This window comes from Phyllostomus discolor, chromosome 5 (assembly GCF_004126475.2).
Source record: "Phyllostomus discolor isolate MPI-MPIP mPhyDis1 chromosome 5, mPhyDis1.pri.v3, whole genome shotgun sequence".
Taxonomy (NCBI): domain Eukaryota; kingdom Metazoa; phylum Chordata; class Mammalia; order Chiroptera; family Phyllostomidae; genus Phyllostomus; species Phyllostomus discolor.
This window is the reverse complement of record NC_040907.2, coordinates 153,253,733-153,392,825: the sequence shown is the minus strand read 5'-3', so window position 1 is coordinate 153,392,825 and position 139,093 is coordinate 153,253,733. Positions and strand designations below refer to the sequence as shown.

At 47.9% G+C, this 139,093-nt stretch overlaps 7 protein-coding genes across 28 annotated transcripts; 2 read left to right on the top strand and 5 right to left on the bottom strand.

Annotated features, from left to right (window-relative positions):
* Positions 1-12,984: 12,984 nt before the first annotated feature.
* Positions 12,985-21,136, bottom strand: SFXN3 (sideroflexin 3). Of its 6 annotated transcripts, XR_004903472.1 has the most exons (13): positions 20,816-21,077; positions 20,568-20,688; positions 18,495-18,658; positions 17,705-17,875; positions 17,251-17,349; positions 16,867-16,942; positions 16,621-16,706; positions 16,292-16,419; positions 16,081-16,130; positions 15,162-15,211; positions 14,642-14,689; positions 14,014-14,371; positions 12,985-13,980 (listed from the first exon to the last, which is right to left on the bottom strand). XR_004903472.1 is itself a non-coding variant. In XM_036027175.1 (12 exons), the coding sequence occupies exons 3-12, from the start codon at positions 18,653-18,655 to the stop codon at positions 14,275-14,277; spliced, it is 966 nt and encodes a 321-aa protein (XP_035883068.1). In that variant the 5' UTR covers positions 18,656-18,658; positions 20,568-20,688; positions 20,816-21,077; the 3' UTR covers positions 12,985-14,274. The 6 variants fall into 6 exon arrangements, 5 of the variants coding, with proteins under 5 accessions (XP_035883068.1, XP_028369290.1, XP_035883070.1 ...); XM_036027175.1 differs by having other exon boundaries at positions 12,985-14,371; XM_028513489.2 differs by lacking the exon at positions 20,568-20,688 and having other exon boundaries at positions 12,985-14,371; positions 20,816-21,136.
* Positions 21,137-21,217: 81 nt separating this feature from the next.
* On the top strand, positions 21,218-39,466 carry PDZD7 (PDZ domain containing 7). 2 transcript variants are annotated; one of them, XM_036027166.1, is made up of 17 exons: positions 21,218-21,307; positions 21,988-22,364; positions 26,262-26,402; positions 26,731-26,905; positions 27,432-27,608; positions 27,877-28,024; positions 29,214-29,274; positions 29,616-30,023; positions 30,522-30,719; positions 32,255-32,305; positions 32,892-33,067; positions 36,091-36,182; positions 36,316-36,407; positions 36,561-36,632; positions 37,125-37,742; positions 38,061-38,161; positions 38,557-39,466. In XM_036027166.1, exons 2-17 carry the CDS (start codon positions 22,142-22,144, stop codon positions 38,770-38,772), a joined length of 2,949 nt encoding a protein of 982 aa, XP_035883059.1. In that variant the 5' UTR covers positions 21,218-21,307; positions 21,988-22,141; the 3' UTR covers positions 38,773-39,466. The 2 variants fall into 2 exon arrangements, with proteins under 2 accessions (XP_035883059.1, XP_035883060.1); XM_036027167.1 differs by lacking the exons at positions 38,061-38,161; positions 38,557-39,466 and having other exon boundaries at positions 21,221-21,307; positions 37,129-37,311.
* A 76-nt stretch (positions 39,467-39,542) lies between these two features.
* LZTS2 (leucine zipper tumor suppressor 2) lies at positions 39,543-49,654 on the bottom strand. 8 transcript variants are annotated; one of them, XM_036027170.1, is made up of 6 exons: positions 49,511-49,653; positions 47,692-47,786; positions 43,724-44,173; positions 42,444-43,091; positions 41,661-41,918; positions 39,543-40,858 (listed from the first exon to the last, which is right to left on the bottom strand). In XM_036027170.1, the coding sequence occupies exons 2-6, from the start codon at positions 47,740-47,742 to the stop codon at positions 40,175-40,177; spliced, it is 2,091 nt and encodes a 696-aa protein (XP_035883063.1). In that variant the 5' UTR covers positions 47,743-47,786; positions 49,511-49,653; the 3' UTR covers positions 39,543-40,174. The 8 variants fall into 8 exon arrangements, with proteins under 8 accessions (XP_035883063.1, XP_035883062.1, XP_035883064.1 ...); XM_036027169.1 differs by having other exon boundaries at positions 42,429-43,091; positions 49,511-49,652; XM_036027171.1 differs by having other exon boundaries at positions 42,429-43,091; positions 47,706-47,786; positions 49,511-49,652.
* A 2,285-nt stretch (positions 49,655-51,939) lies between these two features.
* Positions 51,940-57,036, bottom strand: TWNK (twinkle mtDNA helicase). The gene is made up of 5 exons (XM_028512977.2): positions 55,117-57,036; positions 54,688-54,928; positions 54,429-54,536; positions 53,973-54,114; positions 51,940-53,105 (listed from the first exon to the last, which is right to left on the bottom strand). Exons 1-5 carry the CDS (start codon positions 56,357-56,359, stop codon positions 52,782-52,784), a joined length of 2,058 nt encoding a protein of 685 aa, XP_028368778.1. The 5' UTR covers positions 56,360-57,036; the 3' UTR covers positions 51,940-52,781.
* MRPL43 (mitochondrial ribosomal protein L43) lies at positions 57,035-58,237 on the top strand. Its single transcript, XM_028511605.2, has 3 exons — positions 57,035-57,216; positions 57,306-57,412; positions 57,522-58,237. The coding sequence occupies exons 1-3, from the start codon at positions 57,086-57,088 to the stop codon at positions 57,761-57,763; spliced, it is 480 nt and encodes a 159-aa protein (XP_028367406.1). The 5' UTR covers positions 57,035-57,085; the 3' UTR covers positions 57,764-58,237.
* Positions 58,238-58,739: 502 nt separating this feature from the next.
* Positions 58,740-72,398, bottom strand: SEMA4G (semaphorin 4G). 3 transcript variants are annotated; one of them, XM_028511603.2, is made up of 16 exons: positions 72,188-72,398; positions 68,850-69,320; positions 68,597-68,745; positions 68,251-68,313; positions 65,309-65,407; positions 65,105-65,198; positions 64,854-64,967; positions 64,485-64,654; positions 64,233-64,402; positions 63,794-63,938; positions 63,412-63,634; positions 62,883-62,998; positions 62,580-62,755; positions 62,337-62,398; positions 59,950-61,003; positions 58,740-59,829 (listed from the first exon to the last, which is right to left on the bottom strand). In XM_028511603.2, exons 2-15 carry the CDS (start codon positions 68,971-68,973, stop codon positions 60,174-60,176), a joined length of 2,535 nt encoding a protein of 844 aa, XP_028367404.1. In that variant the 5' UTR covers positions 68,974-69,320; positions 72,188-72,398; the 3' UTR covers positions 58,740-59,829; positions 59,950-60,173. The 3 variants fall into 3 exon arrangements, with proteins under 3 accessions (XP_028367404.1, XP_028367405.1, XP_035883061.1); XM_028511604.2 differs by having other exon boundaries at positions 62,595-62,755; positions 72,188-72,396; XM_036027168.1 differs by lacking the exon at positions 72,188-72,398 and adding an exon at positions 71,850-72,126.
* A 4,258-nt stretch (positions 72,399-76,656) lies between these two features.
* On the bottom strand, positions 76,657-120,821 carry SLF2 (SMC5-SMC6 complex localization factor 2). Of its 7 annotated transcripts, none has more exons than XM_036027162.1 (20): positions 120,421-120,820; positions 117,783-117,826; positions 116,538-117,277; positions 114,960-115,017; positions 109,860-110,845; positions 108,816-108,886; positions 105,399-105,521; positions 104,847-105,014; positions 103,576-103,678; positions 98,884-98,959; positions 97,853-97,994; positions 95,786-95,888; positions 92,929-93,105; positions 91,599-91,696; positions 90,795-90,882; positions 89,165-89,296; positions 88,661-88,738; positions 86,730-86,816; positions 84,235-84,303; positions 76,657-80,109 (listed from the first exon to the last, which is right to left on the bottom strand). In XM_036027162.1, the coding sequence occupies exons 1-20, from the start codon at positions 120,558-120,560 to the stop codon at positions 80,074-80,076; spliced, it is 3,519 nt and encodes a 1,172-aa protein (XP_035883055.1). In that variant the 5' UTR covers positions 120,561-120,820; the 3' UTR covers positions 76,657-80,073. The 7 variants fall into 7 exon arrangements, with proteins under 7 accessions (XP_035883055.1, XP_028369517.1, XP_035883056.1 ...); XM_028513716.2 differs by having other exon boundaries at positions 109,860-110,848; positions 120,421-120,560; XM_036027163.1 differs by lacking the exon at positions 84,235-84,303 and having other exon boundaries at positions 109,860-110,848; positions 120,421-120,821.
* Between the last annotated feature and the right edge of the window lie 18,272 nt (positions 120,822-139,093).

Below are 139,093 nucleotides of genomic sequence, written 5' to 3'. Positions count from 1 at the left end.
TGAGCGCCGGCCTTTGGCCTGAGAATCAAAAGGTCACTGGTTTGATTCCTGATCAGGGCACCTGCCTGGGTTGCAGGCCAGGTTTCTGGTTGGGGGCAAGTGAGAGACAACCAGTCGATGTATCTCTCACACATTGATTGATATTTCTATCCTTCTCTTTCTCCCTTCCTTCCCTTCTCTCTAAAAATAAAATAAATAAAATAATCTTTAAAAAATTTTTAAAGATTTTATTTATTTTTAGAGAGAGATGAAGGGAATTAGAGAGGGACAGGAACGTCAACGTGTGGTTGCCTCTCATGTGCCCCCTACTGGAGACCTGGCCCACAACCCAGGCATGTGCCCTGGCTGGGAATGGAACCTGAGACCCTTTCAGTCTGGCACTCAATCCACTTAGCCACACCAGCCAGGACAAATAAATAAAATCTTTAAAAAAAAACATAAAAAGGAAAGGAGGGAGAATTATAAACTATGTAGAAATTAACAAAGAGGAAAAAGAAAAAGAAAGAAGCCCTGGCTGGCGTAGCTCAGTGGATTGAGCACGGGCTGGGAACCAAAGTGTCCCAGGTTTGATTCCCAGCCAGGGTACATGCCTTGGTTGCAGGCCATAAACCCCAGCAACCGCACATTGATGTTTCTCTCTCTCTCTCTCTCCCCCTCCCTTCCCTCTCTAAAAATAAATAAATAAAATCTTTAAAAAAAAAAAAAAGAAAAAGAAAGAAAGGAAAGGGAAGGAAGGGAGGGAGGGAGGGAGGGAGGGAGGGAGGAAGGAAGGAAGGAAGGAAGGAAGGAAGGAAGGAAGGAAGGAAGGAAGGAAGGAAGGAAGGAAGAAAAAGAAATAGAGCTTTAAATTAGGAGTTGAGATCTCCAGCGTCCTGGGACTTGACTGGCTGTCACAGTGCCCTCTCCAACATTTAAAGATTTCATTTATTTATTTATTTACTTACTTACTTATAGAGAAAGGGGAAGGGAGGGAGAAAGAGAGGGAGAGAAACATTGATGAGAGAGGGAAACAATTGGTTGTCTCACCCATGTGCCCTGTCCAGGGACCGAACCCGCAAGCGAAGCAGCTGCACTGTCAGGGAATTGAACTGGCAACCTTATGCTTTGCGGGACGATGCCCAACCATCTGAACCACACTGGCCAGGGCAATAACATTTTATGAGAATTTGGATTTATCAGAAGAGAGAAGGCTGCCCTGAAAGGCCTTGTGCTTCAGTAGCTGCCAAGTGCGGCCACTGTGTCAGAGTGGGCAGCATCTGTGGGGGGAGGCAGCTGAAAGGCCCATCTGTGGCCTAGGAAGGGCCTCCTAGGAGAAGTTCTTACTTGAACTCAGAATCCAGGCTTTCAGTCAGCTTTGCCAGCAGCCATGACACATCTGCACCTCAGTTCTCTGAGAAACGAGCGTGAATTCTGCCTTCAGACATGTTGTATTTGGCAGTGTTTTAAAATTGTAACTTAATTGACATTATTTAAATTGTGTGAAATTTTATAGAAAAAATCCAGATTTAGGGGGCCAGAGTTACCAAGCCAGGATGTTCAGAGAGGCCTTGGGAACCACTCCCATCCCCCCTCCAGCTGCTGCTAGTGCTGAGATAGGGAGGTGGGAAGTAAGAAAAGTTAGAGCTAATATCTAAGCTGCAGGTGCTGCGAAATTTTCTTAACAAAAGAAAAGAAAAACCAGAAATGTGGTCTGCCTAGCAACAATTGAAGGTGTACTTGAAGCTGTGGTAGGTGGGGCTGGCCCTGTCCAGCTTACCACAGCCCCGACCTGGCCTGCTTCCCTCATTCAGGGTTCCTGCCTGCTTCTGGAGCCTTTGAGCTTATGACCCTTGACCTAGATGATTCCTTCAGCTCTAAGCAGCAGTAATAACGGTAACAGTTACTGCTTACCAACTGGTTTGGTGTGCCACGCACTGCGGCAAGCAATTTATGTACATTATCTTATTTTAGATTTACACAGTGAAGATTATGAGCCTTATTTTTTAAATGAGAAACTGAGGTTTGCCCCCCTGTCATACTGACCATTAAGCAACAGAGTCAAGATTTGAACCTGGGGTTGCCTAGGTCCAAGGCCTGATTCTAATCAGCACACTGTTCTAACACTACCACTGTACCTTTGACGCCCTAACTTCAGTGCAACTGGAGCCTGAACTTCAGCTCATGCTTTATAAATGTGAATACCCAAGATTCAGGAGCCAAGCTCTAGAAATGCAGGTGTGTGTGTGCCCAGATAGGGCAGATCATGAGGTTGGGGAGGTGATGGGAACATCGTTGGTCACATCATCTGGGCACCTGAGGCCAAAGGGCTTCAGGGTTGACATCAAGAGGAGAGACGTGTGTTGTGGGGACTGGCAGGGATTTAATCCCTGTGAAGCGGGACCTTTAGAGGCCCTGGGGAGAACCTCCAGCGGCTCCTAGTGCTGAGACAGGCAGGTGGGCAGTGAGAGAAGTTAGGGCTGATATCAGCAGCTGGAGTTGACAGGAGCTCTCCCGGCTGTGGTTGGTTAGGCTAGGCCGAGTGGTGAGTGGAAATCTGGAGGGTCTCTGAGCTGGAGTGGGGGTGGGGGGGTGCAGTGTGATATCAGGTGGCTCTCTGAGACATGGGGCCTAGGTGTCCCACTTCAGCCTTCCTCATTCTTTACCCTCTCCCCTCCTTGCCTGAGGGTCTGAGGTGGCCAAACAGGTTCTTTTGCAGGAGGCAGCTCAGCTTCCTACTGGGGACAATATGATCAGAGCCTTTCTTAGGTTCAGAAACACAGCAATTTAGCTAATGCCTCACTCAGGGCCACCGCCCTGTGCGGTGCAGGGAGGTGAGAAGGGAAAGGAGGAAAGGGCTTGTTCAGAGGCCCTTCACGTTGGCTAGGGGACTCAGACAGAACTTGCCTGACCCGGTGGATGGCAGGGAGGATGAGACGCCATCCGGGGCGAGGGCGCCACGCAGTTCCGAGGTCCGTCAGGTGGATGATCCAGAGCCCGGAACCCGGAGCTTTGGCTGGAATCGGCGTCCAAGGCCTGGAGCGCCCCCAGCGGGAGCGGAGAACGCCTCGTGTAGGTGGCGGCTCCGGACGAGGAGACGCGCGGAGGGAGCTCCAGCCTCGCCCGAGAGCGTGGTGCGCCCCCATTCCACCTGCGCGAGGGCACCCCGCCCGGGAAAGAGGGGCGGGAGTCCGAGGCGGGTCGGATTCCCAGCCAGCTCTCTCCTCACAGGAGGCGGCCCATTATCCGGCGTCGTTAAAGAGCAATTAGATGGAAATTAAGCCGAGAACAAGTATTGATTATCTCATTAAGGCCGGGGGAGCCCACTCTGTCGGTGAGAGTTTACCGCCGCTCACCCCATTATCTGCAAGGTGAAAGCCTGCGGTCATCAAAACCCAGTGAAGTATCGATCTTAACCCCATCCCCAAACCCAGTCCCCCCCTCCCCCCTGGAGTAAGTGGGTTCTAGAGAGGTGACGCCAGGGGTGTGATGAGGTGGAGGAAGAGTTCATGCCCCCACTGTCTCTGTCTTAGCACTTGCTCTGTAGTTCCCCACATTTTCTGCTCCCTAATCATTATTTTTTTCCTGATGCTACTTGGGGCGGGGGGTAATGGAGAGAGATCAGAGACAGTTCACATCCCCTCGGGACTGAAGAGCCGGGGTTTTACATCGCAGGAAGAGAAACTAGAGTTGAGACTTAATGAAAAGAATTTATCCCTATTGATATAGAGTATAGGGCATCCCTGGGCCCCAAACTCCTGCAGAGGGGGAAAGGTTTAGTTCTGGGGGACCACCACCACCAAAGGAAGAGATACCTGGGACTATCCCACACATTCCCCAAGATTCAGAAACCTCAGAATTCATGAGTCTTCTTCAGCGTCCCAGATGATGTGAACTTTGGGGGAAAATCACACGGTGTTGGAGAGAAAAGTTATTTTCATCTTGGCTTTGCTTCTAGCTGTCTGTGTGACCTCAAGCAAGCCACTTTGCTTCTCCAGACCTCAGAAGAATGGGGGTGGAAGAGCTACAAGGCCCCTGAGCCCTCACACGCCGTAATCTGCTGGACTGAGTGCTGAGTTCCCTGAGGGCAGGCTGAATGCCGCTGTGTGCCCAGCCCTTGCCTGCCCTCCTGGAGCTTCTCTCTTGAAGGGGAGAAGACGGGGAACGGATCATCAGAGAAATAATAAGTTACAATTGCAATATGAGTGCAGGTGCTAGGAGGGTGTTTAAGAAGGGGTTGGGGGAATCTAGCACTGGAAGCAGATGTTTCAATAAAACAAAACAGCCCTGGCTGGCGTGGCTGCTTGAGCACCAGCCTGCAAACCAAAGGGTCGCCAGTTCCATTCCCAGTCGTGGCACATGCCTGTGTTGTGGGCCAAGTCCCTAGTAGGGGCATGCGAGAGGGAACCACACACTGATGTCTGTCTCCCTCTCTCTCTCTCTCCCTTCTCCTCTGTCTAAAATAAATAAACAAATAAGCTTTCAAAACAAACCAGAACAGGGAACAAGCCTGTTGCCCACTCATTCATGCAACTCACAATTATTGAAGGCGCTGCAGAGCCATGATGAGCAAAACAACTGTCCCTGCCGCCTGGAGCCCACTGCCCAGTGGGGGAGACAGACATCAGTGACACAACCACACAAATAAAGGTAAAAGCACGCATATGGTGCAAGCACTAAAACATGACAGGGAGCAATGAGTGAGAATAAGAGGAGAACTGACTTGGGAGAGGGAGGTTAAGGGCGCTTCTCTGAGAAAGCCACCATCATTCCCGCATTTGAGATGAGAAGTTCTTCCATCGAGCCTGTGGTGGGAAAGCTAGGAGAGTACCCTGGAGAGGGCACACCTTCCCTCGGAGTGTGCCCGGGTCGGAGACTCAGCAGGGAGCGTCCGGGCTCTGACGCTCCAGACCCCTTTCTAGGGTTCACCTGAGAGCCTCAGGGGCGCCGGGAGGCGTGAAAAGGTGGCGGAGGGAGGCGTGGTGGCCGCAAGTGGTGCGCCCGGCCCGCACCAGGTTGGCCGGGGCAGAGCGAGCTGCGCCGCAGCGATATCTGGGCTCCTCTCCCTGCCCCGGAGCCAGGCAACTATTAATCTTGGTTGACGGTTTCTAATGTCCTAATTGGGAGGTGGGGAGAGAGGCCCAGTCCGCCCTAAAGGTAGGAGCGGCTAATGGGCCTCTTCATCACCGCCAGGAGTCGGCCCCTGGCGGGGCGCGAGGGGCGCTGCAGCAGGTGAGACGCGGAGCAGGCGGCGGCGCTTAATGAAGCTGCGGGGCTGGGGCGGACCGAGGGGCGAGCTCCGGGGAGGGAGGCGGTTCCTGGGGCGAGAGGAGGATTCGCCCATCCCCGCGCCCACAGCCCAGTTCAGGGCTTACCTGGGCACCCTTTACCTGAGGAGGCCTCCTGGGGGCGCAGTACTGGGGGAGGGGCGGAGAGGGGGTGGGTACTGGGTTAGACCTGCTTCAGTACGGATCTTTTCGGAGGTAACAAGAGTTAGGCGAAAAACGGGGAGAGAGGGGGTGTCTGAGAGCCCGAGTCGCCCTGCAGTAAGCGAGGGCACGAAGCGGGCGCTCCGATGTGTGCTGACTGGCCACGTCTGTGCCCGCGCACAGGGGGAAGACATTGCCAGGGGGAAGATGTGGGGAGCGAATGTGAGTTCGTGGGCCTCCGGGGCTCCAGTGACTCCAAAGCGCCTTGTCTTTTCATGGCTGCGCCCCTTACCCCTCCGTGACTCATTTTTCCTCCTGGGGTGGGCTTGTGAGCCCCCAGCCCTCCAGCTCTTCAGCCCATCCTCTTCCCCAGCAAATGCTAGCAGGACCAGTCGCCAACCCAGTTCCCTCTCGCCCTCCATCCTGGCCCAAATTGCCGGGCCGTGGGAGGAGGGGCGCTGAGCTCACCCGGGAGGGTCGGCGCGCTCCTCAGCCCTCCCCTGGGATCCACACTGAGTCTTGGAGCCCCCGCTTCTCCGCGGGCTGCGCCGTCCTCCGCTCGCTGTCAGCCTCTCTCCCACCCCCTCCCCCTTCCAGCCGCATCAGAAATATATTGTATTCTCACCTAATCCTGTTCAATTACAGCATAATAAAACACATAATAAAAACCTAATTCATTTTTCTCCCGCGCCCCCCATCTCCCAGCATCTTCTTGCTCGGGATTAAAAATTTGTCTTCATGTTTGTGGCACAGTAGTCCCGACGCCTCCGCATCTTTAATGTATGAGCCGGGGAGCTAGGGACTCGCCTGTTCTGCCGTCTGAGCGTTGCGAAGGCGCCCGCCAGTCACCTGAGGATGCGGGTGGGGAAGGAGGGAGAAGCGCAGGCCTGCCTGGGTCTCCAGCGGCGACCACCCGCTCCCTTCCACCGGACGGGATCTCAAATGCCCCCAGATTTCCAGTGGCGGAGAGAAAGCCCTTCGGTCCATTCCAAAAGACCCAGTGTGGCCTCCAGGGGGAGCAGTGCCGGGCAGTTTTTAGGGGAAGGAGTTTCCTAAAGAGACTGGACTACCTAGTGCAGTCTAGCCCGAGATGCAGAACAGAGACAGCCAGGGAGGGTCCCCTCAACCTCCATTCTCTCCCTCGCTTCTGATCTTGTGAGCTGGACCAGCCAACGCAGCTCCAGCTTCCAACTTACCACCACCATCCCCAGTACCTAGGGACTCTACCGCCCTCTGATCACATTGTGAACACCGGAATCGCTGAAGCAAGATTAGAACTTGCCAGAAGGAATTATTAAGAATTTAATAAGAGAAAATTTGCTACAAAGGAATAATACCTGGTGAGTTTACAGAGGGCAGGTCTCAGACCCAAAGACAACCTGGTGCTATTTCCTCATTCCTTCATTTCTTTCTTCATTCACTTAGGACAGGAGATCCCAAAATTTCTACATTCATAGGCCCCTTAGATTTCCAGTAATTTTGTCCACAGTACCCTAGGACAAAAGAAATATCTATCTAACTGTCCCCTTTAGGTACTTAGGTCCAAAGATCTTAACAAGTATTAACTCCACTGTAGCTGTTTAAAAAACTAATACATATAAACTGGAAGAAAAAAGAGTATTTTTATGTCCTTCTTAACCTCACTTACTTACCAATGACATATGTGCACCTGTTGGGCTCTGCATAACTCCTCAAAACTTGGAATCAGCCTGGATATTGCCACCCCGATTTCCTGTCTCATAATGACTTCTGTGTAGTTCTTTCTTTTTTGTCACCATCAAAAAACCCAGTTTTACAAAGACATTGAAAGTAATGCATCACAATCTAACTTTGATACTGAGAGTTCAAGTTAGTAGTGTATATGCAGTGTTCAGCAGATATCAAGTATTTCTGGGTTGGTTTTCCTTCAGAAATTTAAAATGTCCTCAGAGTTCATTGTGATGCTCTGGGGTACCTTAATACATAGTCTGGAAATCACAGATTTTGGGGGTCTGACTTTTCCTTTAATAACAATTCACCTTAGTGGTCTGGGAAAGTTTGAGACAACTGAATAAGGGTCATCTGATCGCCAAGGAAAAGAACTTGGCCCTGGCTGGTGTGGCTCAGTGGACTGAGCACTGGCCTGGAAACCAAAGTGTCACTGGTTCGCTTCCCAGTCAGGGCACATGCCTGGATTGTGGGCCAGGTCCCAGTAGGGGGCACAAGAGAGGCAACCACACACTGATGTTTCTCTCCCTCTCTTTCTCCCTCCCTTCCACTCTAAAAACAAGTAAATAAAAATATTTTTTAAAGAAAAGAACTTGAATCTTATCCACAACTTGGGGTTCAGATATAAACAAGGGAGTCTGAGAGCTGGAGGGTCAGGTGTTGGAAGCCAACTAGCAGAAATGGAGTCCTGAAAGAAAATCAACAGCAGTGACAAGCCAGTCCAGCAGGATGGACCAGACTCAGCAGAAGGCATGAGTATCATTAGAAGCAAAAGACTTCCAGATATATGGTAGGGGGATGCTTAATCTTACATCACTACTACCCAGCACCACCCCCCACCTCACTGTGCATTGGTACTCTGGAAAGGAGGTCATGACAATGAACTATCTCACCAGAGGCCGAAACAACTCTGCTGAGGGACCACTTGATAGGAACTGGACTAGAACAAGGTGAAGGTGTCTCCTTTCCGGTATGCCTTAAATGATCGAAGCTTGGTGTCAGCCCCAAGAAGCTGCAGAGGCGGAGGGTGGGTCAGCCCCACAGGGAACAAACCACCAGAGGGAAAAGGCATAAACTTGTGCAGGGAAGCAGACGGACAGCAGAGGTGGAGACAGTAGCTGTGATTACACGTGAGACGCTCTCCCTCTGCCCCCTGCCTTTGGGACTCTTAGAGAGGCACAGAAGAGGAGGGACTGGGCTTCTTCTCTCGCTGGCCATTCTACGTGGGGGTATATCCAGGGCCAAGCTTCCCTTTGCCTGGAACTTTTCAAGCCACATTACCCCCAAGATCCCGATATGCCTCCCTGGGAGGACATGCTCCCCATCCTCCAGGCTGAAAATCACTAATGGGCTCAGCCACGGTCTCTGTTGTCACTAGGTCACATTTTTTTATGTTTGTTGAGGAGTAAAACAGATTGAGAACCACTGAGTTAGTGATCTTACCTAAGACCAACATATGAGTGGCATTCAGGGCACTTTTGGATTCCACACCCATTTATTCAGCAAATATGGATTGAGCACCTACTGTGGATCAGGCACTATTATAGGTGCTATGGGCACACAAAATTGATATAAGTTGTCTAACGCGTGTAAAGTTTCAGATGCGCAAGATGAAAAAGTTACAGAGATCTGTTTCACAGCAATGTGGATACACTCAATACCACTGAACACTACACTTAAACATGGTTGAGGTGGTAAATTTTATGTTACGTGGTTTTTTTTTATCACAATTTTAAAAAGTGCCTGCCCTCAGGAGGGTTTTCATTTAAACTGGAGAGAATCATCTGTATAGAACCAATAACAGCACATGTACTAACAAATACCAATTGGGATGATTCCCACCGCACAACAGTGGCCCTACTTTGGGAACAGCCCCAACCACAAACGTAGACCTGAAGTAATGATGTTCAATGTCCTTGCAACTTGACTCTGACCTCTGGACACCTCAGAGGGAGAGACAATTGATCTAAGTTGTGCCAGTTTTTGAATGGAGACATCAGCGCCTGGAGCTACTTGAAGCAGTACCTTAGTGGCAGTGTCCATTGTCTCCAGTTACTGAGGCCCCCAGAGCTGCCCAGCTTCCTGCCCCTTCCAAGGTCACACTGGTTAACTTCATCCCCGTTCTTAGAGCTACTGACAATCTTCCCAATACCTTCCCCTGTTTACTGAAGTTAGCCACAATCATTGTCTGCTGTTTTCCACAAAATAACTTCAGTTAAAACCAAACCAGAAATGCTCCTTCTGGAAAATAAAAGTTGTCATTTTCTCTTTTTAATCATTTTTTATTGTCACTGTATTACAGTTATCCCAGTATTTCCCTCTTTGCCCTTCTCTGCCCACCCCACCCCCAAAGTTGTCAATTTCCACAAAGCAAGATTAACTGTGATAAGAATAAAATTGTTTTCATCATGATGCTCCCCCCAATAAATAATTAATTAACATAGTCAATTGAGGTCTTCAGTGGGAAAATAACATAGGTGGTTCATTGGTTAACGTATAGATTAACATGGCAAACTCTTGGTCCACAGCAAACACTTCTCCCTGAAGGAGCTGCTTGTTGCTTGTTACAGGCACGGGCTATTTTCCTCCTGGGTGGATGAAGTGGGTGGGGGGAGGGGTTGTGGGCATAAGCCAAGCTATGCAGGATTCCTCCCACATTCCCTTGGTCGTTATTCCGTTTCAAAACCTCCCTTGTCTAAAAAGAGTGAAAAAAGAAGATGGAGGAGGCTGTGGGTGGAAGCGGAGGTTGCCATGGTCCCTCTGGCAGCCTGTGCTGGGGCTGACTGTGAGGACAAAAGACGTTGTGCATATTGGATGAGAGAAGGAAGCAGCCCAGGAAGCTCCCTCTCGGGAAATGATGCAACTAGGTCAAGACTCCACCACAATTTGTAGCAAATGGTGGCCCCAGCGTGAGGACCAGGGATCACTGTATCCTGAGGGGAGGTTGACCCAGAGGGGACAGGGAGAGGCGCCTTAATGACTACGAGGTATAGGCTGTGTCCCTGCAGATGGGAAGGGAATCTGTTCACCCAACAGGCCATTTCTACCCGGCGCCGAGCACGGAACCACTCCTAACCGAACTCGGTAAGCGTTTCCGGAACATAGGATACAAGGTCGGAGAGAAGGAGGTGGTCAGACGGCGCAAACGGCAGGGCCAATGGCCCCAGAGGCCGCTGAAAAAATCCGGGCTTGGGACCCGGGAGAGGCGTCGAAAAGCTCGCGGACTTCCAGGCAGGAAGTCAAAGGGCGGGTGCTGAGTAGCTCGTGGGCTTCGAAACTGGAAAGGACGAAGTGACCCTGACAGATTCTGCAGTCCAGGACCGAAGTTACCTGGGGAGCTGATCTGATATGTAGGCTCCAGGCTCAGGTAGGGAGGACGAATTGTGTTTCAGGCTTCCGGCTCTAAAGCCGTTGCCCGGGAGACGGGAAGAAGGTGGAGCCAAGCCTGACTGACTGACACTGGCCACAGCATGGGCAGGATTCTGCTCCTGATTGGCTACGCCCTAGAGGAGGGGCTTACCTTTGACGGACAGAGTCCGAGGGCCGGGCTGGCTTAAGACTGACAAGCTTGACTGGGAGGAAAGAGGGGCTTGGCTCTGACCTTAGGGCTCTAGACCCCGGGGGCGGTGGGGGGGTGGGGGGCTAGGGAGGAATCCACAAGGCCCGAATGCAGCTATCCCTAACAGTAGGGACTAACCTTAGAGACTAACCTGACCCTTAAATGCTGGCCTCATTAGTCCCAATAATCCTGGAAAAGAGCAGAATACATGGCCTCCTTCCTATGGCCACGCTAAGCCAGGGCTCCAGAACCAAGCCATTTTCTCCTTAGAACTTGCATGGGGAGATAAGGAGGTTTCTGGACTTCCTTAAAAATGGGCAGGGTGGGAGCTCTGAAGCATGAGAGGCCAGGAGAGGGAGAGAAGGCAGGGGAGGGAGGCCAAGGACACAGATGCAGGCTCCCAGGGAAGGTTCCTGAGCATTAGGAGGATGAGGAGAGGCCCAGGAATAGGGCAGATTACTTTACATTGCGAACAGTGCTACCTCTGCTCAAATGCTCACTTCCAAGAAAAAGTCTAAGCACTTGAAGGCAGTTTGGAGATTGTACTTGGCTAGGATTTAGCCCTGGAGAGCCTGTGAAGTTAGCCTCAAGCTGATTTTTTGCTTTGAGAGGCTGGTGTGGAATTAGAAAAGATGGCAGGAAAGCATTCCTTCCTAACGGGTCCACTGGTGCCCGGCCAGTCTCCGCTCTGGCATGGTTTAGTGTTATCTGCAGAAAATGGACAATTCTGTTATAAAATGTTCTTAACAATTTTGCTTTACAGAGATTCCTGCCGTCACTCCCCAAGTGGGTTTCTCTTGCATAGATTTGCCAGTAAAAGTGCAAGGCCTCTTTTCAAGAGGACTACCAACGGCCAAAATTGTAACAGCACGAAGAGGCTTCAAGAATTGACCCCGGGCTCCAGAGGGCCTGGTGGGAGGCTCTGGTCCAGATGGGCAGAACAGGATGGAATTGAAATTGGTTCTCTAATCAAGAGTGGGAACCTTTGTGTATACTCCTTCATCTCTAAAACCCTCAACCTTGGTAACTCTTCACTGACTTTAGTAAAAAGATCCGTGTGCACTTGTGGGCCTGTCAGTTTTGCTGTCTTGGAATGTCCAAGGGACTAGGAGAATGACTTCAGGGTTGGCTAGTGGCTGGCAGGTGAAGAAGAAGCACACCACAGCGGCTTCAGGCACACGGCTTGGCTTTAAGTCTGCCTCCGCCACCTCCTAGCTGTGCAGCTGTGGGCAACTTTCTTAATGTCTTTAAGCCTGTGCCTTTTTTTTTTTTAAGAATGGACACATGTCTGGCCTCACAGGAGTGCTTGTGAAAATCAAAAGGAATAATGGACTTAAAGCACTTTGCCTCATTAAGCCTGGCACCACACAGGAGAACTCAGTGACCAGTAGCTGGTGTCACTCCCACTGCCCACACAATAAGCTTCCATGTCCCAGGAGGACCGAGGGAGTCCAGGCCAAGGCAACAGGTTCACTTCAGGCTGCTGTGGGACCATTCAGCCCTAAAGGTTTCTCCCCATCACCTAGTTTGAGAGCTTTGGGGTAAGAAGAGGAAAATGGGAGGTATTTCCTGCAGGGAGTAGGAAATGGGTTTTAACATAGATTCATTCATGTTTATTCTTTTGAATTTTCCAAAGCCAAGACTTAGGGTAAGACAAGTAACTACAAACTGTTTAGTAGTATCTCTCACCAGCTGTACATTGGCATGAACTTTTGGTCTCATATCTCCCAGAAAAAGGGGAGTGTTACCTAAGCAGGGCGGGAGTAGAGAGCCCTGGGATAGAGGGAGGGGCTGTGAGGTGGCAAATGGTCCCTGCCAGACTTGTCCCCTGTTGTATCGCTGGGGGCGTGGAGGGGTGTGCAGGGTGTGTTCATGCACTAACAACTTTTCTCTGATGATAATGGGCAGTCCTTAGCTCTCTAACCTTCCCCTACGCAGGGTCCTCCCTGGGGACCCGGTGCTACCATCCCATGCCAAAGTCTTGAAGGGAACCAAGAAGCCCAGAGCCTGGGTAGGTGTGTAAGTGTGTGAATCAGCACCCCTAGTGAAGAAGAAAATGAAGCCAGGACTCCATCTGCTGAGACCATACAAGGTGGAGGCATTTACCTACCTGTATTCCCTGTCCTCTTAGTACTCATGCAGCTGATGGACTGGTTTTCTAATCTCAGAGCGCCCTCTGCTGGGGGCTGAGGCTCCCTACAGGAGGGGAAGGAAGAGACTAACACCTGGACTCGATAGAGAAAGAAGGAAAGGCCCCAGGCAGGAGGCTCTTCCTGGGCACTCAAGACCTGGAATCAAGTGAAGATCAAGAAGTAGACAGGTTTTCAGTTTATTAACAATGGCATCATAGCTTTAATTACTGGTGGCAGTTGGTTGGGGGAGCAGGAAAGTGCTCGTGGGGGATCCTGCTGGGACCTGCTCCCCAGTGCTTCAGCCCGAGGTCGTGGGAGTTGGAGTCAGGGTCCGACTGTGTACTCTTAGTTTACCAGCACACACTCCATCCCAAAGCCCGCCTCCCGTCTGGACCAGCCATTGACGCCTAGCCTCGCCTCCTCTTGGGGGTGCGGGTGGGGGCGGGAGCAGGGCCAAGCCTCAAGAAAGCAGGGGAGCTAAAGTAGGGGTCCTGCTGAATGTCTAAGAAGGGTCAAAGGGACACAAAATTCCCTGTCTTAAGACTGTACACTCAGGGCCGCAGTTGCCCTCGAGAGTGTACTAGTCCCACCCTTTCAGACACCTGTGGAGTGGAAGCTCTGCTCCCACAGCGGTGCCCCTCCCTAAGAAGGGGAGCTCTGAAAGAGGATGGAATGCTTCTCTGCCTTTGCGGCTTTTGGGTTGAGAGAGAGGGTTGGGGTTGTAGGTTTAGATTTGAGGTTATCATGTCAGAGTGGACCAAGACTCCCAGCATTGTGCCTGAAGACACCCACACTACCGTGGAGGGCTGGATGGGAAGACTGCAAGAGCCGTACAGAATACTGACATTCCTTTGTTCTAGTAGAGAAGCAGAGACAAAGTAACCTATTCCAGGATGTGGGGGATGCCTCCTTTAGCCTGGCGTGTCTTTCTCTGCCAGCCCAGCTCCTGTATCAGTTTTGGGAGCCAGGAAGCAGAAATATGACGGATTCAGCCCAGTTTGGTTTGCGAGTGTCCTTCGGTCTGTCCTGAGATCCCAGGCTTCTACATCCAGAAGGGGTGAGGTGCCGTCAGAAACGACTTGGCCAGTGGAACTAAGTCCCACAGCCTGGGCTGGCTGGCAGGTGGCAGGAAGCCAAGAGGAGAAGCCAGATATCAGGACATTCCAGGACAGCATATCTGCTCCTAGCTTCCAGGATGGCATGTACACACACACATACACATATCACATATGCATATATGAAAACAATAGCACAGGAGAGAGGGATTATGTGACCCTTCTCTTTGGAATCAAAGGGGAGAGGAAAAGGCTTATGGGGGTATCTCCCCCTGCCTAGTGGATTGCTGGTCTCAATGGCTGCTCCCCACCAAGCCCGCTGCCCAACACCAGGCAGAAAGAAAGTGGCAGGACGGCAGGGCTCCACTAACTTGGCAGCCCAAGGGGGTGAGGGAGGGGCCGGGGCTGACTCCCCCTCAGAGCCCCTTGTTGTAGTAAACCACTTCAGTGCTGGGGTTCTGCTGATGGATCTGAGCTCGCAGCTCTGGCTCCAGCCTGCTCACGTGTATGGAGCTGCAACAAAACACAGGCAGGCTGAGTGGCCCCTGAAGCCAACCTCCCTCGGGCTAAGGGGTCACCATCCTCCTCTTCCCAAGCTGAAGACTCTCCATCTAAGAGCAAAGGCCCAGATCACTGTCCCCCCCCCCCCCCCCACCCCCAGAATAAGGTGAATGCCTGCCAGGCCGCTTCCTGGAACACACTGGAGGACGCTAAGGTCGGCTGGTTCCAGAGATATGGAAACCTGTCCAGAGCCCGCAGTCGGGCCCAAGGGGCCACACTTACCTTCTCTGTGGGAACAGGGCACAGCACAGGGGGGTGGCGAATACCAGGCTGGGGAGAAGAGTGTTGGAGAGGTTTGTGAAGCTGTGGCCTCAGGGTGTTCCCTCCCTGCACCCCACCCCATTTCTGGACACTGCCCCTAGGGGTGGAGACTGATTAAAGCCAACACTGACATTAGGTTTGGGCTGAGGAAAGAACCTCCAGAGCCGTGACCCAGAGTTCCACAGCCAGCGAGAGAGAATCGGGAATTCAGTGTGCATGAAATTCTGGACGGTACCCAAAGGTACACTGCCGTAGTTTCCCCTCACAGGTGAAGACCGGAACGCCTTCAACTAGACCCTTGACCTTCAAGGACAAGAGGGGTCAACCCCTCAAACACACAGTAAGATCTATGGGTGTCCAAGACCACTACCTTCTCAATGTATGAATAAATTATATATATATAATCTTAAAAGCAATAAGTGCCCACCATGTCCACCACGGAAAGGGCACTCCCACACACCCTAGCTCCCCGCACACTTACCAGAAGCCCACCAGTCCCACTTGCAGGGGTGCCCCCAGCCAGGGGCGGCGCTGTAGGGAGACAGAGACAAGGGCATGGTGTGCATCCCCTGCCCACCCACCCCCAGCCCCTGTCACCCACCATGGCTTTATCCCATCAGGCCTACCTTCCAGCCCCTGGTACATGGCCCTTTTCTTTCTCCCCAACCCATAACGGGTCCATACCTTTAAATCACCACCTTCTGCGCCAGCCAGGCCTGTTTGCCGACACCCTCCCCAGTGTCCTCTTACCCATTCTGGCCTCTCAGAACGGGATCCCTGGCACCCCCTGCCCCTCTTTCTCTTCTAGTACTTCTTCCTGGAGCCGCTTTCTTCAGGAAGCCTCCACTGACCGTCCACTTCCTCCCACCTCAATGACATGAATGTGTCCCTTTCCAGCCCATCTCCCACTCTGCACACCCTTCTCGGGTTGCTCCAGCCACAGGGACCCTGTTCTGTCACTCAGATGTGCACAGTCGGTGTTCAATAAACATTTGTGAATAAATGGCCCAGGGAATGCACCACAGCATACACTCCTGGGCCTTGCTCCCTGTCCTGTCCGTGTGTGCACGCGTATGTGTGTCTCACTGCTGTTAACAGGTGACGGCATGAGTGTGACAGCAAGCATGACTGCGACAGTCCATCCCTGGTGTGTGTCAGAGGCTCTGAGTGACACCAGTTCCCTCCCTTCCCTTGTCATCTCCTCCTGTTCCCTCAGTGTCCCTTCACTGCAGCCCAATTCATTCTTCCTGATTGAATGAAGGCGGAGGTGGCAGCACAGGGGTGGGGCAAACAGGTGGCAAGTCTTGGACTCAGGTCAGGCCAGAGAGGCGGTCAGGGGCTGGTCACCTCTGTTCCCAGTCCCTGCTACTTCCAGGACAGGAGAGGTGAGAGTAACCTACCTTCAGGAAGTCTTTCTTCTCCAAAGTGTCCATGATCACGGGGGGAATGGCTGTGGGGAGAGCAGGGCAGGCAGGGAGAGAGTAAATAGAGTGACAGTTGGGACGCTAAGGAAGGAGGATCCCCCTGCAGAGTTCGTTCCACCACCTCCAGAGTCCCCAAACCCCCTTTGCCTCAGAGCCTCCCGTGCCCTGCCCAGCCACCCTGCCTCACCCATGGCAGGGATCGCCATGCAGATTCTTGATATCACCACCTGGAAGATTCCCTGCTTGGCAGCGGTCACCGAGTGGCCAAGCCTCTGACCTGCCTCGTCAGTCACAGGGATGCCCACCTGCAGCTCCCTGAGAAGGAAGGGGATCGGGGTCAGATCACAGGCCCTAAATCCCGCCCTCATGGGCAGCTGCTCCCTGGGGTCTCAGACATCCTAGGTTGAAAGGCCAGTTCTCTCACCCAGATCCCAGCATCAGACTGGGACTGGGCCCAGCAGCTCACACTCCGAGTGTACGCCGGGCACATGCAAGCCAGGAGTCGGGGCCACTCACCTCTGCCTCATCAGAGGGATGTTGATGCAGTTTGCGGCTGCCACAGCTGCAAAGGGCACAAATCTGCCGACCAGAGGGGGCAGGTGCTGGGGGAGGAAAGATGTCATTTAGTGGCCCTGAGGGCCATGGGGTGGTGAGGAACTCTGGGAAGAGATATATAAAGGCTGTAGGTTGGTGCAGAGGGGTGATGGGGAAGGAGGCAGATAAAGGATGACTGGCCATCCGTGGAATGGGGGCGGCATTTACCTTGGTGAGGGATTTGAGTCCCAGGGCCGTGGCCACAGCCCCGGTGGTGGCACTCACGTAAGCTGTTCCCAGCTGCCTGTGGTGGGAAAGCCAGCACACAAGGGGGGAGGTGAACAGTCCAGCACGTGAGGCACGGGAGGGTGGCCTCACTGCAGAGAAACACCTCCCGTGCTCCAGTGCAGATTTGTCTGGAAGCCCCAGCCCCTCCCCTTGAAACAGTAGCACCCCCCCAAAGCATGCACAAGAGGACCCCACGCCCTTAGGCCAGGAAAGTGGGGAGGGAGGCAGGCTGAGAGGAGGGCCCGGAGCCACTGGCTACACGGCCCTTGGTGAACAGCGTCAGACAGGAGAGCAATGTGGGGCAGAGAGAAGACGCGTCCTCACCCCACGGTAATGGGAGCATCGCCGCTGCGGTTGGAGTAGTTAACAACGGCGTTGAAGGACTGATTCACCCACTGCCAGAACACCACGGTCGGGGTCTTCCTGAGGGTACAAAGACATTTACTTTTGTCCCCTCCACAGTGTCCCTTGTCCTTGGACCCCAATAATGAAACCCTAAAGGTTATTCCCAAACCTTCAGAGGGAGCCAGCTGATGACTCTAAATCCTGCTCTGGTGACCCCTGAGTAACCCTCCCCCTTACACAAGCACAGCTACTGTCTCTGGGGTTGGAGGACCCCCAGGGCTGAGTTCTCAGGAATGGAAGGGATTCGAACACAAGCTCTCACCCACCCACCCATTTCTGCCCACGTCGGCCCAGAGAGGAAGCACCTAGTCACCAAGGTGCACTCTAGCTTGGACAGAGCAGTCAGGGAGGGAACACACAGAACAGGACCTGCCTGTAGAAGGTGAGCATGCAGCCGGTGATGGTCATGTTCATGGGCACCTGGGCTGACATGCGGCCGATCAGGACCACCTTCTCCCCCGTGTCCGGATGGAAGGCGGAGTCGTACACATACTTGGCCCTCCACAGCTGGTCTTCAGTGAGCCCTGGAGTCACCACCCCCGCCCTGCAGAGGTTGGCAGGAAATAGGCAGGCATGCTAGGGGGCAGGTACGCCCTCCCAACCTGCCCATCTGGCTCAGGAAAAGTCTGGGCAGAGGACCAGGCATCATGGTCCCCAATCTCGGAATAAAGGAGCTCCTAGTCTCTGAGACAATCAAATCTTCTGGGGGGGGGGGGAGTTCCTATTTCTGTTTCCCTTCTAGCCACACAAAGAAGGGCACGCTTGTGTTTATGTCCCAATGCTGGTGGTTTCCAATGGGTCAAAAATGGCTAGGGGTACTGCAAAGGTTTCCCTTCCTGGAGACAAAGCAGATGGCCTCCTACCTCCACTGTACTCAAGTTTGGGCCCCTCTGTCCTTGCAGAGGGTGGCCCCCAGGGGGACAGGTCCCTGTAGGTAGTTTGTGAGGCATAAATATCAAGGCCATGTCTCCAATCCAAACCCCCTATAACCTTTTAGGTTGAAGCTCTGTGCCATAGCTTCTGTGATTCTAACACACAGGACCAGGGAGTGAGGGGTGGGACGGGGCCACTCTCATGCTTGCAGAGACAGGCACGAAAGATACTGCATTACCGGCAGGGAATGAGATCCTGGGGTACAGGGGGAGGTGGGGAGGCAGGATCACCTGTAGTTCTGCACGATGTTCCGGGAAGCTTCCAGCTGTGCCCCAGAGAGCAGCAGATTTCGGGGGTCAGTAACAGTGAAGAAGTGCCGGGCTCTGCCAAGAAACGTGCTTTGATCCCAGCGAGGTTCCTGGATGTTGATGTCTAAGGGCAACTCCCCCATTTTCTGCGGGGTGGGGACCAGGGTCAGAGGACTTCAAGGAAGGGGTCCAAAGGCTCCACTTGGTAGCCCTCCCTGCTCTGGTCCCTGGGCCTGTCACCAATCCCTTCTAGCTCAAGGTGACTCCAGGTAGGTAAGCAGCAGTGGGGGGAGGAGCTGTTTTCTAGGCAACGTCCTGGCCCAGGGACCTGCCACCACTGGAGGAGGCTGGGGGTGGAGGTGGGCGGGGACAGACCCAGGAAAACAGATCTTGTGCTTGGGCCCGGTGCACATTTTCATGGGTGAGAATTTACATGTGAGTGATTGATGTGTGAGCAGCAACCAATCCCATGCAGCTACTCTTGCGCTCTGTGTGCACAAAAATGCATGTTATATGCACTCCACATTTGTGTTCATGTCGCGTCAGGCCCCAGCTGCCCTGAGACCTGGATACAAGTTCCCAAGGCTGTTTTGGAGGTGACACAAGCCATCCCACACCACCACACCTGAGCTGAGCAGAGCAGGAGCTCATTGGCCATCCCCGGGCATGTCTATCCTCAGATCTCAGCCGGGGACTCTGATGCCAGCTGTGTGCCGCAAGTGTTTCCAACCCACACTAAATGGCCCAAGGCTCTCCTCGTTCCTCAGCTGGGCAGGGCCGGTACAGACAGCCATCCGCCTCTCCCCAGAGCAGCCTGTCTCCAGAAAGGGGTGGGATTGTGTAAGTGCCCCTCCACCCAGCACAGAGAAGAAAGCCTGAAACAGCCATCTGGCTGCATTGGGCAAAATCCTACAGAATGACTAATCCTCTTCCACCACACTTCCTCCCTCACGGACACACCCTCCCCTCTCTCTCACACACTCACATACCCACACACAAAACACCAGCATACTCGCCATACAAAGAGGGTGGACACACCCTGCATGCACGGTCCCACAAAGCCCATTACTTGCATGCACACACACACACACACACACACACACACCTGCAGGCTGCATCCATCAGTTGCAGACAGCTGAATGTGTGACCACACAGAGCCCCACCCTGAGATTTCTCCCCAAAAACCTCTCTTCCTGTCCCAGGTAAAGACGAATATACTGAATCCGGACAGGACGGAGACAGCAGCTGGTCTTCCTCTTCTATTCCCAGTCTTCAACCCCCTACTCGTCTGACCCCAGGACCCGTGCCCGAGCACTCACACTTTCCTGCGCGCCTGGCCTCTGCAGCTCTCAGACCCGCCTCACTCTCCGCCGACGCCCCCTCCTCCCCACCCATCACGTGTAACGTCAGGCGTGACGCTAACCATCAGGAGGGGGGACTTCCCCGGCGCGTCCGCTCGGCGTGCCCAGGGATTGGCAGAACCCGAGGGCGGTGGGTGTCATTTGAGGCGACGCCCCCAGCCCGGGCCTGGGATTCCGCCCAACGAGACCTTCCTGAGCCAATCCGGGCTCGGGGATCGGTTCTGGCCCTGTCCTCCCTCAGAGAGAGTTGGGGAGGAGCCATGGGTGCTTGTAATACCCTGGCTGGCCTCCGGAGGCTCCTCCGGCCGAGGCAGCAAGAGCTCTAAGTGTCCAGGGCGAAGACTTGGAAGGGAGCAGGCGGGCGACGTGGAGAGGCCATCCTCTGATGGTGCGCCTGGAGGGACTCGGGTTACCTCCCGACCTGTTTACTTGTCGGTTGCCTTGGCAGTGACTTCAGCCTACGTGGCACCCGTGGGCTCCTACCCCACTTCCCACAAGCTCCTTCCAGCTCCTTCCTCGAAGCACCTTGGCTTTCACACCCCTTTACAGTCCCGTTCCGCTCGCGCCTGTGCCCCATCTATGTCCCCCGTCCTTTCCTTCTCCCCAGCCCCGTCCTTATTCCCCTCTGTAAACGCTAGCTTCACTGAGTCCCCAGTTTCCTTATGTGCCCAACCCCTACGCCTGCACCACAGACCTTAGCTCTGGAACGTGAAGCGGCAGAAGTCACAAGGTTCTGTCTGCATCAAGCAAGTGGGTCAGAAAGATGCTTCCTCCCCCTAGTGTCCTGGAACAAGCTGCCGGTCTCTGTGGCCTTTCTATAAATGGGTGGCCAGAGAGACACTTGCTGACATAAACGGAGGATGCATGTGAAGAAGGCAGAGCTCAAACACACACATTCACGCACATGCACCTCCCCCCCGCCCACCCACCCAGCCACAGTACCGAGCAGGTCTGCTGCACGCCCAGGCTCCAGTCCACTCCTGCCCAATGCAGGCTCACGCCCCGCTCTGCCCAGGTGACATTCCCTCACTAAGGCTTCGGGGGTGACCGCGAAGGGGTGGCAATTCCACGAGCCTTAGTAGCTGGCTTGACCTGGAGAAGACAAAGTTCTGGGCTCCCCGGTGCTGAACCCGTAGTGGGAGGAGGGCGAGCCAAAGCCCACGCCCCAAATTCGCCCTCGGGAAAGGCATTAGAACTCGGACTGGAGAGGTTAGAACCCACAGGCCCCAGCCCAGGTGACAAACGGCTATCCCGGGTGTCTGAGAAAGGTGGCAGAAGGGAGTGATTGGCGGCTCCCTCAGCCAATAGGAGTGCGGGGCCGCTTAGGCCAGCCCTGCTCCTGGAGCCTCTGCGAGGCGTGGGCGGGGTCCCCTGGTGCTGCATTCGCTCGCGCCTGCGGGCGGGCGAGCCCGCGGCCGCCGCACTCACGAGCAGGTGAGGGGAGCTGGGGGCCGAGACCTAGAGGTGGGGGTGCCGGGAGGACCGAGCCGGGGGTGGGGTGCTGAGATCTGTTCTGGGGGACTTGACCCCGGGTTTGCGCGGGATGTTGTGGGGTTCTCGCCAGCAGGTCCTGCTGCAAGCCTGGGAAAGGTTCAGGCAACCCCCCTAGACGGGAGAAGAGAGGGGACGGAGGAGGGATCTGGGGTGGGGAGGCATCTGGGGTCCAGGGAATCTGCAGTCCTCGGCTGCAGCTGTCCCAGGTCCTGAAGCCCTATCCCTGAGGCCTGAGCATCAACCACTGGTCCCCTGTCCCCATGCGCTGGAGGGGTGTGCAGTGAACTGTCCTGGCCCCAGTTTCTCTCACACAGCCTGAAGCCCAGGGTCTGCATTAATCCTACCTCCTCCACTCGCTCAGCCTCTACTGAGGGCTGGGGACCGAGTCGATGACTCAGCTGAGAGCAAGAATGAGGGGTGAAGGAGAGCTTCCCACCCGCCTTGTATGAATGGCTCCAAAAGTCCCTGATGGTGCCTGGACTGGACGGTTCTCTTGCCAGGGGTGGGAGAGAGAGGGGTCCAAGACATGAGAGAGCAGGATGCTCAAACCAGGGGAAGGAGTGGAAATTCTGGGAGGCAGCATTCACACCCCCCTCATGCACCCCCCTCTTCTTGCACAGGCCTCGAGTGCACACTCCAGAGAGGCAGCGGAGGTGGGGGCTCCCGTCCACTGGGACCCCCCAGTTGTGCCCAGAAGTCTCATGGTGCCCATAGCACGCAGGGCCCTCCTCTCAAGGGCTAGCAGGTTCCTTCTGGCCCTCTAGTCTGGCCGCAATGGCGCGAGGTTTTTCAGTGGGTTTCGACCCACTGGGCTTTGGAGACCTAAGCTCCGGCTCTCTGAGCTCCCTCTCCTCCCGAGGCCACCTGGGCAGCGACTCAGGCTCCGCAACGCGATACCTGCTGAGGAAGCAACAGCGGCTGCTGAATGGGCCCCCCCGCGGAATCCGAGCCTCGTCGCCCATGGGCCGTGTCATCCTCATCAACTCCCCCATCGAAGGTGGGGGCGGGGCCCAGCCGCCGCCACCGTAACAGAGGGTGGGGGGAGAGGACAACCTCGCTGAGTAGAAAGAGGAAGAGCCCCCTATGGGTGGGGAGACTCCAGAGATGCGGGTCTTAAAGATGAGGGGCTTCTGGCAACCCACGCTCTTCCTCATCTACTTTTGTTCTCCTTCAGGCCAGTCCTTCAGGGCTCCAAGATTGTAGCGAGGTCAGAGGTGGGCATTAGGGCCTGGCGACAGGGAACAGCAGTGTGTGTGTGTGTGTGTGTGTGTGTGTGTGTGGTATGCGGACCCCCCAGTGAGGCAGGGTACTGGCCCCTCCATTTCATGGGCTCCACCTTTGTCCGAACCCCTTTGTGTGTGCCCTGGGGCATGTGCAGGACAGCGGGCATCCTCCATCAACCAGCCCACTGCGTGGCCAGCTCTGTGTTGAGCTGTGTGGAGCCAGTGCCCACACGGGCAGGCAGAATGAAAGGCTTCACATGCGAAAGGAAGGAAATGGAGATAAGGTAGCAGATGTTTAGAAGAGTGGGGAGGGTCAGGGAGGGCGCCCCAGGCCGGGGCCTGGAAGGATGGGAGAGTGAAACTTGTGTAGATGCTTAACGCCATTTCATTGCACACGGACTCTGTACCAGCCCCAGTTAGATCCTGCAGGGAATCTAGAGGGAAATAGGGCTCAATCTTCACTTTCAGAAATGTACAGGGCAGCAGGGCTTGGAGACACCAGTGAGAGCAGCTGCTGATGGAGCGGAGGTATCACAGACAAAGGATGGAAGTGGAAAGCGTGGAGCACAATGGGCAGGCACTTAAGAGACGGCCTGGCTGCAGTGACAGGTGTGAGGCAGCGGAGAGCAGATGAGCAAAGCAGGACCTTGAATGGCAGCAGGGGAGTGTGGAGCCCCAGCGCCTGCGCTTTCTGTGGACAGGACCAGATAAACATCTCCAGCTCCCCTCCTGTCTCTCGGCCTGCAGAGTGCCTTGGCTGAGCCCCAGACGGGACTCTGCAGACCCTGCTCCTCCCTCTGACCCAGCTGGGCATCCCTGGGGCGGGGGTGGAGCACGTTGCTCAGAGATCAGGCTTGAACTAGTGGTCCAGCAACTCGCCCCCATCATCCACACAGGGTGAGCAGCAGGGCACTGTTGAGGGTCACCACTGTCATTCTGGTCATGGAGCAGGAGTCCCCAGAGGAGCTGCAGGCATGGAGGGGGGAGGGGAGCACTGCAGCCCTGCCCTTGTAAGTCCTATTATATTAAAGAGGTACTGCCAGTTGTGCTGTACCTCTCGCACACACCACATACACACCGGACACGCCATGTCCACGGGCTTTGCTCTGACCTGCTGGCCCTAAGTCTCTCTGAGCTGGGAGCCTCTGAACTCAGAATCTTCCCCTCTGCCTGAGCACACATACCTCCTGACTCACCGCAGCCTAGAACCCCTCCCCCATGGTATTCACTGGGCCACTCAGGGGCCTAGAGTAACTGATAAGGGAGACACAGAGGGAAGGGGAACACTGCCAGTCACATCACCCCCATGAAGTGCCACCAGCTGCTCAGACACAGCAGATCCCAGAGAAATTGCATTATCTTCAATCCAGGCCAGCCCTTTCACCTCACTCTGCTAGCTCACTCATTTATCCATTCATCCATCCATTTATTCTTTCATTTATTCAAAAACTGCTTAGCGAGTACCAGGTGCTGAGCAGCACACCGGGGGCATGTTGGTGGAGAAGGACTATGAAGTCCCTACCGGGGCTGAGCTAACAGTTAGTGAAAGGAGACAGAAGATGAATAATAGTCTACAAATGATGAGAAAGGAGGTAAGAATCTTGAAGGCACTAATCCAGATGGTATGATAGCATTTCTCAACCTTTGGAATTGCTGGGGCTGAGGGGCTTGTTAAAAGACAATTGTTGGGTCCTACACCCAGAGCTTCCAATCCTGTGAGTGTGAGGTGAAGGCTGAGAATTTGCATCTTTCACAAGTTCCCAGGCGCTGCTGCTGGTGCTGCTGGTGCTGCTGGGCGGGGGGGGGGGGGGGGGGGGGGGGGGGGGGGGGGGGGGGGGGGGAGCGTGTCTTGAGAATCACTGGAACAGACTTTCCCAGAGGAGGGAGGGACTTCCTTAGGTAGGGGACTCCAGTTTCTGGAGAAGGTGGCGGTGGTGTCTGAGTCAGCAGGGCCTGAGGCACGGGAGCTGGCTTCAAAGGTCTGGGCAGGAATATCTCAGAGGGGACACCTAAAGGTTTGGCCCGGAGAGAAACAGGAAGGAAGGAGGTCGGTGTGGCCAAAGCCGGGGAGGCCAGGGAAGGAGGCCAGAGGCGAGGGGAGAGCGCTAAGCAAGGGAGGGGTGTGGGATTCCTTCTAGAAGCAGGGGCAGGCATTGAAAATTTTAACCAAGGGAAAGACGCAATCTATTAGAAAAGTTGACCTTGGCCACCATGCAGAGAACGGATTAGAGGGGGCAAGAGCAGAAGTAGGGGGAAAGGGAGGAGGCTGCAGCGGGCCTGGAAGGAGAGCTTGGTGACTGGGGCTAGGACAGTGGAGGGAGAGAAGGTTCCCACCTCAGATGCCCTAAGCTCTTAGGCTCAAATCCCCAAATCTGGCGTCCCCCTGGCCGACACCCCAGGGATGGACTGAGGAGTAAGGGGGTTGATGAATGGCAGAGCAAAAGGCTCCTTGGCCAGATGTAAAGGTCCCAAAACCTGTGCGGAGAGTCAGCAAGGAAGCCCCAGGATCCCCACATCTCTGCTGTGCGCCACCCCTGCCGCGGCTGCCCGCCCGTGGGGATTTCTTCCTGAGCTTTCCCGGGCATGCACTGTAACCTGGTTTCCCACTCAGATCAAACAGAGGGGTGTGTGTGTGTGCATGTATGTGTGTAGACAGAGAGACAGAGAGACAGAGAGAGAAGGAAGTCTTACCACTTTTCTCCAACCAAAAGGTCTCCCCAAGGACCCACCTGAGTCTTGCCTCGCTCCATCCCTTCATCAGTGCCTTCCCTCCCCCATCCAAATTCTACCCACCTTCGTCCTCCGAGCCTTCCCAACAACTCCAGCACCCAGGGACCCTCCTCCTCAGGCTCTCTCCAGCATGGATGGGGAGCACCATTCTGGGCTCCGGGCACCCGCTGCGACAGCGTGTGGTTTGAGCTTTCCTTCTTCACACAGTCAGGCAGCTCTCAGAGCCCTTACCTCCGTGATCGATCACCGAGTTTAAGAGACAGAAAGGCCTCAGAGGTCCTTCCACAACCTCCCAGACGGGGATTTACCGAGGGTCAGCTTGCATGCCTCCAAAAGCGAGGAACTCACTCTCCCTCCTGGGAAACTCATCCCATTGTCTGAGATGGAAGTTTTCGCAAGTTTTCCCTTGCTCAGTGGGTCCCCATCTAACTCCACTGCATGGGCTTCGTTCCGCCCTCTGGGTTGCATAGTCAAACGCATCTGATAGCTTCCACAGGCCAGCTCTTCGGCTGTGTGAAGATAGAGCTAACGCACTCATTTCCGCTGAGGAGCGCAGACTCCCTCAACTGTGCCCCATGGAATAGGTTCCTGGACCTCTTTTCTATCCATCTTGTCCTCAGAGCACCAGCATTTTCAGGTATTCGGCTTATCCCAGGCCAATGGGCATGGGAAGCTTATGAAGCACCACACACACACACACACATTATGAAGGAAAGAGAACAGCGTCTTCCCACACGGAGCCCGGTCCTGTCTGCTTTGAGGCTAGCCTGTAGTCTCAGAATCACCCACGGGAAACTCAGAAATTGGCTGCCCTCCCCCATGTAGGTCCCTGGGTGCCTGTGCTCAGCTACCCCACTCTTTCGGGCCCAAGCTGGGGAACATAGGGATCCCCTGTGCCCAGAATAGGCATGAGGGTCATGCCTGTGTCCCCACCCCCACAGCCAACAGTGACGAGAGCGACATCATCCACGCAGTCCGGGTGGAGAAGAGCCCAGCGGGGAGGCTGGGCTTCAGTGTGCGGGGCGGCTCTGAGCACGGCCTGGGCATCTTCGTCAGCAAGGTGGAAGCGGGCAGCAGTGCAGGTGAGCGGGGCCCCAACAGGTGAGGTCCTGGGGGGCGTATGTGGCCTCACCTCGGTGGGGTGCGGAGGCACTGTTCTCTCAGGGACGGGAGGAAGAGCCCTTAGCTTTGGACGGCCTGATCTGATGGGGAGACGGGCCCTCTCCCAGGGCAGGGCAGGCTCCTGGACAGGTCCCTAGTCTAGCATGGGGCACTCAGACCCTACCTGGGGATCCCCAATCTCGGGGAAGAAGTTTTACCCCAGGGAGCCTGGTCTGATGGGGGCTCGGCCTCACAGTGGAGGACTTCTCCCGAGTGGCCCATGCCAGCCACCCCTGTCCCCTGGTGCAGAGCGCGCTGGCCTGTGTGTGGGGGACAAGATCACAGAGGTGAACGGGCTGAGCCTGGAGAGCACCACCATGGGCAGCGCCGTGAAGGTCCTGACCGGCAGCAGCCGCCTGCACATGATGGTGAGGCGCATGGGCCGCGTGCCGGGCATCAAGTTCTCCAAGGAGAAGACCACGTGGTGAGAAGGCCTGCCCCACCCACCCCACCTGCCCCGGCGCCCCCACCCACAGCCACAGCAGGAGAGGTTGAGGGCGCAGGGCTCTGCGTGGGCCTGGCTAGCGCGGCTTCTGCTGCTCCCGACTCCTAGGGCTGGGAACACAGGGATCCTAAGGGCCAACCTTGAGAGGAGAAACGGCCATGCCTCTCCCCCAGCCCTGCTCCCCACAGCTCTGCTCTCCCAGCCCCCGGAGGCCCTGCCCCTGTGCTGCGGCTGCTGCAGCTGAGAGTTTAACACAGTAACAGCACCTCTTCCTCGTGGACCTGTGAGGGTTTGACATGGGTCTGGCCTGTGGTAGCTGCTCAATAAAACGAGGAGAGTAGGTGATTTCCCAGATTTGATTAATCTGTGTCCCACTGAAGATCTTAGGCCTGGGAAGTCCCCCAAAGGCAGCCCCCCTTTCCCATGCAGTCTCGGGGCTGCGGGGAGGAGGGAGGCGGGTGGTGGCAGATGGGGCCCAGGCTGAGGGCCCCCTGCTGCTGCCCAGGGTGGATGTGGTGAATCGGCGGCTGGTGGTGGAGAAGTGCAGTTCCACGCCGTCCGAGAGCAGCTCAGAGGATGGCGTGCGGCGCATCGTTCACCTCTACACGACCTCTGACGACTTCTGCCTGGGCTTCAACATCCGCGGGGGCAAGGAGTTTGGCCTGGGCATCTACGTGTCCAAGTGAGGCCTGGGCAGGGAGAGAAGTGGGTAGGGTAGGGAATGGGGCTTCGATGGGGCCTGGGCTGGGGCCTGGGCTGGGACCTGGGGGCAGGTGAGCAAGTGAGGCCCGGCCAACTACACGTTCAAATGAGGGCCTGAGTCAAGGGTGGGATCTGCCGAGGGGGGCAGGGGTCACCAAGAGGACGGCCAAGGAGTTTGACTGGGGTATCCACGGTGTGAGGGAGGGTAGGCCAGGGCCCCCACCAGACTGCGGTCCGTCTGACCGCAGAGTGGACCACGGTGGGCTGGCCGAGGAGAACGGCATCAAGGTGGGAGACCAGGTCCTGGCGGCCAACGGTGTCCGGTTCGACGACATCAGCCACAGCCAGGCTGTGGAGGTGCTGAAGGGCCAGACGCACATCATGCTGACCATCAAGGTGGGCAGGACCGTGGGAGGCAGGGGGAGGCCAGACCGTAAGAAGGGCTTCCTAGAGCATTCCAGTACTTACATACGCCCCATGTTCCGCAGTTTGACTTTGTCACAGACACGTGAGAGGTAGGGCAGGCATCGTTCTCATTTTGCAGAAGAAACTGAGGCTCAGAGAGGAAGAGTGACCGGGGACCCAGCCAGTAGCAGGGCCTGGTTCCAGGCCTGCCCTCAGGTGTCTGGGGCAGTGCCCCCTCACGTGAGTGGTGAGGCCTAGGAGTAAAAGGAACACGTGTCCCTGTCAGAAGGGCAGGTGGAGGCTGTGGCCTTGGGCGGGACCCAGTGGTGGGCATCCTCAGGGTACAGGGCAAGAGGAGCTGGGCTGGGGCCAGAGATCAGGTTGCAGGGGAGGCGGCTGGATCCATTATTGATGGGGGCCTCACACTTGCCGGGGATCAGGTCCTTCTCACTCCAGCTGCCGAGGGGTGTGCTGCCCGCTCTCCCCAGTGCCTCATCCTAACCAACCCTCCTCCCTCCTCCCAGCCTCTCACCCGCTTCCCCAGTCGGTGCCCCCTCCCCCGCTGCCCCCCACCGCCTCTGTTTCCCACCTCTCCCACGTTCCGTTTCTGCCTGTCCTTCTCAAATGATCCCAAAGCCTCCTCCTTACTCCCACTCTGCCCTTCATTCATTCATTCATTCATCCATTCATTCAACATTTTTAAGTACCTCCTATATGGTGGCCAGCCACTATGCCAGGGACTGAGGTTACAACAGTGAACAAGACAAGGTCTCTGCTACTGGGGGCAGACAGACCAATAAACTAGACACCTGCAGATTGTGACAAATGCTATCAGGAAATTAACAATGAGATGGGATGGGGTCATTTAGGTAGACCCTTGTAGCCGGGGTGGGGGTGTCAGAGCAGGCCTGTCTAAGGAGGTGACACACCTGAGGAGGGAGAAGGAGTTAGCCACAGAGGAGCTGAAGGAAGAGAACCCGATCAGAGGGAACAGCAAGTGCAAAGGCCCTGAGGCACAGAGGAACTTCACACATTCGGAAATAAAGTGGCCAGGGTGGCTAGAGCGTGATGAAGGAGAGTGGGAGGGCTGAGAATGCACTCTCGTGACATCACTCCCCATTCTCACTCTCCCTCCCGACCCACTTTCATGCCCTCCTCTGCTCACCATGCCCACCCCCAGGAGACCGGCCGGTACCCTGCCTACAAGGAGATGGTTTCTGAGTACTGTTGGCTGGATCGACGTAAGTGGCTCAGGCCCCCCAAGGTTGAAGAATAAATGGGCAGGGGCACCAAGGCCTTACTGAGATTGCACACTGCCCGGACCGGGCCTGGGCTCTCCTCTGAGGAGTGCTTGCCTGGGGTCTGGAGTCCCAAGGGGGTAGGTAGAGAAGTGACTTCTCCAAGGTCTCATCCTGCTGGCAGGATGCTAGGCAGCTGGGTCCCCAGATCCCATGCTTCCAACCTTGGCTGCTGCTGGATGCTCCCCAAACCCCCAAGCCCAGGGATGGTCTGCAAGCCTGGCAGGGCCCTGAAGCAACCCGGCCAGACCCCCGAGGCATCCCTGCCTTCTCCCTGCCCACAGTGAGTAACGGGGTGCTGCAGCAGCTGTCCCAGGCCTCTGAGAGCAGCTCCAGCGTCTCCTCATACGCCTCCAGCGCCCCCTACAGCTCCGCGGAGGGCTCCGGCTCCCTGCCCTCTGACCGCATGGACGTCTGCCTGGGGCCAGAGGAGCCCGGCAGCCGTGGGCCTGGCTGGGGGCGGGCAGACACAGCCATGCAGACAGACCCCGACGTGGGGGGCCGCGTGGAGACCTGGTGCAGCGTGCGGCCCACGGTCATCCTCAGGGACACGGCCATCCGCTCCGATGGACCCTCAACCGCCCGCCGCCTTGACTCTGCTCTCTCGGAATCCCCCAAGACTGCCCTGCTGTTGGCCCTCAGCCGACCCCGGCCCCCCATCACGCGCTCCCAGAGCCACCTGACCTTGTGGGGTACGTGGGAGATGGGTGGCTGCTGTTCTCTCCGAAGCCCTGGGTGCAACACCGCCCTTAGGCCCTGTCCTGGGTCCCAAACTTCCCTTTGCCCCAGGCCTTGACCCAGCCTCAGCCCCAGAACACACTCAGACCCTGCCCTGGTGCGCTTTTCACATTAGTCCCAGGCCTGGAATCCACTCTCAGTCCCAGCCCAGGTCCAGTTAGCTCTGGGCCCCAAGAGAGCCTCAGCCAAGCTCTCCCCAGCTTGGAGTGCCCAGATCTGTCCACACCCCACCCCAGTCCCCATTTATTTCTCCATAGCTGCAGCTATGGGGTGAAGGGGGGTGAAAAGTTGGAGGAGGACCCGCACCCCACCCCCACCCCTGCCTCCCCACACAGCTGCAGATCCTGTCTGCCCCCTATTCTCCCTTCTTTCTGCCCCTCCCCACACCCCTCCCCTGGTCCTTCCCTTCTGCCCACCCCTCCAGCCCCCCGGGTGCTTCCTCGTGTCTGCAGAGGAGAAGAAGCAGCGGAAGAAGGAGAAGTCGGGGTCTTCTGGGGAGAAGGGGGCCCTGCAGCGCTCCAAGACACTGATGAACCTCTTCTTCAAGGGAGGGCGGCATGGGCAGCTGGCAGGGGACGGGCGTAGAGAGGCCTGGACGCTGGAGCGGGGGAGCCCGGCCAAGACCCGCCCCCGCCTGGACGTGGAGAAAGGTAAGGGCTGGGTTAGGCAGGCAGGGAGGTCGGAGGCCAAGTCCACTTTGGCGTCCAGCCCCACACTGCCTCGCACTAGCTGTGAGTGACCGCCCCACCCTGTGAGCCTCAGTTTCCCCATGAGTGAAATTGGAGTAACAACACCTGTATCTTTATGAATAGTGAGGAATAAGTGAATGAGTATGTGTTCATCACTTAGGGCGTTGTCTGCCACACATCAGGTGCCCGGAAAATGTAGCGGCCATTGTAACACTGCCTTGCCCACCCATTGTACAGGACGGAGCGCTGATAGAGTCCCAGCACAGCAGGAAGTGGGTCTGATCCCTGCGCTCCTGGTGCTGAGGAGAGGGAAGGACACTCTTTTCCTAGAATATTTGGCTTCATCTCCCTTGGCCAGAATTCACAAGCCCTCCCCTGTTCTAGAACCATCCTTGACCAAGGTCATTTCTAGATCAGGGCCCAGGCAGAAGGGCCGTGGCAGGCTTCACCCAGGCCAGGGGCTTCCTCAGCGCCCGCACACCGGGCCTCACCTCTCCCAGGTGAGGGTCAGAGGCTGGACCAAGATTAGGCGAGTTGACTCTTGGGGTTGCCTGTGTCAGAAACTCAGCCCAAACAAGCTTTGAAAAGCACTTCTTGGCTCAGCTGCTGATTTAAGCTGGATCTAAAGATTTAAACAATCTCATCAGACATCTGCCCCCTCGTCTCTTGGTTCCCTTTCCCTGGGTTGGCTTCAGCATCATGCAGGCTTTGCCCACTTGAGCTAAGATGGCCACTGTTGCTTGGCAACACAAGGTAAAGAGAGCTTCTCCTTAACTAGTCCCTGCTGAAGTCTCAGGCTCTCATTGGCCCGGCTGGGACCACATGTCCAGCAAATCACTGGGATGTAGGAGGGAGAAAGTCTTTAATCAACCAGCCAGGGTAGGTGCCGGCCCTGGGGCATGTGCACTGAGAATGGGGGTCCCTGGGTGAACTCGAGGTGCTGCTCCAGAAGGGAGAGTGGATGTTGGGTAGGCAAAATCAACCAGAGGATGAGGAACTGGGCCCTCCCCCTCCCTGGGGTCTCGAGGTGACAGTCCCCTGTGAGAGACAATCCCTTCAAATAAGGGCAGGCCGGCTTCCCTTCCTCAACCTATCTCTCTCTCCACAGCCCCCGGGGCCCTGCTCTCTCCTGCTTCTCCTCCCGTCTCTCTGGCCACCCCTCTCTCTCCCTCAAAGGCTCTTTTTTCTCTTTGTCCGCTGAAGGTAGGTGCTCCCCCAAACTGTCCCTAGGGTTCTCGTCTCCATGCATCTGCTTCCAAATGAATCTCTACAAGCAGAGCCCAGACTGCACCCTCTCTTGATCCAGATCCCTCGCTGGCTCGCCACTGCCCATAAATGAAGCCCTTTAGCCCGAGCACAGCCTGGCCTCCTACCTCCTCATCTCACTCCTTCCAGCCTGAACTCTGCACCCCAGCCAGTGGTCCAGCCAGCCCGAAACACCCGACCCCATTCTCAGGTTGGGGCCAGGGCCTGCTGCTGAGCCTTCTTCTTCTCAGCAGGGGGAGTGGGACCTGTGCAGAAGTTTATCACCTGGAGGCTGAGACGCGGTAATTCGTGCATCTCTTTACCGAGGCCTGGTTTACAGCAGAGCTGCTGACGGGGTGCATGCTGGGGGCAGCTCAGGGGCACTGGGCTGAACTCAGCTGAGACCGAGCATGGGGAATCTGGCAGATGCAGCGGTGCATGCTGGGGGCGGGTAAAAGAACCGGACTGGTAAAGATGCGGTTGTAGGCAGATACTGGGGTATATGTTTGGGGACTGAGGAGCTTGACTCCCAAAGACAGATCTGGGGGAGATGAAAGAACCAGTGTGAGAACGTCAATGGGGACCAGACTAGCATGACAGTGTATGTTGGGGGACCCAGGGATCCCGAGGCCAGGACTCCCTCAAGGAATAGACTGTATAGGGGTCTGTGTTGGGGGGTGGAGGGGCCGGGGGTGAGTTCCACTGGTGGGCAGATCAGTACGGGAGACCACGGTGGGGAGCACCTGGGCTTGGCCCGAACTCCGTCAGGCGTTCCTGGGCCTCTCAGCCAGCCTGTCCTGGAGTCTGATCCCCCTTTAGGGAAGCCCCTACCCCCTCTCCTGGTGGCTCCAGGCTCCTTCATTGTATCCCTTTGCTCCCGCCCTGCAGACCGGGAGAGGGGCCGGGCCCTGCTCTCTGCCAGGTCTGGGAGCCCCTCCAGCCAGCTGCCCAATGTGGATGAGCAGGTGCAGGCCTGGGAGAGCCGACGGCCCCTAATTCAGGACCTGGCCCGGCGGCTGCTGACTGACGACGAGGTGCTGGCCATCACCCGCCACTGCTCCCGGGTGAGCCTCCAGCCTGCACCCAGCCCCAGCACATGGTCACTCGCTCACCCAGACCCTCATTCATTCCGACTGTTGCCTGCTGGCCAGTATCTGGGTTCAACACTCTAAGGCCAGTGGTCACTAAAAGCAGAAGCCACCCCTGTCACACATACACATTGGCACATACACACTGAGCTCACAACTGAGAAGGGGAGTCAGATAATAACCAGAACCTAAACAACCACAGTGAGAAATCACATGAAGTGCTATGAATGAAAAGAACCTGGGAAAATAATCCAAGAGGCACAAATCAAATGTGGTCTTGGAGGGCCTCCCTGAGGAGGTGGCATTTAAGCTGAGGAGAAAAGGAGTCAATCAGATGATGAGTTGGGGGCTTGAGTCCCTGCAGTCACCTGCTCCCTTCTCCTTTAAACCCCAGCCCATCCCCATGCCTCCTTGTGCTCCTGGGGCAGCCAACAGGCCTGGCACAAGTAAACAATCCCTTGTGCTCCTGGAGCACACACACTCACACACTCAGCCCAAACCTTCCCAACACCTGCACTGTTGTTCTCTGTTCCCTTCTGCTTCAGACAGACCAGAGGGCCCTGGGAGGAGGAGAGGTTAGGTTTAAGGAAGCCTTTGTAGCCTGAATGTTGGGGAGACCACAGGAGGCACAGGTCACCCCCTCCAGGAGTATGGGAAGGCCTTCTCCAGTACCTAGGGCTTCCCACTGTCTCAAAAAACTCCAGGTTTCTGGAATGGGTTCCACGTGAGCCTGTGTGCAAGGGCGCTCTGAGAGTCAGAAAACGGTTTGCGGATGCCCCACTCCCTCGCCTTGGTCAGGGTGGGGCTGCGTTGTATGTCTGTGTGATGTGAGCATTTGTCTGTCTGTGGGCTCCCTGGCTTTGTGTCAACTTAACTGTATGTATCTGTGTGTGAATGTGCTTGTGTCTAGCTAAGGCATGTATGTGTCACCTGGAGACTGAGACGTGGTAATGCATGCATCCCTTTTCCAAGGCCTGGTTTACAGAAGGGCCCCTGTGACGGAGTGCATGTTGGGGGCAGCTAAGGGCCTTTGGGTTAGAGTCAGTGTGGTGATCAGCTCACAGCACTCAGTGGGGTAGTGTGTACCAGCCTCTGTAAGCCTGCAACTCTGGGCTGTAGCCACTAGGTGGGGCTCTGTGTCTGTTTCTTTATTGGCTCTTTTGCCCTTGCCCTCAGCTCCTCCTACCCCACCCAAGCTACGCCTCTCAATATGTCCCCACACCACCTGGGCAGCTCGGAATACCACCCAAACCTGACCCAAGCCCTACCCACACCAAGAGATCAGACCGTCAGGGGTGGCCCAAAAGATGAGTGAAGCTCCCCTACTGATTCTGATGTGTGGCCCCGAGCCCTTTTCCGTCCTCTTCTTAGCCACCGCACCCCAGCCACCAGGCCAGGCATTACAAACCACCTCTCTGATCGCTTCACACTCCCCAACCTCCTTGTAACCTCTTTGACAGAATGGAGTGCAAGTCCCTTACTCCCACACCCAAGGCCCTCCCTGGTCTGACCCCCAACCCGCTAACCTCAGCTTTCCCACAGTCACCACATCACCACACCGTCATCTTCCCCGGGACCACCGCATCGGTTTACACAGGCTGGGAGCTGCACAGCTTCCTTCAGGGACGCTACTCACACTGTCATCACAACCTGCGCCGCCTACATGGAGGCCCTTTGTGTAACCTCTGGTCAAGTTGAACTTCTATCTACCAGTTATTCCACATCACCCTCAGAGCCCTTTCTCCAGCTTTCACGGATCCCTGAATTTATCCTTAAGAGTCAGTGTATATATAAAAAAAAGAGTCAATGTAAATGCCACCACTTCCATGAAGCCTACCCTGATCTCCCCACCCTCCTCTGAGACTCCCTCTGTCAGTGGTTTGTAGTCAACTGGGGCACATGGCTCATTCTGCCCCTCGTTCCCACTAGACTGAGTTCCTGAAGATCTGGAACAGAGTCTTCATTATTGTGTCCCCACTGTCACCCTCCAGTACACAGCCTGGCATTTAGTGGGTGCTGAATGCAGGTTTGTGAACTTGAAGTACGTGCACATATATGACTCTCCGGGGGCAAATTGTCGATATGTGTATGTGTGAATCCCTGTAACTTTGTGTGTGGTTTAGGGCCACACACATAAGTTTATCTTTTATTTATTTCCAGATATTTTTTTACTGCCTCACTCTGACCACCAGGGCATGCTCTTTCTCTGTGTCTATGCCCCTACAGGATGCTCTGTGTTTGTGTCCCTGAATCAGGACAAGTCTCCCTTTCACCACCAGGGGGCGGTATACTGTCCACTATGGTGGCTCTCAGTGTTCAGTTTGCCAATTTGTCTGCGTAGGTGGCGTGTGCCTGGTGGCAGGCATCCTGGCAGTGCCAGGCAGAAGAGCCTCCACCACCCTGAGTACCGACTGGAGAGGCTTTCTGTGGGGCCACCTCTTCTCCAAGGTCCCCATCCCAGCCCTGAACAAAGCCTAATTTGTAGGTCTGTGTACAGACAAATGTTGGCCCAGCCAGGCCCACAGACTAGTTTTTGGCTCAAATTCCTTCCTTCAGCTTGGAAGGTGGGGGTGGGGAGGAGAGTCCACTCCCTGCACATCCTTTTCCGGTGCAGAGTAGGCGAGAGCCAAACCTCTCAGGTTTCAGCCCCTCTTCGTACTCCCTTATCTGTGTGGCCTTGGCAAAGTCCTTTTCTCTGAGCCTCAGTTTCTTCATCTGCAAACCGGTAATAAATAATGTCATCTCTCGGGGCGGTTACTAAAAGAGAGACGTGTGTAAAAGGCTTGGAAAAGTGCCTGTCCCAAAGCTGTCCTTGCTGTCACAAGTCTGTTATTCTTGTTGCAGGCTGCCACCTAGTTACCAAGATAAGACATCCTGTGGACAGCTTGGGGACCGGGAGAGCCTTTCCTAAACGTGGGGGTGGCGGCATACCCAGGCGTTCCCCCGCCCAGCTCTGGGAGCCTCTGCCGCTACCTGACCCGTGGTGCCTCTCTCCGCAGTACGTGCATGAGGGCGGAGTGGAGGACCTGGTGAGGCCCCTGCTGGCCATTCTGGACAAGCCCGCAAAGCTGCTGCTGCTGCGGGACATCAGGTGGGAGGGGGGAGTAGGAAGGGGCTCGGGTAGGAAGGGTGCCCCTGATACCGCCCCCAACCTTCTCAGGGCTGAAGCCCCCAGGCAACTCCAGCACTGAGCCCTTGCCCACCCCCATCTGGTCCTCCCCCAGGAGTGTGGTGGCCCCCACGGACCTGGGCCGCTTCGACAGCATGGTGATGCCTGTGGAGCTGGAGGCTTTTGAGGCCCTCAAGAGCCGGGCAGGTCAGCAGCTGGGGGGCGGGGCTTGTGGGTCCTGAACCCCAGGTTGGGGTGTGGGAGGCATATCCCACTGGAAAGGGGGCAGAGCCCTCTCAGCTGTGCCCATCAGGGAGCCCGGCAGCAGGGCCCTGCTGCTGACCTCTTCTCTCCAACCAGTACGGCCTCCAGCCCTGCGGCCAGCTCGGCAGGACACACCACCCAAGCGTCACCTCGTCACCCCTGTGCCTGGTCAGTCAGAGTCTCAGAGCCCGGGGAGGGGACACACCCATGGGAGCACTGGCGGGGAGAGCAGGCCCTCTCTGGTCCCTGCGGCAGGGACTGCGGTGCTGTGGTTCAGAGGGGTGTGCGGTGCCCTGAAGGGAAGCCCTCATCTGTCAGAACCCTTCCTGTCACAGCTGCCGCCGCCATTATTTACCTAATGATCGGTTTCAAACCCACTCCCTTTTCAAATCCAGTCTTCTCATTCTCTGCAATAATCTCCAAGAAATCATGAGCTTGGTGTGTGAGTCATATTTTTTCTTAGATACATTAACATGATACTCTTACAACAGAAAGTGTTAAACTACTATTGCAGTGGAACATGGGCAGTGCCCCTACAGGCCTGAGCAACCCGGGCCTGGGTTTCCCAGGCCCTACAGGGACAAAGGCAAGGACTGGGGTCTGGCAAGGTGGTCTGGGCTAGTGAGGAGAGGGCGGCCTGACCTTGGCCCTCTTCCCCAGACAGCCGTGGAGGCTTCTACCTGCTGCCTGCGAATGGCTTCCCTGAGGAGGAAGATGACGGGGAGCTGAGGGAGCGGCTGGGGGACCTCCAGGTCTCTCTGGATGCCTCTGCCCCCTGCCGCCCTCATAAAGGGATACCCCCTCTCCAGGACGTGCCAGTAGACGCCTTTGCCTCACGCCGAACCACCTGCACACCCCCTCCCCAGCCACCTCCCGTTGCTCCCCGGCCCCCGAGGCCTAACTGGCTGCTGACAGAACCCCTGTCTCGAGAAGACCCTCTCCAGAGCCAGGGCCAGGGCCAGGGCCAGGGCCAGGACCGGGCCCAGGGCCGCAGCCGCAGCCGCAGCCGCAGCCGGGGCCGAGGCAAGTCCCCTGGACGCAGGCGCTCCCCGTCCCCGGCGCCTATCCCCAACCCCGGCACAGCCAACGGGCGCTACCACAAGCCTCGGAAGGCCAGGCCCCCTCTGCCACAACCTCTGGATGGGCAGGCAGCCAAGGCAGGGGGCAGTCAAGGCCCCTCTGAGAATGGAACCGGCAGGACAGCCCAGCAAGCAGCCACAAAGGCCCCTCGTGGGGAGTTGAGGACAGTCACGCTGTCCAAGATGAAACAGTCCTTGGGTGAGTCTGAGGGGGGCTGGGCCTGGCGGGGGCTGTGGGGTTTGGATAAGGCTGGTGGGCTTGATGCTGGGATGCCTCTAGGCGAACTAAGCCTAGGAAAAGAACCTGGGTATTAGAGTATGGTTGGGGGTGGGGTCTAGATTTGCGGGCTTTGGGATCCAGAGGAATTTGGAGCAAGTTGAGGATTGACTAGTGACAGAATTGGGATTTGGAAAAAGTTGGGGGCCCCAGACTTGGTGACTGGGTCCTGGGTCTATCCTGGGACCTCCTGCATTTAGGGGTGTGGTGCACTCTCACCCTGTTTCTCACTCTCACCAGGCATCAGCATCTCGGGGGGCATCGAGTCCAAGGTGCAGCCCATGGTGAAGATAGAAAAGATCTTCCCTGGGGGCGCCGCCTTCCTCAGTGGGGCCCTGCAGGTGGGTGAAGTGCACCCAGGTCCCCTCCCTCAGCCCGGAGTTAATTCCGGCGGGGGCGGCTGGTACATGCGCATCTGCTGGCCGGGCATGTTCAGGCCAGGTCGTGGGAGGAGGGGTCAGGCCTGTGGAATGAGCAAGCCCAGGGAAGAATCTGTCCCCTCGCGCTAGCCTGGGCCTGAGGGCGGCCCGTCCTGTTCCACCCCTTGCCCCAAGGGACAAAGGGCCATTGTCTGGCCCCACCCAGCCCCCAGTAGCTCCAGGCACAGAAGTCCCATTGTCCATCTTCTCCATCCAGACGGGGAGGAGTGTCCCAGCTGGTGGAGGTGAGAAGTCAGATGCTGGAGTAGGGGGTGACCCGAGGAGGGAGGGCTGTGATTCTCCCACTCCCATCCTAGGCTGGCTTCGAGCTGGTGGCAGTGGATGGAGAGAGCCTGGAGCAGGTGACACACCAGCGAGCAGTGGACACCATCCGCCGGGCTTATCGAAACAAGGCTCGGGAGCCCATGGAGCTTGTGGTCAGGGTCCCCGGGCCCGGCCCACCACCCCTGCCCTCTAACTCGTCAGCCCTCGCTGACCAACCCCTTCCTGCTGACCACGCCCCGGCCCGCTGACCCCTTGATGCTACTCCCACGTGCTTCCAGAACCTCTCAGTGCCCTTCCCAACGGGACCCGGACCGTTCCCACTGATGTTGGGCTCCTCCAGCTGATGCCCAGCCGGGTCCCCTCTCCAACCCTCCAGACTCCTGGTTCTAACCCCCCGACTCTTCCCACCTACCGCCCAACCGCCCCGCTGACCCCACCATCCTCCCGCCCTCTCCCAGACCTCGCCTGCTCACCTTCTGACTTGGGAACCTCCCACTCCTGCTTGCCTTGCCTCCTCCCAAAGCTCCACCCCGGTGGCTCAGATCTCCCTGCTTTCTTCCCTCCCCAGCTGTCACTAAGGCTCTGCCCTTTCCAGACAAACTTAGTGTCAAGGACAAGGTGCTACTGGGCAGGCAGCCTGTGTCACCCATTCGCTGCTTCTCACCTCCCAAGACAGGAAGAGGGTCGAGAAACCCAAGGTCTGGAACTTGGGATTGGTGGGCATTTTCTCCCATCTGCCCTCGATTCTCCCAAGCACTGAAGGACCCAGATTCAGTCACTGCATCCACCACCCAGTCCCAGGCAGTGTGTTCTGTGCAGGGAACACACGTCTTGACTAGTTTCTCAAACCCTGAGAGGCCGCTTCACGCTGTGGCCCAGTAGCCTCAGCTTTCCAGCCGGGTCTGTCCTTTCCTGTCTCCCTTCTCCCACTCAGACCTCTGCAAGGGGCAGGGGACTGGCCAGCAGATCAAGAGGGGGCGGGGGAGGGTTCCCATAATCTCTACCTAGCACACTCACCTTTTTTTTTTTAAAAACAAAACAAAATTTTTTAATTTTTTCTTTGGGTTTGTACAACAAATTTACAGTGTAAAAAATATACAAGTGAAAAGCGAGGCCATAAACCAGGGTGTGGGGAGGGGCCATTCGGTCACATTAAACAAGACATTTCTGAGTTCTTCCTTTGGTCTGACTACAGCCCCTCCCCGCTGGGGGGAGGCTGCAGAGCTGGAAGCTGGGGGTCGGACCCCAGCCCCAGCCCCATCCCCCACATGCACAGGGTGGGGGCAGGCACATCTGGAGCCGCTGGTGCTGCCTGGCTCTCTCCGTCTTTGGAGTCGGGGGATAGCCCCTTCCTCTCCCCAGGCCCTGGCTGGTTGACCTGGTGAGCGGTGAATGGGGTTGGCGGAGTGGCACTGGCAACAGGTGGGGAGTGAAACAGGTGGAGTGAGTAGGGGCCTCTGGGTAACAATGAACACAGGGACCTCCGAGGGGTCTGATCTTGCTCATCCAAGTCATAGGACAGCCCTGGGTTCTTGATAGAGGCCCAGAGTCCCGGATCCCAGGGGACAAGAGGCTCTGGGGACCTCAGTGGACCTGAGGCTACTGTTCCCTTTCTGTAGAGCTCCCTGTAGAGCTGGGACACCAAGGACCCTAGATTTCGGTGGCAGTGATCTCCTCTAGGCAGATGCAGGGGGCTGGCTCGGCCAGGCCCAGGTCGGCGAGCTCCCGGGCCTCCAGCTCCAGGCTGAGCTGCTGCAGCTCCTGCTCCAGCTGCCGGTTCCGCCGGTACATCTGGATATAGTTGTGCTGCAGCTGCTTCTGGTAGCGGATCACCTGCTCTTTCTCCGCCTGCCACGCCAGCCGCTCCCCCTCAAAACTGTCCCTCTGCTCCTCGCCCCGCCGCCGCTCCTGCTGCAGCTCAGCCCGCAGACGCTCCACCTGGGCCCGCAGGCTGCCTCCAACCCCGGCTGCCACACGCTGTGCCTTGGCCTCATCACTCTCTGCCAGGAGGAACGGGTCAGCAGTGGCAGGTGGCACAGGAGGTTCCCGGAGTCCAGCTGCCTCGGTGTCCAACTGCCCGGCTTTCTCCCGCAGCCGCTCAGCCTCCTGGCGGTGCCGCTGCAGCTCCTGGGAACAGGCCTCCAGCTCCAGCTCCCGTGCTCGGGCCGCCTCCTGGAGACCCCGTGCCCAACCCTCACTGACCCGCAGGGCAGCCCGCGCCTCTCGCAGGGCCACCCGCAAGGCCACCAGCTCACTGCCCTTCTGCACCAGCTCTGCCTGAGACTCCTTCAGTTGCTGCTTCAGCAGGGAGATCTCGCCTGACTTCTGGCACACCTGGTGGTGGGAGGGAAAGACGGTGAGAAGAGTTCTCCCAGGGGGTCAGGCCCAGACATCATGCTGGACATTCGGCAGCGATGAAGTTTGATCCTCATACCCATTTTACAGATGGAAGACACCGAGGTGAGCCCAGTGACGTGTTCAAGGTCATACAGCTAGTTAGCGGCTAAAGTGGAACTCAGACCCAGATCTTTTTCCTTCCAAGTGCTGTTTTTAAACCCCAAAGCTCTGGGGACTGGGTGATGGTGGGTTTTACGTGAGTGGAAGCAACGGAGGCTGCTGCCCACATTTCCAGTTGAGAGGCCCTCCAATATTTGGGTTAAAGGTGTAAACAAGGAGTCAGATTGCCTGGGCTCAGATCTCAATTCTGCCACAGACTGCATATAATTTTGGGCCCCAGCCTTTCTGGGCCTCTGTTTCTGCATCTCTAAAATGAGGGTATTAACAGTACCCACCTCATAGGGCCGATAATGAAGATCAGAGAATTCACAGTCTATGTAACATGCCTAGAATAGTGCCTGGTGCTCGGCAATCACCACATTCTAATTACTGGTTGGAAGGCAGTTGGACGGGAATGCCACTGGCTACGGGCACTAGACCACACTAACGAGGAGACCAAACATGAAGGCACAAGGAGGCTCCGTCCCAGGAAGGGAGGTCAGAGGGGGATCCTCATCTCACAAAGGTGAGGAAGCGGAGGGCCTCTGGGAGCGGTGGGCTCAGGGGGTATGGCTGGGCCCCTCTTTCTAGGGGTTGTTCCTCCAGGGCCCTGCCACTCGCCCCTCCTGGTCTGACTTACCTCCCACTTGGTCTCCTCGAGCCGGGGCCCGAGCTCCCGCTGCTCCCGCTCAAAGGTGGCGCAGCGCCGCTCCAGCTGTTCCCGTTCCTGCAGCAGCTGCGCAAAGTCGTCCTGCAGCTGCCGCTTCTCCTGCTGCAGCTGGAACACCTGCAGCTGTAGCAGCTGCTGGGCCCGCTGTGCCCGCTGCGCCTGGGCCGCACCATCCTCACGCAGGGCCTCCCGCTCCCGCTGCCAGTGCCGCTGCCGGTCCTCGTACACCTGTGGGCGAGAAGGCAGACTTGGGTCCTGGCAGCTCCGTAAATCTGGAGCCCTAGCCGCCTGCTATCACTGCTATCACAGACGACTCTGCTGGCCCACTGGGGGCTTTGGGCAGCTAGAGTCCACTACACAATGATAACAATATGACAACAATAACAACTACTTCTACAATACTAGAAAACAACAACAATAATAGCAAGCACTTACGTAACGGTTCTTAGGTGCTGGGCATTAGTCTAAACACTTTGTACACACTTTGCCTTACTTAATCTGTGTAACTCGAAAGAGACAAAAATATCCCCATTTATAGATGAGGCTCAGTATGAATAAGTAAACGGCAGTAGGTCTGAATCCTCACCTCTCCGCAGTTAAGCCAGACGGCTGGGTGGGAATGGCCAAGTGCTACTGCCTGCCACTTGCCCCCACCCTGGAACAAAGGGAAATGCTCTCGGATCCCCAGCACCTCTGTATGTCCTGCCATGCCACCCCCGTTATCGCCACTGACCACACCTGGCACATGGTCACCTCGCTCTCGTCCAGACTGTCTCGCAGCTGCTGCAGCTCTGCCTCCCGGTCGCGGAGCTTCCCTTCCAGGACACAGTGCAGCAGGGCCTCATCCGAAGGGGGCGGAGGGGGTGGTGGTGGTGGTGGGGAGCGCTCCCCGCAGGAGCTGTTGTCCGGGGAGGCCCGGGGACCGCTGCCCAAGAGGCCTCCAGCCACGCGGCCCCCCAGGGAGCCCGTGCTCTTGCTGGAGGAAGACCGGCCACTGTCCGAGTGGGAGGGCCCAGTAGGGGCTCCTCGGGCCGGCCCCGGCAGTCCCCCCCGCCCGGGGCCATGGGAGGGCAGGTGCCCACCTGGGGAGTTGGTGGCCGGCTCAGCACCCCCAGTGCTGTAAGTGGGCAGGCTGGACAGTGAGTTTCGGCCGGAGTCGGACAGCGTCCCTGATGGGCAGCCACTGGCCCAGCCACTCAGTGCCAAAGGTTTGTCGGCAGCTGAGGAGGAGGAGGAAGAGGAGGAAGAGGCGGGGCCCCCAAACAGCTGTGTTAGGCTGCCCTGGCTCCCAGACAGTCCGGCGGCCCGAGGACCCAAGAAGCTGGGGAGAGACGGTGCCCCTCGAGGTTTGGGCAGCACTGGCTTGAAGGCTGTTGGGCGGATCAGGATTTTCTCCATGTTCTGAAATGAGGTGCCACGTGACACGGGGGGTGAGCTGCCCAATCTTTCAAAGCCCGTATCGCACTCCCTGTCTTCCCACCTGGGGTCTCCCATCCCCATGTGTCAGTAACAACTGCCACCACTAACTGGGGGCCTCTGGAGTGTCAGCTTTACATCAAACAATTTAAAAGGTTCATCGCTACTCAGGACAACAGCCCTGTGAGCAAAACTATGATGACTGTCCCCACATTACAGATGAAGAAGTGGAAGCTTGGCAGAGTTAAAGGCCTTGCTCGAGGTCACACTCATTGCTGTGGGGTAACGATAGTGGTTTCAAGCAGCTAACGTTTACTGAGCGCACTGTGTATGCCGAGCACTAGGCTAAGCACTTTACATGTATTATTTCATTCTCACAACAAACTTGTGAGAGCTGACCTATCACCTCCATGTCACAGATACGGAAACAGGCTCGGGAGAGTTAAGTGACCTCCTTGAGGTCATACAGCCAGAATGAGAAAGTGCTGGGATTACAGCTCGGGTCTAGTGAAGCTTGAGCCCACACTCCTTTCTCTAAACAGACCTCTCCAAACTCCTCCGGCTTCTCCAGGGGCTCCTGATTCCACCCAGGCCCCAAAGGAAGGGCTGGTCCTCACCTTCTCCAGCTTTCCAGAGACAGGGATGAGTTTCGGTGGGGGGCCTCGGAGGTGGGCATTCCGTGCTCGTTGCTCCCGCACATCCTCAATGTCGCTGCTGGGGCTGGAGGGTGACTCTGTCCGGAAGTCCTCATTGATGTAGGTGAAGGTGGTGCCAGGAACAGTCTTCCTGGGGGGCACGGCTGGGCACAGCGGCTCCTGTGCTTCATAGCCACCCCGCAGCAGCCCATCCTGCTGGCGGAAGAAGGTGGGCCCAGGGGGGCCATGGTGGCGGGAAGGAACTGGTCCCCCCGGGCAGGGCCGGCCTGAGATGAGGCTGCTCACGCTGCCCATGGCTGGAGCTTGTGGGGTGGTGGCCGTCTCAGGAGCGGGTTCCAGTGGCACTGGCAGAGTCTGCACAATGGCCATGGCGGCAGAAGCTCTGGCCTGGCCGGGGGCCTCCAGGGGAACCTGTGAGCAGGGCAATGGTGTCAGAGTCCCTCCACCTTGAGCTTCCTATACAAGGTCCCCGGTCCCTCTCCTCACCCCAACCCCAGGTCAAGTAGCCCCCTGACATCGGTAACAAGCCCTGATGTCCCCAAAGCTCCCCCTCTGAGCACTGGCATGAACCAGAATTCTTCCTGGGCTCAGACCACTGCCCAGTGTGGGTCTGACCAGGGCAGGGGACTGAAACTACTGAGCAGGGAGGACGAGGGGAGGGGAGGCCTGGAGGTGACACAGGACCTAGCCCCAAACTGCATCCCCTACAGAAGCCAGGACTCAAGTTAAGGAGGGAGCCTCATCTACCAGCTCCCAGCACAGGGCCCTGGTCCCCTGGGACAGGTGGCCTCGTTAGAGGGCAGTTTGGGCAGAAGCAACCTCAGGGACAAAGTCAGCAACTCAGCTGGTAATTAGGGAACAAAGAGCCAAGGCCAGGCAGTGCCCAGCCTCCCCCAGCTGGGCCTCAGTTTCTCCCAGACAGAGTGGCGGCAAGGGTAGAACTGGCCAAACAAGAAACTCGGAGCTCTTAGGGAGCCCAGAGGTGCCCTGTGGGGTCTCCTGACTCCATGCAGGCTCGTGCTTGTTGCCATGACAACTCCTAGCCTCACCATACCCACTCAGTTGGGCCTAAAGGAACCTACACAGGCCTACTGCCAAGATCTATGAAACCTTCCGGCTTTAGATATTCCCCGGCACGATCCCAAGGGGATAAGGGTAGAAGCCCTACCATCACCTCTGGCAGCTTCTTCAAGATCCCAGTTCCCTGGAGCCCAGGGCTCTACCTCCCCAGGCCCTCCTCCTTCCTGGAAGGGGACAGCAAGTCCACCCGGAACTCCCTCCGTCAGGGAAGACCAGGACTCAGGCATCTGCTGAAGTCATCATGCAAAGCAAGGAGGCTAAGGAGTAGACAGAGAATTGCGTAGGAGCAGGGGTACATGCATTTACTCACTTGTGTGTGCGGAACTGTACGCACAGCGTGAAAATGGGCACTGTGTGTAGGAAAATTTGTGTGACATGGCTAAGTGCATGTGAGCAGATACGTTTAGATATATTCATACATACATGAGTATACGTGTGAATTCATATGGGCAGGCATGTCTTACAAGAGCGTGTGTGTAGAAGTTTAGGGGGTCACTCTCAGAAAGTATGTGAAAGTTACAAATGCACAGGTAGTGAATTCGTGGCGTATAAGCGTGACCATATGAGAGAATATGTGTGGGCAGATGTCCACTCATATATACTCACATGTATTTTATCCAAGTGTGTGCACAGGAAAGTGAGTGTGTATAAGTGTGTACCGAGGAGCATGTGTGAGACAGGGAGGGAGCCTGGGTGGCATGCAGGCATGCAGGGCCCACTGGGTGAGAGGGAGCTTGATTTTTGTCACTCACTGGAGTGTGAAAGAGGAGAGACATTATCTGATTCCTTTGCCTGATCTGCTCCCCTTCTTTCTTGCTTGTGTTCCATTAAGCCCACCCCCACCACCCCACTCAAGTCAAAAGACCCTGAGACCAGGAAGATGTCCAAACTAAGGTAGGAGGAACTGGGAGTTGGGGGTAGGAGTGAGCAGTGTCCACCACACAAGTGCCAGCCCAGAGCAAAGTGGATGCAACGCCCCTTCCTTTGCCCTCTCCAGGACCGTTCCAGAGCTTGAAAAAAAAGTGGGGAAGGGGCTTCTTAGGGGGTAGTGGGGGCTGGCACTTCTGTCTGCATTTCTCCACTTCAGTGAGCACAGAGAAAGTGCAAACTGAGGGGAGGAGACAGACTCAGAGAGACAGGGACCCAAGAGACAAAGACTCTGAGGCCCCAGGGTGTCAGGTAGACAAGGCAGACCCAGTGAGCTTGGGGCCTTGAACCCCATGGAGTCAGGGGCCCCTAAATCCAGAAGAGACATCAGCTGGGCCCTGTGAACCAGACACCCACGGAACTGGAGCCAGAGCCAGGCGTCTGGAAAGCCAGGCCTGGCCAGCCCGACTCCCGCTCTTGAAGCCTGAGAGAGAAGGAGGGGCAAGTAGAGGCTCCATTTTGAGAAATGCGTCTGTGGCTGTAGGGATGGGAATCCCCACTCTCCCCGGCACTCCCTGAGTGACCCCTCTGGCACAGCAACCCACCTTAATGGGCTGGAGAGAGCAGAGAGCAGCGCTCAACCCGGACCCGAGAGAGGTCTAGCCAAGATCCGAGGGCCCACAGGCCTGTTTAGGGGGCTCAAGAGTTGGGGAAAGTCTCTCCCCTCACCCCGTTCCAAGGACCGGTCAAGTGGGCTAGAGTCTGGGATCACGAGTTCCCATCTGCGACAGGAAGCCGGGAGCCCCCATTACACCCTCCTTCAGCCCCCCCCCCCCCCCACGGCCGCTTCCATAAAGTGGGAGCCGCTGTGGAATGCCCCTTCCCCACTTGCCCTCCACCGCGTAGAAGTTGGGGGTGCCCTTAGGTTGCCTCCCCGCCCCGGCCCCCCTCACCTCCACCGCTCTGCTCCATGCTCAGCCCCGGGCCGCCCCCCGCGCTTCACCGGCAAGCTGCCCGGCTTCAGCCCGCGCACGGCCACTTGGAGCCGCCTGGCCCGACCCGGCCCCGCCTCCACGGCGCCCCCCGCCGGGCAGCCCCCGCCCTACCCGTGTGGGCGGTGCAGCGCGGGGGAGGGGTCCCAGGGGCGTCCCGCCCCCGGGGCGCGGCCACACGCAAGCACCCCGCGTCACGCGTGTCCGGCCGGAGCCCGCAGGGGCTGTACAGTCGGACTCAGTATTCCTCCCTCCCAGGCCGGGTGGTTGTGTGTCTGGGGCCTTGGTCAGCTCAGGACTCGCGTTGGCAGCGACAGCGGGTCACCCTCAACCCCAACTCCGGCCCCGGGGCCAGCGGCAGCTGGTCATTGTTCAAGCACAAAGGGCCAGGCACCGCGGCTGCCGCCCTGCCCCCTCCGCTGCTCTAGTCGAAGCCTCTCCGCCCCAGACACGCTCTCCGACTTCGGAGTCCACAGGGGGAGGCCGAGGGTCAGCTGCCACCCACTTTCTCCAGTGGCCCAGGCCCTACACCGCAGCACAAGGGAAGGGGCCCAGGCTCTCTCCGTACCTGCCCCACCCCCAGCAGCTAGGTGGCTTCACACTTGGATATGTGGAGGTGGCGCCATCTGGTGGCGCATTCGGAAGACATAGCTAGTAACCCCCCCCCCCCCCCCCCGCCCCCGACCTCAGGGGTGGGGACCTCTACCCTACCCTGCCCTACCCTACCTTACCCTACCCAACTCCACAGCAGTGTACCCTCTTCCCTGTGAGCCCAGGCCTGCCCCAGTAGCGGCTCTGTGCCCCAGCCTTCCCTCAGAGTCATTTGCTAAGAGAGTCATTGCTCGGAGAAGCTGCTCCTGGCCCTTCAACAATCACTGGGGGGAGCATGTTCACACCCACCCTAGCCTCACAGCAGACAACATTCCACTGTCTTCTCGGGGGTCACCAATATTCCCACCCTCTGACAAAGAACACAACCTTAATACCCACACGACCTTTCCCACCTTCAGACTCACATACCCACAAGTCAGCCTCATTCATCACGTGGTTCCCTGTTCCTTCGCTCCATAATCTTTCAGGCCATCTTTCACAGAGACACACTCAGAGTCACACAGCTACTTGTGCACAGGCTTTCACAACTTGCAGTCCTTCCCACCCAGACACAATCTGAAACACAATCTCCTAAGCATCTTTCACATTGACCATCTTATTCACAGACACAACTTCTACGTGTACACATACTTCTCAAACATTCTACCACACATACTTTCCTGTAGGGGTCTCTGTGACCTGGTCAGGTCAGCTGATGCCAGCACCCCTGGGCAAGGACAGCCTCTCGTCCCCTAACGGACGCCCCCCGCACCGTGCCCCAACCCTGGCCAGGCCTGCCAGAGCTCCTCTGCCCCAGGAAGGAGCATTCCCCCCACACACCCCCTACCTGCCCCCCCTTCCAGGCCACAGCCCTGGCCGACTCTCAGCTCTATTTTTAGCTCTATGGAAAGGGTTGTTTTTCTTTCTTTTTCCCTGGAAAGGGAAACATAGCCCAGCCACCCTCAGGCTCACCCCAGACCCTCAGCCTCACAGGAACAGAAGAAGGCCCTCTCTCCAGTAGAGACCCCCTCCTCTGGCCTTGCCCTGATCCCAGCCTCCTGGGGTACCAGGAGCCTCCTCCCCTTTCTGGCAGCCTGCCCAGAAGCTCCAGCAGCAGCTGGGCTCAGCGTGTGTGTAGGGGTGGGGGGTGGGGCAGGGAGGGAGGCTGACTGCCTCTGCCCACTCCCTCTGGTGGTACTGGGGGAGGGGGCCTGGTCCTTCCTGTACCTGAGGGGTACAGGCCCACTCCCATACTGAGGGGAGGGTTATGCTGCTGCATTCTCTGCGGGAGAGGGTCTCCCACTCTAGCATGAGTGGGTTTTCTACTCCTACCTTGGAGGGAAGGAGTTCCCAGTTCTGCAAGGAGGGGTCTTAGTACCAAAGGGACCCAACGGGCGCTCGGGCAGCAGCTCCCCAGGCCGGAGGTATGGGGTGGGTAGGGGGAGGCCTGCTGTCCACTGCCATCAGTATAGCGCCCCCCTCCAATACCTTCAGGGATAAAGACACCATGAAGGTGTTCGCGAGAAGGAAGCAAGGAGCACAGGTAACCCCACCCCAGTTCAACAGTCTCCCGTCCTCCTGCACTACCCGGACTCCAGGGGGCGTTGTGCTCCTATTTCTGGAGGAGGGCTTATCACCTCTCTAGGCGGAGAATGGAATACAGCCCCGCAAACAACCCCGAAGACTTGCCCTGGACTTGGGAGAGTCGTCCTCACGCAGATGCTGGGGTGGGGGGAAGCACAGCACACCTGTCTGTGAAGCGATCACGTGCTCAGGGCCTGTTTACATCTTAGTCTTCACCTGCTGGCAGCCAGGAACCACGCGAGGTGTCCCACCCGCCCACTGCCGACTGCGATAACCAGTTGGCCCTTTCCTGCTACCCCCGGCAAATACGCGACAGCAGAGCTCCCTGCCCGCTGGAGTCCGCGCAGGCCAGTGGCGCTGCTCCAAGGACTGCAAGAGTAACCCACTGGGCGCGTCCTTTCCTGAGTGCACGTGTGTCCCAAGTGCGTCCGTGGGTATGTATGCACGCGTGTGTGGGCCCGTCCGTGTGAGTTTCTGTGTTGGTTCCCAGCTCAGATCCTTTGCCTGCGCCCTGGAGTGGGGATTCCCCGCTTCTCGTCCCAACACCCAGCTTCGCCAGACAGGAAAGTTTACTCCGGAGCCTGGATGTAAGGGAGGTGCGAGTTCCTATACCTCCGCCAGTCCCACCACTCACCCAGTGCCACCTGCGCCGCCGCTCCAGCTCCTGCCCCGCTCTTGCTCCAGTGCGGGAACCTCCTTGCCGCGGATCCGCGGGCTCTCAAGGCAGCTCCTGGCTCCGGGCGCCCGCCAGGTCCGGCCTGGTGGAGCGGGGCGGGGCCGCTGAGGCCGCGCCCCCGACCCAAGGAAGGGAGTGGTCTGCCCAGCACCCCTTCAGTGGCCAACCCAGTACCAAGCCCAGTAGTAACGCTATGGTGGCACGAGGCTGCCCTCTGGCCTCTGACTTCTCAGCCTACTAGATTTGGCTTTCGACCTGGGGAAGGGGCAAGCTGCACAGGATCGGGAGCTACGCTACCTTCCTGGCTGGCCTAACCGAGATGGCTATAGGGCTTTCCCGTCACCAATTGCTGCTCTATGGGGAGCCAGAACTGGTCCACTCTAGACCCGCTCCCCAGACACAGGGAAAACCCCTGGGAAGCGGACAAAGAAAGCTCGGGTTTCACCAAAGCAGACCCACCTCTCCTCCCCCAACACCTCTGGCTGGGGCTGCCCAAGCAGAGCCAGCACCTAGCACTCCCTTGGAGTAGATGTCTACCCAGGTGAGCGAGCCTGCCAGTTCTGGCCCCCGTACAGAGCAGAGTCTGGCTTGCCTTAAACTCATAAAGTTCCACCCACAGGCACAAACAGGAAGTTGGCCTGTATTGCAGGGAGGCACCTAGGGCTCCCTCCCTCCATGCCACCCAAGGCAGCCTGTGGGAAGGCAGACTGTGATGTCTGCATCACAGTATCTGGGCCATGTTTGCAGCCTCAGTACTTGGGCAGCAGGAGTCGGGTGAGCTTAGTCCCTCCCCAGACCCATTCACCGTAAAGAAGCTGCTGGAGGACCAAAGCAGCCCCTGCGAGTGTGACAGTCAGAGGACAGGCTGCAGGCTGAGCCCTCAGGGAGATTCTCAACACCCAGATGGACACAGGCAGAGTACTGTGCCTCATTCCACTTTCCCTGGGTGCAGGGTCAGTGGCTGTCAGGGATTCCCCACTGCTGTCTAGTCTCCAGGGACTCCTGAACACACCTTGGGCTCACCTTGACGTGAGGAGTCTGACAGGTGTGGGATGGAATGTTTGTGTAAGGTGTGGGGCTGGGGGAGCATTGGCTTCCCCTCCCTCCCCATCATTCTGGTTTGTGCTGTGTGGGGGTGTCTGCTAGGAGGGTGGGGCAAGACAAACAGGCAAGTCCTCTATCCCCAATTCACAGAGACCTCACAAAGTTCCCCTAGTGGAAACCCCTAAAGGATTTCCTAGAACACACCCGGTGTTCTAGAGAGACCTAACGTGGAACCCACATCCTTGTAGGTAGGACTGACCCGGTGGTGCGCATCTGGAAGGCACGGCTGACGTTCAGTGTTACAGACCTTGGATGAGGCCTAGATCAGCCAGCGGCTGGGAATGATTACCACGGGATTAGGAGGCCTGGCTCCAGCCAGTCTGGGAGAGACCCCCAAGAAGGGAGGCCCTGGAGGAGCTCTCTTCCCTCCCCCCCCCAAGGTTCTTCCCACACAAACAGCTTTGCTGCAGGTCTGTTCAGGAGACAAGTGTAGCCATAGTTCTCACACATAAGAAAACAAAGACCCCAGACCCTTCTACAGGGTCCCAGAAACCCCTTCTTAGGTTGACAGGAGACCTTGATAAGACAGCCCTTCTTCAGAGGAAGGAACCAACCCCCCAACCTTAAAAAGACTTTCCCCCAGGCCCCTCAGAACACCTTGCATTCTCCCCACGTTTGCAGGCAAATCTACAGAGAAACTGGGACTTAGACGGTTATCAGAGAAAGTGAGATGCGTGTCATCATTTAGGAATTTTTCTGACAGGGTCTCTTTTCCATCTCCTTCAGGGCTTGTTAAAAACCAGAAATCCTATACCTCTCCTCCAACTTCTAGAATTACCAGTATGTGTGTGTGTACTGGGACAAGAGAAGGGCCTAGGTTTTGCTTTTTCCAGCAAGAGCCCCAGGAGTCTGACACACACTAAAGTAGGAGGAACATGGAGAAGGTACAGGAGGTCGGAGATGGACGGGGGCCAGATGGGAACACGCTGAGCCTGAGTCCACACCGAGAGGTCAGCGAGTGGCTCGTGTCACAGAGGGACAGCTGGTCAGGCAGAGTCTAGGCATGTGGCCCAGTGACCCACACCTCTGCCAGGGATCACATTAAGATCCTTATGGAAAACGGACAAAGAGGCACTGTCCTGTCTTCCCTAAGACGAGGTGTACAGGTGTGTCTGTGTGAAGGCCCTTTAGTGCTCCCGCTTCCTTGGGAGCACACAGCTCAAAAACTGGGGGTGGGGTGGGGGAGGGGACCCACCCACTCCCAATTCAAAGTGAGAGGAAAAGCCAGTAATAGACTTGGGAGACACCTGGTGGACAAATAAGAGTAAGCACAGAAACAAAGGCAGTGGAAAAATATATCTATTTTTTTCAGTAAAACTGGGACAAACTCTATAAAAAGGGATGACCGCGCCCACTGAAGTGGTCGGAGGCGGCGGGCTGACTTCATGGCCAAGCCGCCACCTTCATCACGGGGCGAAGCACCTAGGATCTACTCATACTGAGTGCCACCACCCAGCAGGCTCCAGAGTGGGGAGCAGAGGAGCTTGGTACCCACCATGTCCCCTTTTAGCTGCTGAAGTCTGGGCTGGCATTTGGCAAGAAAACTCCTATTCTCCAGGCTGAGGGGACCTGACCCCACTGCTTTGAACTCAACTTGCTCATTCCCCCCTCAGGGCCTCTCTTGCTGTTTTCCCTTCTGCCTGGAGTCCTCCTCCTCCAGGCGTACCCACAGCTCAGTACTAGTTCTTTACGTCCCGGCTCAAATGGCCTCTGCTCAGAACACCTTTTCAGACCTACATCTAAACTAGCCTGGAAGCACTGTGGCATCATTTTATTTTTCAAACAGCACTTTTCACTATCTGAAATTGTTTTTTGTCTATCTGTCCACTAGGTTACTTTGTCTGGCCTCACGGCTGCACTTTCCACGGAGGCAGGAAACTTGTCTGTCTCGTCAGTGCTACATTCCCGGGACCTAGAACAAAGCCTGACACACAGTAGGTTCTCTAATATCTGCTAAATTGAATTTTCTCACTATGGGCCCCTGCCCTAGGCCAGGCCCCTGGGACTGAGCAGGGCCTGGAGCTAGGGAATACAGGACAGAGGCGGTCCCAGCAGAGGGCCGAGGAGGAGTCCGCGCCCCAGCACGTCCTGTCAGATTCATCCAGGGTCCAGCTCTGTACCTCCTTCACCTCGGAAGCTTGGAGGGGTCTGGCTGGTAAGGGTTGGGGGCCTCATTCGAGGAAGTCTCAGAGTTCTGGGGCACAGCCGCCCCCTTTTTGCCAGAAGAGGGCTTTTTGGCCACTAGCCCATTGTCATCCTTGATCTTCTTGAGCCGCGCCTTGCTCTTTGGTGGTATGGAGAAGGTGAGAGAGCTCTTGTTGAACTCAAGTGGGAAGACGCCCACGTCTCCATCAAAACGGTTCTTGGCCACCTGCAGATAGCGTTTCCCTGGCCCAGTTACCAGCTTCCTGTCCTGCAGGATCAGAACATTGTCCGCTTCCTGGCTCGCCTGAGGGACAGGGCAAGGGACGAAGGAGCAGTGAAGAGACACATCAGAGAAGCAGAAAGGCAGGTTGAGGGTGCAGGGAAAAGTGGTAAGAATGGGGAAAGGAAGCACTTTCCCTTTTCATCAAAGCACACCGAACTACTGACCATGATGCTGGGGCCACCTGCGTTCTCCAGTCCCTTCACAACCCTGCTGCCACCCCCAGATTCTGTGCCTGCTGCTCCCACTGCTTGGAACACTCCTCCTGCACAGCTTACCACCTCACTCAACCCCAGCTTCTTATCACTGAGGTCTCGGTCTAAATGTTACACTTTATCAGAGAGACCATTCTTGACCCCTGTAAATAAAGAAGGCACCATCTTTCCCTCTGTGTTAGTTTCTTCCCCAGCTCCATGCCTGTTCCATCAAGGCACACAGTCTGTGCCCAGCCCAGGCCTGGCATATAACAGGCATTCAGTGTACTACTGGGAGGTCCAGGATCAGGCTGGTCCTGCCACTGGAAGGCCCTCCCATTTAGTTACTAAACACCTACTTTTAGCCAAAAGGCCAAAACTCAACCCAACAGTTGCTGACACCTCCTCTAGGAAGTCTCTCCAGATGCCGCAGGCTGACTCAGATGTCTTCTCTTTGCTCCCCAAATACCTGCGCTGCCTATCACAGCTTTGTCCCACCCAGCTAAAGAATGTGAGCTCCCGGAGGGCAAGGAGGGCAAAGGACCAAAACTTATCAGCCTTTGTATTCCTCATGCCATGGCCCCAGCTGCCTCTTCCAGACGAAGGGTCAAGATGATTCAGGGCTGACTGAGGGCTACTCCTGTCACGCTTCCCCCCTCTACTTTCCAAAGCCTGGGTTCTGCTCAAGGTCACTTACTTTGGCTGAGCCAAAAATGGACGCTGTTTGCAGTTCCTTATCATCATCCTCCTTCCGGGGATGAATGACCAGTGTCACATGGCAGCTACTCTCTGTTGCAAACTTCCGAAAGGCCCCAACGATGTAGTCTTGGGCTGCAATCCTGTCCCCACCCCAACAAAACAAGAGGTTACCAGACAGACATCAGGACGATATATGCATACGCTCGATTCATTCGCCTCTCCACGAAGCACCACAACCCCACTCTACTTCCCTGTACTCAAGGACTCACGATCAGATCCCTGCCCATACTTCCTGCTGCCACACCCCACACCTCTATAGAGACAGAAATACACAGGGGGTGGGGTGTGTCTGCACACATGTCAGAAAACAAGAGTGCAGTGTGTGTGCCTAGGGCCAGCTGCCCGAGAAGACATCTGTGTTCAAGTGGATTCCAGCTAGACAAGAGGATGTCACCTGTCTGTGGACAGCTGCTCATGACCCATCATGAACTGCAGATTATCGATGACCACATGGCAAATGTCATAGACGTAGACTGCATGCCGCATTGTGTCTATTACAGTCCTGGGAAGAAGAAGAAGCAATGAATTCAGGAGTCAATTACAAGCAGTCTCCAGCCCATCCCAGGCAGAAAGCCGGCATCCTAAAAACTCTCACTGGGGGTCTGTTCTCCTGCCCTCACATTCTCTGAAAACCCTAAGCCTGGAAATCTCACCTGATGCTCTGTTGCCCATGGAAAGTCATAAAGTAGAGGGGCAGGTCCTCAAACCGGTCGGCCCACTCATCATATCTGTCCAGCTGGTCTTCCAGCCGCCCCACAGCGAACTGTGTGAGCATGATCCGAGCTAGTCTCACGTTGCTGATCTCAAAGCTGCCCCAGAGCGTGTTCACCCCCTGGGTACACAAATCCAGGGCATACTCACTGATGAATGTCGTCTTCCCACTGCCTGTCGGCCCTGCAGGGGGGTTGAACACAGATCCAGGTGAGGGAGGAGAGTCCTACCCTTGAAACCAAGACCTGGAGCAGGGCCTCGAAGTTGGGAGGGAAAGCCTGCCCGTCAACATTTATAGTGGCCCAAACCCACATGTGTTTGTCACCTGATCCTCTGCCACCACTCCAAGCAGGGACTTCCCAAAGGGTCACCTGTAAAGACTGTCAGCTCGCCCTTCCGATGTCCCTTCAAGAAACGATTGAGATCTGGGAAGCGGCTCCAGCGCACGCCTGCTACCTGCTCCACATTTGACAGCTCTCCTAGTACCTCTTCCCGAAGCTGCCGGAAAGACACGATGGACTTGTGCCAGGCGGGCAGGGTAGAACGCAGAATTCGAGACAGATTTAAGCCTCGGTTCAGGGCCTCCAGGGGACAGGGATGCTGGTCCCCAGGCCGCACCAAGGAGCATCGCTTGGGGTTCAGTTTTCGGGCAAACAACTTGGCAGCTTCCCAGGACCGAAGGTCATCCCCCAGCCAGAGCACAATACGTCGGAACTGTTCGAGGTAAGGGAGCAAGGCAGGTGGTAAGCAAGACGTTCCTCGGGGAAGGGCAAGAGTGGGCAGCCCTGTGGATTGGCTTAAGGCCAGGCTGTCCAGCTCACTACCTGTCAGTACCACCTCAGTATCTCGATGACTTATCAGTGACAATCCAAACAGATTGTGGTAGGCACCAGGCCGGGGTATGGTGGTCTCCACATAGCGCACTCTATCCGCCTGGCTTTCAGCCTGTAGGAGCTTCAGGCCTCGTAATCCTAAACTTCCTGGGGAGAACCAAGGGAAGACGAGGCTTCGAGCAGGCCGCAGATACCGCACACTGAAACGCCTGAGTGTATCGTCTGTCACTTTGGTAAGGCCAAACATCACACGAGTTAGCTGGGCCTCCTCCAGCTCAGGCAGCTCCCAGAGAGGTACTGCTCGGTCCCAGATCCTCCGAATCTCCTCAATGTCCTCAGCTTCTGGGGCTTCACCGAGCAGGATCCCCTCTCTATCTCCATCCCTACGTCCTTCCACACTGGCCTGGAAGTCTTCCCAGCTCCCCTCTGCTAGGCTGGTCATGCAGAGAAAGCGGCCTGTGGTCTTGTCAATGAAGAGACTGAAGGAAGTGGTTTTAGCAGTCTGGTCGTTGAGCTGGGAGGCCCCCAGAAAGGGGCTGGGTGCCCGCAGGCAGCTGTGGCCGTCCTGGAAGGGGATCCCATGTGTACGCAAATATTGGCGGATCTCAGTTGTAGTTACAGGCAGCACTGGTACCTCCGAGGCAGGGAGAGCCTCCTTCCTGTACCGTCTGCGAGGGGGGCCTGGGACCAAGCTTCGAGGCAGGCCTCTCCGACCCATCCACTCCCCACGCAGGGACAACAGGATACGAAGCGGGTACCCGCTTCGGAGAAGGACCCACATTCCTAATCAAATGGAGGAAGTCCCTACTTGCAATGCCTTAGGTGCCTGGTTCAGGTGCCTTCGATATATTGGCTAGACCCTAGGGATCCTCCACACAGCCCTCTTAAGAGCTCACTCTAGGTGGCTTCTCTCTTTTTTCAAATTTCTCCCTCATAAACATCTTTCTGAATCCTCTTCGGCCCTTCTACATTGCTACTTCCATCCAAGCCCATCTCCATGCCCCTTTCACGCCTCTGTCCTTCTATCTGGCTCCCTATCTCTCTGGTCCTTTCCAGATTCTCCCATGGCAGTCGCTCACTGATTGTGGTTTCTCCAGATCATCTATCCACCACTACTGCCCTCCACGGAGTCTCCTCATCGTCCTCATCGGGTCCTTACTGTAGCCTCCGCTCTAGATCCCCTCTTCGCTGCTCCTCCCCTCAAAGGGGTCTAGACACGACTAGGACGCCAGTATGTGGCTCCCGCCCCTCTCGGTGCCTCCTCTCCACCCGTCCGCGCGGCTTCCCGCCGCTCCACCCGCAGGCTCTCCGCCGCTCCAACCCCGGCCCCGTGCCACCACTCTCGTCTCACTGCTTTCGTTCGCAGCGTGGGTTATTCGAACGCGCCACTCAACGAGACCTCGGAACTAAAACTCCCCCGGGCTCGAAGTCCCCGGAACCGGAAGCCTGGGTGTTAGTCCCGCCCCATCGCTTCCAGGCTAGGCTCGGCGGCCTGGGAGCTGAAGCCATGACTGCGCGTGGGACCCCGAGTCGCTTCCTGACGAGCGTCCTCCACAACGGGCTGGGTCGCTACGTGCAGCAGCTGCAGCGACTTAGCTTCACCCTCAGCCGCGACGCGCCCTCGTCCCGCGGCGCCAGGTGAGCCGGCGGAGGGCGCGGGGGTGCGACTCCGGGCAGAGGTTGTCGGGGTCAGGGGTCGCGGTGCTCACCTTTTTCGGGTTCCTCAGGGAGTACGTGGAACGGGAGGTGGCCGACTTCGCCCGACGGAACCCGGGTGTCGTAATATACGTGAACCCGCGGCCGATCAATGTGCCCAGAGTCGTGGCCGAATACCGTGAGTGGGGCCGGGCGGTGGCTGGAGGGCGGCCGGAGGGGGCGCTCGGCCCGCCTCCCCTGACGTCTGACCCATCCGCTTCCTATTACCCCCACCTCCCTCCTGCCAGTTAACGGAGCTGTGCGGGAGGAGAGCATCCACTGCAAGTCGGTCGAGGAGATCACGAGGCTGGTGCAGAAGCTGGCAAACCAGTCCGGCTTGGACGTGATCCGCATCCGCAAGCCCTTCCACACGGACAGCCCTAGCATACAGGGCCAGTGGCACCCCTTCACCAACAAACCGACAACGTGCGGTGGGCTGCGCCCGCGAGAGGTCCAGGATTCTGCCGCTGCCCAGGCGCCCGCACAGTGAAGAGGTTGCTTCAACTCCATTCCCCCTGACGGTGGTTCTTCTTCCTTGGCTTCTGGGGGTTCCAAGCCCAGGCAGACAGATGGAGCCCATGAAAGGAAAAGTTGATGCCAAAGGTTTTGCTTAGGATAAAGAAGAGCTGCCTGCCTCTTTCTATTTGGTGCCCACTGTGATGGGCAGTGGCTTTGAGTCTCTCTAATTCTGGTCCAGTTGACACTACTGAAAATGGAGAGTCTTCAAGGATCTTAAGTGAGTTCTCATTACTGAAGTTGAAATCGGTAGTAATGCACTGAAATCACAGTGAGGGATTTCAAGGCTGGCTTCTGAAGAATCCCTGATGTCCTGTTTCTGCAGTCATTGAGCTAGAGAGCTAGCACCATCTGCTCTGCTGTGAACCTGGCCTTGGGCTAGGCTGTGTGAATGTTAGTGTACACATCAGAAAACTGAGGTTAATAAACTTGTCCATGGTCACCCTTGAGGTCATACTTCAAAATATGTTCATATTTTACATATAACCCCATTTTTCATTATCACAAAACCAGAGCAGGGCATATAATGACCCTTCGGGATGCTCAACATCAAAGGCCATGTAATAATCCAGGCGTGGCCCTTGGAGAAAGGGATTCTCAGGCTAGCTGATAAATGGGCAGCATCTTCCAGGGGCTTGGCTAAAAAAGTGGTGGTGGGGGATGGTGAGGAAGAGCCAGGAGGAAAAAACCTAGAAACGGTTGTAGGAATCCTCAAGCCATGGTACTTTTGTCGTCCCCTCATCATAATCACTGAATAGTGAGAGCCTTAACAAAGGCCTGTGTACCTGCTTGGAGCAGTCAGGATGGAAGCCAAGGACCCCAATTTCCTCTGCAAATGGTTTTATGGGGATCAGAGCTGACCCTGAAGCACCTTTTCCATAGACTCAGAAGCCTGTCCCTTGAGTGATCAGGAGGAGTCCAGTTGAGACCAAGCAGATTACTCTCAGCCGTGGGGAAAAGAGGGTATTTATTAACCAACGGGGTGGAGGAGCTGAGCCCAGGCTCCCCACTGTCACATGCCCATTCCGCCCACCTGGGTGGTGAGTGGGGGCATTCCTAAAGTAGTGTAGCCATCTCACAATAAATACATTCATTGTAGGGGAGAGGTGGGAGAGGATGGGTGAAGGGCAGTAAAAATCCGTGGGATTCCACGTTCTCAGCTACAAAAATAACAGTCATCCTCACCCAAGGGAATGAGGGAGCTCAGTCAGGATTTGATTGTCCCATATGGGCCTGGAGACTTCAGAGGCCCCTGGACCCTGAAAGTGCCCCGGTGAGGTAGGACAGGGGTGGGAGCCAAGCATCCAAACTCCCAGCCTCTGCCCTTTGCATAGTTCCAAGAACGGGCTTCATGTGCCAGGTGAGATAGCAGATCTTTCCTCCTGCTGCTCTGGTCTAGGGGTAGCAAATGCTTGGTCCCCAAAAGGGAGGCTGGCTCATTGAGTGCAGTGTGGGTCACCCGTCCTAGGGAAGTGTCTGTAAGGACAGCTAAACCGGAGAGGGCTCTCTGAAATGTCCATGGACCAAACCTGACAGGTCCAAGGCAGCAAGAGGAGGCTCATAAGGTGCATGTAAGTGGAAATGTGAGCATGTGTATGTGAGGGACGTGCCTAGAACGCTGTCACTCTTGGGAGTGACCAAGGGGATGGGCGTGCTGACTCATAAGGGCTGCACATTAAGGGAGAAGAGGGGAATGATGCAGTCTTACCTCCCCACGCTGGCCTGTTCCAAAGTTCTTGACAAAGAGGTCACCACAGGGGTCTGGGACTGGGGGAGAGGACTAAATATATAGAATGGGATGTGGCATTTGGGAGTGTACCCAAAGTCCAGAAGAAGGGATGTAACGAGAATGCAGCAGAAGGGGGATGGGGGGGCCTGCAGCCCAGCTGATAGACATTCTTCCATGTGGGCATGTGAACGCACGCAGGGCTCAGGTGGCTCTTTTGCTGACAGAGGTCTCGTCTGGTGTCAGGACCATCCGGCACAGAGGGCCATGCAGAGGATGGTGACATTGAGGCCATCTGGACCTGCAAGCCCTGCCTGGGAGAAAGAGGAAGGCTTTAACCAGATGAATGGGGCAGGAAGATGGGGTCCTCTCCTCCCAAGTGGTTAGGTTGAGGGAATAGGGGCTGGGGCTAAAGAACCTGAGGGAGCACCTACCTCTGAGGAGAACTGGTTGGCCTGGGCTGCTCACAGATGGGTCTGTGGAGATTAAGGAGGGGACTTTGGCTGGGCCTGACTCTGGCTAGCCTTATAGGGACATCAAAAGTTGGAAGGGCCTGGAGTTGGGGGTGGGGAGGGGACGGTGGCTGTGTTGGGAGGCAGCAGCCCAGCCTGGGGCAGACAGGCTGGCTTGGAAGAGCATTTGTCCTGGGAGGCTGGGCTCAGACAGAGCTCTCATCCAGGTGCTCTACGAGCTGCGTGTGCTTCCTCTTCTCCAGGATGCGGCTGAGCTCCTCAGCGAAGGAGCAGGGCCCTGTGGGCACTCCATTGTTGCTCTGCCTCAGGAGCATGTAGCTGTTGCCATTCATCCTGCGCAGCCGGCTGGGCAGTGCCACCAGCCCATTGGTCAGCTCAGCGGGTGGCAGTGGGGGTGGTGGAGGAGGTGGGGCTGGGGCTCCTTCCCCCGGGATGATCTGCAGACAGCTGCCCTCCAGGCCCCCAGCCCCCTCCCCATCGTCACCCTCATCTTCCTCTCCAGGACACTGGCCGGACACTGTCTGCAGCTGCACAGCAGAGCCCCCTGCCCTGCCAGCCCGACCCAGCGAGTATTTCCGTCGGTGTCCTCGTCTGCTTCCCCGAAGACAGGCCACATAGAGGAGGGAGGAAGCCAGGATGAGGCAGAGGCCACCGAGCGCGGCAATGGCTAGCACATAGAGCAGCCTCACGTCAGGTGCCAGCTGTGCCCCGGGCAAGGCAGGGGCTTGTGGAGCCGGGGCCGGGGTGGCCGGCCGCACTGTGAGGCTGTAGGAGGTCAGCAGGGTGCGAAGGCCATTCTCCTCCGCGTAGCAGCCATAGTGGCCACTGTGCTCAGGCTGCGTGTCTGTCACCAGCAGCCCATCCACACCTACACGGTAGCCACCCTGCCCATCGCTCAGGCCCATGCTCCCATTGAGCAGCCACAAGGCCCGGGCCAGGTTGGATGGCTGGTCACAGGGCAGGAGGACATCGTCACCCCGCAGCACAGAGCGGGTCTTCATTGGTGGTGGTGGCCCTGGAGCAAGTGGGGGAAAGGAAGAGCAGTCAATGTCTGCCAGTCCCAGGGAAGGCATTGGAGATGGCAAGCCAGATGGCTCACTGCTGTGTCCCCAGCACCGAGCACAGAATCTTGAATCACGGTGACAACTGGCCAAGCTCTCTGTGCTTATGCTCCCACAGAAGGTTCACATTGGCCCTTCCCTGCGGTTTCAATTCCTGCCATCTGCCATTGATGGCCTAATCTCTACCTCCAGCACAGACTGCTCTCCTGGGCGTCAGACTTGAATATCTTCCACGTTCTGGGCATCAGTGTGAGGTCTCTTGGACACAGGAACTAAGGCCAGAGCCTCCTCCCACAACAGGTCTTTTCCTTGAATTGACAGGTGCTTCAGTCAAAAAGCTGGGAGTCTTCCTTGCCTCTCACTCCCCCTCACCTTTGTATGCAGCCCTCACCAAGATTCTGCTTCTGGAATATACCTCAGACCTGCTCCCTTCTCTCCTGCCCCGACCGCTGGCCCGCTCTGGTCCCCATCTAACCCACTCGGTGCAGCAGCGGGTGCCTTTTAAAAACACCCAGCTGATCATGCCACTCCCCTGCCTTAGCATGGTCCCTGCCCACTTCTCCAGCCTCTGCTCTTGTTGCTCAAACACACCAAGCTTGCTCTGCCTGCTGCTCCCTCTGCTTGGGTGTCATCTCTCTCCCCGTGGCCCTCACTTGCCTGGGAAACTTGTGGGGAGAGAGCATAGCAGTGATCAACAGCACGAACTCCAGTCTGACTGCTGGGGGCAGGTTCGAATTCTGACCCTCCCACTTAATAGCTGATTAACTTTGGGCAGTTTACTCATTCTCCCTGTGCCTCAGGGAGGTTGTCCCTCATGGGGATGATGATAATGGCATCTCTGGCATAGGAGTGCTGTGAGTGTTTGATCAGTGCCTGGCACACAGTAAGCACTCAGTACATATTAGCTATGGTTATTAACTTTTGCTCTTCGGGTATTAGTGCGGTCATCTGATCTTCCTTGGGGAAGTACCTATTATCCTTCAAACCCTTATCATTGTTGTAATTATTTCTTTTGTAACAAAAACCAATGGAAATAATTATAACTAATTGTGTGACCATGTCATTGCCAACCCTCCTCCTACCACCTGGCTGTAAGTTCCGGAAGTGAGCATGTTTCCGCATTCATAATTCTTTTGGGTAACAAATATTTGTCGAGCACTTACTCTGTGTGCTCTGGAAGCACACAGGCAGCCATTCAGATACACCCATGTGCATCCGAAGGGCAGTAAAAGGTAAAGAGGACAGGCCATGCAGCCAGACGCACACACTTCCACGAATGTCACTTACCTGTGTCCCTGTTGCTCTCACAGCCTCGGTTTCCTCTCTCTATGTCCTGTATCAGTGCTGTCCTGGAGACAGATCAGGGCTCATGAACAAGGGTGACTGGGCTTCCGTTTCCCCAGTGGAAGGGTCAGCAGGGCTGTTACCAACAACTGGCTCCCACTCCCGCTTCAGCTGGCAGGCCCTCCTCCTCCCCTCAGGCTCCGAGTCCCTGGGCATGTGGGACTCACACTCCCCACCACTTCCCACCTGCGACCCTGGGACCTGTTCACTGCAGTGTTGGCCTCCAGGCAGGCATGGGTGCTGGGGTCCCAGCCGCAGTAAGGGTCCCGGGCCAGGATGCAGTCATAGCAGGAGCGGTAGCGAGAACAGCTGGACAGCGGTAGCTGGGTGACTCCACTAGAGGCCCCCACGTAGAGGCTATGCTGGGAGCCAGAGGGGACAGCTGGTCAGCAACTCCCCCTGACAGACACGTACACAGCCCATGCCCAACCTCCCCAGTGCCCCTGCCTTTCTGGCAAGGCCATACAGAGGGTCATGACTCAGGTGTACCTGCATCGGAGAGATGACCAGGTTCTCCACAGACTGGGGTTCCTTGAACACTTGTGTCTCTTCGATAATGTGCATCCCAGAGCCCAGGACCACAGCCTTGTGGATCCAGCCATCAGCTAGTATGAAAAGGTTGGGGGGGGGGGGGTCAGATCTCAGCAATGGAATTGTTCTGGGCCCGCTGCAATAGCCTAATGGGACCAGCTTGGGAGTCATGAGGCCAGGGACAAGACGCATTCAGTAGCAGTGGGCCCTCAGGACATTGGGACCTCTGGGCTCTTCATGGCAGGAATTACTGAGTTCAGAAGCATTAGCAACTGGGGTCAATTGTGATTGGTGGTTGGTGACAGGAGTCAGCCGTCACCAAGAGCCAAGGTTCACTGGGAACCAATAGTGAGTGTCCATTGAAGAATCAACATCAGCGGTCACCAGGGTTTTGTGACCAAAGGTCATCAAGGGGGCTAGAGGTCAACAGGGATCAAAGGACAGGCCTGGTAGTCACCAGAGGGTTCTGGCCAGGGGTTAGCAGTACCTGTGCCCAGAAAGAGCAGGTCGTAGGTGGGTCCAGCAGGCGTGGTGACAGGTGTCCCTGTGAGGTGTGTGTAGCGCACGCTGCGCTTGAGCAGCAGGGGCCGTCCACGTGTGGGCACCACGGGCCGAGCCATCAGTGGGTGCAGCTTCACAAAGTCCAGGACCAGTGACGGCAAGTCCTGGGATGAGTTGTAGCCTTGGCTTCGCAACAAATCTGTGATACACTGGGGTGGGGAACAGGGGTGGGGAACCTCAGGACTCCCCACAAGATCCCACTACCCTCCCAGGGCTTCTGTCCTGCCTGTCCTCCCTGCAAGGCCAGACCTCCTGTTCCTCTTAAGGGTTCTGTCTGCTGAGCACTGACCCCAGGTCTGCACACTCACTGAGCCGGGCCGGGGCTCTGGCACCCCACCCTCGTAGCGGCCCCAGCGCCGGACGCCATCCTGGTATTCCATGTAGGGGCCTGCAAAGACAGCTTGCACCTCGGTCAGGTCATAGCGGCAGATGGCTGAGGCCTCCAGGGTCTTCCTGGGGATGATACATAGGGGAGAGGGTGAGTCACACTGAGTGGAGCCTGCCTGTCTGCCACCTGCCCAGTCTGGAGCCCACCGTTATCCTGGCAGTCCCAGTTCTAGGCCCACAGGGCCCCCTGAGGGTCAGTAGGCCACTGTGGCCTCCGGCCCCAGGCTAGCTGGATATGCCTGAAATTCTCTTTGTGCAGCCAGCCCTCCCCACAGCGGATCCTGACTCATCCTCACTGACCTCTGCTCCAGCCCCTATGCTGTCCCCAGTTCCTTGCCTCCCCACTGTCCCTGCACTGACCACTGTGTGGTCAGCGTGAAGGCCGCATAGAAGTGTGTGCGGGCTGAGGTGTCAACGTCCACGCTGCAGACACCACGTAGTGTCTCGTACTGTGGAATGTGGCAGACGAGACGCGCCTTTAAGAAGGAGGTCCACTTCTTCTGCAGGATCTTCTTCCCTCCCAGGTCTCCCTAGGGAGGTAAGGGCATGGGGTCAGGAGCCAGGGTCAAGCCGCAGCCTCTACGCCCTTGCCCTAACCTCAGTCCTAGTTACCTTGCACACACGGGCCACACGGGCCACACGGTGGCTGCTGCGGCTCTGAGCAAAGTTGCTAGAGCCCTCCTCAGTGGCGCGCTCCGTGAAGAAGTAGTAAACCTTGTCATCATCGCCCACCGCGCTGGCCTTGCTCTCCCGCACCAGGACGGAGAACACAAACTCAGCATCTGTGAGCCGGGCAGTTCAGGTGGCTTCTGAGACAGGCTGGGTGTCTCTCCCCACCCCAACCCCTGCCCCTCACTCAACCACTCCCAGGAATAGGCAGCCTCCCCTGGGGGTGTGGGGATAGGACGGTCGACTGTCCAAGGGAGTAAAGACGAAGACACAGTCCCCTGTCCCCCTCAGCCTGTGCCCCATCCTCCTAACCATTGAGCCAGTGCATGGGTGCCTCCTCAGTCCTCAGGGAGTGCGGGTGGCGGCTCCGGCGGATGTCAGGAATGCTCCGGAATTCATACCGTGTGGCTGTGTAGAGGCCTCCATCTGGAGCAGGCATGAGACATGTCACACACAGCAAGGCATGTAATACACATGGTGGCAAGGTCTAGCAACGGCATCTGTATCCCTCAAACAGCATGCTTGTGGATGAGGGACTGGAGAGGGGAGGAGGGTGCGCTCACCGATGATAAGGCCCGTGAAGCCACGGGCTGGGTCATAAGGACACTTCTCTTTTCCTTCCTCAAAGCTGCTTGGCAAGGTGAAGGCCTCAGCATCCTGGAGGAATGAGGGTTCAGAAGCAAGTGGTTCCAAGGACAGGTGGGAGCCCAAGGTCAGACCAGTCCGGGGCCGGGACCAGTAATCAGGGCTAGGGCAGGCGTACTCACAATGGCTGCACAGAGGGGCTGGAAGGCGTGAGTCCCACATGCGTAGAGGTGGGTGGCATTGAGCCGCTGTAGGAATCGCACGTGGTTGAAGCACTCCGTCTGTGGGGTGGGTGGGGGAGGGCCTCTTCCATTAGTCCGGCTTGGTAGTCTGGCTCTTATCCCCACTCATGGGACACACAGTTCCTTCCAGTATCCCAGTGCGCCTGCTCCCTGCCCAGAACCTAGAGCTCTCCCTGGAACTCACTGTCTTGTGACCTCCCAGGGGCATCACTTCCCTCCTCCGTGTCTTGGGTCACACGGTGCCCTCTGCCAGCTTTCCCCGCATCTCCCGCACGCTCAGCACAGGTACTCTCAGGCTCTCATCGCCCTACGACGCTTCTCACACGTCTCCTTCTGAGCGATGTCCCCCAACCCTGGAGCTCCCGCAGCCCCTTTGGGGTGACACCACCAGATCTATCCTCGGGCTCCAGCCCTCTCTCCACCCGATATCCCAGACACATCAAACTCGCTGTGTCAGGACGCAGGCTCATCCCCTCTTCCCTGAAACCTGCTCTTCCCTCCTAAACCTGTTCATCTAGTCTTTCCCTCCTTTCTTCCTCTCCGCGTCCTACTCAGTCCAGAAACCAGGAGTCATCGTTGCTGCTTCCCACTCCCTCACCCCCACATTCAGTCCTGCTTCCTGATTAAATGTCTCTTTGTCCGAAACGTCTCTGGACTTGGTCCACTTCCTTCCATGCCCCCACCCTAGTCCGAGTTAGTGCCGCCATCCCCTCTTCCCCGACCCGCCGCAGCAACCACCTGCCAGCTCTCCCAAGCTTCTGCCACTGTTTATAAAAACCGACTTATTTACTCAGTGAGGAAGGAATACACGCACTCGGTGTACAATTCAGAAGGTACAGAAGGACGTGTTGTAAACAGAGTATCCTTTTTATCCCTGTTGCCTCCCAAGGAGACAGCTGTTAGCACTGTCTGGAGTTTCCTTCCAGAGACAGTCTGCCAGTCTGCACACTCTCCCAACCCACTTTCTAAGGCATAGTTTAAAAAATGTAAACCAGATCATGTTGCTGCTATATTTAAAAACCCTTCAGGGGCTCACCAGAGTCCTGAGCACCTGAACATTGGGTCCAACGTGCTCCTGGCCCTGCCCCTTACCCTAGGCTCACACTACTCCAGCCACACTGGCTTTCTCTGCCAATCAAATGCTTCAAGCTGCTACCCTCTTGACTTTTTGGCCTTGTTGGAGATTCCTCCTCCCGCCGGGTTCCCGGGGTTTGGATCCATGCAGGCCTCTTTGGCTCCTCCCGCTCCCTCCCTGGATGCAGGGGTGGCTCCATCCCTCCCCTCCACCGGCCCATTCAGGCCTCCCTCCTCTGACCCACGCAATGCCCCCAACCCGGCCACTGCCTGTCCTGCCTGTAGACTCGCTCCATTTTAGTCCATGCAGTGCCTGGGGCTGGGTAGATATTCCTACAGTAAATAATGTTTCCTCAAGGCGTTTACATTAATAAGGGGGAAGGGGAGAGGAATTCTGTGGTTAAATAAGTTTTACCAGTTAAAACTTTTTTAACTACAGGTAAAATCTACCTCTACGGGGGGACTTCTCAGAGCCTTATGGATATTGCTGTGCATTGTGGGATTAAGGATGCAACATCTCTCAAACTCATCTGACCATTAAATCCCTCTTTTGAAAATTGATGTTCCTCAGAACCCACTTTGGGAAGTGTCCTGTCTACCCAAAGTGTGGCCCAGGGACTAGCAGTGTCAGCGTCACCTGGGAGTGTGTTAGAATTGCAGAATCTCGAAACTTTCCCAGACCTACTGAGTTAGCATCTGCATGTATAATATCCCCAGGTGATTCACCTGCACATTAAAGTTAGAGTATCTAAGGGAGGGCTGGGCAGGGGGGCGGGGCTGGGATGGGAGTAAAAGACAGAAAACTGTACTGAACAACAATGAAAATTTTTAAAAAAGTTTGAGTATCTAAAGTATCAAGTGGTGAGGGTGCTCACTGTCACAGAATAAAATCCAGATCCTCTACGGCCTGGGCGCCACCTGCCTCCCAGTCCCATTTCCTACCCATGCTGCACCGGGAGGCGGCCTTTGAGGGAAGCCCCGAGAGGCATGTCTCTAAACACGCCTGCCTCAACACCACGCCTGGCTCACTGAATCAGAATTCATGGGCCGGTGGACCTTGGGGATATGTATTTTTTTTAAGTTTTTGAGATCTTATTTATTTATTTTTAGAGAGAGGAGAAGGGAGAGAGAAAGAGAGGGAGAGAAACACTGATATGTGGTTGCCTCTCGTGCACCCCCTATTGGGGACCTGGCCGCAATCCAGGCATGTGCCCTAGACTGGGAATCAAACTGGCGACTTCTTGGTTTGAAGGCCGGCACTCAGTCCACGGAGCCATGCCAGCCAGGGCAGGAATGCGTATTTTACAAAGCATTTTGGGTGGATGGATCTGCTACATAGCCGGACACGGGACCTCTGTAGACACCCTGTTTCTTTAGCTAGGACGGGCTGACCCCTCACCAACACCCTCCATGGAACACTGTGTAAGCTGGGCTACTCCTTAACTAAAGCCTCATTTTTCTCCTCTCTAAAATGGGGATAATGCCATTTCACAGGGTTAGTTTAGAATTAGGTGAGGTAATAGCTAAGTCAGAACCTACTAGAGATTAATTACTGTTATCGTGATTGTTCTTTGGGAGCCCAGAGGAAATTAAGATGCCATCACAGACCAAGCTAATAGGTCGCCAGATGTCTGGATTAGCAGTGCTGCGCCTGGGGCTCGCCACTCCGGCAGCACGTACGGTGTTTGCTGTGGTTGCCGCAACCGACTGGCTTATGGTTACCTCCCATCTGGGCTCCCAACCCTGACAACCGCCCCTGAGGAGGAGGAGGAAGAGGAAAGGAGCTGGGGACAGGGCAGACCACATACCTGATTGTTTTTTCCTTTTTGATGACATTTAGTTTGCATCTCTGGGGAGGCCTCCCAGTGGATCTGGAGAGGGGGAAAGGGGAGAAAGGCTGATGCACTGGCCCCAATACCCTTGCCTTTCCCACTGCCTGTGGGACCAGGTGAGGGGACCCCAGGGAAATGGGGAAATTGGGGTGGGGGTCAGTTTCAGGAGGAGCTTTGTGTGTAAGGGAGCCCTGGGCTGGGAAGAGCAGCACTGTCTGTCCAGGGGGCTGTGGAAGGGTGGCAGGGTTCCTAGGAAGCTGAGGTCCTGGGGAGGTGGATGGAGCTGGAGACCCTCTGGGTGGCCCAGGTTGCAGGGGCTGACCTCTTTGTGAGACCCATCTCCTATGTCGTGGGCATTGAGAGAGAACAGGGCGCCCCGGGCTCCCACCAGCAGCCTTGCCGAGGCTTCCTCCAGCAGCAGTGTTGAGTAGTTCTGGGCTGGGCCCTTGAAGTGCCGGGTCCCAGAGAGCTCTGGGGAGAGCAGGAGCTGTGAGCCTAGTTCTGGGGCTGCCTCCCACCCCCAGCCCTGGCTCCTGCTGTCTTTTGAGGTTGGGGCAGGGGGACGACAGTCTAACCTTCGTAGGGGATAGTCATCCGAGGGGTGGCATCTAGTTCTCTGGATGGTCTCCGTGGTGAGGGTCCAGGGACTGCAGCTGCTGTGAGGAAGCTCAGGAGGAGGGGCCAGAGCCTCCCCCACATCTTCCTGGGGAAGCCCCGACCAACAAGACTCCAAAGGGGAGCCAGGGCCAGAGTCAAGGGGATGACGGGAAGAACAGTCACAGGGGTCAAGGTCCAGGGAGGTCACTTGGCAGGTCAGGGGTCATGGGGCCAGGGAGGGTCCTGAAATTGGGGGGACATGGAATCATAGGGTGGCGTGGCCATGGAATCCCAGGTAAGAGGTCAGAGGATCACACACTGCCTGTCTGCATCCAATACAGACTCCATGGTGAGAAGGAGTTGTGGGGTCATTGGAGGGGTTGTAGGTCACTGATGGGGTTACCCTGCTTCGAAAGCAGGGCTAGTGCTGGTTCTCTGAGGTCTGGTTTCTGAAGAAAAAAAAAAAAACAGGGGAAAAAAGTCCTTTGATCTCTGTGTGGGTGGAAGGTAGCTGACACCACCCCCAGACTTCAGGGGGTGCCAAAGAGAGGAGGCCAAGCATCCGCAGGACTGCCAGGTCAGGATCGACTCCGTCATTCTGATGCAGGAAGTTGGGTGGGACTTGCCCTCTTTACAAAACCCGTCACTCCTCCCCACCTAAACCCAAGGTAATAGTCCTTTTCTGACCAAGTGAGAAGTTTAGGCAGGCCTCCATCTTGGTGGAACTTGGGTTCTCAGGGGGAACGCCTTCTCCTGCCAACAGTGAGGCCCAGCTGGGCTGCAGCTGCCCTTGCTGCCTGCGGGGGTGCCTGATGCAGGAAGGCCTGAGCAGAGACAATTAATGGGCCTTTGTTGATTTTGCCCTGTTTTCCCTTTGTTTTTTCTTTTCCCTGGCCAGAGAGCTCCTTCTGGAATTTCTCTTTAATTAGATACTTTCCAGCATTCCTCTCTGAGGGGGTGCACATCTCCGCCCTCCCCATGTGAGTCTGTACTACACCCTCTGGCTAGGCATGTGCACATGCCCCTACCTGCAAACGGGCACTCGCATGCACTGGGGGGTATCTGGCCCCCCTGGCGGCATCAGTGTCATGTCTGTGCAGGAGGCTATAATGCGCAAGTCCAGTTAACTGAGATGTGAACAACATGGAAAAGGTGAATGATGGGATGCCTGAGCTCTTGGTCACCTCCCCTAGCACATCTTGGAGACTATTCCCCGGGCCCTCCTTCAAGCCAACCAGGTGGGAACAGGCTGGGGCACAGGCAGCAGGCCTTTAGACACTGGAACAGGCCTTATCTCCGAGGTAGCTCCTGAAGGGCTCCTCAGCTGGGCTAGCTGTGGAGGAAGGCTGACCCACCCATTTTCATCAGATGCTCAGAGACAGGGCCAGAGGGGTCACTGGCCTCTCCCTACCCTTCTAAGTCAAAGATTAACTTTGTGGCCTTGAAGAGAAGGGAGGGATGAGGACCTGGACAGAGGGAGAACAGGACTTTAGAGTATTTATTTAAGAGGTAAAGTTCACCACTGTAGTGGACAGAGCCCAGAGCGGGAGAATGGAGTATGAACAGAGGGAAGGGGGTCCTTGACCCACAGAAAGGGCATCAGCTACTGGTTTAGGGGCTGGGGCAGCTGGAGGCCCCAGGCAAACTGCCCGTGCTCCGCCCCCTACTGTGGAGGCACACCTGTTTACCTTTGGGTCCTATTATTTGCTCATGCAGGAGGAGGGGGAGCCCTATGGTTAGGAGGAGCGAGTCCCTAGGATTGGGCAGGAGGAACACACCCCAGGTCAGAGGAACCACTCAGAGTGTGGTACATGGCACACTCACACAGATTTACACAAGTCACATGTGTCCAGAGGAGGGTGGTGTGTATGCAAACAGGTGCACATACACATACATAGGCACAGGAAAGCTGTGAACACATGTGCTCACAGGATATTCATGCACACACACTCACAGGGAGGTTTGTACACACATATGTTTACATAAAGGGCCTACCACATATGTTCATATATATTCACATGTAAGGTTACATTTATATGCCCATTCATTCAGCAGGCCACACAGCCTCAAAGGTTGACAAGGAAGGTTGTAGACCCACACATGTGCCTATGAAGGATTGCACACCTATTCACAGGAGGGACCTACACATATACACATATGTGGAAGCACATGCACACAAACCCATTGATACAGTGGGTCAGACAAAGAAGGGTCAAGTACATGTGTGTTCACAGTCCTCAAACACACAATTACATTTATGCAGAGACACGCATATGTGCATACAGGGGTCCAGTTCTCATTGCAGACTTGGAGGCTGCTGGTGTCCACAAAGGGTGAGATAAAGAGCAGAACCCTCCCTCCTTCCCCAATGTCCCGATTCTAAGGCCAGATTCCGAGTGTGTGTGTGTGTGTGTGTGTGATGGGGGAAGCTTCTGCCTTCAGATGCTCCAATGGGATAGGTGCAGGGGTCAAGGCTGCTCTGCAGGAAAGGAAGGAGGCCCCTAGTCTTAGCAAAGGAAAGACAGGATGGATCACTAGGCACTCTCTACTCCCATGTACACTGCAGTTCTAGTTATGGGAGTTGGGCCTGAGCTCTGAGCCCCCATTTAAAACCTGTTGGGAGAGAAGGCGAGGCTAAGGGGCAACTAGGCTTCAAGGTCTCCAGTCCACACACCACATTCCACCCTTGGTTCCATAGTTTGGGTTCCTCCCCAGGGCCAGTTCCCTAGACTCTGATCACCTCCCCACTTGGCAGATCCTAGGGCAGAGGGAACTGAGGAGAGACCCATCCCCCGCAACAAGATCCGTGTAGGATCAGCAGACTCTCAACCTTCATTCCAGAAGTCCACCTGCTTATTGTAAGAGGTGTTTCCCTCTGCCCAGTAGGATGGTGGTCTCTGCTGGCCTGTAAGCCCCTCCCCCACTACCTCCCTCCTCCACCATCTCCTCCCCGGTTCTCTTCTTTCCTCGGGTCTAACCTCAGTTCCTACTGCTGTAGCTCGAGGACAAGGTCTCCTTCTATCCAGCTGGACGCCAGGAGACGTGACCCAGATCCCGGGGAACACTGCTTGCCATGCGGCCCCGGTTCTGCGCGCTGATCCCCGACTCCACGTTGGTGGGTTTGCGCCCAGCGAGGCTGGAGGCCTCGCCCGCGCCCCTTTACATTTTATGAGGGACTGGGGGACTTGGCGGTGATAAAGGCCTGGCCCAGCTAGGAGGGTGGAATGGATGTGGGGAAGGCCTGGCCTGGTCTCCGCCCCCCCACCCCACCCCCAGCCCAAACACCGCCACCGCCCGCACCCCCTGCCTCTCTCACCTTTGCGCTCGGATCGCGGGCCATAGAGACAGCGACGCACAGCTCTGGGCCCCAAAGCACCAGCTGCAGGATGAAGGGGCCGCGGTCAGAGGCGGGGCGGGGTGGAGGCGGAGCCACCGGTGGGGCGGGGCCTGGAAGGTGGGACCAGGAGGCCGGGCGGACTGGGTGGGGTGCCGAGAAAGGTGCTGCTCTCTCCTTTGCTCCTGCACCCCTACAATAGAGACAGTTTAAGGGCGATGGCGTTCCCCGCCCACAAGGTCGGAGGCCCCGGTATTGCCCCCTGGTGGTGGTCTCATTACACTGAATGCCCTCAACGGCTCATAGCCCACCTTCTCTCCCCTCTAGCCCTAGGACCCTTCCGACTTTCCTCCTACAAGAGACACACAAACCTTGTTCTCTAGGGGCTACAAATTATCCCAGAGCCCGTGGGCCTGAAAGCCTCCCCTCACTTCTTGAGTTTCTGCCACCTCTTGTGCTCTCTGCCTAGGGTGCGAAGAGCTACAGTTACGTGGAGACCAAGCATTGGGGCAGCTTCGAACACAGAATAGGGTCTTCTCAGCTCAAGATCCCTGGGGTCGCCTGGTCCTTCAGCCTGAGATCTGGGTGGGTGAGGGGGTGGGGGTCAGGCCTGAAGGGATGAAGTGACAGCCCGATCAGAAGTACACACAGAAAATGCTGTTTTCCTGGATAGATAAGCCACAACCATTTGTACCTGTCCACTCAGCCAAAACTCCGACATAACTGGGGTACACCTACCTCCTCAGGGACTGGGTCACTCACACACCTGTCTTCCTTCCCAGCTCACCTTGGGCATCCTTCTTACTCCAGATCTTTCGGTGAACTCCTCCTAGGCAATAAAACATCCTGACCTCCCTTGGCTCAATCACCTTACTCAATAGCACTCCAGAACGCCTCCTCAGAATCAACCCCCCAACTCCTATAACTCGACTAGGATGGGCCTCCCATGCAGACTTTGGCTCTTCAGCTTCCCTTCACCTTGGGCGGTGCCTTCTTCCCACTACCTATTAAAGGCCCCTCTAGGGTTGCCTCAGACCCAAGCTCTAGACCTGACCTGGCCTGATCCTCCCTCTCTCACCCATGACAGTATTGATATGGTCCCAACAGTGGGACCGAAATGATGAAGGCCACAGGGGCACAGGTAACTAACTTATGTGCCTAGGAGTCTGCGCTCTGGGGGACAGAAGGTAGGGGAACAGGTGGATGAGCACTGGCCTGAGAGCCGGTGAACAAGACTCAAGAGGCTCTGTCATTTGAAGGGGCCCAGGAAACACACATCATCCTTCTTTTGCTGAAGTTCTCAAAGCTCAGTCTGGCACTTCTGTATACACAGTCTCGTAGTTTGGGCTGCCGTGTGTGACTAGGCAGCAGGGCCCACATCACACTTCCGCCTCCCCCGGCACTCTGCAAATAGGATGCGTGTGTATGGAGGGGGAGGCAGCGAGGGAGAAATGCTTCGAGTGTGCACACATATCTACGCCGAGTGCCAGCTTTTTTTTTTTTTTTTAAGTTTTTATTGTATCTTCATTCCAATCTTGAGGGATTAACAACCTTATTTTATAGATGGGAAAAGAGGCTCCAAGAGGTTAAATAACCTGCCTTGAAATTATACTTGTGTTTACAGAGAGGACAATGAGGACTGGGAAAGCCTGAGAAGAGGGGAGCAAGGCAAGCCTGAAGGGGTATCATCAGAGCAAAGGCGGAAGTGTGTAGGCTTGTGTTGGGGAGTAGGTAGAAGGGAAACGGCAGGAGAGGAAGGTGTGTTTGACCTGATGAGATGGGAGGATTCCCAGGAGGTAACAGAACGGCAAGTCAGCTAGTAGTTTTGAAAAGACCACAGAAGAAAATTCTGAAAGGGCTGACCAAGAAAGGAAGTCCAAGCTGGAAGACTGGGAAAGACATGGCTAAGAAAAAAAAAATCTGCAGTCCTCATGGGAAAGTGTGTTGGGAGTGACAGTGGAGGAGGGATAGGAAAACTGCTGGCCCCATAGTACCAGACAGGAGAGCAATTAAACCGCAGGGGGCCCCAGCAGGCTAAGGGACTCAGCTCTTCATGAACTCACACCGGCGACTTCATATGTACCTCAGGAGGCGGCAAGTAGGCCGAAGTGATTTGGTGGTAGGTCTGGCATCTCACTCACCTAGTCTCTATGAGGCATGCCTTTTCTCCTCTAAGGTGCTCTGATGGCAGACTCAGAACCTCACACATTTTCAAATGAGCAAAACGTCTAAATCCCAACGTAGACTTCCAGCACAGCACTTGCTACACTGTAGTTGGGCAGTTACTTTTGTACCTCTGATAATATAGATTCAGACCACAATGCATTTCTCTCTGCTGTCCTTCCACTTCAGTCTCTGAACCTAATGAAATGATCAGATGTGCCTGCAATTAATGGAACTTTCTGTAGGAAGCCCCTTTGATAATACTCCTCTGCAAATCAGGCTGATAAGATATGAAGAGAAGATGGACAGGGGAGGAGACTCAAAAGCAAACCAAGAAATTCACCTTAACCTAGCCATCAACATGTGTCCGGGGACACAGGCAGGCCATTCTTTGAGAAGGTTGTTACTCATCCTTAGTCACTACCTCGGCTGTCTCACAGGGTGGCTGTGCGAGGACCCCGTTTGAAAACCTGGTGCATTTCACCGACAGAACCCCAAGAGTGTAGGTTTTGTTTTTGCTGGACTATCCTCCCCAGCTCTGTTGTAGGAAAGTGGCTGACAGCAGTGCTGGCTGAGCTCAGCCATCCACACACCAGGTTTGGCTCCAGGCTTTGTAGAGTGGTTACTCACTGTAGCAGGGATCCTAGGTGTAGGGGTAGGTGTGCACCCCTGAAACTTGAGCAGAGGTTCCCTGAGGCAAAGGAACTCTGGCCTAGTCAAGTTGTCCTGCTGGCAGCTCACTGTGGCAGCATTTGTCCCTACTTTGCCATCTCCACCTCTGGTTTGCCCAGCACTCTCCCTTTGGGTGGTGTGATCTTTGTTTTGGCCACATTACAGCTGAGGTGCTTCTTCAGTTGCGACTGTCACCAGTGCAATAGTGCTGTAGTCTCACTGTTCCACTGTGCTTCAGAAGCCTGTTTTGCCTGTTAAGTTTTCCTCCCAGCCAGTAGTCTTGGAGTCAGACCCAAAGCTGGGCCTTCCGGTTTGACCTCTCTTGACTCCAGCCTGGGGAATTGTTAGCAAGGAGAAGGGAGTGTCAGGACATGTCCACAAATGTTGGAAAGTCACCACCCACCAGCCCTTTCTCAGCTTCAGCATGCTGGGTTTTAAAAAGTCACAAACTTAATTTTTTACCAGCAGAGACAGCTGAACAGAGGTCTCTGGGGCTGTGTCAGAAGGAATAAAAACAAATAGTTTTAAGAAATATGGTTTGCTCAGGTATCAGTGAAGCCCAAGTACCTTAAGATCAATTTCATGATCTGAGAAGAGCCTGAACTTAAGAGCTAATAATAATAGCTAGCACTTACTGAGTTCTTGCTATATACCAGGAACTTTGCTAAACACTTTTCATGCATTAGTTCATTTAGCCCTCACAAACACCTCAGGTAGACACCATTATTATTCTATTCGACAGATAAACTAAAAGAAGTTAATACTTGCCAAGGATCAAACAATGGCTATGGTAACCTGAGGTCAGGACGAAGAGCAAGGTCAAGGCCCATAATTTGTACAAGGCTGTGATGCCTGCCTGCCTCCCAGTGAGTTCTTAGGCAATGCCTCTACTTTTGCCTGGGCTTTCACACCAGGACCTCTCTATGCTAATGCTGGAGAAAAATGCTCACAAGCCATCTTTTAACTAGCATGTCAGAAGGGAGAAATACTGACATGGCTCTGGAACCCGAGGCCTGTGGCAACCCTGCCTAGCCCTTCTATGACCTCACAGGAACAGCTCCAGTGAGGACGTGTCAACCTATGTCTTCCCCCCTTCCTCCCTGGCATATCCAGGGCTGTCTGCCTGGTGGGCTGGAGGTGATCCTGAGCCCTGCCTCCGTACTGTGTGGCTTCTCCTCGACTCTAGAACAAGGGGGCAGGTCAAGGGTATTGTTTTCCAGTCTTCTTTTCCAAGTAACAGAAAGTATTTTCATCTGGACAGCAGCAGGTAAGATTCATGAGACCTCTGTGTTTTACCATTACTGGTAGTGGGGACTCAGCAGTCACTGAACATAGTGGAAGAGATAAGAATGAGGTTACTGAATTCCTGACTGCAAAGTATACAGCAAATTATTTTAACTGGGTTATATAAAAGTGAACTGTATACAACTATGGCTTTAAGTATGTCAGAAACAGGAGACATTAACAAACTGACCAAACCAATGGGAGAATCCAAAGCAAGAGGAAGAAAGGAAGAAATTGGTTTAAAAAGCAGGGGATGGAGCAGGGGAAGACACAGGGCATTCCAGATACTTTACCATCCCCACTCCCAAACAAATACTACCAAACACATGTTGAAACTGAGAAAAAGCCGTTTTAATAACACACACATACATTCATAGGACTTTAAACAAGATGTAGTATAAAATCCTAAAAAATAAAAAAACAAGGAAAGGAAAACAAAGAAAAAAGAAACCTGCCTCTACTTGTAAACTGCCTAAGAGCTGGTGGGTGACCGGCTGACAGGACTGCCCAGGGAAAAGAAACACAGATAGTGAGGCGTGCTGACACCGCCAGTGAGCACGAATCACGGGTCACGCTCTGCATGCCCGACCACCAGAACTCTAATCGTGTCTCCTCAGAGGCACGCCAGGACAGTCCTTCCCTAATTCTCAACTCAGTCACTTATGGGTCACCTCTTAGATTTTTACTTTTTAGAGTTTAAAAATTAATCTTGGTTTAAAGACTCCACACATTATTACTGGCCGGTCCCCACCAACTACACTTGTTTTGACACAAACAGAAAAGCAAATGTTCCAACTGGGTCTGGATGATGACACACCATTTTCTATCTTTTCTATCTGGGGAGATTTTTGTGAAGTCAAAAGCAAGCTATTACTTGTACCTCAAAACAAAAACAAAATGCCAACCTTCCAAAAGGCGACAAAGGCACCACTGCCATCAGGAGATAGACAGAAAATGTACAAATGCTGTTACTTTACTGCTACACAGATGCATTTTGTGCATGGAGCGCATCTTCACTTAACATGGTATAACTAATAGAGTTGTATTTTCGGATAACAAGAAATGCAGTTTAGAAAAGGCAAACAGTTACACACAAAAGCATAAACACTTACAAGTATCTTAAATTTCAGCTTGCAATAAGGGTAATAAGTTTGACATACATATCCAGAAAATTAGACAAGGTGATTTTTGGCACAGTAATACTGCCAAACACACCACCACTCAGTGCAAGCTTTGTTTGCCAAGTCTCAAAAGTGGCCTGACATTTTCTGTGCAATGAACATTTTCTCCCCCACAACCATCCCTTTTCACTGGGTGGGCAACAACAGCAGGAGGGAGACAAAGCAAGGGGACTCAAGAGGGAGAAGGGTAACACTTGATTTGGGAGAAAAACCATGGGCTACTTGTGCCAAAGAGAATCACACAACTTTTATGAGAACCCGAATGCAAATACTAACTGGAATATGACCTGGAGACTGAAACATCTACCAGAGTCATAAATGCAAAGGTCCAAACAGACGTTTGGCCATTTATTTTAAAGGGACACATGAAGTATTTTTCTCTAATGGAGAAAGATAATTAAAAATAGAGACTTTTCTTATTGGAACTGCTAAATAAAAATGTATCAAAGTGGTTTTAAATTTGATGAGCAGTTACCTGTTGAAACTGCAATACAAAAGGGTCACTTAAAAAAAAACCTGAATAACCCACTTGTCCCCCCATCAATGTACACGATTAGAAAATATTTACACACTGTAATTACAAGCAATATAAGCAGTATTTTATACTTTTGAAACTTTTTACACTTTACACAATGCAAAATGAGAAAAATATGAACACTTATAAAATTACACACAAATAATGTATCTACAAATTATTAAATTACAGAGTGTGAAAGCCCCCATTGTTGGGCAGATAGATGCCAGAGTTTCAAGCTTCTGTCAAATATAACTCTTTGTATCTTTGTATTTATCTCATTAACCGTAAGTGGCATTTTCTAACAATACCCTTGAGAGGTAGTATCAAGATAATAATATTCTTACCAGTAAACTCAACACAGAATAAAACTTTTGTTGGCCTTACAAGGTTCTCAGGAACTGGATTTACTTAGTCTTCCCTAGAAAATCTCTAACTGCTCAATGCTTGACATGGGCTCAAAAATTATTTATGCTACTTTAAATGATACATTTAAGATAAAATGTGTTTTACTCTTAAGCCTCAATTTAGAGGTAGAAAGCTATTTTCAAAACATATTTTTTCCGTTCTCAAACTACAAATATCAAATCTAATTCCCTTCCTCGCCACCACCTTTACCTTTCTCCTCACACTTGGAGACCTCAGGGTGCTCAGGATAGCTACTAGCAATGTCATCCAAGTCAATACTGGAAAAAAAAGTTGGCATTTTCTTTTTAGAAATTTTCCTAAAAGGGACACTCAGTCAACAAAAGAATTTTTCAGTTAGCTAGTAAGAGTTTATTACTTCCAAAGGCTTCAAAGGGCCCTTGGGCTAAGACCAGCACGTGCACTTTTACTAACCCTTCACCATTTAAACCAAAGGCTGGCTTTCCAGTGTTTAAGAATTTAGAGCAGCTGTGGTTCTCAAGTGCAACTTTAAAATACAAGCACAAACACGTGTGTGAGTGCACACATGCGTGCAGTGTCGTAAAGAATAATACCATCCAGGTCTCTGCCAAGGTTATATACTCATGAAAATAAGGTTTCTGGAAACTTGTCCAGATTTTTAAACTTTTACAATACAGACTTCTATAATATGGCTACTAAGGGGCCAGAATTCTATGATTTAACCAGTATTTTAAAAAATGCACTGGAAATTAAAAACAAACTGCATATTTTGGCATGAAAACAGAGCCATTATTTTGTAGCTTAACCTCTTCCCCTTAACGGGATCTGACAATATACCTTCTGTTTCTCAAATGTTTGTTAAATGTATTTAAAAAACCTAACAGATTTATAATCTTGAATAGTGAAGGAAATGGATGGACTGAACCCTCCCTGTGGTTTACAGGAGTTACAGAAGAGATTTATCCTTTTTGTTACTAAACTCAATTTTGAGTTTTTCCATTGAGTCTTAAAATAACTAAAAGGGAAAATTAAAACCAACTGGAACTTGGTCTTGGTTTCCATGTTAACTCCTCACATTGGTCCAAATCTTTTCTCACATATTTTCTGTGATTATCCAAGTGCCACAAATACAGAGGAGAAAAAAGATAACAGGCTTATAATTTAACAGCAGAGTTAATGGGGGCAGGTTAGACATGCAACTATTAGCTGCTTCTACACTTCCAGTCTGTTATAGGATGCTGCTCTTTTAAAAGGCCAATTACCTAAATAAGCAGATTGTGTTTCATATCTGCTTCAGAAATGGCAATTTTTTTCTTTTTTAAAAAAGATTTTATTTATTCACCTTTAGAGAGGGAAAGGAAGAGAGAAAGAGGGAGAAAAATATCAACATGTAAGAACTGGGGCCCTGGCCCCCGACCCAGGCATGGGCCCTGACTGGGAATCGAATTAGCAACCTTTCGGTTTGCAGGCCGGCGCTCAATCCACTGAGCCACACCAGCCAGGGCAGCAATTTCTTTATTACCAGCTTCATACTAGATACTCAAGTGGCACACTTGCTGCACATTTTCTTAGCATTCCACTGGTTTTTGTAGTAATCCCTTCTACTCCTCTAGGAAAGGCTCTTATTGAACTTTTCTTGGTTCTCATTTTTGCTGTTGCAACTCCTGTTAAGAATCTGGTACCCAGAAGTCATGAAGCTGCCCCTAGAAAACACAAGGGGGAAAAAAACCAGGATAAAGAAAATCCAAATTATGAATAATCTTTATAAAATATTTCTTCATCAGACAATGGACTTTGATAATGAAAGTAAAAAAAATTTATATTTTATATTTCTCTGAAAATTTGTGGTAATCAGATTCAAGTTTTACATTTTGTGGTCTAACAATTAAAAAATATAAAGTACAAGATGTTTTCTGTTCATCAACAAACGCATAGAGAATCATATTTAAGAAGATTTAAGTAAAACTGTTAAGCTAATAGAAAGTTTTAGTTTTAAATTCTTTTCTATTTTAATGCCACATCAGCTAAGATGGTCAGCCTGGAAAAGGTCTACCGAGGTTAGAAACAACAACAAAACATTACCTTAAGATTTATTAAAGACTCTTCTAAAATGGCGTGCACATCTTAGGAAGGATACCAACAACAAAAGTCAAAATGTCATAGAATAGTGAGATTGCTTTTGTAATTAATATTCAGTGTTCCTGTTACTTTGATTAAAAAATATAAACAACTTTTAGGTCCTGTCTACTGCAAGTATGGTCCCTGGATCAGCAGCATGGGCATTAATCTGAGAACCTGGTGGAAATGCAGAATAGCTCAGGTCCCATTCCAGACCTACTGAATAAAAATCTGCATTTAAACAAGTTCCTTGTTGATGCTTATGCACATTAAAATTTGAGAAGCATCATTTTAGACAATCCCAGATCAGTTTGCTTATAAACAGCATGATGACAAACAGCAGGTATTAAACAATGCCCCTCTTGAAAGCAAAGTCTCCTTAGACATGATACCAAAAGTGTGACAAAAGAAAAAAATATAGATAAACTGACTTCATCATGATTAAAAAGTTTTGTTCTACAAATGATAGCATCAAGACAATAAAAAGACATACAGAATGGGAGAAAATATTTGCAAATTATACCTAATAAGAGACTTGTATTTAGAGCATTTGGGAATTCTTACAAATCAATAATAAAGATAAAAACCGAAGTTAAAAAAATGGACAAAGAATCTGAATAGACATTTCTCCAAAGAAGCTATATGAATGGCTAATAAGCACACAAAAAGTGCTTATTAGTCATTAGTGAAATGCAAATTAAAACCACAGTGAGATTCTACTTCCAACCCCCTACTATGTCTTTAATCAAAAACAAAAACCCAGATAAGAAGTAGACAATAATGTAGAAAAATCAGAAACCTCATATATTCTGTTGGGAATGTAAAATAGTGCAGCTGTTGTGGAAAACAGTCTGGTGGTTCCTCAAAACATTTAACATAGAATTACCATATGACCCAGCAATTCTATTCCCAGGTATAAGCCCAAGATATTTTCACTTGAAAACATATATGTTCACACAAAAACCTGTACACACAAACCATAGGGTTGCAGGTTCGATCCCCAGTCAGGGCACATGCCTGGGTTGCAGGCCAGTCCCCAGTAGGGGACACGTGACAGGCAACCACACACTGATGTTTCTCTCCCTCTCTTTCTCTCCCCTTCACTTCTCTCTAAAAATAAATAAATAAAATCTTAAAAAAAAAACCCAAACCTGTATACAAATGTTCATGAAAACATTATTCATAATAGCCAGGAAGTGGTAACAACGCAAATGTCCATTTAATAAGTGGATAAATCAAATGTGATATATCCATACAATGGAATATTATTTAGTAATAAAATGGACATAAATGCTACAACATGGATTCAGTTAGCATTGTTATGTGAAAGAAACCAGTTATAAAATACTACATAGTATATGATTTCATCTATATGAAATATAAAGAACAGGCAATTCTATTTAGACAGAAAGTCTGTAGTTGCCTGGGCCTTGGTGGAATGGAGATAGGCGTGCAGGTAGTTGGGGAATGGGGAGTGACTGCTAATGAGTGTGGGATTTTCTCTCTTTTTGGAGTGCCAAAAATGTTCTAAAATTAGATTGTGGTGATGGCTGCACAAGCCTGTATATACAAAAATCACTGTATACTTTAAATGGGTAAAATGTATGATATGTGAATTTTATCTCAAGCTGTTAAGAAAAATGATTCTTGTGAAATAAACTCTACTTAATGCAATTTAACATTTTAAAATAAGCTTTAAAATGAGCTTTTAACATTTTAAAATTTATATTAACAGGTTTAACCACCTGCTAACATAAATTAATGAATATGAAGCCAACAAAAACTTAAAAAAAATAAAATATAAATAAATAAATAAATGAATAAATAAATAAGGGCTTCCAGCCAAGATGGAGATGTAGGTAGACACACTGTGCCTCCTTACACAACCAAGATAGGGACAACAACAACTTAGAAATAAAATAACAACCAGAACTGACATGAAATTGAACTGTATGAAAGTCAGACAACCAAGGAGTTAAAATATACACATTCAGCCAGACTGGTAGGAGAGGCAGAGTCAGGCAGCTGGGTAGAGAGGGATCAAGGCACAAAGAGCTGTAGGACCGGGCACATAAAGCACTCCGGGCACTCAAGACTGCAGCAGGAGGACCCTGGGCACATAGGCGGTGGCTGGCAGACCCTGGGCACAGGGTGGCAACTGACAGACCCAGCAAGGCAGCGATTGTGAAGCGAGGCACTGCGCGCAACCCAGGGTCCCAGCGCTGGGAAATAGAGCCTCGGGGTACTGACTGAAAACACCTGTGGGGGTTGAGGTACAGGGAGAGACTCCCAGCCTCACAGGAGAGTTCGCTGGAGAGACCCACAGGGTCCTAGAACGTGCACAAGCCCACCCACACGGGAATTAGCACCAGAAAAACCCAGTTTGCTTTGGGGAGGTGGCGGAAGGGACTGAAGTCTGACAGAGAGTGGAGCAAACGCCCTTGTTCCCTCTCGGACCCCACCCCCCACATACAGCGTCACAACCCAGCGACTGGGTTGCCCCACTCTGGTGAACACCTAAGGCTCTGCCCCTCTGGGAAGAAAACTGGGACTCAAATCAATGGAGTGGACCAGAAGGAAGAAAGAAACAACCAAATAGAAAAGAATGAAGAAACAAGAACTCAAAAAAATGAGGAGAGGCTTAGGAACCTCCAGGACATCTTTAAATGTTCCAACATCAGAATTATAGGGGTACCAGAAGGGGAAGAGGGAGAGCAACAAGTGGAAAAGTTATTTGAACAAATAATAAAGGAGAACTCCCCAATCTGGCAAAGAGACTTCCAGGAAGTCCAAGAAGCTCAGAGTCCCAAAGAAGTTGGACCCAAGAAGAAACACACCAAGGCACATCATAATTACATTAGTCAAGGTAAAAATGAAGGAGAGAATCCTAGAAGCAGCGAGAGATAAGAAGACAGTAACCTACAAAGGGGTTTCTATCAGACTGTCAGCTGATTTCTCAAAAGAGACCTTGTAGGCAAGAAAGGGCTGGGAAGAAGTATTCCAGGTCATGAAAGGCAAGGACCTACATCTAAGATTGCTCTATCCAGCAAAGCTTTCATTTAGAATGGAAGGGCAGATAAAGTGCTTCTCAGATAAGGTCATGTTAAAGGAGTTCATCATCACCAAGCCCTTATTTTATGAAACACTAAAGGGATTTATCTAAGAAAAAGAAGATAAAAAACGTGTATAGTAAAATGACAGTAAACTCACAAGTATTAACAACTGCACCTAAAACAAAAACAAACTAAGCAAGTAACTAGAACAGGAATGGAACCACAGAAATGGAGATCACATGGAGGGTTAGCAACAGGGGAGTGGGAGGGGGAGAGGGGGAAAAGGTATAGAGAATAAGTAGCATAGATGGTAGGTAGAAAACAGACTGGGGAGGGCAAGAGTAATATAGAAGCTAAAGAATTTACGGCACATGGGCATGAACTAAAGGGGGGAGTGTGGGTGGGAGAGGGTGTGCAGGGTAGAAGGGAATGAAGGGGGGGTAATGGGACAACTGTAATAGCATAATCAATAAAATATATTAAAAAAAGAAAAATTATACTGGATCAACTGTAGTAGTACAAACTATTATACTGGAGTTTTCAGTTTATCTTAAGATCTAGAAGCAAGTGCTCTCTCGTACTTTTTTCAAACAATATGAAGAAACACCATTCAGTAAAACTATAAAGAATAAATGAAACTGTTAAATAAAATGACACCTGAATAGGCCGACAGTTCTGGATTATTTCCTGCCATTTTCCATGTATCCTGGCAACCAAGTCTTTTACCTTAAAAATATCAAATAGGGAAAAAGTAATCAGATTAAAACATTCTCACCTAAAATCAATTTAAGGCTTTATATAAAAGATCTGGTAACTATGATAGGCCCAAACCCAATGACTCAATTTGATTTTTGTCAAGAAATGAAAAATAAACTACTCATTTTCTGGAGAGGCTTTAAAATAATAGTGATTAATACAACTTTTCTTTATCACTATAATCTAAAATACTGAATGCATAGGACTCCATTTTCCCATTAGTTACTAAAGATCATCCAGAAAAACATACTCCCAACGTGGCTGGTGTGGCTCAGTGGATCGAGCACTGGCCTGCCAACCAAAAGATTGCTGGTTTGAGTCCCAGTCAGGGAACTTGCCTGGTTGCAGGCCAAGTTCCCAATTGGGGGCATGAGAGAGGCAACCAATCAATGTTCCTCTCCCTCTCTTTCTCCTTCCTTTCCCTTCTCTCTAAAAATAAATAAGTAAAATATTTTTTAAAAATCCCAACATATTCCCTACTTCAACACACATATACTTTCACCTTGCTGGCTTCTGAACACTCAGATACAGAAGGTAAAGGGTAGCCTTTGTTATAGGGCCCAAAACATAGGCTGTTACCTGCCTTCCTAGCTTCTATTTGAAAGACTCAAGGCCACAAAGAATGGCTTTCATTAGTTCCTTTCTACATTATCAAAAGATCCAAAATTCACTGTTATACCCCTCTAGGTTTTTGTAGAGTATGATGAATCTTCTTTAAATACCCAGTATATTCTGACATTTCGAGGTTTAGTTTAACAAATCTTTGTGTAAAATCCAAACTTTCCTACCACTCTAGAGATTCTCAATTAGCTCTTGAACATAACTGCCTGAGAAAATGTTTTAAACAAGTCAGGAATTTTATAACTACTTTAAGTTAATAAAGTAAATTGCAAGGTCTGCTTTTTCCTCCATTTAGAGTTCAGTAGATTCAGTTTCTTCAAACAATTACCTTTCTACTAGAGGACTGTGGAGAGAGGCAGGCAACTCAACTATTTCAGCAGGGCCATCCCCTAAGCAATTTCCACAGACCTCTATGTTGTTCTCCACTCTAAGTAAGGGGAACCCTGACATCAATCTATGCCCTGCTCCTGGCTTTAAGAAACAAAAACCTTGAGTGGTCTCCTTTTAGCACATCTGTCAGCAGTAGCCACTACTACCAAGTTCTACGGGCCAGTAACTCTAGTTAGTGTTCAAAAGAATGTGCTTCTGAAACTATGGTTTCCATTCTAAGGCAAAGAGCTATCCTCTACATGTATTTCAAAATCTGCAACCAGATACTTCATTAGTTGCTCATTTTTGTATTTAACTTAGATCTACTAAAATAAATATAGATACTAAATCCAAATGGGCTAACCTTTACAGCCAATTAATGTAAGATATAAAGTTACAAAGCTGATTCTTTACATTCAATGACTACCCAAACATAAGGGCAAAAGAAATCAGCTTTACATTACAAAAGCTAAAAGATAATTTGGAATAATGAAATCGTTAAAAGAAATGTTTTTTAAAAAGTGTTAAGTTAGCATTTTCAGAAAAAACTACCATATCATTTTATTAATACTAAAATTGTTTTCCTAACTCCATACTCAGATATTGTACTTACCTTTTCTATTGTTTGAATACACTAAACCCTTAAGAAAAAAGTTGAGCCAGCTTAATGCTGAATCATTTCCATCCTTGAGCTCAGACTGGATGATGTAGAGGACTGAGGGATTTGAAGAGTGCTTCCTCTAACACATTCTCTAGTGGAATATTTAAAGAATAACACCTTGCCCTGGCTGATGTAGCTCAGTGGATTGAGCGCGGGCTGGGAACCAAAGTGTCCCAGGTTCGATTCCCAGCCAGGGTACATTCCTGGGTTGCAGGCCATAACCCCCAGCAACCGCACATTGATGTTTCTCTCTCTCTATCTCCCTCCCTTTTCTCTCTAAAAAATAAATAAAATATTAAAAAAAAAAAAAGAATAACACCTTGCCTATTTTTTTCTATGAACAAAACAAATTTTTAACTAACACACAATTTTATAGCCATTTTTAAAAAACATATATATTTACTTAAACAATGCTTTAATTCTTGAAGCTAACTTAAGCATGAAGGTCTTAACTTGTACATAAGTTTCATTAGTATTAGAATTTTTCTCCTTAGGTGTCAGGACTTTCAGAATAGAAAGCATAATAAAATTTAAAAATTTATCTGCTTTAAGATGTTTTTCCTTTCACTTTCAATCTAGCTAGAAGTACTTAGTAGAAACTGATTTCGGTTATTAAAGAAGGAAATAATATTTCTAATCTTATATATTCATTTTTCTAAAGAGAGCCTTATATGCTTCTCTTCCTCAAATATTAATGTAACCAATGTTAAAAACAAACACACAAAAAGTTAAAACACACACTTACCTTAGTTCTATAGAACAGTCTTGCATCTTCCCTAATATCACACTTAACATGCTTTTCCAAAGCCCCACAGAGGTGCACGAAGTGTTTCTATGAAAACAAACACAAGGAATTAAAACCACTTTCAAGCCCTACAAATTACTAGAACTAAAAAGCATTTAAAAATCTACCATTCTCCAGTTAGTAATTTCTAATTTAACTATCCAACATAATAGTAATCATACCACTGAAAATAGTAACTGCCAGGACAATAAGACTGGTATGGCTTACTGTTAGTTAATATAAAAAACATACAAAAAAAAAAAAGCTGTTTTTTGCTATGTATTGAAGCACATTAATGGAAATTAACCCTAGAGCTTAGACTATGATATAATGCCCCCAAATTTAAAGAGGACTTTCTTTCACACATTTTCTCATGAAATACTCAAATAACAGCTAAACTATTTTTCTCTAGAAACTACTTTAATATTAGTTCCTTAAAAAATTAAGTTTTAAGTTTTAGAAGTGTATAGTTCAAGAGTCACTCTCATACATATACCAAGATTCTATATATTAAGGTAAGAATGTGAATGGGTACTTTTGGGGAGAGATATGTGATAACAGCTATCTTTAAATAATTAAAAAAAATTCTAATCCTTGCCAGGGGATATATTCATTGATTTTAGAGAGAGAGAATGGGGTGGGGGTAAGGGAGAAAGAGAGAGAGAGAAAGACAAACATTGATGTGAGAGAGAAATAATAATTAAAATTTATAAATTTTATAACCTTTGATCTAGCAATTCTACTTTTAGGAATTTACCTTACAGAAATGTTTACATAGGTTGATAGAGATACATGAATAAGAATATTCATGTTAGTACTGTGGGTATTCACAAAAATGTAATGTTCATCAACAAAGGTTTTAAAATAATAATTTTTAGACAGAAGGGCTAATATCTTAAAGCAGTGATTTTAACTGGCGTGCCACAAATTTTTAAAACATGCAACACCTTTCAGGGGCACTAACCTCCATTCCTTTAGATTGTCAGATAAAATAATGACAACAGCCAACACCACAATAGCTGTCCTGTGTGAATGAATCAAAATTGTACATTTCTTTTTTTGCCAGGCTGGCAAAAAATACATTTTTTGGTATGCCACAGAATTTTAGTTAGTTTATGTGTGCCATGAGATGAAAAAGGTTGAAAATTGCTTCTGTATAGCAAATTCAAAGTTAACTTTTATTAAATTTTCCTCTCTATAAAGAATGTTCATAATTTAGTTCAGCCACTATGGAAAACAGTATGGAGGTTTCTCAAAAAGTCAAAATAGAGCTACCATATAACCAAGCAATCCCTCTTTTGGGTATCTACCTGAAGAAGCTGAGAACATATATTTGTAAAGATATATACAGCCCTATATTCACTGAAGCATTGTTCACAATGACCAAGACATGGGGACAACCTAAGTGTCCTTGATGTGGTACACATACACAATGAATTACTACTTGGCCATAAGAAAAGATGAAATACTGCCATTTGTGACAACACAGACAGACCTTGAGAGTATATGCTAAGTGAATTAAGTCAGACAGAAAAAGAACCATGATTTCATTCATGTGAGATATAAAACAGAAAGCAACAAATAAATAAACAAAACAAAAAACTCATACAGACACAGGCAACAGTATGGTGGCTACCAGAGGGGAAGGAAGGTAGAGGAAGGTAGAAGAAGGTAAAGCGGGTCAAATACACGGTGACAGGAGGAGACTTGACTTTGGGTGGTGAACACTCAATACAATATGCAGATGACGTATTATAGAACTGTACACTTAAAACTTCTATGATATAAACTTATTAATCAGTCACCCAATAAATTTAATACAATTTAAAAAGAATGTTCATTCATTCCATCAATAGTGATACTAAAAACAAAAACCACTAAAAACGACTTACCCGTTGTCCAGAAGAAAAAGAATGAGAACAACTAACTTCACCAACTAAATGAAGAAGAATGTAGGTCAGGTAATATGCCTATTGAAAAATGAATAAAATGAACACCGATGAAATTAACTAGCATAGATATTATCCTAGTATATACTAGGAAAGCTGCCCAGGGAAGATGAAGGATTTGCTAAGGTTAACCAAGTTAGTAAGTAGGAAAAGGCATGCATTTAACCTAGGCTTTCAAATTTCTAACTCAAGGGCACTCCTTTTACCTCATGACTGCTCAAATAAAGGGCTACAAAAATATACTCCCAGTATTAAATTACCAATAACCATTTTTTTACCTCAAACCTCAACTCCTAAGTTTACTAAAGAATTTTATGATAGCAATTAAAAAAACATTAACTTTATAATTGCCTCTAAATGCCTATGCTATAATAGCAGCCTATGGGTAGAAAGGTGGCATCAGTTATGCTCTCATACACTCTTTTGAGATGACCTAGCTTTGGGTACCTGCTTTTCAAGTTCCAAATGCAGACTGTCATCAATGGTGCCATTTGGTTGTTCAGCTCTTTTCTTCAAGACCATTTTCTTCAACAAATCAGAAGGCTTCATTTGCACAAGATAACGATATAAGACTGATATCTACCAAAAGAAAGACATTGAATAATACTAAGCAATACAGTTGTTCTTTTTAGGCTACTTTTCTTCAGTGTGTTCTCTGTTCATTTTGCCTTCTCTAATTTTGCCCCTTTGTCGCTTTCCTTACAGGCCAGTGATACCCATTTCTCCTTTACTTCAAAGCCCTCAATTGCTTAAAAGGGATTTTAAACATTTAGTACTTATAATTGAAGATAAAAAAGCTTAGGGACGAGACCAAATGACATTATAATAGAGGTCAAAGAGAGTGCTTTTTCTGTGAAATTATTTGCAAGTCAGCAAAACTGAATCTCCCTGTGAACAGAAGTCATTGAATTCTGAAAAGAATACTCTTTCGATGGCAGTAAATATCACTGAAAGGATTGAGAGCTATTTGATAATGACCCTGGTGACTCAGGAGTGGGTTCCCAATTTATCTGGCATCAAATCTACCTCAACTCCACTAATGCAGAAACCAGCTGTCTCTTTCAATCTCTGTCCCACAGCACCTTGTGCATACTTTTAACACTGCTCTTACTACACTGTACCACAATAGTTGATTTACTTTGTTTCAACCACTAGGTTAAGTTTTCAAGGGCAGAGTCTCTAATTCATTTTTAAAATCCCTAGTTGAGCATCTTGTACTAAACCCCAATTCAAACAAGAATACTACATGTAGATCAGGTTCTATGTCGAGTTTCCAAATACAACTGTAAGTAGCCCCATTAGTGCTATGAATGTTTGAAAAAAGCCTTCAGGAGTTCTTGGAGTGGCACTTGCATAGCACATGTTTATACACACTCATATATACACCCGATATATTTACTACTGGACAACTACTGAAGGGCAACTGCATTTTAGGCTATACAATTTAAAGACTATTTAATATTAAAACAGGCAGAAGATGCAATTAATGTACAATAGTTTTGCAATTTCTAATCTTTTACTTTTTTTTCTTTTATTGATTCTGGAGAGAGAAGGGAGGGTTTCTCCTCTCCTCTGATCATACTGATTTATTGACAGAGAGGGAGAGAGAAACTTTGATCGGTTGCCTCATGCCCTGACTAGGGAACAAACCTGCAACCTGGGCATGTACCCTAACCAGGAATCAAACTGATGATCTTCAGCTTTGCAGGACGATGTCTAACCAACTGACCCACACTGAACAGGTGCTCTTATCTTGTCATAAAATTGAAAATCTTGATAATGTGAACTAATTTCATAAATGATGTCACATTTAGCATATTATGATTTCCCAGTTTTTATACATTAATTCATCTAAATGTCCATACCAATCCTATGGAGATGGTTGTGATACCATCTCTATTTCACAGATGAAGTAACTGAATATCATTAGTTCAGTATCATTCTAAAGATTACATGGATAGTATTATGTCTGAGAGTCACGATCTAACCTCAGGACTTCTGACTCAGAATTCATCCATTTTCCTTAACCTGACTACCTCTTCCCCTTATTATAAGAAACTAAAAATGTTATGTATACCTGCAGATTACTGGTGTTAGGGATATCTTCATGTTTCTCATCCAAAAGCTTTGAAATAATCACTAGGCTGAGGCACTGTCTCAGTTGCCTGGAATTAGAATTTTAGAATGTATTTTAATCAACATTGTTTGAGAAGCAGATGAGTCAGCCAAAAGGAGTTCTTCTAGTCCTGCTAGTTGAAAATATAATGTTTTAAGAGAAGGCTGTACAAAAATATATAAGGTTTAGTAGAATAGTAAAATTTCCTTTCTTTTTTAAAAAATATCTTTTATTATGCTATTATAGTTGTCCCATTTTTTCTTTCCCTTTATTCCTGTCTTCCCTACAGCACCCCTCCCACCAGCATTCCCCCCACTTAGTTCATATCCATGGGTCATACATAAAAGTTTTTTAGCTTCTCCATTTCCTATACTAGAATAGTAGAATTTTCATATAAAGAGTTGCCCTGGGGTTCAGGCAAATTGTTGAAAGCATTTATCTTTGACTTATTGCTAGAAAATGTATTTTATTGCCATAATTTCTTTTTACAAAAAACAAAACAAAAAACAAACTAATTTAGTCATTTTTATAGCATGTGCCATCTACATTAAGTTATTAGATAAAATTAAAAATCAAGAATAGTATAAAATGATCTGAGTTAAGTATCAGAATCAGGCTGTCAATGCCTATTCCCCCAGCTGAATATGAAATAAAAGACTGATCTAACATTCAAGGAATGATGAAAGGAAATAAAGGACCCAAAAGCACTTAATTAATGTAAACACTGTACATTTTTCCTAATGTTTAATTCTCACTTTTCAATACCTTCCACGTGACGTCCAATTAGGGACTAGCTGTACCAACCACAGAAGGTTGTGGGGATGACTGGAGAGTTCATTTATGGCCAGACAGAGTTCAGGCACCTGAAAACAAAAAACGAGTTAAGATTTTTCAGACAGGTGAGTGAAATCAAACATCCAACAGATCATCCACAATGATCTTGCCATAATATGAGGGCATTCTTATGAAAGGAACACTTATTTTTAGAAACAGCATGGATTCTAGTACCTATTAAAACATACACAGTATACAGACTCAATTTTATCTTAAACTCTAGAACAGACTGAACAGGTACATTTATCAGAATTTCACTTTGCTTTCATGTTTTGTGCTACATCTTATATCTATATATACTTAAATGTTAATATTCCTTCTAGGAAGAATAAAGTGGCTTAAATACTAGTAACAGTTTCCAAAGGTGTATAATGAGAGTTGCACTAGACCATGTATCTTCCTGGACCCGAGATTTCTTGCATTTTAAAGATCTTTAGCTATTCCAGTAAAGGCTAACAGAATTGCTTCAAAATAACTTGAGTAGAGGAAAGAAGTATGGGATGAGGGTAACAGATTATGTCTTGATAATTATGAAGCTGAGTGATAGGTCGGTAGGGGTTAGTCTTTCCTCTATTTTTGCTCTTATTTGAATTTTTTTTACTAAAAAGGATTGAAAAATATAACTTATAAATCTAAAAAAAATTATACACATTTAGCCTCAATATGGTTGCCGAAGTTCAACTTAAATTCTTGCATGTGTGACTCGCTCCACCATTTCTTTTAGGTCCCTGTTCAAAGGTCACTTTAGAAAGGCCTTTCTTGACTGCCTCACCTGACAAGATCGGGAGCGTTCAGGGTGGTATGGCCGTAGACCCTCATCTGAATTAGAGCATTCTTTGCCTTGCTACTCTCTTTACCCATGTCCTGATTTATTTTTTATTTCTAGCCCTATTATACTTGACATCGTATTACAACTACATTTACTTTATTATATAACCCTCTGAATAGGGTAAAACTGCCATGTGGTTATGGGTTTTGTCTTTTTCTCAATGTATTTCTAGCCTCTCTACATTAATGCTTGGCCCACAGTGACTCCCCAGTAAATAAATTTTTTTTTGGTAGAATAAATGGTTGTACTTTTAGAGAAGATTCTATCTCAATGAATTTAAATACAGCTCCAACAAAGACACTCCCTTCCTCAGTTTATTTTTCATGTGCTGAAGGTCTTAATTGAGCTTAGAAACTGTTCTGCATGCACTATGAAAGTCAAACTGTAATGTTATATAAGAAAATCAATACTAAAGTTTTAAAGTAATGTTACCTTTGTGTTCCAATCTCTGATGTTTTTCATCAGGTTTATCAGGAGGCTTTGAAAGTCCACTAGAGGAATCTGCTTCAGCTGTTTTTCCAAACTCATTTTAAACAACATTAAAATCAGCAACATTATTTCACGATCCTGGTAACCTTCTGGATGAATAGACGTACATAAACCTAGAAACTTTGACACAAATGCAGAGACAAAGCAACCTGAAATATATTTTATTTGAAGAGCTTAAAATAAAAACTATTAAATGAAAAATGCAAAGAAAAATTATGTAAAAAAATCAGTCATCTAGAAAAAAGCAAAAAATACTCATAGAATAAGCACATTATTCAAGTTTTCAAGATTTAAAAAAATATTTTATTATGCTATTATTTGTCCCATTCCCCCTCCTTTTCCCCTCCACCCATCACACCCCCTCCCACTCACATTTCCCCTTCTCTACTTCATGTCTGTGGCTCTTTTTTGGCTTCTACATTTCCTATACTATTCTTAACCTCCCCCTATTTTCTACCTACCATTTATGCTTCTTATTCCCTGTATCTCTCCCCCATTCTCTACCTTCCCTCTTCCCACTGATAACCCTCCATGTGATGTCCATTTCTGTGTTTCTGTTCCTGTTCTAGTTGTTTGCTGTTTTTGTTTTTAGGTTCAGTTGATAGTTGTGAATTTATCGTCATTTTACTGTTCATAGTTTTGATCTTCTTTTTCTTAAATCCCTTTAACGTTTTATATAAGGGTTTGGTGATGATGAACTCCTTTAACTTGACCTTATCTGAGAAGCATTTTATTTGCCCTTCCATCTAAATGAAAGCTTTGCTGGATAGAGTAATCTTGGATATAGGTCCTTGCCTTTCATGACCTGGAATACTTCTTTCCAGCCCCTTCTTGCCTGCAAGCTTTCTTTTGAGAAATCAGCTGACAGTCTTATGTGTACTCCTTTGTAGATAACTGTCTTTTCTCTTGCTGCTTTTGAGATTCTCTCCTCTTTAATCTTGGCTAATGTAATTATGATGTGCCTTGGTGTGTGCTTCCTTGGTCCAACTTGTTTGAGACTTTCTGAGCTTCCTGGACTTCCTGGAAGTCTATTTTCTTTGCCACACTGGGGAAGTCCTCCATTATTTGTTCAAATAAGTTTTCAATTTCTTGCTCTTCCTCTTCTCCTTCTGGCACTCCTAAGATTTGGATGTTGGAACATTTAAAGATATCCTGGAGGTTCCTAAGCTTCTCCTCATTTTTTTTTTTGAATTATTCTTTCTTCATTATGTTCTGGTTGAATGTTTCTTTTGTCCTTCTGGTTTACACCGTTGATTTGAGTCCATTTCCTTCCTGTCACTGTTCGTTCCCTGTACATTTTCCTTTATTTCACTTAGTATAGCCTTCATTTTTTCATCTAATTTGTAACCATATTCAACCAGTTCTGTGGAGCATCCTGATCACCAGTGTTTTGAACCATGTGTCTGATAGGTTGGCTATCTTTGTTGCTTAGTTGTACTTTTTCTGCAGCTTTCATCTGTTCTTTCATTTGGGCCATTTTTTTCTCCTCGGCATGCCTGTTGCATAGTAAGGGGTGGAGCCTTAGGTATTCCCCAGGGAGGGGCAACCCACATGGCTGCATTGTGACGCTGTACGTGGGGGTGCGGTTTGAGAGGGAACAGTGCTGCTTGCTCCGCTCTGCTGGTTTTTAATCACTTCCCCTGCTACCCACAATCAAATCGGGTCCTACTGGTGTTGAGTCTTGGGTGGGTGGGTTTGTGTACATTCTAGGACCCTTTATGTCTCTGCAACAAACTCTCCTGTGAGGCTGGGAGTTTCTCCCACTGCCACCTCAACCCCCACAGGTATTTACAATCAGAGGTTTGAGGCTTATTTCCCTGCACTGAAACTTTGGGTTGAGAAGTCTGCTTTGCTCCCCAGTTGTTCCTCTTGGTTTATCTGCACACCAATGTGGGACAGCCTGCTCTGTCAGCTACTGCCTCGCCAGGTCCACCAGCTACCGCCTTGCTGCAATTCCTCTCTGCCCAGCTGCCTGTCTCCGCCCCTCCTGCTGGTGTGGATAAATGTTTCTTCTTCAACTCCTTGGTTGTCGGACTTCCATACAGTTCGATTTTCTGTCAGTTCTGGTTGTTTTTTGTTTTTAATCTGTTGTTGTACTTCTTTTGGTTGTGCAAGGAGGTACAGTGTGTCTACCTATGCCTCCATCTTGGCTGGAAGACTCTCAAGATTTTCTTTCTAACAGCTCAATATCATTTATTTGATCCAGTCACTAAAAATGTTTTAACAGTTATTCTTAGTCACTAAGTTACACTGTAATATTTTTTCTTCATACATATTAATTCTAAAAAATTATTGGTTTGAAAAATATTAGTTTCAAAAAGCTTCTTTGTAAAGTATTCCTAAAACTATTTTAAATATATACTCTGATCTAAAGCTCTCTTTCACTCCTAATATTAAAACAAAAATAAAAACAGCAAACATAACCTTTATTTTTATTTTTTGAAGATTTTATTTATTTATTTTTAGAGAGAGGGGACGGAAGGGAGAGAGGGAGAAAAGCCACACATCAACACACATGCTCTCACGTGCCCCACACTGTGTGTGGACCTGGCCCGAAACCCAGGAATGTGCCCTGACTGGGATAGAACCAACTACCCTTTGGTTCTCAGGCCAGCACTCAATCCACTAAGCCACACCAGCCAGGCCCAAAGATAAACTTTAAAACAAGATTATTGCTAAGAAATTTCAGAGACTGGTAATCACATAGTAAAACATTAGTGGTTTTGTTTTAAAACCATTAACCACAAAACTAAATGGTTCCAGCTCTGAGCCAAAGACATAAAAAAGAGTTTCTTCCTACCTTAACCACATTTAAAATGTTGGTTTCAGGAAGAGTTGAAAAAATTGGCTTACAAGATGAATCCTCACTTCCATTCCCCCCCAATGTCATTTGTGTTTCAGAACTATTGAAAAGTAAATAAAAAAACATGAAATTAGGCACAATATTATTAGGTACAACATAAGAAATGACGAACAAAAATGTGTATTTTAATGAGGTGTAATTTAAATACAATAAAAGGAATATACCCATTTTAAGTTTTGATAAATATATAGTGTAACTACCATATGAATCAAGAAATAGAATATTTTCATTACCCCTAAAAGTCTCTTCACGCCAAATGGAAGCCATCCTACTGTCTCTCACTCCAGGGAAATACTATTTTGATCTCTATCCCTATGCATTAGTTTTTCCTTGAACAAATACTTCTTAAAAGGAACTGTCTTCATTGCTCTTGGTGTCAGAGAGCTATGTAGAAAGTAGCTCTGACTACAAAGAACACGTAATATTTAAAGGTCTCTTGAATGGCCTAAAGAAACCACCACAGGAATATGAAGAAACAATTCTAAGCACCTCAATTTTGATTGAGGTATGTGAAGGTTCACGAAAGAGGAGACACATGAACTTGGCCTTCATAAGATAGATAATATTTTCATGTTTAATTTCTTTTCTTTTTAAAAAAGATTTTATTTATTTATTTTTAGGGAAAAAGGGGAAGAGAAGGAGAAAGACAGGGACAGAAACATCAATTCTGGTTGCCCTTTGTGTGCCCCCTACTAGGGACTTCGCCCGCAATCCACGCATGTGCCCTGACTGGGAATTGAACTGGTTACTCTTTGGGTTTGCAGGCTGGCACTGAATCCACTGAGCCACACCAGCCAAGGAACTTAATTTCTTAAAATTTTTTTTTAATTTATTGATTTGAGTGGGGGAGAGGTGGAGAGAGAGAGAGAGATCGACTTGTACCCATTTATGCATTCATCGGTTGATTCTTGTATATGGCCAGATCTGGGATTGAACCTGCAACCTTGGCATATCAGGATGATGCTCTAACCAACTAAACTACCCGGTCAGGGCCTTTCTGGGTAATTTCTTAAATAAATAATACTTTCATGTGGTTAAAAAGTCAAGAAGTATCAAGGCACAGTATATTGTGAAGAACTGTCCTCCCAGTCTAGACCTTCAGCCATTCATTTCCCCTCCCCACGATCGCTACTAGATTTAGTCCTTCATTCCACATGTTTTATATATATATATATACAAATAAATATGAATATTCCTCTCCTCCACACACCTTTAATACAAGTGGTGGCATACTATATACTCTGTTGTGTACATCTTTCTTTTCACTTAATGTATATCATGGAGATACTTCTATATGTGAAGAACTTTATTTTTTAAATGTCTGCCTGGTAGTCCTGTGTCCCTTCCTAGCAGAGCAACCTCAGGCAATTTAGTTAATAGCTTTTTGTTCCTGACTCACCTTTCGTACCTGACTCACCAGTAAAATGGGAATGAAAATACTATCTAATAGCTGCAGTGACTATTAAATGAAGTACTATATATTATGCCCTTAGATCTATGCCTGGCACATAGTAAGGAATACATTTAAGTAGTTTGATGATTGTTATTAATGTACCATGACCTGTCCCCAATAGATGGACTATCTTTTGCTCTTGTAGATTATGTTTCAATAAGCGAGACAGGTAGTCTTCTGGCGGGTAAACACTAAGCATGGGGATAAGGAATCAGCATGAGGAACGGCCAATGCAACAATGTCTAATGTGGTGCAACAGCAAGCAGATCAATTTGTTTTGAACAAAGAGAGAGCAAAACAGAAAGTAGTTAAAATATTATTATTGCATTTTTAAATTCAAGTTTCTATTTTTTTCCCTGTCACACATGGTCATGTTTTAGATTAAGACAGATGTTAAGAATGTTTCTAATTCAAGATCCATTTCTACTTAGAGAAATTAAAACAAATCAAGAATGGATATTAAACTTATCAAAGAAATGAATAGTAACTGTTCTTATATAAAAATTGTTTAAAAGAATATTTTTGGCATTAACTGTGAAAAGAAAACTTACACTAGATTGTCTTCATTAAAGTCAGGCTGAAGATTCTCCAGAGGAAACAAAAATCTAAAATCAATTCCCATATTGAAAAACACAGCTGCTATATCAGACAATGATGGGATCCAGGGCCAAACTGGTGAATCACTGAAGGTATCTAATTAATAGAAGAAACATTTTTTAAAAAAAGACTTTATTTATTTATTTTTAGAGAGAGGGGAAGGGAAAGAGAAAGAGAGGGAGAGAAACATCAATGTGTGGTTGCCTCTCTCATGTCCCCTACTGGGGACCTGGCCAGCAACCCAGGCATGGGTCCGGACTGGGAATCAAACTGGTGACCTTTCAGTTCACAGGCCAGCACTCAACCCACTGACCCACACCAGCCAGGGCAGAAGAAAATATTTTATCTCAAATTCTGAGTTCACAGACCCATAGTTGCAAGGTGATAGCCTGCATCTGAAACATGATTATAATCATTTTATAGAAATGACAGCTGATACTGGCATATTAACAATAGTTATTTAGAATGATTATATATGAATTACAAATTTTCAAATATGAAAATAATGACATTTATGAACAAAATATCTGAGAGTGATGGATAAAAGGGTGTAAAACTCAGGAGGAAGAAACACATTTTGAAAAAAATTGGAAATAACAATCATAAAGTATCAACTACTGATACCAATCAATCTTCTCAGTGCAAAATCAGTATAATACTGTTGCTCATCAAGAGCCAATTAAAATTAAAAGATTAAATAAATAAACTTGGAACTATTTCTACTTACCCAAAACAGTAAGCCATGACTTGGTAAATATTAGGTAAAGGCTGCCACTTGCAAGATCTTATACCCTTTTTCTGAATGCAACTAGAAAAATGCAGATACTAATTTTTGATTCGAGTTTCATTTCATTATTAAAGAATTTAGATTACAAAAATAATTTCTTATCCTATATTCCCCAATACATTAATTTTCAGCAATACGAAAGAGACCACGTACATAGCAACCAATAATTCACACTGCTAATCACTATTATATACTCACCATTTCTAATTGTTATTTCCATCAATGTACTTAAAATCTGCACGGATACAATACAGTCTGTATGAACTGACATCATCTAAATAGATAAATGATAAGAGTATTGAGAGAGAAAAAAAGGAAACATGAGCATTTACTATTTGCCAGGCACATATACAGGTGTTTTATGGGTATTTCATTTAATACATATAATAACCTTATGGAATGGTCATATATCACACATAGGAGCAAACAGGCTCATTACTCTATCCAATGTAATACACGAGTAGTTGGAATTTAAATCAAGGTCTGATTCTGATTCAGGGCCTTTCCATTCTAACATGTTTGTTTTTATAACTTCATTTATAATAAGACAAATATAATATTTAAAACTATAAAAAAATTTTGCTAATTCATACCATGCCATGAAACCCCAAAATCATAAAGGAAAAGGCTACTTAGCTTGATTACTTCATAGGCAAAAAAACCCCCAAAACAAAAACAAAACAAAAAAACCCCAACAACTAGTAAAAATATTGAAAAGACACAAATATGCAAACTAATATACCAATACACTTTTGTTTTTTAAATTTTACTTTTCCACATTTTTTATTGTTGTTCAAGTACAGTTGTCTCCATTTCCCCCCCATTCCCACTTCCAATATATTTGTAAAAAAATGTTCAATATCACCAGTAATCAAAGAAAAGTGATTAAGAAATCATTAGTTGACTTCAATACTGGAGAAGATCGAAGACTACTGATAATACAGTGTTCACAAGTATACTAGGAAAGAGGTAGTATGCCCAGTGTGGGGATAATTTGGTAAAATTTAAAAAACAATTTAGTGCCCTGGATGGTATGGCTCAGTGGACTGAGCACCAACCTGTGAACCAAAAGGTCACTGGTTCAATTCCCAGTCAGGGCACATGCCTGGGTTGCAGGCCAGGTCCCCAGTAGGGGGAGTGCGAGAGGCAACAGGTTGATGTATCTCTCACACATCAATGTTTCTCTCTCTTTCTCCCTCTCTTCCCCCCTCTCTAAAAATAAATAAATAAAATCTTAAAAAAATAATTTGGTAATATTTATGCAAAGTTATTGTCCTTGTACTTTGATCTAGTCAGCCTTTTTACACAGGAATTTATATGCGAGGCATATAATTACTATAATTTTATAAGATAATTTTTTTGGAATAAAAGTTTGTGTTTAAAAATGTTTTTTAAAAGTCATATTGAAAGTAATTTTTAAGTGGTTTTATGGAGGAAAATATAGTTTATTTCTATCTCTTTCTCTTTTGCTTTGGAGTCACAGATTATAATACATTTAAATCTAAAATATAAGGAGGAATAACCCAAACTCTGGCTTCAATCAGGCAAACAGCTTATATCATTACAAAATCATCCAATGTGAATAAATCTTTGCTATGATGTTTGTGTTGTAATGCTCTGCCACTGGGGGGCAGCACCATTAAAGGCATGTTGGACACTGGACAAGTTTTGGATAACAATTTTGTTGTGGAGGTGATGAATTCTGAGGTGGGCAACTGGAAATAATTAAATAAGTGCATAAAGAAATGTATACAACAATCAAATATCTACCAATTAAGAGTGGGTTAAATAAATCATGGTAAAGAACTACAAAGGAATACTATAAAAGTCATTAAAAAGGATAACATGTCTATACCGAGATAAAAATACTCAATAATTTATTGTCATCTGAAATAAAGTTATAAAAGAGCATATATTTTATTTATATTGTTATACTGCAATCTATATACACAGAGAACAATCCAGAAAACAATAATAGCTCCTGGAAACTGGGAGTTCAGCCTTATTTTTAATTTTAATACCCTTTCCATTTTACTTGAATGCCTCACAAACGTGAATTCCCTCTGAAAATGGTAAGACAAAATGAACAAAAAGACCAAAAAACCCCTTTCTTTCTGGTCTACTACATTTAGACCACAAAGATGCAAAACATTTTAACAATTAAATTTACGAAATATTAATTAGGACTGTAGCATTAAAATAAATGTTCACATTTATACAAAAAAATAATTGTAAGTTGGTCTCCCCATCATGAAAAATAAATTTGGAATTGGAAAGGAGGATTGAGACAAAGTATTTTAAAAAGAGAAAGTGCTTAACAAACAATTACTAGTTTGGTTTTCAAAGAGTAAATATAGAGTATATAAAACTTCTTAATAAGAGGGCTATATATAAGGGGGATAAATGGTAGTGGAAAAAATACAATAAAAATAAACTGTTTACACAAAGATATGCTTGAATGCCATCATTAGGGCTTTTTTTAAAGCTTTTATTTATTTTTAGATAGAGGAGAGGAAGGGAGAAAGGGAGGGGGAGAAACATCGATGTATGAGAGAAACATAGATTGGTTGCCTCTCACATGCCCTCGATTGGGGACCTGGCCCGCAATCCAGGCATGTCCCCCGACTGGGAATGAAACTGGTAACCTTTTGGTTCACAAGCTGGCACTCAAACCATGGAGCTACACCAGCCAGGCCATCATTAGGGGTTTAAAGGCCATAATCATGGGCTCACATCAAGAAGATGAAACTTAATACAGATGATTGCAAAGTCTTACTTGTAAGTTTAAGAAAAGATATTAGAGAATAATGAGCCCTGTCATGAGAGCAAATGAAATTCTGAATTGTAATAAACAGAAATATGTGGGTGGAGTAGATAGGTTAAGAATCTTGCTAGCAACTGCTGGTAAGAAAGACCGTATCTGGGGAGGGGAAAAACACTTTAGGAGTGATACAAGCTAAAGATCTATCAGAAGGATGGTCAATAAAGAAACTGGAAATTTAATGACTACAGAATGTTTAGTGTGGGAAGAGATGAGGGTCATGATAGTTGTTTAAAAATAACTGAAGGGCCCTGGTCAGGTAGCTCAGTTGGTTCAAGTGTTGTCCCCAGTACACCAGTTTCGGGTTCAATCCCTGGTCAGGGCACATACAAGAATCAACCAATGAATGCATGAATAAGTGGAACAACAAACTGGTGTTTCTCTCTTCTTTCCTCTCTAAAAATCAATAAATAAAAATAAAAATAAAAATAATCTGTCTTTATAGTCAGATGAGGCATATTCTGGGAAGCTTTAGAAAAGGTAATTACTATCACTAGATTAAAAACTCTAGGGAGGCCACTTTTTATTTAATTAGGACTGTTAAAAAATTACAAGTAATCAGTTACTGGAAGCAAATGCTCCTGCCCCATAGCCTACACCACCTGTTACTCTCTTTGCCTAAAATGCTCTTCTCCCACAGAGTGGCAAAGTTCATTCCATCACTTTCATCAGGTCTTTTCTCATACCTCACCTTATCAGAAAGGCCTCACTGATACCCATATATATATATAAAGCAAACTTTCTTTCCCACTCTGGTATTTTTTGTATCTATCTACCTTAGCTTACTTTTTCTTCATAGCACTTAACATCTGACCTAATATATGTATAAATGTGCACACGCACATTTGTCTGTCTCTTCTGTACTAGATAGAATGTGGGGTTCATGAGATCAGAGACACTGATTTTTTTTTTCATTGCTCTTCTCTCCAGTGTCTGGCATAGCTGGCACTCAGAACTGCCAGGTTTATAAAAAAATGAATAAAAGGCTATACTGGAATAGGTAGTTCTTGACAAATACAAGATTCTTTGAAATGCTATCTTAAAACCCAGAATAGAAACTCCATGTTTGTCCCACTTCTCATATAATAGTTATAGTCTCTGATACCACTGGTATTTATAAAGATACCATATAAATAATATAAAAATTAAGATAATTATTTTAAGTGGATTTAAGAGTTAAATATGAATGAGGAGGAGAAACATTGTTAGAGTTGCATAAAAAATATATGAATAGCCCTGGATGGTATAGCTCAGTGGACTGAGTGTGGGCCTATAAACCAAAGGGTGGCTGGTTTGATTCCCAGTCGGGGTACATGCCTGGGTTGCAAGCCAGGTCCCCAGTAGGTGGTGTTTGAGAGGCAACCATATATTGATGTTTCTCTCCCTCTCTTTCTCCTTCCCTTCCCCTCTCTCTTAAAATAAATAAGTAAAACCTTTAAAAATATATATGAATAGTTAAATATCAGTATACAAGCCAAACCTTAAAAATGTATGCAGACACCTCCACAAAAATAGGGAAAAAGGGTAACCCCTGCAATGTATATAAGCACTAAAAGACCTCTTCTGAAACTAAGTATAACATTGACTTACCAACATGATGAAATGTTTCGGGTACAACTAACATTATTGATTATCCTGCACACTACCTGCATTAATATTTTCTTTACACCTATTCTTTTTTCCTTAAAAAAGAAAAAAAACAAGATCCTACTTATTCACCATTAGAAGGGAAGGGAGGGAGAAAGAGAGGGAGAGAAACAAACAATGATGTGAGAAACACTGATCCAAAGGTCCAAAGATCTAAAACAAGGACCAAGACTGCAATCCAGGCATGTGCCGACTGGGAATCAAACTGATGACCTTTTGCTTTACAGGATGATGCCCAACTGAGCCACACTGGTCAGAGCTACATTGATTCTTTTGCCTCATTTGTATCCACTGAAATCATGGGTTTGATGTGCTACATTGTATTTTTCTCTAGTACTGTGCAAATAAGATTATATTTTAAATTTGCTTTTGACTGGGAAAAACAGTAGGAGGCAACTATAATCCCCACACATTTCTCTTACCCGAAATAGCCACTTTAACACAGGTACAGGACACTGGACATAATGATAAGCAGAGGTAAGGAAGCCTTGTGTTGTCAAAAAAATCTGATCTGTCTTTCCTGATCTGAAAAAATAAAGTAAAATCAGTGTGACTGTTGACAAGAAACTTCTACCACCACATTCTGACATAATCTGGGAAATGAACAAGCAAATCATCCTAAATCCTTTCTTCGGTGGATTCTACCCCAATAAAGATGGGTTACTTATAAAAGAAATTCAATGAAGGGCCTAAAGCTGTCTACAGGCAGTGTTGATGAGGAGGAGAGCCTGTCAAGTCTCAGGACACTGTCTGTTTTTGCCAACTGGGGTCTGTACTTCCATAAAACTCAGGATTAATGTGATTTCTCTGGATCTGAGATATCATGCACTGAGAGAAATTAGCTCTGGGGTAATGTGAGAGACTGTTAGTTGCCTATCCCAGTATCTATGTTTGCATTTCCTCTTGGTAACTGAACCCTGATTTTTAGCTGGGCACACTGGCTGCCTGAAATTAAAATCACTCCGCCCTGGCTGGTGTGGCTCAGTGGATTGAGCGCCAGCCTGCAAACCAAAGGGTCGGTGGTTCGATTCCCAGTCAGGGTACATGCCTGGGTTGTGAGCCAGGTCCCTAGCAGGGGGTACAAGAGAGACAACCACACATTGATGTTTCTCTCCCTGTCTTGCCCTCTGTCTAAAAAGAAAATTTAAAAAACAAAACAAAAACCTCAGAATTAAAAAAAAAAATCACTCTCCAGCCTTCCTTGTAGTAGGTATGGCCATGCTGACTAAGTTCTATGCAACAAACCCTAAGTAGAAATGCTGCGTGGGATTTCTGGGAAGTTGAACATAAAGGCTGGAACTCCAGTGCCAACTAAAGCAACCAAGTGCTAAGGATGGTGGAGAAAAAAGGTTACATGGTGAAACAGCAGACCTGGACTTCCTACCTTTGAATTCTTTCACATAAGAAAGAAATATATTTCTTATTTAAGCCCCTGATATTTTGACATTGTTTAGTCATTGTTATTATATACCGATCTTAATGCTAACTAATAAGGTATATGATGTACCAAACAACTATTTCACACTGCTTTCTATAATTAAATAATACAGCACAAAGGGCAATAGTAGTAAAAAAGAGGATTAAGAAACTGGATTGGTCATAGCAGAAATTAAACTTTTAGAAGATTACATCCATCAGAATCTTAAAGTAATTTTTATATGTGAAAAAGTAAAACGTCTGCTTTTTTACTTACTTAAGAATAAGCTTCTCTACAGCACTTTGTCCAATAAAACCAGAGTCTCTTAAATCCAAGGTATACTGATTGAAAATTTTTCCAGAATTGAAGAAATTAAATATTTCTTCACCTGGATGATGATCAGGAATAGCATCAATTGTAATTGAAAATTTCTTTAGAAATTCCCTGAAATTAGAAAAAGCCATTAAATAACAAAGTTATACTGCATATAATTTTATGCTTAAAAGTTGGGTGTAAAGCAAACTTTTCTTAGGACCTATGTCAATCCCAGATTAGAATTCTAACATGAGAACATGTGTTTTGCTCCTCACACTTTTTGCTAGTCATTAGTCCAAAGCCACTAAATGTGTGTGAGAAGAAATAACCAGGAGAAAAGACAAATGATGTTAACTTGGTCTTAATGCTTGTCTTCCAAATCCATCACAGATGGATTAGAAACCCATCACAGATTATCCACTAAGTAAATAACCATCAATTGCCCATTTTATAAAAACAAAATTAAAAAATATATAAACTTAACAGGGCATACATCATGAAAAAAGGGTGTACCTGTGCTCTTCTAAGAGGCCATCCTCATCATCTGTACTGTCTTGATCTCCAATTCTGATTGGGGATTTAATGCCTCGGCCCTGTCTTATGTCTTCCTGTAGTTGCTTCTGCAGTTCATCTAGCCTGAGAATTGAGACAATATTACTATAAATGGTTGGCTCTAAAAATAAAAACAATTTTTAGCTTATGCCTAAAGGTAGCACCAAGAAAAACTTTTATTAAGTATACTGTTATAAGACAAACTTTGTTTATACTTTAGGTCAAATCATGTCTCCCAAATACATCATAATGTATGTTATAGGATATACTATTTTCATTAAACACAAAAAATCTATCTTAGGTCTTAAGTCTTTTACCCAGCTATCAGTATGGTATTAGAATAGTATTCCATCACAGTCCTGGCTGGCTTGCTCAGTTGGTTGGAGTGTCATCCTATGCACCAAAAGGTAGTGGGTTCAATCCCTGGTCAGGGCATGTACCTAGATTGTGAGTTCGATCCCCAGTTGGGGTGCATACAAGAGGCAGCCAATCAATGCCTCTCTCTTTCTCTCTCTCTCAAATAAACAAACATATCTTTGTGTGAAAATTAAAAAAAACAAAGAAAAAGAATAGTATTCCATGACGTAAAAAACTTGAATGTTACTTTATAGCCAGGACTTCAAGAATGATGTCTAAATCTTTAGAAAAGGGGAAGGGAAAATGGCAAAAATAAACATTACTAATTTAATGTTTAATCTCTCATGCTCATGTTTTTCTTTTTCTTTTTTAATCATCACCCAAGGATATGTTTATAGATTTTAGAGAAAGGGAGAGAGGGAGAGAGGAAGAGAAACATTGATGTCAGAGAGAAGTATCAATCAGATGCCTCCTGTATATACCCTGACTGGCGATGGAACCTGCAGCCTAGGTATGTGCCCTGACTGGGAATTGAACCCACAATCTTTTGGTGTATAGGGCAATGTTCCAACGAACTGAGCCACCTGGATAGGCCTCTAATGTTCATTTGACTTCCAGTAGACCAACAACCTGATATTGTTTACTAGGCTTTCTAGCAGCAGTAATTATCATTGTTACCATCATCACTGTCACAACACCTAACCCTTACTAAAAACTTGATGTGTGATATACACTGTACTAAGGACTTTATGTATTAACTTTTTTAACTCTCACAACAACTCCATATGTAGTTTATAATTACCCATTTTATACACGAGGAAAAAGACATTAGAAAAACTAACTTACTCAAGCTCACAATGCGAGGAGCTGGGGTTCAAAGTCAGAGTCTAGCTCTGAAGTCCTTCCTTGCTTATATAACTCATCAAGATTAAGTATTTTTAACTGAGGTCCTTATCCCCAACTCCAGCCCCACAGTAGATGAGTGTAATACAACAGTAAATGACAGATAAATGTACTGCTCTATTACAACAAGAAACAGTCAATTATCAGATCAAACTAGCATCTCTGCCTTTGGTCTGTGCAATGTTCAATTTTAAATAAGCAACATCATTTTGGATCTATCACAAATCACATGAATTCACACATTTAAAGAATTTTATAATATAAATAATTTTTCTAATTATATTCAGAAAGGGAAACACTTCTGACCTAGTAAGATCTGCAAATCCTATATCTAGCTACTTAGTTATCAAGTTTAAGACACAGACAACTTCAAGAAGTTGAAGACAACTTCAAGCCAGTTGAGCTTTTAGTGAAGGTCCCTGGGCTCATTTCAAGGATATTCCTTTAACTAATAAGGAAGATATTTTTCCCGTCTCATTAGCAAAAGCATTTTGCAACTAGTTATGTAAATTTCATCAGGGTCATTGTGACCCTCAAACTCTTTGATTTTTCTGTGTGTGTATGTCAGAGGTGTCATTCACAACTAAACTGCCTCAAAAGAGTATCATATTTTTCGGACTGTAAAACATACTTTACCCCCAAATTTGGGAGGAAAAGGGGGGTGGCGTCCAGTGGTGGAGCGGGGCCACAGGTTATTAAATATTTTACTACATTTTTTTGCTTCAAAATTTTTTCCCTATTTTCCTCCTCTAAAACCTAGGTGCATCTTATGGTCCTGAAAATATGGTAGTCTGATGTAGAAATAACATGTTTGGTTATACTGGTATCAAAACTTGGGACTAAGCAGGCATACAAACATGTAAAAAAAATTGTACCCATGCAAACAAAAACCCCCAAACAACCTAATTAAAAAATCAGCAAAGGACCTTGAATAGACATTTCTCCAGACAAGCTATACAAATGCCAATAAGAACATGAAAAGGTACTCAACGTCATTAGCGAAATGCAAATCAAAACCATAATGAGATATTTCATACTCCTTAGGATAGTTATTATCAAAAATAACAGAAAATACCAAGTCTTGCTAAGGATGTGGAGAAACTGGTACCCTTGTGCACCGCCGGTGAAAATGCACAATGGTGTAGCCACTATGTTAAACTGTATGGCAGTCCCTCAAAAAATGATGCACAGAATTACCATATGATCCAGCAACTGCACTTCTGGGTATATATCCCAAATTGAAAGTGGGTACTTGAAGGCATATTTGTACAGCCACGATCATAACAGCAATATTTACAATAGACAAAAAATAGAAGCAACTCCAATATCCATTGATGAATAAATACAATGTGGTGTCTATATGGAATTCTGACACATGCTACAACATGGATGAACCCTGAAGATATGCTAAGTGAAATAAGTCAATCACAAAAGGACAAATGCTTATAATCTCATTGCATGAGGTATCTAGAATAGTCAATTTCATAGAGAAAGTACTGATAGAATGACTGTTGTACCAGGGGATGAGAGAAGGGGGAGTTATAGGTTAATGGATATGGAATTTTAGTAAAGGAGGATGAAAAAAAATGTTCTGGAGCTAGATGGAGGTGATGGTTGCACAACAATGTAAATGTACTTAGTGCCAGTGAATCATACATTTAAAAGTGATTAAAATGGTAAATTTTATATCTTTTATCATAATAAAAAAGTGAAAATTTTACTAAGGCTTTTGATCAAGAATTTCAGGTATCAGGTCACAGGTGGCAAACACAAGGCCCGTGGGCCAAATCCAGCCCTCCACACCTTGTTTTATCTGGCCCAGGACCTTGTTTTTACCCAGAGGCAGCGCTGAGCTCCTTGCCCTAGTTAAGGAGTAGTTACATTCATAAATTACATTTGCCCCTTTGAAGGCAACCGTGAGGCTGATGTGACCCCTGGTGAAAATGAATTTGACACCCCTGAGTTAGACAGTAGTTGTTATAAGCAGAAAAAAATTATATTACTAATTAATGCAGTATACCATAAAAACCTGGAGCCTCTGATCCAGCCTATGAACAAGAATATCTTATTTCTAAAACAGTATTTAAATTTAGTCAGGTAATCAAAATACTAACTAACCTTTGGGTGTCTTCCATTTCCTTCACTAGACGCTCTAGAGTATTTGTGTAAGTTCCACTATGAACACGTTCCTAAAACAAGAAGAAAATTTAGGAATACTTTATAACATATCTTAGAAAAAGAACTGGGATGTTTTAAGTTACTCAGAATACTAAAGAATATTTTCTATTTCAATAACCTGGGCCAGGAGGATACCTTTCTTAAAAAAGAATTTTCACCATCATGCTTTAAATCTAGTATTTTGTACTACAGGCAATTTGATTTTACCATCTATAAGAAAAGGCACTACTTATAAAACCCTGCCAGTCTTAGAAACTGACTGTAAACACCCAAGGGCTCCATGGCTACCCTGTCTTTATTTTTAAATTCTATTTTAGTGGAATTAAACTATTAATTTTTAGGTGTTACCATGAGCATTAACACCTTCCCCACCAAATTTTACAGACATATTAGAATTTAATTCAGCTTATTCCCAAGATAGAATGAAGCACTTTATAAATAAAATTGCACACCACAATTAACAACATTCTACACTCTACCTTCATTTACAGCAGTGGTCTCCAAAGCAGAGGGTGTGCAAGGTGATCCATTGGGGTGCAGGAAGAAAATAATAGAACTTCTATTTATATGGAACTTCTATAGATACTCTGTAGAACTTAGTCTATAGTAACTTCTACATAAATTCTATAGGAAAATACTTTTTTTCTTCTTCCTTTAAATTGTTTTTGCATATTCTTTAGAAAGTACATAGTGATACATGTATTAATCTATAAGTATACAAATATATTGGGGTGCATGCTCAAAAATTTTTTTTTACTAATAGAAGTGTGTGTGATCAAAAAAGTTTGGAGACCACTGATTTACAGTAATAAAACTAAAGATAGGGGAAACCCATTAATCAAACAAAAACTGTACCAGGTGCAGACCAATTATGAGTCATAACAAATACTGGATTTTAAAATAAGTTCTAACATTCTATTCTTCTTTCACTAATCAATCCATCTTTCCCTCTTCAAATAAAGATAATGTTATAGAACTACTTACTGTATAGTCTGATGACTGAGATCCAAGCCCCTTGGAAGGAACAGGAGGCTTTCCTGTAGATGCAGGAGTCTGATTGAAGTTCCAAGGCATTATTTCTTCCAGTGGTTTTAATGTTTCCTCTTCCTCATCACTGTCTAGGTTGTAACCTAAACTTTCTTCATCACTATCAAAATCACCCCTTAGTTTTCTTTTCAGTGCATTGCTACCTGCATTGGAATTTCCTGAACTCTCTTTTTCTGAAGGGGTTTTATCTGAAGGTGCTGTAGGACTTGGGATACATGGCACAACTTCCAAAGCAGCTGGGGGAGACTTTGTAGGAGTGCCATTTTCTGAATGCAAAGATCCCCCAGAAATTTTCCCTGAAGGTACATTAGAATCAGCCTTATTAGTCTTTGCTTTGTGTTCCTTGTGTTTGGAGGACTCTGCAGAGTGCCCAGAACATTCTTTAGATGAGGACCGCTCTTTTTCTTTTTTAGGAACTGAAAGAGTGCAATTTTTAGAATTTAATGGTACCCGAGAGGAACCAGCACTTGGAACATGGGAAAGTAAAGGTAGAAGTTTTGTCTCCTTTGCTGCCACAGGGCTGGCAGTTTTATTTTTCTGAAGGTTGCTAGATTTTTTAACTGCAGACTTTTCCTGAGGTAAAGATAAGTGAGGTTTCTGTATCTTAGTCTCTTTGGTACTTGCCACACGGACTTGGTCACTATTCCTGGAAGAATGGTGGCCAGAATTTGAAGATGCCAAGCCTGCAGAGGAACAATCTGCTTCTTCATTCGGTTCCCTGGATATATCTTCCAAGCGCAATACATCACCAGGTGTCTTCAGTGCAATGTGTTTTATAAATTTCTCTCTCTGATGTGGTCCGTCAGGACGCTTCTCAAGGAAAGACTCTTTAGCTTTTGGCATTATAGATTCTCTTGTGCTTTTCAGATCTGAGTCCGCAGAGTTCCTTTTTCTTTTGTCAGGAAATTTATTCTGCTTAGAGCCTGCTAAAATTTAATTTTTGCCAGATTAGTGAAAATATATTTTCCTATTTTACTTAAGTTTATTCAATTAGTATCTAGAACACCCTGACAAAATGTTTAAATTCTAAAAGTTTAGGCTGAGATTATTCATCACATATGGAATTTGGAAAAAGAGTTAATACCATCATTTATTTTTTTAACTGATAAATATTGGTCAGTCCAAGAAATTTTAAGGCAATGACAAAAGCTGATTTTCATTCCAAAACTATTAAGTTTACTACCTAAATAAAATTAAAGGTATAATTCCCCCAAACATAAAAAACTACGTATCTATATCAAGGAAAGGATTCCAAAGGCACTTTGCTTCCAAGTGCATAAACACTCTTTCTTAGACCAAGGACTACATGGTTCCAGAAATGTAACACTTCTATATCTAAATTTACATTACCTTAAAACACATAAACGGTAACTAGTTGAAAGCAGACACATTTTAATTTCTTAACTAAAGAAATTAATCCAAGTTTCCCCGCCTAGTATTTGATTGTTTATCCTTTCCCATGTATCCCTCTAGTCTTCAGCTATGTTATGGGTTAAACTGTGGCTCCCAAAGTGGTGTGTGAAATCCTAACTCCCAGAACCTCAGAATGTGATGTTCATTACAAGTAGTGTTTCTTACAGGGGTAATCAAATTAAAATGAGGTCATCAAGGCAGATCCTAATTCAGTACGACTAGTGTCCTTATAAAAAGAGAAATGTGGACATGAAGACATACATGCAGAGGGAAGATGATGTGAAGATACACATGGGGAATGTGCTGTGATTGGACTGATGCATCTACAAGTCAAGGAACGCCAAGGATTATAGACAAACACCAGAAGCTATAAGAGGCAAGGAAGGATCCTCCCTTAGAGTTGTAAGAGAAACCAAGGCCCTGTTGATAACCTTAATTTTGGATTTCTAGCTTCCAGAACCATGAAGTAATAAATTTCTGTTGTTTTAAACCACCTAGGTTTTGGCAGCTGTTATGGCAGCCCTAGACAACTAATATAAGCTGAGTTAGTAGCTCCGTCCAGAAACACTTTAATAACCACAAAAATTTGAGTTAACCAGTTTTTAAAAATTTCTTATTATAAGTTTAAAAATGCGGTTTCATTAATTCACCCTTAAAATTCATTCATTAAAAATTACTATATAATCAGTATTCTCAAAAATCACATTTCCCTAAATTAAGTTTCTTTTTGTAATGGCATATCCTCCATGTTTCCCCACTCCCCAAATCCTCAACAGATTAAAAAGAAAAAGACACAAACAAAAAAATCCTCAAGAGTCAAGCAATTTGGATACCTTGATGAATAAATATTCTGAAAAATTCATCTTATAAAAAATGTATTATAAACAAATGTTCCATGTCCATTCTTTTATAGGTATCTCCTATTACCTGAAGAAACCATTTATGACCACTCAGTTTTCTGGGGCTCAATGTCTTGTTAAAAAAAATAGGAGTCCCTTATAGTGCAGGATAAGAAATCAAGTTAACTAAGAAAAAGGGAAGACTTGGGGTACACTTATACTGATTGTCTTAAGTTTGAAGGTTATAAGAAAAATAGCTACAGAGCTGCCAATTTCAGTTTGGTTCCATTTCCCTAGAGAAGTCAGACATTTACATACAGCTAGTAATGAGAAGAAATTCCTGCTTTGTTCAGGAACTGAATTGAAGACTTGTCCAGGAGGAGAGAAAAACTATTTGTGGGCAAAGTTTAGAAAAAATCAGCTTATTAAGAAATTTTAACATCTAGAATTAGAGGAAGGTGAACTGGTACTATAGTTAGGCTTCCTTTTTGCAAGCTCTGTAGGGCAATGGATTACCTACAAAAATTTCATGCTTCTTTTTGCACCCCTTGGACAACCTTCAGAGTGAATGTTTTATAACATTTCAAATATGTATTAGTTGGGGGAGGTAGGTATAAGGGGACTAAATGGTAATGGAAAAATTTATAAAAGATTAAACTAAAAAATATGTATTAGTATATAAAATGCTCAGATAAGCCAGTGATTGAGTCTGTAAAGAAAAAAAGAGGAAAAATCTAAATGCCACTTAATAGGGAATTGGCTATTAATTATGGAATAAACTAGGGATGGATTAAGTTGGACTTCAGAATTCAGCCAAAGGACAAGGCTCTGGAAGACCAAAGAGCCAAATGTCTATACTACTAACATTTGTGTGAATAATTGATGTGTGATGAATACACAGCATCATTACAATGGATAACTGTAATAGTAATATAAACAAGATATAACACTTAGAGTATTAATATCTACTCAGATAAAGTAAGTATTCTTCATGTTATCTAGAATGAAGAAAAATCCTCTTATATACCATATATTCTGTTGACAGTCAATCGAAGTATAAATGTATAAAGAGTACAGTACCACAATTATGAGGATTATGAAAAACATGCAAAAATATTAGAATAAAAATATAAGTCCCTGGCCAGGTCGCTCAGTTGGTTTGAGTGTTATCCTGATATGCAAAGGTTGCAGGTTCATTCCCTGGTCAGGGCACATACAAGAGTCAACCAATGAATGCATAAATAAGTGGAACAACAAATCGATTATTTCTCTCTCCTCTTTCTCTCTAAAACCAATAAACATTTTAAAAAATTGTATGTAAGTGAAGGCAACCATCTTAAGCCTGCCTCTGAAAATATGTAGGAAGCATCTTTTTCAAGCAGTGTTCAAAAACTTCAGTATGTGGAATTATATAAATAAAACTATTTTGGTCACCACAGATGAAATCTGTAAACCCATGAACTAAAAATAATTTTTATCTCAGTCATTATCAAAGGGAGGAAAAAGGCTGAATAGCTTGGTGGCAATATCACCAGCAGCCCCTTATACTTGTGAAGCTAGTCTAAAAATACTCTGCTCTTCCATTCACCTCAGTGCAAAGTGATTATTTATTTAATATTAGAAGCATGTAATACAGTGAGTGCAGGAGCAATTTCATGATTGAGCAATTACTGTTCTTATACTATTAATGTCAAAATTCACTAACATTTGATGATCAAAATCAACATTATAAAAATTAAATGCATTTTTTTAAAAAACATAAAACTTCAGACTTATTCTTATATCCTGGAATCTCCTTCTATGATACTAAGTATGATTTCAGCCCTGGCTGAAGATTGATTATAACACTTGAGGTCACTTGATCAAAATGCAATATACTTCTAGAATATATAAAAAATAGAATTTTACACAAAACCTGAAGAGTAGTAAGTCAGAACTGTCTCTATATCTCCATTTTTTAAGTTTCTAAAAGCAACCTCCTTATATGGATGGGAGGTGCCAATGAATTAAAAGGACATAGAACAGGGCATGTCACACAGTAAGGGCTTAATAAATGTATTTTACTATTATCATTGAGATTGTGGAAATTTGTAAAGTCCGTTTTTCAAAGTTTGCAGTCATAACTGAAAAAAGTTCTGATATACCAAACTATTAACAGTTGTTATTTCTGGGGCCCTTCCATTTTTTGTTATAAATTTCTACAATGTTTAAATTTTATACTGTCCTATTTTCTAGTAAAAAAATAAAGACACTGAATTAACAGCATCTGAGTTAACAGTAGCTGTTTGCTATTATGTATTTTCTCAACCAATAGATAATAAAAGTACAAACTAGTGTCATGTAAGTGTCCATGAAATTTGATTCTAAAAAGAGATCTTTGTATTTAAAATACAGGAAAAGACTGCAGTGGATCAAGGTAACAGTTTCAACCTTAAACAAAGCATCTTCAATACCAAGATCTCAGATAATCCACAATTCCAGGAATATAGATTAAACTGTAGCCAAGGATTCAGAAGTAGGGCACTGAATGTCACCAGTATGAGAAACACATTGTAAGGAACTATTGAAAAATGTAGAGAAGAGTCAAGATAAACCACAAATTAATTACATGTGCTAAATTCAAGGACTATTCATTTTGAATAAAATACTATCAAACTCTAAAGTTAGACATTCGATTCACCTCTAGGAAGGAAACTGCATTTTTAAACAAATTGGCTTTAAAAAACAGTGCCATTAAAATGTAAATGTATTTGCAAATTCATAAATTTAATTATTTTGATTCTACCTGAAGCAGTTTCCCATGAATCAGAAGATGATCTTTTTCTTGAGAGATGTCCATTTTCCTATTAGTAAAATGAAAAAAAATTCATTAGGAGTTAGATTAATAATATGAATTTTTCTTCAACACATTTAAACACAGATTTCTAGACCGAATAAAGCACGAACATATTTTTGGAGGTAAATTCCCTATAATAAAATACTTTAAATCTTAAGTTTTATCATAAAAACAAAGGGCATGTGTAGTATAAAAATATAAAAACACCGTAAAGTCAGTTTTCATACACTAATTCAGAGATTTATATTAACAACCCAGGATTAAGATTCTATTAGAGCAGTGCAATTATTTTAATAAATAGTAAACCTAGTATTTGTCAATCAAATGGACTCAATACTTCTGTTTAAATATCAATGTAACACCAAACACTGAAATCTTATAAAAAAGGACCAAATGTTACTAACCTCTATTTTTTTTTAAGATTTTATTTATTTTTTTTTTTAGGGAGAGAGGAAGGGAGGAAGAAAGGGAGAGAAACATTAACGTGTAAGAGAATCCTCTTGCAAGACCCGGCCTGTGACCCACACATGTGCCCTGACTGGGAATCAAACCAGCAACCCTTCAGTTCGTAGGCCTGCACTCAGTCCCCTGAGCCACACTAGCTAGGGCCAAAACTCTATTGATCACTAGCAATTTAATCACAGGCAAAGGCACCAACTACAATTTCCATTAACATACAGTGCAACAATCTCTATCTACTCCTAGAATATCATAGTTTGGTTTATTTTTGGTTTACCAGATTTACAAATTTTATAGCAACTTTTCCACATAGCACTTCCTTGTTACCTAACCTTCCTGTATTTGCTCTGTATGTAGAAAAGCTCTTTGCAACAGATATGCTTAACGACTTGACTTTTCAGGGAAGAAGGACAGCTTTTATGCTGATCTAAATTCAGTTTAGTTTCAAAAGATAAATATGATGAGATTAAGATATATCTGGATAGTTTTCTAAGCTTTCTAAGACCCATACTCAATTATTTAAGATTTATATTTAAACCAGTGATTCTCAAACTTTAAAGTGTATCAGAATCATCTGGAAAGCTTGTTAATCAGATTGCTGGACTCTACCTGCAGTTTGTTTTAGTGGGTCTGGGGTGGGGCCAGAGATTTGTATTTTTAATAAGTTCCAAGGTGATGCTGCTGTTGCTAGTCCAGGAACCCCATTTTGAGAACCTCTGTTCTAAACCACTTCCTGCTGTTTTTGATTTTCCATTCCTCATGCATCTCCCTTCAGCACAGCCTAATTTAAAAATGACCATACTTGCCTAAAAAAAAATGTTTACTTTTCTGATTAAGTAAGATCTTTGTTCCTAGTCTGAAAAAATTAAAGGCAAGAAACACTGGTTTACTGAGTTTGATTGACAACTGGAGAAAACCTAATGAAAGTAACTTCTACAGAATATATGTATCATTATTTTCTTAACAAAAGATACCAGTATGATGTTAACAATTATTAAGTATTTTTAGATTTAATATCTAAATATGATAAAGCAGTCGTGAAGCTAATTCAGTAATTATTGCACATACCAGGTTTGAAAGATTACTTTTTCCAGGTCTGACATCATTCTGTTTACTTTGTTCCTGCCTTGGTTGATCGTTTTTTCCTATGCTAGAGGATTTTAAGGAAAGACTGCTTGCTTCTGAGAAAGAATTTTCTGAGTGGGTTCTCTGCTCCATTTGCTCCTTTCTCAACTTCTTTAGTTGTCTTTCTCTGCAGTAAGAAGCTAGTGACGACTGGAACTTAGCTCCCAGTGGGCTTTCTCCTGGGTGATGCCTGGATAGGCTGCTCCTGCTGCTAAGACTTCTGGAGGTGTTCTTGAACATGTCAGCTTCTGTCACTGTGGCCTGCTTGTTGGTATCTGCACTGGTCTTGCCTTGATCTCTATCATTCTTCTCCCTACTATTTTCATGAGTTAGTAATGACTTCCTTCTCTCTGGAGATCGATGTTTTTTCTTTAGTGTCTTCATCTCTTTAGACAGGTGACATGAAGGAGGAACATAGACTGTCTTTGTAACTGTCTTTGGACATTTGGTGGTTAGTGACACACAAGGCCGATATGACTCATGTACACCACGATCTTTAGGGTGCTCTTTAACACTTCTCATGAAAGCCTCTATAATAGGGCTCTTTTCTGATGGCAGCCCTTTGGGTTTAGATTTTTTTGGTGAGGATGATTTCCTTTCAAACTGCTCTGTGCCATTGATGGACAAACCACTTTCTCCATATCTGATGTTTGATTTTTGTGGAGAATCCAACATATGTCGGTCTAAGTAGCCAATTAAAACAATACAAACCACATGTTATTAAAAATATACAAACTATTGCACCTTATATATTTATTTAAAGTATTGATATTTAAAATACTAAGCTATCACAAAAAATTTCAAATTGTTTAGTTAGAATGATGATACACATTTTATCATATTATCATATGATGATACACATTTTTTATCATGGGGATAAAAAAATAGTTTATTTGTTAACAGCCTTAACTTTCATAAGACTCCCTTTTGCTATATCATGTAAGCTCTTAACGGCTCTATGAAATAATGTTACTGTGTTAGAGAAATGAAAATAGTATGCACTATGAAAATTATTGACTGGACTAATTAAAAAAGTATAGCAGCAAAAAGTTTCTTCATAATGTTTAGAAACTGCATTTTCATATTTTCAATTTTGAACATTATTTAATCAAACTGAGCTTAGATTTAAAAATTGATCTATTTCCCTCCAAAAAAAATCCCACAAAAATTCATTAATAGTATACATACCTTGTTTCGAAGCTGCTTTGAAGAAATTTATAATTGACTGCCTCCTGAAAATAAAAGCATAACTAATATGGAATCACATAAGCAAATATTAAAATCTCAATAATTCAGAGTAAGTGGAGAGCACTAGATTTATAGAATATAGGCTGGATTTCACTATCTAGTTTAATCAAATTCTGACAATGGCAATAATGCTTTGCTCAGCTGATTGTAAAAAATTGAAAACATAACTCAAAAATTCCTGCAGAAGTAAATTTGTAAAAGTACAACTGAGGTTTATGTAATCTACAGTACTAAAATTATAAGATTGAAGTGTGAATCCAGGGAATTGGTAGACTGCTTCCTAGGGCTGAAAAGCTCATTGTTACACAAAGTAAAAGATCTTCAGGGGATTTGATCCTATTCTTTGATAACTTCACTGATTGATACAAAATAATGCTTAGTAGATGTCTGCTGAATACCGAAAGATGTAAAAACTGAGTAAAATCTGAACAGATTCATAACAAGAATAGATGGCAGTAGAATGGCAATATGGGTGACCTGGCTGGTCAGAGGAGGCAACTGAAGAGTGTGCTGGGAAAAGACAGAAAGGATGAAGTATTAACCTTATACTACCCTCTCATATACTACAGTAAGGTGGTAATCTAAATAACAGCAGAAATTGGATGAGTTCACAACTACATAGTATTTCAAAAATCTTAACTTATCTAAGAATTCTTAAGATATTTACAAAAATAACACACTACCTGGGAAAAACACAAACAAAACAAAAAGGAAGTTAACAAGAATAACAAAAACCATATTATTTTCATTTTTAAGGATTTCTGTACCCTACAGTGGACACAAAATGAAACAGGACCATATTATTAGAATTTGTATTCCACTTTGTTCATATCTTTAAGAGTTATTCATCAGCTGCATAAAGAGGGATATGTAGAGCAAAAAAAATCAACTTTTTTGGCAAATTTTGCTAAAATGTAATGATTTTATTTAAAGAGAATAAGCAGTGGTGTATGAGTATTCCTAAACATTTATCCACTAAGAAGTTGGAATGCTCAGAGAAAATGAACAATTCAGGTCCCTTAAAGGTTAAGTTTCTTCATCTTGTACACTTTACTGGTCACATTAAAAAAACAATGTCCTCCTTTAACAGTTTACTGACAGTCTACAATGTTTGAGATGGTGGTGGAAAAGCCAAGAGGTAATAAAATGAATGAATGATGGAAGAAAGAATCTATGCATTTGTTTTCATAAAATAAATTCTATCAGGCAAATTCACTACACAGCAGTTAAGAAAGAAATGCTAGAGGTTCTGTAAAGGGGAGAAAAACGATGTAAAGGATGATGATACCTTCAGTTATTGGCTGAGGAAAGAGAAATGAGACAGGATTAAGAAGCAGTTAATTCATAACAAGATAATGTTTTCATATGATTAAAAGTAACACTATAGCTCTTCCTTAAAATGTTTGATCCCTGCCTTTTTTTATTAATACTCCAGAGAGAAAAATGATTTTGTAAGACATTTGTAAAAACACTATGTAACTTTCAAGAATGAATAGTTCTCTAAGTTCATATGCACAAAAATGCCTATTATTTTTAACTAGATAAAAAATTGTAACAGCTCACAAACCCTTATCTGAAACATTTGGGGCCAAATGTATTTTAGAATTCTGAATGTACTGGATTTTAGAAAGGTGGTAACTTAGGTGCAGTATGTAAAGCCCCCTAATAGGGTCTGATATTGCACCCTGTAAACAAATTAATATTTTTCCAGCAAAACTTATGAATACTCATACTTAATGGGATAAAGGCCATATACAGCCTTCCATTAGTTATAGTCAGGTTTGGCTACCAAGTAAGATGTGGTGCCAAACTTACCGAAAACTTTTAGTTTTCATAGCTTTCTGATTTTCAGAATTAAGATAAGGGATTGTGGCCCTGTACTGCAATAACAGAAGGTAAATTTATTGTTAAACTTATGTTACAAGCTCTTAAACTTAAAATAAAAAAGACAGTACCAAGTGTGTAGAGAATTTAAACATGTTTTATTGTCAGAAGATGTCATTTGAGGAAACTCCCAGTCTCATTACATAGCTCCCACAAAATCTTTACATAAAAACTGACCTCTTGGCAAGAAGTTTCTGGAGAAAACATATCACGTTCCAAATCTGCATTTTCTTTTAAGTATGAATTACTGTTTATACTGAACTATAAAGTAATTCGTGGGTTTCCCTCATCACATCTTACATAATTTCACCCACAACATAGAAAAAAGGTTTATACTATTAGACAGTAGGACTAACAAAGTAGAGAAAACCACCTAAATATGCACTAACCGGCTAGGGCCCCGGGTCCAGCTATCTATCATAAAGGACAAAAATCACGTCTACCTAAGGCGGGGTCTCCGCAGCCTCCCAGGCAGTGGTCATTAGACCGAGTAGACCGAGTCCCAACTACAGAAAAGGAAACTCGAACTCCCAGATGTCCCCGCGCGGAGGCGGGGCGGAGGTTTGCCAGGCCCCCAAACGCCGAGGCCCGAGCTCGCGAAGGGTGGCGGGAACTGGAAGAACAGCCGTCCGCAGTCCTCCCTCATACCCTTGCCCCCACGACCCGGCCCCTTCTCAAGCCCTCTGCACGGTACCTGTCCCCAGGACTCTCTGTTCTTTTTCCCGCTGCAGCAGGGACGGTACTACCGGGTCTCAGATGGCAGCGCGGGGGCGACAACCCCGGGGCTGGGGATGAGGGGAAACCTGGCCTAGCAAGCATGTAGCGCCTTGTCATGTCGGCGCCGCTGGCGACGGCGGCATAAGCTGTGACTGGAGAAGCTGGTTGCGTGGTTGCCGTCTTGCTGCTGGGACTCGGGGAAGCTGTGGGAGCAGAGGTGGGCGGCACCCCCTTCTCTCTTCATGGCGGTTCTCTCTCTTCGGAAGTGACTCCTAAGTGAGCGGGAAGGAACCTGAGGACCACCAGGGGGCGGGCCCTACTTGAAGAATAGGGTTCTGATTGGCTGATACTGCGGTCGTTCCAGTAGTGGCGCAATAGAAAGCCGCAGCCTCTCAGGAGAAGGAGGGGTTTCGGGGAGGGGGAGGGGAGAAGAAAAACTGGCCCACCGTCACGTGCGCGCGCAGGGGGCGGGGCGCGCTGCGGAGTCCTGTTCGCGTCAGTCCTGGCGGGCGGCGGGGGCGGGAAGGTGCGGGCAGTGGTGGGCGCTGCGGCAGCTGGCGAAACCCCCGGGTTGGAAGCGAGGGGCAACGTTTGCGAAAAGCAAATGTAAGCGGCAGCTGCCCTTGGTTGAGGATGGCTAGCCGTTTGGCTCTGTGTCACACTGTTGTGTGTCAGAAATCCCCAGCTATTCATTACATGTTTGTAGCATCTTAGGTCAAAGTGCACTAATGCTGTCACCATTTCCTCTGTATTCTACACAGCCCGGCCTGAAGACTTGTCCATTCTGTAAGGGTTTTTCTTTTTCACGAAGGACAAAAAAAATCCCATGAAATAAAGACTTTTTATTATACAAAAACCTTTTGTTTCTAAGCTGCTGAAAGAAGTGCATGAAGTCTCAGCAGCCAGATTCCTTGCAGATTTTTTAAAAAATCCTCACCAGAGGATACTTTTTATTGATGAGAAAAGAGGGAAAGAAACACTGATGTGAGAGAGAAACATGGATAGGTTATCTCCCTACGCAGCTGCCCCACGGAGGAGAGAACACCTGCCCGCCATCCTTGGAGATTTTTGAAGGGAACGTGGCGTCAAGTTTCAATTACCCATGTTAAGTGTGGACAGCATAGATTAGTGAAAGCCGCCAGCAGTCTCCAGTCCCCCCTTGTAAATGGCCTGTACTCTGGAGATTGTGAGCTGGAGATTTCCTTTACAAACTGAGAGATTGATTAGAGTATCTGAACCTCAGTTTCCACACCTATGAAATGGGTGTTCTACTTTTCTGGGTAACTGTAAACCATAAACTAGATAAGCAATGTAAACTGTACAGTTCAGTCTTTCATGTAGTAAGTGCTGAGCAAATTAGAGTTCCTTTGTTCTTTTTTTAAAAAGATTTATTTATTTTTAGAGAGAGGGGAAGGGAGGGAGAAAGAGAGGAACATCAGTGCGTGGTTGCCTCTTGTGTACCCCCAAGTGGGGACCTGGCCCACAACCAGGCATGTGTCCTGACTGGGAATCGAGCCCATGACCCTTCAATTCTCAGGCTGGCACTCAATCCATTGAGCCACACCAGCCAGGGCATTCTTTAGACAGACTTTAATTTTGGAAGATTTTTATAAAATCTTCCAAAGATAGGTCACACACTGTTAAAATTATTAACCAAAATATCAATCTTAAGGATGTTCAACCTTTAATTGGCAGTCCTATTCAATTAGTTGGATGGAATAAATTCTTAAATGACACAAAAGAATTTAGACAGGTCTTAGGTTTATTGTGCTGAGATTTAACTGCTTTCGTAGCCCAGCATGCCTGACTGACCTGAAGTTCACTGCCTTCCTTTGCAGTTAGCTCTCAAGAGGAAAAATTAATTAGGAATAAGGTGGTAAAATAGAAGGTAGAAGATATACAGTGAGTGTACAGGTCTTGCATTCATCCAAAAAGCACATATACACAGCTATGTATGTACTAGGTAGTAGTGATGCAAGAAAGGAAATACTAACAGGAAGGGCATTTCTCCTAATAACTGAGAAGTTACTATACCTAGCATTTTTCCTATCATAATAAAGAACATATTAGATGCTCAAAATGTGTAAATGAATAATGACATATGTTGTTTACTAAGGGCTTTTTACATGCGTTATATCCTATCTCTTGTATTAGTGCTTTCCGTTGGATGTTTCTATAGTGGTAAATTCTTGCTTCTATAACAGCACCTCTACAAAACATTTAATCTGATTTGTTTCATTGCATGCTCAGATCATAAAAAGGGTAATGCATAAAAACACATTCTACATGATCAATTAGTTGCTTTTCTTTGGATTATAGTATTTGACTCATCCAGCCTCCAAGGTATCACTTTAAAGTCTATACTCATGCTACCAAACAATAGTTTTCACATTTTCTTAATCTGAGCAACAGATTATGGAGTTAAGTGAGGCAAGAAATCCCTTGATCAATAAATGGAGATGGAATCATAATGAAAACACAATTAAAGAAATCTCTTCTTAACAGGGAAGTCGTTATCTAAATCCGCAATAAGCATCAAGGCTCTTCTTTGTTTAAGCTGTGTTTGAAAGTGATACAATTTGAGTTGCAGGGTGATACATGCTCAACGTATTAACCAGAACTGCTGGGAATCTAAGGCTTCCCTCTCTCCCCCGACCCCCAAATAGTGTTAGACAATCTATTTTGTGTTTATATACCTTCTCCACTTTGTGTATATGTGTATACACTGTGTGTGCATGCGTACGAACACACAGTTACTATAAGGGCTCTTTGCACATTAATTTGTAGTGGGCCGGAAAGAGATGGCCAGGAAGCTGTATGTGAAAGAAGTTACCAGAGCTCAGGCATTTGCACTTGAGGAGACAAGGGGAGAGAAAACTTGGGGTAGGGCTAGGAGGAGAGGGTGATGAATAAAGTAGACAAGACTGAATGAGAGACTTAAGACAAAACTTCAGCCAGGATTGAAAAAATAATTTGGAGAAATTAGGCCAGATGACTGTAAAAGGCTAGTTTGAGAAGATTTGGGGGCATGGGGATGACAGAGCAAAGACCACAGGAATTGACTGACTTCTGTGCACGAAGCTTCTATGGAGTAAACAGCTCAGTTTATCACCCTGTTCAAGACAACAGAAGGAGCTCTGACTTTGGCCTTGATGGGAAGGGATGGGGCAAGAGCAGAAACAATGTTGCATGAAAAAGAGATCAAGGGTGCTGCTGAGAGCCGCCATCCCACCGTGGGAGTCCTGAGGAGTGGAGGTATAGCTGACGCCAGAGATCCCAAGCAGTCACAGAGAGAAAACAATTTGGGCAGATTGTCTCACACAGTCCTTATCCGGCAGCCAGGGAGTAGTAGAACCAAAGTTAGGTTACAAAGAACGTCACTGAAAAGCAAGGAACTCCAAATGTAACTTCTAATTTTACAATAATGACATATTTTTGCTTTAAGATTGCTACACTCTGGAATAAACTCCAAGGCTCTTGGAGTGTGGGCCAGGGCAGGTTGAGAGATAAAGGTGGGTTTGCCGCAGAGCTCCCTGCTGCTGGTCAGCAGAATGTGTGGAGGGAGGGTAGAGGTCACCTGGGGAGGGGGATAAGGAACAGACTCAGAGAAACAGGAAATAATTAACTTGAGAGCCTGACAGAGAAAGACCACATGACGATCTGAAGAAGGGAAGGCAGCTCCAGCATCTGAAGATCTATACAAACCACTTTGCAAATAGGTGCTGAACTCAAAACTGCCTAAGTGCATGGGAAAAGCCCTGGCTTGCTTTTAAAGAGCTGCTGGGGAAAAGTCAAATGTAATATCATGTCATATCATGTAACCTAAACTTCCTGGGAGTAATTAGTAAAATTCTGCAAAAGCAGACCTGACGTTTGGGGAAGTAGGTTTCTCGTGAGTGCATTGAGGCATGGTGCAAGATCGCGTTTCCCACCCTTAAGAACATGAGTAATGCGTGTGGGTTTTTGACATACCTATTTCCTATACGATTATTTATGTAATGTTTGTCTTTAAATCACTTTCTAAAACTTAAAAACATTTACTTCAGAATAAAACTTAAAATCATTTCCATAAGTGGAAAATCCTATCACTTGGAAAGTGATAACTTTCCACATGGAAGCTAACTGTAAAAACTAATAACTAAACAACAAGTAGAAAAAATATATATCCCCATGTTTCTTCTAGAGTCATCTTGTTTACTAGTGGTGGTAGGCATCGATATCATTCACATGTCTGAAATAAGCCTCTGGGAAATATTGGTTGTAGGGACTCCAACCTGTAATCAGGTGTTTTTCATCTGGTTAGCAACCTGCTAGAGGGTTTTGAAATTGATGTAATGGGTCACAAACACATCAGAAAACAAAACAAAACAAAACAGAATATCAGTGCACTGCATGTTGTATTTGGGTATGTGTTGTTTTGCAAAACTTACTTCTTCAGTTGTATGTATATTTTATATGGCAGTGATGTAAAAAGTATTTCGGTGGCCCCAACTGTAGGCAGTGGTGGAAACATTTGAAAGTTGTCGCTATAACCTGTATTCGTATTTCACGCTTCTGTGTATTGGTGGCACTGAACAGCAGAAGCTGCTTCAAGGACAAGATGGGCTTCCTTTGGCCACTCCTGCTGGCGGGGAGGATGGGGGCGGGTACATAACTGGGGCTCTCTTTGTGCCCTTTTAAGGCTATACTCCCGGGGGTGGGGAGGGTCTTGTGGAGGGAGGCAGATGTCTCTCACAGAAGCTTGCTGTTACCTTTCCTGTGCTGTAAATAGCTTCAAGATGGGGAGAAGTGGCTAAGGTGGCCTTATCAGGCCCTGCCTTGTCCTCAGTAATCTAGGGGCTTCGGATGAGAAATGGGAGAGAAGGAGCAATGGTGCAAAAGATGAAGAAAGATCTATATCCCTTATTCAACCTGCCCCTCACATTAAACCCCGTCATCCTGGAACTGGAAACAACCTCTAGGGGATATTAAATTCGATCTCATACCTTTACAATGCTCTTTCCAGAATTCAACGCACCTGTCATTGCCAACAGGGCCTTTCTTCATCCGGCTCCGATCTGCCTCTTCAGAGTCATTACCTATCATCACTGTCCTTAAGTTGTAACCTTCTACAACACCAAAATACTGAACCCTGTATGCCATGCATGGTAAGATGGACTCCTGAAGATGTTCTTCTTTTAGCTCCCAAAGGTTTTGTAAAGGTGATGGTCAACATTTAAAAAGATCAAGAGATTTCTCAGAGAATTCAAAATTTTTGGCTTTAAGAAGTACAAAGAGGGGTCTCACACTAGGCCTACAGGGGCTAGCTAGGTGATACAAGTATGTGAATCTAGCCCATTTCCTAACTTTTATAGAGAGTTGGGATCAAGGAAATAATTCTTAACAACAATGAGGACCATGATGGCAAACTCCCTTTGGGCCTTACTGGGTCAGGCACCATTCCAAGCACTTTATGATTACTGACCTGTTTAATCTTCAACACACTCCTAGGAATTAGGAAACGGTGGTGTTTGCCCAGCGTGTGCATAAGCATGGTGATGAATGGCACCGGGAGCCCAGCCTCAGTGAGCAGCAAGGCGGGACTACGGGAGAACCAGAAGGCACATTCCCCACTCTGTGGGGCAGCCTCTCCGGGCCACAGTTTCCCTGTGGGCGTGTAGGCCCAGTGTTCCCTCCTCCTCCCGCAGCATCGGAACCTGGGGGTGGTGGCGTGAGACAAGACATGGACCTGCAGTGAAAGCTTAATAGCCCCCTATTTGAACTGCACCAGGCGTCTTGAATAAATACCATAAGATTTTTTTGTTTTTGTAGTCCTATGAAATCATGCTCTCTTAAGGCAAATACTTCTTGAGGACAAAAGAGCAGGGAATAGTGAGTACTTTTGGTGACCAGGGGAGTGTAACAGGGAGTTGGCAGGATTCTCACTCAGGGATTCTTACTCGAAGAAATTGCCATACGTTACCATGACAATACCTAGCAACGTTTAAATGCCAATATCTAGCAAAAAAAATGCATATGCCTTTTGATCCAGCAATTCCCCTTTCTTTTGGATTTTTGAAATATAATTATATTTGCACAAAGGTAAATGTATAAAGGTATTCATTGCAGCACTGCCAGCAGCAATAGCCTGAAAGAGAACTAACTGGTCTAGCAATAGGGGAATCGTCAAACAAATTATGGTACATTCTTTTTTTTTAAAGATTTCATTTATTTATTTTTAGAGAGATGGGAAGGGAGGGAGAAAGAGAGGGGGAGAAACACTAATGTGTGAGAGATAGATACATTGACTGGTTGCCTCTCACACACTCCCAACCAGGGACCTGGCCCGCAACCCAGACATGTGCCCTGACTTGGATTCAAACCCCTGACCCTTTTGTTCAAAGGCTGGCACTCAATCCACTGAGCCACACCAGCCAGGGCACGGTACATTCTTATAGTGGAATACTATGCTGCAGTTAGGAAGTCTGAGTTAGATATACAGGATGTGTTGGGGTTAAATGTGTAAGTCGTAGGGTTCGACTTCCTGGATTCACATCCCAGCTCTGCCGCTTAACAGAAATGTGACCTTGAGCAAGTTACCTAACCACTCTGTGCTACCGTCCCCATCTATAAAAGGAAATGATGGTAGTACCTGCCTCATAAGCTTTTGTGAGTTTTAAATAAGTTAATGCAAGAAAAGCACTTAGAACAGTGCCTGGGATATAATAAGAACAGTAAGACTTAGCTATTGTTACTCGTTGTTGTGACTCCGTTAAATTAACATTTGTTCAGTGGAACCCTGAGGTGCCAGGTGGTGAGCCCATGGTCAACAAAAGACCACAAGGAAAAATGAGGTAGAGAAGTTTATCACTCCCAGATCCTAGAGAAAGTACACAGTGCACCTGGGAGGTCAAGGCAGGCTGTAGGCAGAGCAAGAGCAGCAGGACCTGGGTGCATGCCTTTGTTGGAGGCTGTGGTGGAGAGCTTTGAGGTTCCCGAGCTAAGGCTGGATTGGTCAGTTCAAACCTACACTAGCTTTAGTAAGCTTCAGGGGGACCTTATTAAGGGGTGCACGACAGGAAGGCTCTGTGAAGCAGGGGAGACTTTATCACAAGGACTGTTGGGAAGTCACATCAGGAGCTTACATTTACTTGTGACTGCTCCGAGTGTTATCTAGGTATGCGTGTGGGAGGACGAGTCTCAAGTTCAAGGCCTCTGCAGGCTCCTGGGCCACACAAAATGGATGCAGCAATATTAGGGAGTAGTTAAGCTGAATTCTCAACACTTTTTAAATAATATCAATTGGTATGAAATAATCTCTGGGATGTACTAAGTGAAAAAATGAAGTTGCAGAGCAGTATATGCTACAATGTTTGCATAAGCTATGTCACTGCTTATATAAATAAAAGGGGTTATTTGTGTGTGTATGCCAAAACTATCTCTGGAAGGATGCCAGTGACTTCCTAACTGCAGAGTAGTATGCTACTGTATGGATGTGCCATAATTTACTTAACTAGTCCTCTACTGCTGGGCTAGTTAGTTCCCTTTCAGCCTTATACTACTGATCATGCCAAAACAAATACCTTTATACACCCATCTTTGTGAACGGAGAAGTGGATCTCTAAGATACATTGGGAGGGAAATTGCTGGGTCAGAGGACATGCGCATTTTTATATTTTTAATAGACACTGGCTACTGATCCTTAGGTGTCCAACTTGATCATAGGTAAAGAAGCTCATAACAGTGGTTGCCTCTGGAGAGAAGTTCCCCCTATTTGTGAAATTTTTATTTTGCCAGGTGCATATATTATTTTTCCAAAGAAACACCTCTCTCTCTCATCTACCATCATCATCTACCTATCTACCTTAAAATAAAAGGACCAATGACTTTAGATGAAAAGTTACACTAAGTGTTACTTACGGTAATTGCTTTCAGTGAAGACCTTGCCAGATATCCGTCACCGTTTCTGTTGGCCTCTACTCATCTCTCCATCTCCCTTTCATAGGACCTCAGCACTGACACCCCTGCTTCTGCCTGCTCTTTAGGGGACAATGTGGAGGCCACTAAGTTATGCTGCCTGATAGGGATTTGGTAGCACAACATTTGTTGCTGGGTTCTCAAACTCGATGTGTCTTAAACATAACCCACTATCTTTGCTCCCTAACCTCCAAGGTTGGTGCTCTCTTTTCCTGCATTCCCTGTCTCAGTGAATCTGTCCTTGCCTGTCACCCAAGCCAGAAGCCTGGGAGTCCCGCTAACCCCTCCCTTCTGTTACCCATAGTATACATGGGTAGTATACATAGTATATATACATACATATATACATATATAATTATATATCAGCAATAAAAAAGAATGAAATCTTGCCAGAGAGTATTATGCTAAGTTGAAAAATCAGAGAAAGACAAATACCATGTGATTTCACTTATATATGGAATCTATAGAAACAAAATAGATGAATAAACAAAACAGAAACAGACCCACAGATGCAGAGAACAAGCTGATGGTTGCCAAAGGGGAGGGAGAATAAATAACAAAACTTAAAAATAAATAGATAAATAAAGCCAAGCTCTTTAAAAAGACAAACAGGAGGGAGATAAGAGAAGATGGATGTGGGTAAAGTTGTAGGCTTTGGTGTCAGGAAGTTGAAAAAAATAGCTGTGGCTGGTGCAGCGCAGTGGGCTGGGCAGTGTCCTGCGAACAGAAAGGTTGTCATCTGGATTCCCAGTCAGGCCACGTGCCTGGGGGTTGGGGCCTGCGGGAGGCAGCTCATAGATGTTCCCCTGTGGACAGCCTATGGAATGGATGTTTCTCTCCCTCTCTTTCCCTTCTCTCCCCTTCCCCACCCCTGGAAGAATGAAAGAAGCTAGAAAAAATATATATCAGAAAATACTGCCCTGGCTGGCGTGGCTCAGTGGATTGAGCACTGACCTGCAAACCAAAGGGTCACTGGTTCGATTCCCAGTCAGGGCACATGCCTGGATTGTGGGCCAGGTCCCCAGTATGGGGCAAGCAAGAGGCAAAGACATATTGCTTCTCTCCCTTTCTTTCTCCCTCCCTTCCCCTCTCTCCAAAAAGAAATAAAATCTTTAAAAAAAGAGAAAATACTGCGAAAGAAAAAAAGTGAAAGCCTGATTATTGAAATCAATGTACACCAGCTTCTTTTTATTTGTATGTTTCATCTTAGAATCCTAGAGCTTGTGGAAGCAGAAGCAAGCAAAGCTTAATAATGATCTTCTAAGCAGAAGTACTCAATCCTGCCATACTCGACACCCTGTATTTACAACAAAAATGTAACACTACTTCAACTCCCCTGGAATTAAAGTCATAGATAATGTAAACTATTTACACAAATAATTTCAAGAGGCCAATGTAATGTTCTATTAATATATGAAAAAAGAAAAAGTAGTTTATTCTAAAGTGCTACACGAATATCAATAACAATAATAAAATAATATGTTTCTCACAATGTAAAACACTCTTGATACCAATGTGAGAACTACAGGACAAAAATCGTCCCCACAAATTTCAGTATGCCCCCAGGGGACAGTACGGTGCCCTCTGAGAACAAAAATAAAAAGAATTAGTGGTGAGAATAAAACAATAGTTAATTATTCAACTAACGCTTATTGTGGTTAGCATATTCCCTTTCGTTTTGTAAATCTAGATAGGTCAGTTAAAGTTTGCAATTAAGACATTTTTTCCTTGCTTTTTTTAGAGAGGAAAGGGGAGAGCAAGAGAGAGAAACATCAATTGGTTGCCTTTTGTAGGCTCCCCGACTAGGGACCGAAACTGCAACCTGGGCGTGTGCCCTGACCAGGAACCAAACCCACAACCTTCCTGTGTATGGGATGATGCTCCAACCTGCTGAGCCACACTGGCCAGGGCTACATTGTCTGTTTTATGTCTACATTTTCAGTAAAGCGAAGTTCTGTTATATTAACACATAAAGTGAAAAGATAAAGACTTTGTACTGATAATACAGAAACATCCGTCCACTGTCCTTGGGTTGTGTTACACCCTCCGTGGGGGCTAGCTTCTACGGCTCCGTCAGTTCCCCTGGTCTGTCTGCTGCCTAGCTGTGACTTCCTCTATTCTCCTGACATAAGGCCCATTCCTCAAAAAGAGATTCCTAAGGCAAGAGGATATGCTTGGAACAGTGCTAGCCTGTGTGACACTTGGACGTGCCCAACTAAACATTTCTGGAGTAATCCCCACTGTTCACTCACTCCTGGCTTGGGTGTTGGTCAGTTGTGCCCCACTCCTTATCCCAGGCATTTAGCTACCGCACCAGAACTTACTGGAGGCATTAGAAAAATGCATTACATTAAGTGAATCTGAGGCCATTCTTTGCATTTGAAAAACCTCTGCTAGCCACTCTGTGCTACCCCAGTCCTCTCAAGCCACTCACCAAATCAGCCTTTTCCCTCTTCTCTTCGACCTTGAAGCAGCCTTCAGTCTGAGGTCTCAACATGTGGTAAACTCGCATCATCTGTTCTGAGATGATGTGAGTTCCCAGAATTCACAGTTTCCCATGTTGGGGCTCAGATACTCTTTACCATAAAGTTCTTTCTGAACTCTTCTAAGTGCAAAGTTCTCACTTTATGTTCTTATGACCAGAGTAGAAACAAACCTTTCATGCGTAGTTGGCAGCAAGAAAATATGCTTTGTTTTTGTTCTGTAGAGCAGAGCCTAGCAATGCCATGCCTGATTTTCTAGAGGCCCTCAGAGTGCCGCCGGCTTAGATCACGAATGAAAAATTCAGATGTGGACAGGTGTGAACGTCGAGGGAGCAGCCTGGGGGATTCTGGGTGTCTCTGATTCCGCAGAACAAATGGCAAAACAACAGGTGTCCACAGATGTACTGACCCAAGAGGCACTCAGACCCAAAGCTCACTTTGGCATTGAATTCTCTCGTGAGATCTGCCCCTTCTGTGTGCTGCCCCTATCACCCAATCTCGCCAGGGCTTGGGAAATTATGCATTCTGCTGGCTTTATGTTATAGGTACCAGAAGGTTATGTGTGACTCATCCAGGATTAGCTGGCTTTAGGACTCAAAGTTCTGACATTTTCAGGCTGTTTATTAGTCAGAGAACATTGCAGCCTACCTACAGATGTTGCATAATAATTAAAAACTATAGTGGAGTCAAATGCTCAGGGGTGACTGCAGCCGACAGGACGGAGACCTGTTAAATAGGGGGCCCAGTCTAGGGTCCTCAGAGCCAAAACATGCTTTCTTGAAATAAGAAGACATGTTCAGGCAGGGGAAGGGGTCGTGCTGTGGAAAAAATAATCAATACGTCTTTATTTAATTTGGGGATTAGAAGTGGAGTTGGTGAACTTTGGAAATTTGGTATTCCACAGACAGAAACCGGAGCCAGGGACTACTGAAGTACAAACCTCGTACGCTCTGTACCACCACCCCACATTTGTTCTCATTTGCTTCTTGGAGTGATGGCAGAAAACACTTAAAACCAAAAAGGCCCATGTGCTGGTCATCAGAAGCACCAAAAAAACAGGGAGCTCAGGGAACTACCTGCTGCTCCTTAGCCAGCATGGATGGTGGAGTCACAGCCTCCACGGAGAGGAAAGCAGGTTGAATGCCTGGGTCTGCAGTGAAGAAGGACAAGGAGAGCTGTGGGTGAGGTACACGGTAGGGAGCCGCAGTTGGAGGGAGACAGGACTGAGCTGAGCTGCAGCATCTCTTGTGTGAACAAGGCGGCTCATAGCAGCATTACCCGTAATAGGAAATTGAAAATGACCTAAGTGACCATCAATGGAAGGCTGCTAAATAAATGAGAGAATAATTTTTGCTATGGAATACTATACAGCCATTAAAAAGAATGGAGAAGTTATAAATGTGCTGATAAGAAAAGATACCTAAGATAGATTACAGTATACATATAGTAAAATCCCATTTCTACATGGTGTTTCCTTTTAAGGTTAGGCATATAATAGCATTTACATATTCTTGTATATACACAGACAACCTCTGGAAGGAAATACTTATACCTCCACCCTCTGGGATTGGGAATTAGGGGAAGTATCAGGGAATTATTGCTTTCAACTTTATAACCTTTATTCTGTTTGAATGTTTTAAAAAACATAGTTTTTAAACATTTTTTAAAGCTTTGGAGAGTTTCAGCTAGGCAAATTTTGGTATGTATAGTATTTGGAAGCCTGTCCCTCAATGCTAATTGCAAGTAGGAATATGGACTTCAGTTTTCCAATTTCTTCCTTTAACCAGGATGGTGGGCAAAATCATAGTATTAATATAGGCTCTTTTCATGCACATGCAGAATGCTTACAATTGCCATGTCCAAGCCACAGCAGGATTAAAAGAGATGCGAAAGAACTGATAGCACATAAATAATATCCTCTGTGCACAATGTAATAAAATTAGAAATCAGTAACAAAAGTACTACATCTAAGTAATAGTTAAATCATCCATTGAAGACATAGCCCAATTCTAAATTCCCTAACAGTGATAACATAAAGGGAAAGCTTACATTAATGAATTTTCTCTGATTTTTATTGTCACCCTTAATTATAATGAGGATATTCACTGCTCTTAAGTTGGACTAGCTGTGAATAAATGAATGAGTCTATTTATTTATATCTCCTCTCTTTCCACAGAAGTCTGAAGCTAGTTCAGTTGCTCATGAACTCAATTCTGAATTCTGGAGGAAGCTCCCTCATCGGTGGTTGTCATGCTAGTGTAGCAAAACCCTGGAATTCCTCCCAGATCCTAACCCTTGGCAAGAGGCACTAGCACTTGAAGGGCCCTGTCTTTCCCCGGAGAGGAATCCACACCTGCCCGTCACAGTAATGCTTAGATACTGACATGGACAGCTGCCCAAGATAACTCACGTGCAGAAGAAAAAAGTGGCAAGACCATGTGTGCGGGACGTTGTGCTGGATGACCTACTACGCAAACCAGCCATGTAGGTGGGGGCACCAAGCAAAAAGTTTTGAAAGAATGCATATAGTTTTTGAAGTACTGAAATAATAAATGAAAAATCAAAACTTTGACTCCTATGGGCTTGCTCTATGTTTAGTGTTTTTATTTCAGTGAGTGAGACAGGAGCGGGCTAGGGGACACCATAACCATTCCCAGGCTGAGGGTCGCTCAAGTTCTCAGTTTGGCCATGATTTCATGGTACTAATGTTATCAAACTTTACATGTATGTGCATATATATTCAATGCTCATGTGTACAGAGAAAGCAATCTGGATAAATATACTGCAACTTAAAGGTGGTTATCTCTGAAGGGTAGAATTTTCATTTCTACCTTACATATGTCTGTAACTTAACATTTTTAGAATGAGTGTGAGTTAGTTTTGTAATCAGAAAACAACGAAAATGAAAAACAAACTGAAAACCATTTATTTTAGGCAGTGGGCAGTTGGCCTCTGTCTGGGAATATCACTCGTGAGTTGGAGGTTACGTGGTCTTAACGCCTGTTTCAGCTACAGCGATGTTGCTGCCAAACGCAGAGACAACATCTTCCCCACAAGCCCAGCCTGGAGGCAGTTTCCTGTGCTTTCTTTGTGTCTCTCTGCTTCCACCTCTGACCTCTGACCACGCTAACCATCCTCCTGTTCAGCTGGGCTCCATGCACAACCAGCTGACTTAAGATTCCCAGTTCTGTTTTTTCCAGCTTAGCTTGATCCCCTTGGAATTTGCGTTACCACAGACCTTTTAATAAAAGCGGGCCTCTTTTTTTCCCTACATAAACAGGGCTTCTGGCCATTTTCTTGCACGACTCAGAACTCTATGTAAGTGTTCTGGATGAATATACAATGTGGGCGTGATCAATTAAAGATACTGAGCACAGTAAGTTCTTAAAGCTGTTTTTGCATGGGAGATGGCAACGCTGCCAGGTGGAGGATGTTTCCCACTTTCCTGGCAGTGTAGCGGTGAAGGCTAAATCACTGAGCAAGGCAAAAGGTAGCTAGTTGGCAGTGAGGAGACTGCAGAGTTTGGGGAGGTGGGGGTATCCGGCAGTGATGGGGGGCTTTCTCAGAGAGGCTTCTCAGGGTGGAGAATTCATCAGGGTGTGGAGCTTCCTGAAGACAAAGGCTGTTGAGGCCAACTGGGATTTGCTGGGCTTTAGCTAATCCTTGTCTTGGAGACACACAGATTACCTGTCTGGCCCATTTGTGGGTGTGTTACCCAGAGAACAAAACCCAGTGGAAGAAAGGCCTGGGAGAGTGGAGCTCCTCTGAGGTGGAAGGACCTGGCCCCAAGATAAAGCTGACAGCCCCCCAAGGAGAGAGAGGCAGAGAGAGAGAGAGAGATTGAGAGAGAGAGAGCAAGAGAGAGAGAGAGGGAGAAGCTGGGTAGCCCAGTGAGTGCTCCCAGTTACCATATTAGAAAGGAGACAAGAGCCAGGGCCAGGAACCCAACCTTGCAGCTCCTGTGTGATTCTTAACTGTGTGTGGCTTCCCCAATAGTGTTGTTTCCACTTTTGCAGGTTTGTTGCCATGGTGATTACCAGTAAAGCAGCAAAAGCTTTAAAAGAAACTGTGTTTATCTTTGGGGGCAGCAAGGAAAGGGGAGCTGAGGAGGCGGTCAAGGCACTTCTCCAAGGAGACAAAAACAGGCCGGTCCCCAGGGCCTGGAAGGTGAAGATCCGGAACTGGCAGCTAACTTGGGCCAAGGAGGGCCCTGAGGGCTTAGTGTTTTAAAAAAATTGTCCTGTGAATATTTGCTTTTACAGTTCCAGCTAGATGTTAAAATGAAACTATGTCTCACGTGCTCCTATATTCCCAAGAGCCGGGTGCAGAACTGGGCATGTGTCAGAAGCCCAATATATCTTTATTTATTTTATTTATTTTTTAATTATAAAGCATTTTACTTTTATTCTATTTTAAGTGCCCTGACCAGGGATCAAACCTGCAATGCTGGCATATTGAGACGATGCTCCAAGCAACTGGTTAGGGCTGAATTTTACTTTTCAAAATTTTAAAGAAGATTTACTTTATTTGTTTATAGAGAGAGGGGAAGGGAGGGAAGATGTGAGAGAGAGAAACATCAATGTGAGAGAGAAACATCTATCAGCTGCCTCCTGCATGCCTCCAACCGGGGACCTGGCCTGCAACCCAGCCATGTGCCCTAACTGGGAATTGAACCAGTGACCCTCTGGTTTTTGGGATGACACCCAACTCACTGAGTCACACCAGTCAGGGCTGAATTTTACTTTTACACACACATACATGATGCATAAATGTGCCCTTTTGGATTACTCTTTTTCCTTTGCTCTTTTCCCTCGCTCTTCTCATAGAATTTATGTAATCATTATCAATAGAATACACATATGTATAATTTTTTGTCAATGTTTTACAAAAATATAATTGTCATCTTTTAAAAAAAGATTTTATTTATTTATTTTTAAAGAGAGGGGAAGGGAAGGAGAAAGACAGGGAGAGAAACATCAATGTGTGGTTGCCTCTTGCACACCCCCTGCTGGGGACCTGACCCATAACCTAGGCATGTGCCCTGACTGGGAATCGAATCTGTGACCCTTTGGTTTGTAGGCTGGCACTCATTCCATTGAGGCACACCAGCCAGGGCTAATTATGTCATCTTAATGACTTTTCTACTTCTTGCTTTTCTTTCTCCACAATACATCTTGGAAATCCACCAAATAAACTCTCTAGGACATTCAGATTCTTTCTAATGTCTGTATAGTAGTCCAAGGTTGTGCTATAATTCATTCAAGATGTGGTTGTGCCAGAACCCCTGGCTTTCTAGTTCTGATTGTTCACGTCTCTTGCCCACCTGACATTCAGTGATATCTGGCTGGTAGCTAGAAACCAGGCATGGTGAGTATATGAATCTGCAAGAGCTACAAACCAGTCCTTTTTGCTGATTTTAACTAGCACAGCACTGACCCCCTATTAATGGGTTTTAGTTTGTTTTTAGGGTATTTTTTTTGCAGGGGTGGGAGGACTTCCATCCTTGGAGGAGAATGGTCAGTATGAATAAACAATACACAACCATACACTCATACGTGTATAGATGTCTGCATCTCTCTCCTTATGTGCTGGGGTTTTCATTCCTGTGGAATATAAGAGTGAGATTGATGAGTCAGAGGGAATGCAGCTTTTCAATTTCAAAAGAGGTTGCTGGATTATAAAAGGTTGTAGTTGTTTATATTTTTACCAGCAATGTAAAACATGGTTTTCTGTGCATCCCTGCCAGCAATGGACATTACCCTCATTTAAATTTTTGCTAGTTTAAAAGGTATAAAATGATATTGTATTGTACTTTAATTTGCATTTTTTTAAATACTAACTTTGAGCTCCTTTTCCTATGCATGTGGACAATTTAGCTCTTTTGAGAGGTGCCTTCTAATAGCTTTTGTCCATTTTTCTATTGGGTTGTCTCCCTCTTGCCCATTTATAAAAACTTTTTGTTTATTGTTGTTTTTAATTATCTGTCTGTCCTGAATATCTCCCATAACACTAGTGTTTGTTAACTTTATTTTATTGGTTGCTATACAAAAGCTTCTTTTGTTGTCACAAGGTAAAATACGTCTATAGACATTTTTATGGCTTCTGGATTCCAGTCTTCATGTACAAAGCCCCTGCTCGCCCCTCTATGGGACACGTAGATTCCTAAATCTTCGAGGTTGTTATTGCCTTACTTTTCACATTTGTACTGAATCTAGATGGACTTTATACTGTTTGGGGTATAAAATAAGACTCCAGTTTTATTTCCTTCCAGATGGAAATCGCCTTGGCACCATTTATTAAACCCATCCTTTTTCGTGGAATTGAAATACCAGTTATGTCATATAGTAAATTATCATATATATACTTGGTCTATTTCTGGGTTCTCTATTTCATTCCACTGATATATTAATCTATTTGCATGCCAGTGCCAAACTGATTTAATTCCAGTGGCTTTAGAGTGTATTCGGATACCTGGTAAGGCAAGCCTCACCTTTTATTTTTCTTTTTCCTATTTTTATTTGCCATTCAGAAGCATTTATTCATCTATATAACTTCCTTTTATTTAGTTTTTCTTCCAAATAAAAACTTCCTTGTTATTTATGTATTTTGCCATGTATAATGCACACTTTTTTGCCCAAATTTATGAGGGAACATTAAGGATGAGCATTATACATGGGTAGTACTAACTCCATATCTATATAAGTGTTTTTAATTCTTTTATTTATGCTTATACATTAACAGTATAACTCTAGAAAACAACATTTGTATGCAAACTAATACCCTGGAATACGATAATTGGTTTTGTTTCTAAACATAAATAAACAATTGAATTAAAAAATGAAAACAAAGATTATTTTCCTGAAAGTTTGGGCCAAAAATGTGGGTGAACATTACACACAGGAGCGCATTATGCATGGCAAAATACAGTAATTAGAATTGCATCAAATGTGTACATTAATTTAATAAAAACTGACATTTTTAGCAATATCCCTTCCAAAGATATTTGCAGAGCACCTGTTTTGTGGCAAGCTCTGGGGAGAAAGCAGTGAAGAAGACATACATGGTTTCTGCCCTCTTTGGGTCGGGTTATTTTTTAAATTGTTTTAGATTTTATTTATTTATTTTCAGAGAGGGAAGGGAGGGAGAAAGAGAGAGAGAGAGAGAGAGAGAGAGAGAGAGAGAGAGAGAGAGAGAGAGAAACATCAATGTGCGGTTGCTGGGGGTCATAGCCTGCAACCTAGGCATGTACCCTGACTGGGTATCGAACCTGAGACACTTTGGTTCATAGCCCGCACTCAATCCACTGAGCTACGCCAGCCAGGGCTAAGTCATGTTATTTTTTAAATAAGTAGAGGGCCCACCAATTCCACTCTTGGGTGTACACTTATCAGAAGTGTGTGCTGATATCCACCAAAAGCCAGGTACAAGAATACTCACAGCAACGGACTGCATGATAGGAACACAAATGCCCTGCAGTGGAATGGGTAAATAAACTTGGAATATTTATACAATATAGTACACCTCTCAACAATGAAGAAGAATCAACTGTTGATACCCCATCAACACAGATGAATCTCACAGATACTATGTTGAGCGTAAGAAGGTTGACACGAAAGAGTACATACTCCACGATGCCATTTATGTGAAGTTCCCAAACAGGTGAAACTCATCTAGAAACAGGGTGGAATAGTGGCTACTTTTGGGGGGGGGGATGGATGCATACTGACTCTGAGGGGGCAAAAGGGAAATTCTGGGATGGCAGTCATCCTCTACATTTGATCTGGCTGGTGATTACATACATGTGTGTATGTACACATGCATGCGCGCGCACACACACACACACACACACACACACAAACACACACTGAACCACCCACTTCACTGTTTGTGATTCTTCAATTAAAACAAAAAAGAACAAGAGGGAAATTCATCCTCCCAGAACTGCCCTCCCCTCCTCCAGGGTGCCTGGGATGAGCAGCCATCTGCCCACCTCTGTCTTCTGCCTTCTCCCTCTCTGAACAACTGAATTTTCTAGTGCTTTCTAGGCTGGGCTATTTCAGTCTTGAAGCGCCTGTGGCTGCTGTTCATGTCATGATTTTCCGGCTCCCTCCATCCCTTTTAAAAAAGATATTTTGAAAAATCTCTTGATGGACTATAGTCAAGTATTGTGGGAAAGTGTCAGACCCAGACCAGGCAGCTCAAACTCCCTTT

Bases quoted from the DNA above. Each gene is read 5' to 3' on its own strand.
- SFXN3 (XM_028513489.2), bottom strand. From the start codon at position 18,655: ATGGGGGAGTTGCCCTTAGACATCAACATCCAGGAACCTCGCTGGGAT. The intron at 16,131-16,291 runs GTGAGGCAGGGT...CTCTCCCCACAG, and splicing joins CATGGCGATCCCTGCCATGG to CCATTCCCCCCGTGATCATG. The intron at 15,212-16,080 runs GTAGGTTACTCT...GTCTCCCTACAG, and splicing joins AGAAGAAAGACTTCCTGAAG to CGCCGCCCCTGGCTGGGGGC.
- PDZD7 (XM_036027166.1), top strand. From the start codon at position 22,142: ATGGCGCGAGGTTTTTCAGTGGGTTTCGACCCACTGGGCTTTGGAGAC. The intron at 27,609-27,876 runs GTGAGGCCTGGG...GTCTGACCGCAG, and splicing joins CTGGGCATCTACGTGTCCAA to AGTGGACCACGGTGGGCTGG. The intron at 36,183-36,315 runs GTGGGAGGGGGG...GTCCTCCCCCAG, and splicing joins CTGCTGCTGCGGGACATCAG to GAGTGTGGTGGCCCCCACGG.
- LZTS2 (XM_036027169.1), bottom strand. From the start codon at position 47,742: ATGAATGAGGCTGACTTGTGGGTATGTGAGTCTGAAGGTGGGAAAGGT. The intron at 44,174-47,691 runs GTGGGTATTAAG...CCCTGCTCACAG, and splicing joins CTGAAGGTGGGAAAGGTCGT to GTTCCCCTGGAGGCCCCCGG. The intron at 40,859-41,660 runs GTAAGTCAGACC...TCCCACCACCAG, and splicing joins TCGAGGAGACCAAGTGGGAG to GTGTGCCAGAAGTCAGGCGA.
- TWNK (XM_028512977.2), bottom strand. From the start codon at position 56,359: ATGTGGGTCCTTCTCCGAAGCGGGTACCCGCTTCGTATCCTGTTGTCC. The intron at 54,929-55,116 runs GTGACCCTTTGG...ACCCCCCTGCAG, and splicing joins CGAGCTGACAGTCTTTACAG to GGCCGACAGGCAGTGGGAAG. The intron at 54,115-54,428 runs GTGACATCCTCT...GGGTGGGGACAG, and splicing joins GAGCAGCTGTCCACAGACAG to GATTGCAGCCCAAGACTACA.
- MRPL43 (XM_028511605.2), top strand. From the start codon at position 57,086: ATGACTGCGCGTGGGACCCCGAGTCGCTTCCTGACGAGCGTCCTCCAC. The intron at 57,217-57,305 runs GTGAGCCGGCGG...CGGGTTCCTCAG, and splicing joins CCCTCGTCCCGCGGCGCCAG to GGAGTACGTGGAACGGGAGG. The intron at 57,413-57,521 runs GTGAGTGGGGCC...CCCTCCTGCCAG, and splicing joins CAGAGTCGTGGCCGAATACC to TTAACGGAGCTGTGCGGGAG.
- SEMA4G (XM_028511603.2), bottom strand. From the start codon at position 68,973: ATGTGGGGGAGGCTCTGGCCCCTCCTCCTGAGCTTCCTCACAGCAGCT. The intron at 68,314-68,596 runs GTCAGCCCCTGC...CCCCCTCTCCAG, and splicing joins GAGATGGGTCTCACAAAGAG to ATCCACTGGGAGGCCTCCCC. The intron at 64,655-64,853 runs GTTAGGAGGATG...CCCGGCTCACAG, and splicing joins ACCCATGCACTGGCTCAATG to ATGCTGAGTTTGTGTTCTCC.
- SLF2 (XM_028513715.2), bottom strand. From the start codon at position 120,560: ATGACAAGGCGCTACATGCTTGCTAGGCCAGGTTTCCCCTCATCCCCA. The intron at 89,297-90,794 runs GTATACATAACA...TTCTTTTGGTAG, and splicing joins CTAACACCAGTAATCTGCAG to ATATCAGTCTTATATCGTTA. The intron at 88,739-89,164 runs GTACCCAAAGCT...ATTTTTCAATAG, and splicing joins ATTTGGAACTTGAAAAGCAG to GCATATTACCTGACCTACAT.